Genomic DNA, 144179 nt, shown 5'->3' with positions numbered 1-144179 from the left:
GAACGCAATTTAGATGGAATTAATATTTCCTAAGAGATATGGAAGGATGAACTTAAAGTATTGGAAACTATCCAGGGTGAATTTAAGAAACTTTTTTTTGCTATTTGCTTTACGTCGCACCGACACAGATAGGTCTTATGGCGACGATGGGATAGGAAAGGCCTAGGAATGGGGGGAAGTGGCCGTGGTCTTAATTAAGGTACAGCCCCAGCATTCGCCTGGTGATAAAATGAGAAACCACGGAAAACCATCTTCAGGGCTGCCGACAATGGGATTCGAACCCAGGTACATTTAAAAAACAATCCTAAGAACCAGGTTAATAACCTTCAACAATGCCGAACTTTAAGCTGAGCTGAACTAACTTAAAGGGTGGACAGTACAAGTTAGAGGAGGAGGAGGCGCACGCTCTTGAAGTAAGATTAAAAAGTGAAATGGTAGAGAAACAGTTCAAGGCAATATCTCAGGTTGTAGAGTTCAGTGTTTTGAGGTGACTGAAATGGTCAACAGTTTAGATGAAGTCGGATGTTGGTAGCTTGAGGCAAGAGATGAGCGGGGACGATTGACAGAGGTCTACCAACTGCCACAGCGTCTCGAAATTGAAACCCCCGTGCTTCGACAGGGGTACATCGTGGATGACGCTCCGGACACAGTTCGAGACCGGTCATAAGGCTGCGACACAGCTAGCCGTATGGCAGGACAGAGTAGGACAAACCAGAGTGCGCAATTCCCATGGATCCTTCGCTTCCGCCAGGTGGCCTCAGACTGACTGCTTCATTCGGCATCCATTGCGCGCGCTAATGCATGTACAGAATTCCATGTGACATAAACCGGAGAACTGCTATAGGTTAGAACTCTTAGGAATTGCTATTGGTGGAAACCCCTGCCTGGATTTTCTATTTTGTTTAAATTGATATTATATATCGGTCTTCTTTATAAGTGTCTTAAAGTCTTGGAGAAATCTGGAGACGTGCACTATTAATTGATCGGGAGGAATCCAGCTGTCGAAGAAAATTCTCGTGGTTTTTTTTCCGATCCGGAAAACTTCAGCAATCTTTCATGCTTTTGAGTGTTCAAATGTTACTTGGAAGTGCGTGTGACATAGTCTATCACTTGGCACTTAGCGTTGCTGACATGGAGTTTTGAATTTGCTGTCTTTGAAGAACCAAGTCAAGTTATTTGAGGTAAGAATCCGTATTTGATCTTGTTTTGTGAAGTAATAATTTAAGTTGACGATTGAAAGCTGATCCAAAAAAAGTATACTTTTGGTCTTATTTGGTTCTGTTATCTCATGCATTATTTTCATGTGTATATTGTAATATTGAAAACATCTTAGCAGACAAACTAGGCGTCCCCATACTACGAAAAATGTGTCCCGGAAAGGTATCGAGTTTTGAGTGTTCGATAGTTCTATCAAATAAAAAAAATAATCGAAAATCACTTCCGATCTAAATGCAGTTTTGGAAAAACAGCCTTAAATCACTAGTTTATTTACTCGTTTTCTTTTTTTTTAATCCTAGCCAAATTAACTTATTTACATAATTCTTTCTGCAATGTGTACTATGGTTCAACACCCTCAAGCATTTTTTTTATTTTTGAAGAATGTCCACATCGAATGTAGTTTCAAGGGCTTAAGTGGAACTCTGCATTGACTCACATTAGCGCACGTAGTGGTGCTTAAGTGAAACAATGCATTGACTCACATTAGCGCTCGTAGTGGTGCTTAAGTGAAACAATGCACTGACTCACATTAGCGCTCGTAGTGATGCTTAAGTGAAACAATGCACTGAGTCACATTAGCGCTCGTAGTGGTGCTTAAGTGAAACAATGCACTGACTCACATTAGCGCTCGTAGTGGTGCTTAAGTGAAACAATGCAATGACTCACATTAGCGTTCGTAGTCGTAGAAAAAGGCAAACTGCTAATCTAATCGACCGGATAGCGAAGATTAAGAAAAGGATTATAATATTTAGGAATAAATAAAGAATACTTTCTCATACTTTATTATATTTTATTTAGCTAAAACTCGTAGCTCATATCCCTAGGATATTTTCAACATTGAGTTGCTTGCCTGAAGGATTGGATTTATATTAATAAATCGATATGGCAGTTATGTAGTTTAAATAGAGACCATAAATGGCAGTTGATGTAGGCCTAATGCTATATCATCCTTGACAATTCAGTATCATTTTGAGGGTATAAAATTAGCAGTGAGAATGTAAACATGGCAGTTCTCTGATGATTTCTTTTAATTTCGAAAACCATGCATGGCAGAAGCCAGACCTGTGGAATCGATAGTGACAATGAGGAGGAAGGAATCATACTATCTTCATTGTTTTTCTGCTGCCAGTCCTGATACCTGTCAGCAATGGCTTGATGTTGAGAGGAACCTGCAGCCACATCAACTTCCTCCGAAGAAGTTGAGGAGCCAGGCATTTTCCGCACTCTGGCTATTTTAAGGTTCACTAGTAACGTTATGGTATAAGTTAGGTTATATGACATACGGATGATGAGTACATGTGATAAAAATAGCAAGTCATCAATGGTGGAAATGCTGCAAAATGATGGGATAACAAATTGCAGTAATAAACTAGACAGCAGTTTTGCAGGGGAAGCATATACTACTGGCATTTTTAATACTGTAAGCATTTTGGGCTTTTCTCGTGAGGGATCCGAGGATGGTAGCGGGAATAAAACAAGATAATATTGAACCCGAGTGACATAGGTCCATAGTTAGTCATGATTTGATTGATAAAATAATATATGGTACATTTATAAAATACAGAAAACTTATTCCGTACAAGCTGTGTTGAAATAGTAAGTTGGGTACGCGACGGACTGGAGCCGTGAGGCTTAGCCTGGCACAACAGAATTTAGCTGCTTCACAGCAGGGGAGCCCATAGTTTGGCGACCAGGAAAAATACAAGTCCACAAATAAGTCATGGTCAGAAAGAGAAGGGGTAGTTTGAGACAATGAATGCTTGCAACACATGCAGTGCGCTGGGATATTTTGGGGGAACGGAAACTTCCGCGACGTCATGAATTCCAGGAAAGGTTGAATGGAAAAGTACAGCGGTTTCGACGACATTCGCTAGCCTAGGTTCGTGCAGGTGGAAACTTAAATCACCTGACCACTTGCAGGCCAATCACAAAAAGTTGATGGAAGACTCAGGGATACCATCTTGAGAGAAGGTGGATGAGACACCAATGTAACTTCGAAAGTAATCAGTAATAAATTATTGTGAGTACACGGATCAATGTAATGAACTTATTAGATGTCACGCATGGAAAAATAATCGATAATTATTGGCAAATTAAATAAATTGAAGGCTGGATTTCTTGGGAACCAGACAGCTTGAATGTCATTGGCTGGACGAAAACCACGTTGTAAGGGACGCTTCCAAAGGCGCGAAATGTGAGGAGCTAAATCCACCCGTATCTCCTAAATCTATGATCGTCAGGAGTTCATATTTAATCCAGAAAATATTCTAGCGGAGTGGATTATTTTGATATAAATTATAACGTCCAATTCGGAATGTAAGTGCCGATATTAAAAATCCACCCCCTCCATCGTGGATATGACGTCAGTTAATACGCTAAGGAAAGCTGCGTCAATATATACGAGTGCATAGAACACTCATTACACCAGTCACACCAGTCTTACCAGTCTTAGCAGTCTTAGCAGTTGTGCTAGGCTCGCTTGATTTGAAATTGTACTTCGAAGCTGAACGACCGTCCGCAGCTGAATTCAAACTTGTCGCGCTTACAGTAATTCAACATGTATTGGTGCGAGCGTCCGCCGGTACTTATAAAATGTGACCGCGCTCGAAAACCGTAAACTGAAAGTAATTAACTTAGGACAGTGTGTGCCAGTTACAAATATCGTAGTAAAGTTAATTAAGTGCATTGTAAGGGTGACTAATATAAAATTCATCTGCGCAGCACTAAGTGCAAGAATAGAATACTGTGTGACGAACAGTACCTGGGAAATAATAGCCTGTACTTAGGAGGATCGAACCGCTATCATGAACACTTCAAGAGGGAAACCTGCGTCGGGCGTATCGCGTCGGACAACATAAAACGTGCCGGGCGAATAATTCGACACCTTGTCGTACGTGTCCAGGTCCTTTGTGCGGTAAATGGACGAAGCTTAAAACAGTGTAATATAATAAATCTTGGGTCTAGGGTATTAATTTGTTTTGTAAAAGTCAACTTTTCAGTGATAACATTACCAATGGTTATGGTTATTAAGGTATTAGTGTAAAAATGGTAATGTGCCAGGAAATCATTTGTGGAACTACGCCATCAAGAATGGGCAAGTAGAATGGCCAAAGGGGCCGGGATGGTCCCTTATCTGCCAAGCTGCAATGGATTACCAATAACTAAGATGAGTACCAAAATGTAGATAATATTTGGGAAATGTTAGCGTGATTGGGAAAATGGGAATAATTTGATTAGACTTGGTTACATTCTGTAACAAAATGGGTCGCTTAACGATCCCATCCTAAATTTGTAACACGGACAGGATTTAGTAATAATAACGTAAATAATCGGGTCTTTAGTTTGTTGTAGATGTAAAATTTTGTAGATGTAGGGTAGTACGTTAAGTCATGCATGCATTCATATTTTCTTTGTAGTCAAGAATATTTTTTCATTTGAATTTGTTATCATAGTCTAATAGACCCGATCTGTGCTTTGCTGTTAGTCATTTGACGAGTTATGTAATGACGCTGGAGGAAAGTCCAGCCTTGTCATGCCAGCTGTGTTTTGTTGTTGATCAGTGTGTTCATATTTTCAAAGTGAAGTTGTTAAATTTGTGAGAAGCGATATTAATAATAATAATTCAAGAGATATTGGAATTTTAGTGAGCAGTGCGTGATCATAAAATTTAACTGATAAGGTGTTGAGTTTATCGGGAATCATTTAATGACGGGATGTCGTTTTTAATTCGGAATTAAAGTGTGTGATATTTTAACTTGATCAATTAATAATATTGAAATTTAATATCAGTGCCAATAATCCGTACATGTTAATGAACGCGTGGTGTAAATTACGGTCCAATATTTTTTTACGAATAAATGTCGTGTCTTAAATTTGCAATTCAGTAGCCGGAACACGTAGGACTAATGTTACGAAACCATGATTGTTAAATTTTGGTAAATATAATTTCAAAATGTTACGATTATTTTTGGAAAACGAACTAAGGCGTAGATCAAAATGAGATACAAAATGTTAAAGAATCTGCAGTCAGATAATAAAAGGTCGTACGATGTCAGAAGTGGAATAAATAAGTCAGTTGATAATTCTGTGAGAAATAAATGAATCAAGGAATATTGAGATAGAAAGGGATATAAATTCCGTATGAGAAACACTTAGCATATTGAAATGAGTGTAAAATGTACGGGCAGTGTCACAGAGAAATACTGAGTTACGTAGCGGGTAGAATTCGAACCCGTGACAGCATATACGAAATAAATAGACTGCACCGCTAGTCGTCGAGATACTACGGATCTAAGGATGATGAGAGTTCAGATTCCACATAAATGATCGTATATTGTAATCATTATAAGGACGAGTGATGACAATCATGACGGCGTGATGATAATAATAAATATTGCAGATAAAAGGTTGGACCACCTTAATTAATTGAGCGTTGATAAAGATGTTAAACGGGAATCTAAATGATAATATGCAACCGATAATAATAATAATAATAACAACGTTAGGACGATGATAAATCATCGCGGTCAAATTAATAATAATTGTCATAATAATAATAGTAATGGCGTCTTTTGGTTGATCATTGAATAATTGTAATCGCGACCGATATCCTAATGCATTTTTGGCGGAAGTGACCGGTTCAGTAATAATGATAATATCTTGAGTCACCTATTCATTAATAATAATAATAATCACAAGATGGATATAATAATAATAATAACAGTAATAACCATTTGTGTTGCGTCCCGCATAATAATGACGATATTAATCAAACGTGACAGTGCCAGGAACCGTTGAATAATAATAATAATAATAGTAATAATAATAATAATAATAACAATTTCAAGGATGATAATTTCGGGGATAAATAAATATTCCGACGATAGTGGATTAAATAAGTGGTGACAACATCCCTCTATTCGAGTAGTTGAATAATAAGAATAATAAATATTATAGTCATTTGTTACCTCGTTATCGGACAGTTTCCGCACGGGACAAATTACAGTAATACTTAGTGTGTTTGTTTACTTCGCTTGCGATGCGAAGGGAGGTCTTCGGCATGGTATTTCCCGCCGCTTCTCGTTATCTCATCCGTGGCAGTAGTTTACTGAGGCTACTTTGTAACATTTCAGAACATGTGTAAATAAAATATAAATGTTAATTCGGTGGTATGGCATCAGCTGGACATCGTAAGATAGGAACTGTCCGTGTAAATCCATTTTCGTAATTCACGAGAAACATTACCCAGTCCGAGAACCGGTCTCGGAAAAATGTATATAGCCGGGGTACGTCATCTTGGTTAAATCGAGAAGCCGACCGTAATATGGGTTATGCTCGGGGTCCCGATAGAAGGAAGCTATATCCTTGAACAACGATTCGATTCAAATGTAATCGATCCATAAGTTATACCCCATTTGTAATTTCTTTCAGGAGCAACCCAGCAACATATTGATACCACTTGCGGTATAGCAAGTGATTTGTTCATGTAACGTGTGTGAAAATTTAAATATCATTGCCAAATGTATCAAAGTTTCGTACGTCGGATGGCGTAATAAACCGCTCTTCTAGCCATTATTTCAAAGGAAACCATTCTCAATCTTTTCATTGTAGTTAGATGATACCCCTTTTAAAGCTAACTGTCACTTCCTAGTCCTATCATGGAGACCTTAAATTCAAGTTTACAAGCGAGCTTTCCCCATTTTAATTTTAATTGCTCCGTTCATTCCCGTGTTCTCTTATGCCTCTATATTTATATATTTGTGGACTTAAATAATGAACCGACACCCCTGAGATTAATGCTAGTCTGGGACTCGGGAGGTGGACGGGTGCAATATGAAGTAGCAAATAATCTAACAAGAAATTGTATTTCAAAGTTGCAGTCACTTAAGTGAGGCTAGTATCCAGTGTTCAGGACATAGTGGATTCAAACCCCACTGTCGGAAGCTCTGAATATGGTTTTGCATGGTTTCCAATTTTCACACCAGGCAAATGCTGGGGCTGCACCGTAATTAAGGGTATGGCCTCTTCCTTCGGACTCCTATCCCTTTCTTGTCCTATCGTCGCCATAAGACCTATCTGTATCGGTACAACGTAAAGCAACTTGTAGAAAGAAAGAAAGAAAGAAGAAAAAAATCAAGGTAATATTACCAACAAAATCGAATCTTTGGTATAAAGCTTAGAGAACAATTTTGACTAGAAAATTAGGTCGTTATGTAGACCAGAGAACTCGAAGAGAGCATTATATAAACGGTATAGTTGTACTAAGGTTGTAAAGGAGCAGGTACCGATATTTTTCGGTTGACTATGATATAGGCGTTAGTCTGGTTACCTACCCCCTGCCAGTGTATCACAATAGTGGCGGAAGGTAAGAATAGCATTACACTATCCAGAACCGTTATCAAAAAATGCTGTCTTGGATAGGAGTAATTGTCATTATCCTTAATATTATTATTTCTATCATTTAGCTGTGATTCATTTCAAATTGCTCCTCCAGACGTAACTGTCATTAATTCCTCTGTATCAGACAAAAGGAGTCCTTCGCCTCACCTTTCGTACTGAAAGTTTCTGATAAAGTCCATCATGCCTAACTTTAGTCTTGCTCAAAGCTTTCTAATAAACCCAAAAGGTAAGCAACCGTAAGAGGTTTATAAAGGGTTTAAGAACTCCAAGCTCACTCGTACAGTGAGAGCGAAAGTTCAGGAAGACAATGGTGTCTGTTTTACTGCTAATGATAGTATTCAGTCCACCTCTGTGGTGTAGTGGTTAGTGTAATTATCATTATTATTTTTATCATTATTATTATTATTATTATTATTATTATTATTATTATTATTTTACTTACAATTAACAATATTACGGCTGACTGCCGTAGTGAAAGGACATACGTGCCTCTCGCTGCGCTCTCTCTCTCCTTGCCAGGCGCTCTGTACTTTTCAAGTATCAGCCAGGCACTTGTACTTATTAGTATACTAGCGAATGTACCCGTGCTTCGCTACGGTATTCTACATTGTATTCGGTTATCGAAGTAAATAGTGTACATGCAGTAAATAAGATTGTTTTAAAATTGCATGTCTCTTAGCGTTATCCGAGAAAGAGCATGGGGAGTTCCCCGTACGTTGTTTCCAATGTAAAGTGTTTGTTACGGATTTGTGATATAACGGCAGGCTCACTTGCCTACTGCCATTCACAATCGAGTTGGGATGATTACGTTATAATTGCAGGCCCCATTGCCTACTACGCGGACAGTATCGATTTGGGGAGTTTTCGTTAATATGGCAGCCCGCTTTCCTACTTCCAGACAGATTACAGTTGAGGAGTTTCTATTATAATGGCAGGCAATTACCCTACTATCACTCGAAATTGAGTTGTGCAGTTATCATTATAATGCCAGGCCCATTTTCCTACTGCCAGCCAGCATACTGCCAGTCACACCAAGTTGGTGAGTTTCCATCAAAATAGCAGGCCACTATGCCTAATGCCAGTCACATTTTAGATGAGGACATTTCCTTATAATGATAGGCACCCTTGCCTACTGCCAAACACAATCGGGTAGGGGAGTTTTAAACAAAACTGCATGCTCACTTGCCTTCTGCAAGTCAAATCGAGAAGGGAACTATTCATTACAATTGTAGGCTTTCCTTACTAATGACAGTTACACAGGAGTTGGAGAAGGAACCCTTTCCTACTGCCAGTCAAAGTCAGTGTGGGGAGTACTGATTACAATAGCAGACCCACCCTTTCTCGATCGCTAAAAATCGACATCAGTGAATATATATAGATCGACATACGAAAGTATATGCGTGTTTACAATATTGAAGACCTTCATTTACAGATTAACTGCTACTAAACGTACGTCATATCGACAAAGGATTATACCATAAGACACGCAGGATTTAGTGGCCTAAATGGCTGGTCCTATGATATGTCATCTATTCTTGGGTCAGATAGAGTTAGAAACGTGGAAACGGGGTAAAGGTTTTGTATGATTATCTCATATTACATTACTTTTCGGATACATACATAGCATTTGGCTCACATATGGCTACTGGGTGGGCCAATTTTCGTGAAGAGTTTAATGATTCTGTATTTCATATAAGTAATTGAAAGTATGAATTATGCATGTGAAAATTCCAAATTGACTTAACATCGATTAAAGAAGAAAATCAAACGTAAAAGGGATACAGATACGGCAAATAGTCATAAGACCACGGTTGTAGATCATTCCAAATTGAACGGAGATTGTGCAATCCGTTATGTGATAGGAATTTCCGAAGGTGTGCACCATCATTAAAATTGCCTGCATATTTCGATATTCTTCGGGGATAAAAAGTGAAAAATTTAATGATCTAGGATGTTTTCCGTTCGTTACAGGCTAAAACGTATAATTTTGTCAAATTTCAATTATCTTCTTTTTCTTCTGCCAGATTATGGCGCAATTTGGATTTTGGGCGAGGCGGGTAAAAATTAGTACTTTCAGGAAACTAAACCAAAAATTATGGAGATGGTCATTATTACCCCATAAACGGAAAGCTGTACGAAAATTTCGCCAAAATAGTCAGTGTAGAGGCACACAGTCGTTACGATTTGATTTATATAGGTCAGGAATCTGCTCCATGTAAAACACCTTTTGGGCTATGTCCGCTGAACTTAACCTGCAAAAGTGACCATTCATGATATCTCCCTTAGTAATCCTCCTGACGAAAGAATGCACATGAAAAAAAGGTTAAGAGGTGGAATTCCATCACGTTTGGTCGATTTCCAGTCAGGTTGGTCTTGTTCTGTATATATTGTGGAAGAGTAAAATCACCATTTCGGTTCCCTATAAACCGCCAGTCCATTCCGGAACATGAAATGTTATTTACGTTTAAAACCTACCTTTGGACAGGTGGATGCTAAATATAAATTTTGGTTCGAATGTCTTCAGTAGTTTTCAAATTGTAAGGAGTACGCTTTACACGCACCCGCTCGGGAGTTAAGTCCGATGGGACTTGTACAGAAAAACGGTCCGTTAATGATATCTCCCTTATTAATCCTCGTATCGAAATGATGCATATGAGAAAAAAGGTTTAGAAATTATTATCTACCAAGGTAGGTAGATTTCCATTAAGTTTGGTTGTGTATATTTTGTGAAAGTGCAAAATCACTGTTTCGGTTTCGTATAAACCCCCAGTCAATTCAGGGATTTAGAAACAATATTTGCCCTAAAACCTATCAAGGACAGGTGTATTCTAAATATGAGTCTTGGTGGAAATTCATCCAGTGGTTTGTAGCACTCGCGTACATACGGCGTAATTAAGGAAGAAATAATACAGTTAAGAAAGTTGAAAGTAATAGAAAATGGATTATAACTGAGGACAGCCGGATAACGACAAATATGTAAATGCCAAGTGAATGTATTGGAAAATCAAATGCCCCTCAATAAATTATGCTAGTGTAAGTAATGGATATAATAAAGCGTAACAGAGGAGAAATTTAGGTCAGTGATTCTTAGGTAAACAAATAATAAGAAGATGACTAATGGTGTTATTACTTAATCTATTCGAGGGCGGTTATAATATCCAACGATATTCCGCCAATATCCCGCAGATAGGCCGATTGACGCCTCTCTTGCCTTCTACCCAAGGAACAACCACGAATTTAAAAGCATGATGAGGAAAATGGCAATACGTTACTTCCCTGCTGGCATGCAGTCAGAGACGTTGTCATGGTAACCTGTAGGTTCGTTGTCGGTCTGTCGGTCACTCAATGCAGAGCATGATACCAGCGGAAAATTGTAAATTTCTCCGTCATGTGAAGAGTAAGGTAAATTATGAACATAACAAAAGTTGTTTATAATGAAGAGACGTTTCACGTACGGTAAACGAAGTTTACAGAAAATCAATAGTATAAGAGAAAATGGAGGAAAACCATTCTGGTTTTCCTATAAACCACCCGTCTATTCAAAGATTTTAAAATAAAATGCATATAGAAACCTTCCCCAAGATGAGTATACTCTAAATATGAAGTTTGGTTGAGATCTATCCAGCCGTTTCGAAGTGATGGTGGAAAAACCATTCAGTTTTTTCTATAAACCCCCCGTCTATTCAAAGATTTTAAAATATTATGCATATGGAAGCCTTCCCCGGGATGAGTATACTCTAAGTATGAAGTTTGGTTGAGATCTATCCAGCCGTTTCGAAGTGATGGTGGAAAAACCATTCTGGTTTTCCTATAAACCCCCGGTCTGTTCAAAGATTTTAAAATAATATGCATATCGAAACCTTCCCCGAGATGAGTATACTCTAGATATGAAGTTTAGTTGAGATCTATCCAGTCGTTTCAACGTGATGGTGGAAAAACCATTCTGGTTTTCCTATAAACCCCCCGAGTATTGAAGGATTTTAAAATGATATGCATATCGAAACCATCCCCGGGATGAGTTTACTCTAAATATGAAGTTTGGTTGAGATCTATCCAGCCGTTTCGACGTGATGGTGGAACAGACAAACAAACAGACAGACAAACAGACAAACAGACAAACAGACAAACAGACAAACAGACACGAAACGTAAAAACCACCGTTTCGGTCTTGAGTTGACCTAAAACGGATAAATATCTGAAAAATTGCCAAAACAAACGAAATTACAGACAGCGGACCCCCTACAATTTTATTTATATAGACTAGCGAATGTACCCGTGCTTCGCTACGGTATTCTACATTGTATTCGAATATCGAAGTAAATAGTGTACATGCAGTAAATAAGATTGTTTTAAAATTGCATGTCTCTTAGCGTTGTCCGAGAAAGAGCATGGGAGGTCCCCGTACGTTGTTTCCAATGTAAAGGGTTTGTTACGGATTTGTGATATAACGGCAGGCTCACTTGCCTACTGGCATTCACAATCGAGTTGGGAAGTTTACATTATCATTGCAGGCCCCATTGCCTACTACGCGAACAGAATCGATTTGGGGAGTTTTCGTTAAAATGGCAGCCCCCCTTTCCTACTTCCAGACAGATTACAGTTGAGGAGTTTCTATTATAATGGCAGGCAATTGCCCTACTATCACTCGAAATTGAGTTCTGCAGTTATCATTATAATGCCAGGCCCATTTTCCTACTGCCAGCCAGCTTACTGTCAGTCAAACCAAGTTGGTGAGTTTCCATCAAAATAGCAGGCCACTATGCCTAATGCCAGTCACATTTTAGATGAGGACATTTCTTTATAATGGCGGGCACCCTTGCCTACTGCCAAACACAATCGGGTAGGGGAGTTTTAAACAAAACTGCATGCTCACTTGCCTTCTGCAAGTCAAATCGAGAAGGGAACTATTCATTACAATTGTAGGCCTTCCTTACTAATGACAGTTACACAGGAGTTGGAGAAGGAACCCTTTCCTACTGCCAGTCAAAGTCGGTGTGGGGAGTACTGATTACAATAGCAGACCCACCCTTTCTCGATCGCTACAAATCGACATCAGTGAATATATATAGATCGACATACGTGTGTTTACAATATTGCAGACCTTCATTTACAGATTAACTGCTACTAAACGTACGTCTTATCGACAAAGGATTGTACCATAAGACACGCAGGATTTAGTGGCCTAAATGGCTGGTCCTATGATATGTCATCTATTCTTGGGTCAGATTGAGTTAGAAACGTGGAACAGGGTAAAGGTTTTGTAAGATTATCTCACATTACATTACTTTTCGGATACATACTGCACCCTTTTGTCGGTAGTGCTGCGGTTCCTCTTGATATATGCTGTCTCCGGCTGCTAAAAAAAAATATACTTACCGCATCGTAGAGATTCTTTCTCGGGTGTGCTCAGTTCCTGGTCGCCTGTGGGTTGGTGCATAGGGGTTGCCTAACTAAGGATTACCAGTAAATATTCTAAAATAACCACCATAACACGGACTGATTATGTAATAAATAAACTTTATTGACAAAGCAAGAATTTAGTAAGTATGCACAAGGCTTGAACCAAAGCTCAATCAAGTTTAGTGTCACCGTTGAAGATGCAATATAAGAATACCTGCAATTAATCATGACTAATCTGAATGTGATCAATAAATTAATTGATTAATAGAATAATTAATTAAAAATGATCCAAATAAAATTGTCAACAAATATAAGTGAAGTGAGTCGTTGACCAAAATGCAACCTCAAGTACACCAAAATAGTGCGTTTAACAATAATATCCCAATAAAATGTCATTTACTGATTCAACTAGATCGATATAATATGGTGTGTTAACGATAGATATCATAGTGTCATAAACAAGAACTTTACTAACGTGTAATGCATTATAGTTAAGCTTGCATGTAATCTAGAACATTCCAACATTCCTAGGAGTACAATCTCCAAACTCTATGTCAATTATTTAACATTAAATACACTCATTGAAAACCTGAGGATAGATGTAACACAAATAAACCGCTGTGCAGCGTGACGTAATCATACTTATGAACTCTGCAAATTTAATCTAAACCCTGGATCTTACTGAACTTTAAAAAGATAAAACCTCATCTTTTAACACACTCAAAAATATGCAAATTTATGCATCAAGGCCAGTATTACTGTCAGAACCAATTTATGGCAATTAATCATCAAAATCAATTACATCGCTTCCTAATAAAATACAATTTAATTTACGACAAACATTCGTTCAGTAAGTCCTACAAATCTGTTGTGTCGTGTTCCGTGACGTAATAACACGAACCTAACACATCCTGTACTTACGTTACACGAACTGCCGTACTATTTACAAATGAGTGAACAAATCACCTATCACACTAATGGACTTAAAATTACGGAAACTAATAATATTACCTTGTAGTCACAGAGAATAATCTAACTTACACATCAATAAAATATACTCGTCAGGGTTGAGAGATGATCAACGTACGAGTCCACGTGATATTTACATTTCCTATACCGCTGCTTATTCATGCACGCACTCATAATCGTAAATGAATTTAACATAATATGATGTAGATTGCATCGTCACCGACAAACATGTTATCTTGCCCAGAGTCCTGCCATTTCAACTCTCTGGTTAAGAATATTGATTCACCATGTCCAATTATCAGTTTCATGGCTCCCCTACTCTACTCATTACAAAAAAAACAAGGAGTAATTAAAATTAAATCAACTCAAAATCAACTCACAACAACATTACGAAAAATGAGGTTCACAAACTCCTATTTAAAACCAAAGTTCAAAACACTTATTATAATGCGATGTTGGCATATAAAATGGGATTTAACTATCCTCATGAGTACTATTGCAGACTTAACCTGCTATCTTTACCTATACTTATCTAGTACAATATGCTATGCCATGTCGCCACATTTATTAATTCGTCGTGATAATAGATATTACAAATGCATTTTCACTTCACGGGGCATCTGGTCCTCCCGCTCATTTTTATACCTCGGCTTCACATTGCCGGCACATATATGCACATTGTGATATCAAGCTGACAGAGCTTGCATATCGCTCCGTGTATTAAGCTCAATGGCTTGACTACTAACTCTCAGCTCCTCGGCTGACCATTATATTTATCCGGCTCATCGCCTCATTATCATTCCCTCATTTCTCACATACTGAGATAATTGCCCGTAGTGGCTTATCCATCATCACATAATTATCTTGACACACATATACTGTCGTCTGGGCCTAATGACATAGCATATTTTGACGCGTGGGCCTAGATTCACCACGATTAATCTTCCAATGATCACTTCCCAAATTAATGCCTCTATCAGACTACAATAAAATTGAATTACATTCTCAAAATCAAATCTGAACAGTTAACTAAGCCAATCATATTCCTCCTGTCCATGTAATCAGCATTCAGGAGAAATTTAGAATCAACTAATTAAGATGGTTGCAAAATAACCATAACAAAAAAAAATGAGTCTACTTTAATGTCAAAGAAAACTTCCGTCTGGTGACTAGCGAATCAAATATCATACTCTGCCACTGCCAATAAGCATAATATTGACCTCAAATCTAGTTCAAATGTAGGCCTAAGCATTTAAACTAATTCGGTCCAATCCGACAATAACATCGACAAAAAAATTAATAATGATAATAAGAAAAAGATAATTGAAATTAAACACAAACTACGTGCATAAATCAGCATTTTTACCTCTCCTCTGTGCTACACCAAAAATATGAAATTACAATACCTAAACATCTACTTAGCAGCTCGCGTAACGCCTAAGGAAATAGTACAATCAGTGAAAGATTACATGAGATTTTTGTTACTCACATTCTGCCATTAAGCTTCACCCCACAGGGGCATCCATCTGGTTGAAGTTAGAACATGTTGCAATACATAAGGCACATCTTCACAAAACTGATGTATACCTCCATGGTATCAATTTCCTTGGGCACACGACACTTTTCTTGCAACTTCAGCGGCTTAAATACTAATAATTACATACACTGATTGAAAACACATATAAAAGATTCACTTTTATTTTTCTTTTTAACACCACGCCCGCTTCTCTGGACATTCCTGCGAGACGATTGTGTGAGTGTGGCCCTCGCTCCCTCAGTGAAAGTTATTTACACACTGGACTGCGGCCGGCGATAATCCCTCTGCAGCAAGTTTGTTGTCCTACTAGTTGTCAATGACCTGTGGAATAATCCATCCATTGACTCTACCACTACTGTTATTTCTTAATGGCTCCTGCTAGTAACATTTCCCGTACAGCCTATTCTTGTACGAAAGAAGTTCCTTTGTTTACCCATTACTCTCAAAATGTTACAAAGTAATATATGGCAAATAAAATTAGTGACTAATTGGCTTATCACTCAAATAGAATATCTCTATAACTCTGACCGCAATTACTCGTTCTAATACAAGACGGTGTCTTTGAATGCTCGGCTAAGTTGCCTTAAAGTTTACATTTCACAAATGTCGCCCAATGTTCAAAAGAGAGAAATTCGCTGACACGTCTGGTCTGTACGACCCTTGGTGAACAAGTGTCCCTTCCTCTTGGCGGCAGAGACCTGCTTCGATTTCTGGCGGACTGATATTTTCAGAATTTCAAGAGCGTCCTTTAATACACGCAGCTCGATGCGGACTGTCCTTATCATCTAAATTTATACTTAAACTGCTGGTGGTTCCATCACTACCCTGTGATCACCGAATTAATCATACAATTATGCACAGTATAGGTGGCGTGGGTGGGAATATTTCTTTTGTCGCACCGCCGGCTGTCGTACGGTTCCGGCGCGAACTTCAGGTACTCTCGTTCCCAGACAAAACTTCTGCTAACTTAATATTTACTGCATATTAACAGGATTTAGCATACACACTCACTATGATCCCCAACCTAAAGTGTCACTCTGATAAACAAGTATACAATTACTGTCCGATTCTATGACGAAAATAAATATGAGGAAGCGCTACATTTGAATAATACAAATTCAGCTCCCTGATTGGTTGACCGGTTTCAAGCGGGTAACATTGGACTGTTCCTAGTTCACTTTCGTGGGGGTGGTTGGAAGCTCTTTCTTGTCTTCAGATGGAAAACTACCACTCCTTGACCTCAATTTCAAAGTACCAACGCGTCCTCTCCCTCTTTGTGTGAAGATAATTGCTTTATTGCACCAAAACAAACCGTGCTCCGAAGTGCTCTGGCCGGCTTAAACATCTATTGTGATTATTCTGCTTCCTGCCAGAGTGTGAGAACATATTCTCAACTGTGTGGAAAAATTACATTATCAATATCAGTAGCAATATGTTGATATGATGTAATTAGGCTCAATTAATTGGGTGCAACTCCTCCCTTACTAAAAATAGAAATGTTCCGAAAGAATATGAGGAAGATTTCTAGATCTTATGTCATTCAATCTCAACTTGGTTACAAAACTGCAACCATAATTGAGCCTCTACTCTGTACCTCGCTTAGTTAGTGAATTCTCTTCCTAGTTGCAAATTTTCTTCTTCTAGTTGTCTACGTTCCTCCTGTAACTCGGCGATAATTGTCTCCATGATTTCTCTCAGCTCCGTGGCCTCTTGCAGACATTCTGGGCAATCATCACGTCCATCTTCTTCTCGCTTCTCTACGGATTTCGTGATTGGTAGGTCTCCGTCATTCGGTGATATCTCTTCCTCATCACAGCTCAGGTTGAATTGGTCATCATCTTCATCTTCTTCTTCTTCTTCCTCCACTGCAGAAATTTGGTCATCATCCTCTGCCATGGACCAATCTTCGTCAGCCGTCATCTCCTCTTCCGTAGATGAGTCCTCCTCTTCTTCACTCTGTGAATATTCTACCAGGTTCACTTGTGGAATTCCTCCGGGTGGTGGTCGATACAACTTTAAGCTTCGGGCATTAAAAGTCATCTCCTCTTGACCATCTAGGCTGACTATCCTGTATGCGTTATTGTGAAGTGACTCGGTTATTCTATACGGTCCCACATATAATGGTGCGAATTTAGCATAAAATTTCGCCTCCGGTGCAGATGAGACTGGACGACGTAAAAGAACGTATTCACCTACTCTAAGTGGGCGATGGAATCTCTTCCCTCTTAATCTTCTCTGTCGACGTTGCGCCTGTTGCTGCAAGTGTTCGGCAACCCTCCTTACACATACGTCAGGAGCTGGCCTAGGATCCGCTGGGCAATTAATAATTGCTGTCCACGGTCGAATAGGGTATTCATTTAAATGGGTGACTGAGGGTATAAATCCCGTAGCTTCGTGGATAGTATGGTTTATACAGTCCATGATGACTGGTAGCAATTGAACCCATTTACTGTGTTGACTCGGTATGTAAATTCTACAAAATTTAGAGATGACCTTCATTATTCTTTCCGAAGGATTACTTTGAGGATTACGCACTGAGCTCATGACATGCTTAATTTCGAGCTCCTGTAAAGCATTTCTGAATTGAGCTGATGTGAACTGAGTTCCATGATCAGTTAGCAAACTTTGTGGCTTACCCATGTTCGGTATAATGTTTCTGGTAAGACATCTTAGTACAAGCTTAGTGTTAGCCTTTTGGATCGGATATAGAGTCGTGTATTTCGAAAATACATCCATGGTCACTAAAACAAAACGGTTCCCACGGGTTGACTTCGGAATAGGGCCGAAAATATCCATTGAGAACAGCTTTTTAGGTTCTGTAGGCAATATAGGGATAGGTTCTTGTTTAATGAGATAAGGGTTCGCTTTTACCCGCTGGCATGTGTCACAAGTCACAACAGTGTCCCTCACTGACTCTCTTAAATTTCTCCAAGTAAAACTTTCTTGAATAGTGGCAACTACTTTGTCGATACCGCCATGTCCGGTAATTCGGTGTACATGCCAGATAATTTCGTTTTGAAGTTGAGATGGTATTACCACTCTCAATTTCCTCGTCCATTTCAGCACTGAAAATATTGGCAAATATGCTCTCATTGTCTAAAATTTGCGCAATATCCTCGTTAATGGGTTCTTCCTGGTTATTCACACTCACATCCGTTTTACAATTTATTTCGGGGTCTAGACAAACATGATCATCCCCTTCCGGTTTTCGGAATTTGACTTGGTTGTTGGCCAGGTCAATCACCGCATTAGTGGCCCTCAAAAAGTCAGCTCCTAGAATTAGGTTGTGGTTAACCTTCGACATAATCACAAATGGGTGCGTAAAAATAGAGTTTCCGATTTGCATTTCCAACAATGTTTGGGATTTGCATACTGTCGTTTTATCCGGAATAATCCCTCTTATTTTGACAGAAGATACAGGAATCTCGGGAAGTTTGTGACGTTCTTTTATATCTTCATACAGTGCTCTGGATATAATACTTATCGACGCTCCTGTGTCTGTGAGAGCTCTAATATTTGTGCCATACAACCTAACGTTTATGACCGGCAATTTCGGTATCTGTTTGGCCTCTCTTATTATAGGATCTTCCAAAAGATCTTGTGGCTGCACGACCCAGGAATCCACTTGCGCTACAACCCAATCACTCGAGTTGTCGGCCATTAGCACAAGCTCGTTCCGGTCGGATGGAGACATTGATATTACATTGGCGTTTTTTTTTTTTTGCTGCCCGTGGCCATTCTGTGAGTATGGCTGGGCTTCCGGGTTCAAAGACTGCTGCCGACTCTGCTTAGCAGTAGCAGACCAAACTGCGTGGCCTCGCTGTGTTAGCAAATCAAGTTTGCTAATCTGCTAAAGGAGAAATCATTTCTCCGTTCAAAAAATGCTCCCCCATTGGAGATACAATGTCAAAAAATGCTTTCACAGCCGCAGATCTTAAAATCACAGCAATAGAACCCGCTTCTGGGTGGTTAGGCCGTGTGCATTATGCAGAGTTTCGTCCAGACGTGCCATTTGGACTCATCAGCTGGAATGGCACGCCCCTCCAGTGCGGTCAGCTTGGTTGCGCGTTCTCTGATACTCGATACTTTCTGCGCCTACTATGTCCGGATTGAGGTCCGTTTGATTAATGGCCTCTCTCCAACGTTCCCTTTCTTGACGTTCTGAGTTCAAATCTTGGACATACCGTTTATTCTCCCTGTCACGATGATCCGGTTCTCTGTTACGATATCTGTACGATTGTTGCTGTTGATTTCTACCGTACCACCTTCCGCGTTGATTATACCTTTGGTAAGGACGGTCACGGTTCCGATATTCGTACCTATTCCTGTCACGTCTGAGGTCTTGTCTAGGGTAACTCCTATTATATTCATAATTATTCCGCACTGGCCTCTGGTTACGGAATTCTGCATTGTTAAGCTGTTCCCTCTTATCGGGCTTCCTGCGTGGTATTGCTCCTGTATTCGGGCTAATCCTGTCCTGGTGACTATTGGTTTCCACGTTTTCGACTACAAACACTTTATGCTCGAGGTTCCGTGTTGGCCTAGGTGAATTTACACTGGTTGTGGCGTCTAACTGGCGTAAAATCTCTTCTGCGTCCTCCGGGGTTTGAACTTTCGAGGTAATTAACATCCTCTGAACCTCGACTGGAAGTTGCTTAATGAGCACTTGGACAAGCTCACTCTGAGATGGAGGATTGTCTAGCTCCTGCAATTTAACCAACTGATCTAGGAAGTACCTACTAAATTGCGTAGGCTGAGTGCTCGTATACTTTTTGGAGTAAAGTTCTAACCGTAAACTCTGCTGTGTCCCTAAGTTCCAAAAACGATTGAGAAATGCCCTCTCAAAATCTTCAAATGTACTAAATGAAGTGCGAAAGCCTATGAACCATGTCTTAGGACTTGACTCTAAATATTTCTCAGTTATTCTTAATTTCTTTTCCTCCGGAATCTGCATTTCCTGAAAATAAGCCTTCAGATCTCTAAGGAACATTTTAGGGGTCACGGAATTAGTACCGTTAAACTTCCGTGGTTGCTCGTCGCTCAATTTTAATATATTGACGAGGTTTGAGTGCGCTACTATTGTTTGAACATTCTCTTTACGAACTGGCTGAGTGCTCGGGTCGACACTAATCCTTTCTGTTACCTGAGGTGTTACAACAGGTGCTGGTTGTTGAAATGCTGTCCCGTCCTTCCTCATACCAGCCTTTAGAATAGCCTGCTCTTCTGACATAAACTTAACCAATGTTGCCAGATTTTCCGTCTGAGTTTGCAGGTTATTGATTTCACCATTGACAACCTCTCGTACTTCGTCACGCATTAACTCGTCACTAATTTTAAGCTCCTTATCAATGGTACTGGCCATTTCAGTCTGCCAAGCTGTAATTTCCTCTCTCATTCCTACGAGTTGTTTAGTCACCTCTTCCTTGTTCGCGATCCTAGCCTCCTCCATAACTCTTAATCCTTGGTCGAACTTCTCTAGCCCTTCGTGAACTTCGTTAGCTATTGAGGTCAGACTCTTTTGCGTGTCTGCCTCTAATACATTCATTTGGTCTTGGACCATAAGAATGTGTTCGGCCATTTTTTTACACTGTTCCTCGACCTGTTTCTTAGTGTCATCTATTTTGCTACTTAGTGACAACGTTACATCCCCTAGCTGTTTGATAAGTTGTTTATGTGCATGAGCCAAATTACTAAGCTCCTGCTTGGTTTCTTTCCTATTTTTATCACACTGTTCCAGTAGCTTTTCCTGATTTTCTGACAGTTCCCTACGCAGCTCCTCCTGGTTACGTGAAAACTCTGTTTGAATAACATCTAACTGTTCACTCAAGTTCTGGGTTAAAGTGTTCTGTGTGTCTTCCAATGATTTATTTAAGTTCTCCGTGAGTGTGTTCTGATCCGCCTTCATTTCACTCTGGACCGCGTCCACTTTACCATTTAGCATATTAATGCCCGTGATTAGCTGTTCCCACTGCTCATCAGTTACCACCATCGTAAACAAATATATAAAATACTGGACCCCCCTTTCACTAGGGTGAAACTTAATAGCTATTTACAACACAACACAACATTTCCTTACTTATCCTTACAATGGGATAAACAACGTTACTTTAACACATGACTACCATTATACAGTCACACAACTGCACAGTGTTTATAACTACTTATTTACCCTTGGAATGTTCTAAATTGTCCGTCTGTCACGACCTAACCATTCTTACCATCATAAGGCGATAATCGAGCTCCACTTTGGGACGCCATTTTTGGATATGGACTCATACATCCCCATGCACCCTTTTGTCGGTAGTGCTGCGGTTCCTCTTGATATATGCTGTCTCCGGCTGCTAAAAAAAATATACTTACCGCATCGTAGAGATTCTTTCTCGGGTGTGCTCAGTTCCTGGTCGCCTGTGGGTTGGTGCATAGGGGTTGCCTAACTAAGGATTACCAGTAAATATTCTAAAATAACCACCATAACACGGACTGATTATGTAATAAATAAACTTTATTGACAAAGCAAGAATTTAGTAAGTATGCACAAGGCTTGAACCAAAGCTCAATCAAGTTTAGTGTCACCGTTGAAGATGCAATATAAGAATACCTGCAATTAATCATGACTAATCTGAATGTGATCAATAAATTAATTGATTAATAGAATAATTAATTAAAAATGATCCAAATAAAATTGTCAACAAATATAAGTGAAGTGAGTCGTTGACCAAAATGCAACCTCAAGTACACCAAAATAGTGCGTTTAACAATAATATCCCAATAAAATGTCATTTACTGATTCAACTAGATCGATATAATATGGTGTGTTAACGATAGATATCATAGTGTCATAAACAAGAACTTTACTAACGTGTAATGCATTATAGTTAAGCTTGCATGTAATCTAGAACATTCCAACATTCCTAGGAGTACAATCTCCAAACTCTATGTCAATTATTTAACATTAAATACACTCATTGAAAACCTGAGGATAGATGTAACACAAATAAACCGCTGTGCAGCGTGACGTAATCATACTTATGAACTCTGCAAATTTAATCTAAACCCTGGATCTTACTGAACTTTAAAAAGATAAAACCTCATCTTTTAACACACTCAAAAATATGCAAATTTATGCATCAAGGCCAGTATTACTGTCAGAACCAATTTATGGCAATTAATCATCAAAATCAATTACATCGCTTCCTAATAAAATACAATTTAATTTACGACAAACATTCGTTCAGTAAGTCCTACAAATCTGTTGTGTCGTGTTCCGTGACGTAATAACACGAACCTAACACATCCTGTACTTACGTTACACGAACTGCCGTACTATTTACAAATGAGTGAACAAATCACCTATCACACTAATGGACTTAAAATTACGGAAACTAATAATATTACCTTGTAGTCACAGAGAATAATCTAACTTACACATCAATAAAATATACTCGTCAGGGTTGAGAGATGATCAACGTACGAGTCCACGTGATATTTACATTTCCTATACCGCTGCTTATTCATGCACGCACTCATAATCGTAAATGAATTTAACATAATATGATGTAGATTGCATCGTCACCGACAAACATGTTATCTTGCCCAGAGTCCTGCCATTTCAACTCTCTGGTTAAGAATATTGATTCACCATGTCCAATTATCAGTTTCATGGCTCCCCTACTCTACTCATTACAAAAAAAAACAAGGAGTAATTAAAATTAAATCAACTCAAAATCAACTCACAACAACATTACGAAAAATGAGGTTCACAAACTCCTATTTAAAACCAAAGTTCAAAACACTTATTATAATGCGATGTTGGCATATAAAATGGGATTTAACTATCCTCATGAGTACTATTGCAGACTTAACCTGCTATCTTTACCTATACTTATCTAGTACAATATGCTATGCCATGTCGCCACATTTATTAATTCGTCGTGATAATAGATATTACAAATGCATTTTCACTTCACGGGGCATCTGGTCCTCCCGCTCATTTTTATACCTCGGCTTCACATTGCCGGCACATATATGCACATTGTGATATCAAGCTGACAGAGCTTGCATATCGCTCCGTGTATTAAGCTCAATGGCTTGACTACTAACTCTCAGCTCCTCGGCTGACCATTATATTTATCCGGCTCATCGCCTCATTATCATTCCCTCATTTCTCACATACTGAGATAATTGCCCGTAGTGGCTTATCCATCATCACATAATTATCTTGACACACATATACTGTCGTCTGGGCCTAATGACATAGCATATTTTGACGCGTGGGCCTAGATTCACCACGATTAATCTTCCAATGATCACTTCCCAAATTAATGCCTCTATCAGACTACAATAAAATTGAATTACATTCTCAAAATCAAATCTGAACAGTTAACTAAGCCAATCATATTCCTCCTGTCCATGTAATCAGCATTCAGGAGAAATTTAGAATCAACTAATTAAGATGGTTGCAAAATAACCATAACAAAAAAAAATGAGTCTACTTTAATGTCAAAGAAAACTTCCGTCTGGTGACTAGCGAATCAAATATCATACTCTGCCACTGCCAATAAGCATAATATTGACCTCAAATCTAGTTCAAATGTAGGCCTAAGCATTTAAACTAATTCGGTCCAATCCGACAATAACATCGACAAAAAAATTAATAATGATAATAAGAAAAAGATAATTGAAATTAAACACAAACTACGTGCATAAATCAGCATTTTTACCTCTCCTCTGTGCTACACCAAAAATATGAAATTACAATACCTAAACATCTACTTAGCAGCTCGCGTAACGCCTAAGGAAATAGTACAATCAGTGAAAGATTACATGAGATTTTTGTTACTCACATTCTGCCATTAAGCTTCACCCCACAGGGGCATCCATCTGGTTGAAGTTAGAACATGTTGCAATACATAAGGCACATCTTCACAAAACTGATGTATACCTCCATGGTATCAATTTCCTTGGGCACACGACACTTTTCTTGCAACTTCAGCGGCTTAAATACTAATAATTACATACACTGATTGAAAACACATATAAAAGATTCACTTTTATTTTTCTTTTTAACACCACGCCCGCTTCTCTGGACATTCCTGCGAGACGATTGTGTGAGTGTGGCCCTCGCTCCCTCAGTGAAAGTTATTTACACACTGGACTGCGGCCGGCGATAATCCCTCTGCAGCAAGTTTGTTGTCCTACTAGTTGTCAATGACCTGTGGAATAATCCATCCATTGACTCTACCACTACTGTTATTTCTTAATGGCTCCTGCTAGTAACATTTCCCGTACAGCCTATTCTTGTACGAAAGAAGTTCCTTTGTTTACCCATTACTCTCAAAATGTTACAAAGTAATATATGGCAAATAAAATTAGTGACTAATTGGCTTATCACTCAAATAGAATATCTCTATAACTCTGACCGCAATTACTCGTTCTAATACAAGACGGTGTCTTTGAATGCTCGGCTAAGTTGCCTTAAAGTTTACATTTCACAAATGTCGCCCAATGTTCAAAAGAGAGAAATTCGCTGACACGTCTGGTCTGTACGATCCTTGGTGAACAAGTGTCCCTTCCTCTTGGCGGCAGAGACCTGCTTCGATTTCTGGCGGACTGATATTTTCAGAATTTCAAGAGCGTCCTTTAATACACGCAGCTCGATGCGGACTGTCCTTATCATCTAAATTTATACTTAAACTGCTGGTGGTTCCATCACTACCCTGTGATCACCGAATTAATCATACAATTATGCACAGTATAGGTGGCGTGGGTGGGAATATTTCTTTTGTCGCACCGCCGGCTGTCGTACGGTTCCGGCGCGAACTTCAGGTACTCTCGTTCCCAGACAAAACTTCTGCTAACTTAATATTTACTGCATATTAACAGGATTTAGCATACACACTCACTATGATCCCCAACCTAAAGTGTCACTCTGATAAACAAGTATACAATTACTGTCCGATTCTATGACGAAAATAAATATGAGGAAGCGCTACATTTGAATAATACAAATTCAGCTCCCTGATTGGTTGACCGGTTTCAAGCGGGTAACATTGGACTGTTCCTAGTTCACTTTCGTGGGGGTGGTTGGAAGCTCTTTCTTGTCTTCAGATGGAAAACTACCACTCCTTGACCTCAATTTCAAAGTACCAACGCGTCCTCTCCCTCTTTGTGTGAAGATAATTGCTTTATTGCACCAAAACAAACCGTGCTCCGAAGTGCTCTGGCCGGCTTAAACATCTATTGTGATTATTCTGCTTCCTGCCAGAGTGTGAGAACATATTCTCAACTGTGTGGAAAAATTACATTATCAATATCAGTAGCAATATGTTGATATGATGTAATTAGGCTCAATTAATTGGGTGCAATACATAGCATTTGGCTCACATATGGCTACTGGGTGGGCCAATTTTCGTGAAGAGTTTAATGATTCTGTATTTCATATAAGTAATTGAAAGTATGAATTATGCATGTGAAAATTCCAAATTGACTTAACATCGATTACAGAGAAAAATAAAACGTAAAAGGGATACAGATACGGCAAAAAGTCATAAGACCACGGTTGTAGATCATTCCAAATTGAACGGAGATTGTGCAATCCGTTATGTGATAGGAATTTCCGAAGGTGTGCACCATCATTAAAATTGCCTGCATATTTCGATATTCTTCGGGGATAAAAAGTGAAAAATGTAATGATCTAGGATGTTTTCCGTTCGTTACAGGCTAAAACGTATAATTTTGTCAAATTTCAATTATCTTCTTTTTCTTCTGGCAGATTATGGCGCAATTTGGATTTTGGGTGAGGCGGGTAAAAATTAGTACTTTCAGGAAACTAAACCAAAAATTATGGAGATGGTCATTATTACCCCTTAAACGGAAAGCTGTACGAAAATTTCGCCAAAATAGTCAGTGTAGAGGCACACAGTCGTTACGATTTGATTTATATAGATAAGGAATCTGCTCCATGTAAACACCTTTTGGGCTATGTCCGCTGGACTTAACCTGCAAAACTGACCATTCATGATATCTCCCTTAGTAATCCTCCTGACGAAAGAATGCACATGAAAAAAAGGTTTAGAGGTGGAATTCCATCACGTTTGGTCGATTTCCAGTCAGGTTGGTCTTGTTCTGTATATGTTGTGGAAGAGTAAAATCACCATTTCGGTTCCCTATAAACCGCCAGTCCATTCCGGAACATGAAATGTTATTTACGTTTAAAACCTACCTTTGGACAGGTGGATGCTAAATATAAATTTTGGTTCGAATGTCTTCAGTAGTTTTCAAATTGTAAGGAGTACGCTTTACACGCACCCGCTCGGGAGTTAAGTCCGATGGGACTTGTACAGAAAAACGGTCCGTTAATGATATCTCCCTTATTAATCCTCGTATCGAAATGATGCATATGAGAAAAAAGGTTTAGAAATTATTATCTACCAAGGTAGGTAGATTTCCATTAAGTTTGGTTGTGTATATTTTGTGAAAGTGCAAAATCACTGTTTCGGTTTCGTATAAACCCCCAGTCAATTCAGGGATTTAGAAACAATATTTGCCCTAAAACCTATCAAGGACAGGTGTATTCTAAATATGAGTCTTGGTGGAAATACATCCAGTAGTTTGTAGCACTCGCGTACATACGGCGTAATTAAGGAAGAAATAATACAGTTAAGAAAGTTGAAAGTAATAGAAAATGGATTATAACTGAGGACAGCCGGATAACGAAAAATATGTAAATGCCAAGTGAATGTATTGGAAAATCAAATGCCCCTCAATAAATTATGCCAGTGTGAGTAATGGATATAATAAAGCGGTAACAGAGGAGAAATTTAGGTCAGTGATTCTTAGGTAAACAAATAATAAGAAGATGACTAATGGTGTTATTACTTAATCTATTCGAGGGCGGTTATAATATCCAACGATATTCCGCCAATATCCCGCAGATAGGCCGATTGACGCCTCTCTTGCCTTCTACCCAAGGAACAACCACGAATTTAAAAGCATGATGAGGAAAATGGCAATACGTTACTTCCCTGCTGGCATGCAGTCAGAGACGTTGCCATGGTAACCTGTCGGTTCGTTGTCGGTCTGTCGGTCACTCAATGCAGAGGAAAATTGTAAATTGTAAATTGTAAATTGTAAATTGTAAATTTCTCCGTCATGTGAAGAGTAAGGTAAATTATGAACATAACGAAAGTTGTTTATAATGAAGAGACGTTTCACGTACGGTAAACGAAGTTTACAGAAAATCAATAGTATAAGAGAAAATGGAGGAAAACCATTCTGGTTTTCCTATAAACCACCCGTCTATTCAAAGATTTTAAAATAAAATGCATATAGAAACCTTCCCCGAGATGAGTATGCTCTAAATATGAAGTTTGGTTGAGATCTATCCAGCCGTTTCGAAGTGATGGTGGAAAAACCATTCAGGTTTTCCTATAAACCCCCCGTCTATTCAAATATTTTAAAATGATATGCATATGGAAGCCTTCCCCGGGATGAGTATACCCTAAATATGAAGTTTGGTTGAGATCTATCCAGCCGTTTCGAAGTGATGGTGGAAAAACCATTCTGGTTTTCTTATAAACCCCCGGTCTATTCAAAGGTTTTAAAATAATATGCATATCGAAACCTTCCCCGAGATGAGTATACTCTAGATATGAAGTTTAGTTGAGATCTATCCAGCCGTTTCGACGTGATGGTGGAACAGACAAACAAACAGACAGACAAACAGACAAACAGACAAACAGACAAACAGACAAACAAACAGACACGAAACGTAAAAACCACCGATTCGGTCTTGAGTTGACCTAAAACGGATAAATATCTGAAAAATTGGCAAAACAAAAGAAATTACAGACAGCGGACCCCCTACAATTTTATTTATATAGATTTTCGAAGGAGCATTGTCTGAGCTGTAGCACTTTTCAGTGCTCGCTCTTTCTTCTGTTTCAGGATATCTTACAGGAGGACCAAGATGGAGAAGCCGACCCTACCAGTGCGACTGGTCGACTACGACTACCAGGGAGCCGTCGAGAAGCTGCTGGACGCGCTCGACACGGCGGATGTCCCCAGCTATGAACGCCCGGGACTGGTGGTGTTCAACCGGCCGGGGGAAAGCGACTACCAGGGGACGCTGCGCGTCTTCGACCACCTGAATGCGACTGCGGAGTTCATCGGAGAGCCACTCCTGCCGATCATCGGCATTATGGTTGCTTCCTGGGCGATCATCATCCACCCTAACGACGCAGCCAGCTTCAGGGTCTACGAGGAGCGCGCGTCCCAGCAGTTCCAGGTTGCCCGGCTACCAGGACGCAGGGAGCACCTGGACGTCTCGGGCTATCAGGAGGCAGCCTCGCAGACGGAGCCAACGACCGAGGACGACGGCGGCGCTCCCGAGCGCCGCGACGGCGCGACTCCAGTTGGAAAGCTGTACTTTACGAAGTACACGCAGACCAACAAGGCGACAACCAGGGCGAAGTGGTCGCAGACGCAGGCCTACCAGGAAGGGCCTGTTACCCGGGCGCAAACCAGGAACGCGCCCGTGATGGTGGAAAGCAGCACAGCGGTGGAGAAGGACGCCCCCTGGCGTACTGAGGCTGCTGCCCAGGCCAGCCTGCCTGCACGTCTGTCGAGTTGCAGACCTCGATGTGCGTCCCCCAGGACTGGGAACGCTGTCGAATGTTATCACCGACCGACGCCACCGCCGCCGCCAGCCAGGAGAAAGAAGAAGATGGCGACACAGAGGAGCCGGCAGCTACCCCGGGGTCACCAGGCCGGGAGGAGGGCCACCAGGGCGAGGCCTCTTCCCCAGCCGAGAAGCAACCCTTGGGACCGACCGACGCCACCGCCGCCGCCAGCCAGGGGAAAGAAGATGATGGCGACGCAGCGGAGCCATCAGCCACCCTCGGGTCACCAGGCCGGGAGGAGGGTCACCAGGACGAGGCCTCTTCCCCCGCCGAGAAGCAACCCCCGGGAAGAAGAAGCAGAAGACGACGCCGCACCAGGAAACAGAAGGCGACGCTGGCTCACCAGGAGAGGACCGCCAAGCCGCAACCCAGGACTGCTCTCAGGACAGCAGTCAACCGAGGAGCCAATCAGGAGAAGACCTCAGCGGGTAGCGGCAGTCAGGTGAGAGTGAAACGTCCCCCTCAGCAGCTCTTGCAGTGTTTCCGCTGTCTGAGGTGGGGCCACCGTCAGGTCAGCTGTGGGCTCGAGGTGAGGTGCAACCGCTGTGGTGGTGATCACTACTACACGGCCTGCGCAACACTTAGAGACGCGCCGGTGTGCGCCAACTGCTCGGGGGGCCACCCGGCCTCCCATCGCAGTTGCCCAGTCTACCGGGCCATGGCGCGGGCAGAGAGGAAGGAGGCCCGGCGCCATGACCCACCCCCTTCCAGGAGGCCCCCGCCTCGGCGGGCTTGGCCTCATTCTCCGGGATCGGAGACTGGGTACGAGGTACCCCAAGGAGGTGGAGTCGTGCGACAGGCCCTAGTGGTACTCGACGCATGGCTCCGCAGCCGGCAAGGACCGTGCTAGTCACAGCAGTGCCCAGACGGACTGATCCCCAGGTGATGGAATGGCAAGGAATTGGTTTATGTATTGTGCATGTTACCTGTTCCTAACTAACACAACCTCTGGTCTTTTTCCAGCCCACATCCTTGCATGTGCTATCACAAGATGTCAGGTTTTACATGTAGGCTCTTTCTTTTTTCTGCCTATGTGGTTTTTCCCTGACCCTTCAATACCATACTTCAACACCATATACCTAATACAATCTCGCCTGGTAGCGTGTCTGACATGGAAACAGGCAGATACTCCTTTTATCACTTCCCACTCTTCCCTGCTATCTCTTTCTTCCGGCATTTGCCTGGAGGAGAAGTGGGAAAACCACGGGAAACCACTTCCAGGATGGCTGAGGTGGGAATCGAACCTACCTCTACTCAGTTGACCTCCCGAGGCTGAGTGGACCCTGTTCCAGCCCTCGTACCACTTTTCAAATTTCGTGGCAGAGCCGGGAATCGAACCCGGACCTCCGGGGGTGGCAGCTAATCACACTAACCACTACACCACAGAGGCAGATGCCCCGTAATGGTAAAAAGTGAAATGAACACTATAAAGCATTATTGAAGACTTTGACACGGATATTAACTTTCGATGCCGAACGGCCATACTTAAGTAATAATCCTTTAGCGCGTATCTTGTATGTTGTGTTTGTGGTTGAGTCTGTTGACGGGCTGTGACACAAGGTGTCTGAATACCAGAAACGCAGTGGTTCGACTCCAACCTTCTGCATGTCTTTCTAATTATTGACTGACAGATAGTGCCCCAGTTTAACGGACACACAATGTTTATACACACTTCCCAGGTCACATCACAGCATGTATTCATTCACTCACGATGTATTCCAGTGACGAGTACGTTGATATGTTGCTCATTTATGGAGAAAAAAAGCAGAACGCAGTCCAGTCGCAATGTCTCTATCACGGGCGTTTCTCTGAGAGAAGACTACCGACTACCAATACGTTGCGAAACCTTGAACGAAGATTGCAGTCAACTGGGACGCTTGGAAGCATAACTTCCGTTTGAGATGCTCTTATAACGTCTGGTCCAAATGAAGAGTCTGTTTCGGGCGCTGCCCATAATAACCCTCATATTAGTACTTGGACATTTGCATAACAGACTAACATCAGCCGGTCATCAGTCATGCGTATATTGCATAACAATAAATTTCATCCATACGATCTGCAATTTCACCAGCAGCTCCGCGAACGTGATTTCTGTGCTAGAGTAACATGTTGTCAATAGGCATTACGCAGGGTGACCAATAATGCATCCTTTTTGTCAAGAGACCTGTTTTCAGATGAATCATGATTTAAAAACAATGGCGTCGTAAATCGGCACAATATGCACTATAGTGCGGAGAATCCCCATTAGGTAAGACAGGACCCATTTCAAGTGCAGTGGGGAGTAAATGTCTGGTGTGGGATCTTGATAACTATCTCATCGGACCATATTTATTCGACGGACATCTAACGGGAGCACGCTACCTTCATTTTCTTCAAAAGGAACTCCCACAGTTGTTGGAGAACGTGCCGTTGCGCGAGCGAGTACGAATATGGTTTCAACAGGATGGAGCTCCACCTCACGGATCAGTAGTCGTCCGAAACCATATTTATGCTTCATATCCAGATAAATTAATAGGAAAGGGCGGACCCGTCAATTGGCCCGCAAGATCACTCGATCTAACGCCACTTGACTTCTTCCTATGGGGTCACTTAAATCAGGTAGTGTATGCGCAGGAGCCTGAAGATCCTGGTCACCTTCGGCAACTCATCACCGATGCATGCAAAGCTGTTACAGCTGACATGTTACAACGTGAAATAAATGTCTATAAAACGTCGTGCTGAAATGTTCACAAACCGAAGTGTTCAACGCTTCGAACACTTGTTACACTGAATATGCATGATACCCTACTGCCTACTTACAGACCATCATATCATAGTCCAACCTGGCTACGTAACATCGGATAAAAACTGTCCTTTTCAGGACAAAATAACAATTTACTGTTTGGAACAGAAAGACATATGACCATATTACAGTCATTGTAAACGGCGTTAATCGAAAAATGAAAAAAGTGTAAATGCCTGGGAATCGAACCTACTACCAGACAAGTTCGCTGATACTTATGTAGTGACGCACGATTTAGCCACCTTAGCAACCGCGAACCGTGGTGCGTACCTAGTTTGTTGTAGTCCTTATAGACACTTCCTGTCTAAAAGTAAGATAGTGTTATTCACAGGTAAGGTAAGGTAAGGTAAGGGTGTATTCTGCCCGAAGGCAGGTCCGAACCTCCGCAGAGGTGTGCCTGAGCCGGAGTTTACGTACGGTAGGGTGGCCAATTCCTTTCCGCTCCTCCATTCCCTTACCCCCACCAACAGCGCGTGGCAACCCATCCAAATATTGACCACGCACAATGTTGCTTAACATCGGAGATCTCACGGGATCCGGTGTTTCAACACGGCGGCTGTGGTTGTTTTACTAATGTACTATATTTTAAATAATAGAAATAAAGGCCCTTATTCAGCATAACAGGTGAGGCCGCCTGGGCGAGTTACTGGTCATTCTCCCCAGTTGTATCCCCCGACCCAGAGTCTGAAGCTCCGGGACACTGCCCTTGAGGCGGTAGAGGTGGAATCCCTTGCTGAGTCCGAGGGAAAAACCAACCCTGGAGGGTAAACAGATTAAGAAGAAGAAGAAGAAATAACATTATCCGCCCCTGTGGTGCAGTGGTTAGTGTGATTAGCTGCCACCCCCGAAGGCCCGGGCTCGATTCCCGGCTCTGCCACGAAATTTGAAAAGTGGTACGAGGGCTGAAATGGGGTTCACTCAGCCTCGCTGAGTCCGAGGGAAAACCAACCCTGGAAGGTAAACAGACTAAGAAGAAGAAGAAGAAGACGGAGGAGGAGAAGAAGAAGTTGAAGCTAATGATTTGTACCGTATTCGCGAGCATTATATAAACGGTATAGTTGTACTAAGGTTGTAAAGGAGCAGGTATTGATATTTTTTGGATGACTATGATATAGCCGTTAGTTGGGTTACCTACCCACGAACAAAATAATAGGCTGGTGAACCTGCCGGTGTATCACAATAGTGGCGGAAGTTAAGAATAGCATTACACTATCCAGAACCGTTATCAAAAGTGTTGTTTCAAGATGCTGTCTTGGATAGGAGTAATTGTCATTATCCTTAATATTATTATTTCTATCATTTTTTTATTGCTATTGGCTTAACGTCGCATGGACACAGATAGTTCTTATGGCGACGATGGGACAGGAAAGGGCTAGGACTGGGAAGGAAGCGGTTGTGGCCTTAATTAAGGTACAGCCCAAGCATTTGCCTGGTGTGAAAATGGGAAACCACGGAAAAACATCTTCAGAGCTGCCGACAGTGGGGCTCGAACCCACTATCTCCCGAATACTAGTTTCTAGCATTTAGCTGTGATTCATTTCAATTTGCTCCTCCAGACGTAACTGTCATTAATTCCTCTGTATCAGACAAAAGGAGTCCTTCGCCTCACCTTTCGTACTGAAAGTTACTTATAAAGTCCATCATGCCTAACTTTAGTCTTGCTCAAAGCTTTCTAATAAACCCAAAAGGTAAGCAACCGTAAGAGGTTTATAAAGGGTTTAAGAACTCCAAGCTCACTCGTACAGTGAGAGCGAAAGTTCAGGAAGACAATGGTGTCTGTTTTACTGCTAATGATAGTATTCAGTCCACCTCTGTGGTGTAGTGGTTAGTGTAATTATTATTATTATTATTATTATTATTATTATTATTATTATTTTACTTACAATTAACACTATTACGGCTTTCTGCCATGCTGAATTTCCGGAATTTTGTCTCGCGGGAGTTCCATAACTTACTTATTCGGTCCTCTTCTACTTTGTACTGTGACCGTGAGGCCACCGATGAGTGAACAGGTGTTGGTGCGGCTTGTGTTCGCTTGTCGGCGAGATGGGGTGCGCGCGACCTTGGACAAGGGCGAGAACGAGTTTTTTTGTGCAGAGGGCGGCCGGCTGGCTAACGGAATAAAAATAAAAAAATGAAGGTTGGCGAGTGAAAGGAGGCCAGCGCGTGTCACCTGTAATTGCGAGGAACGATATGAATGAAATATTCGTAATATCTTCGGTGGCGACGTGCATAATTACGGAAGGCTCAAGGATTAAATCAAAATAAACTGGATAAAGAATAGCACATTTGGAGGATATAAATTAAAAACTGAAATTTTGAAATAATTTGCACGACCTCGTGGCTAAAATGGTGATGAAGTGTAGATTCGTACAGTAGAAGAATTTAGTGTCTAAATTGACTTTACTTCCGTGCATGTGCACCAGACATGATATTTAAGTCATGTGATACGAATACTCATTCTCACACACACACTGGCGTGTTCCTGGACTATCACCTTCAGTCGCTCAGCGTGGAACGTCGTGAATACTGGCTTCACTCCTGTGCTCTACACGTCTGAAAATTGGATACAATTTAGAACAGTGCTGTGATCAGACGTCGAATGTGCAGATATTAATCCCTTAAGTACGTGTCATTTCCAAAATATAGTTACGTGTGTGTTTGGAGCCTACTCTAAAGCATTTTGTGTAAGTTTCAGCTTTCTTACGAGTGGACGCGGAAGACGTGGACGTGAATATTTCCAGAAGAGGATGGAACTTCGCATTATGGATTACCAGTGCTTCACCATGAAGTTCTAAACCTGACCATCGTTGGCGGCGTCGGGATGCAGATTCTTTCATCCTGGCATGGCTGATTGAGAACCCAGACTTCCAGACATGAAGATTTCTCTATAAGTTAAGTCGATTACGTCTCATTTATATCTGTTCTATGTAGTTTTGTTCTATTCTTTCTTTCTTCTTAGTAAGCTATTTTGACACATTTTATGGTTGTTTATTTGCTTGAATACGTCGTAAAACTGACACATGTGATTACTTAATGACCATGTGGCCATGGATTTGACAGTGAGGGTTCTGATAGAGTTATCCATGTGTTATCGACACCATCTTTGCTTATTGAGTAAATTTCGTCACGAATATGAATTAATTTATGTCCGATGGATTTAATGGTAGGATATTTCATCCACATTTTCTATATTTTCCTTGTAATGGAACTTCTACTTGTACCTCGTGTCTGAGACAACGTGTCATCGGGATATTGAGTCCGAATTCTATGTACGAATTTAATGTGAACATGTGCATTGGGAGCATGTGATAATTAGTTGGAGTAATTAATCATCGAGACACTTTTAAGTGGATATTATGTATTTGTAGGACGTTGGTAGGTCCTGATATTGCACGGCTACACATATTTGAGATTAGGATGCGACAAGTTAGGGTCGTCATTGTGGTACACTGTACGTGTAGAGTATATGGAATAATTGTGCATGGCACGAATCTTCGCGAAACTGAGCTTTTCACATGTTAATGGATTATTCGCGATAAATGCAGTGTAGTCTAATGTTAGTGTCTTCAGATGAAGAAAATGAAAGTCCATGTTAATCGATGTACTTTTTAATTCGTGGGAATATCCCAAATTTTCTCAAGTAATCCAGTCATTTCAAGCTCAAGGTACAGATGAATGTTCGAGAAGGCCTTAGGTCTAAAGAACAGGTCTTCGACGAAATATCTAAATAATATCTGATTCGTGACTATATCAGCTCATTCGTTGATGCAATTTTTCGCTCTCATGTGATAACTCAATCTTGCTGTAACTCAATAAATTCGTTAACAGGAGAGTAATACGGTTGATCGACACTCGTCGACATGTACATAGTGTAGATATTTTCTTCTTGGTACTTACAGTCTTCTTGACAATTTCTGTAGTTAGCTGTAGAAGTAGTAATTTGTTAGTATTTAGAGGATTATTTTTTTATGTGTTCTGTTCTGAAATATGTGACACTGATATTATCGATTGATAGTGGACAGGATTTCCACATGGATGGTATTCTCCCCATTTACTTACGTTTGCAAGCCCAGGAGGCGTTTTATTTTGTTTAATTATTGGTCAAATACTTAACGTTCAGTATAAATTCTCACGAAAAGAGATGTGAGACGACGTGGACAGGTATATCCGACGTCTCGGATTAACTTAGAGAAAACCAAGGCAAATTCAACTTTTCGTTTTATTGTTAAGACAACGACTGTAAATTTTATTTTTGCTATGAGTGTTAACTTTTGAATCTTGGATATTTCTTTATTATACTCGTTCTTACAATTACTGCATTTTTTCCAGATTGTCGATGAAGGCTTGGCCCAGACCTCATTTTTTCTGAATGAAAATTTTTAATCCAACTTTAAACAAATAACTTAATAACTTTAAAGACGATAAAAACAATTTTTTCACAATGTAAATACTCTGTTAGAATGTTAGGGAAATAACTGTCGTGTACCATCCCATTTGTTTGCACATAGGTTTGTTACATCAAGAGCCATATAAAATTCCATAACGTAACGATCATAATCATAATCACAGATTTCAGGATGGCCAATACTGCATTTAATTAAATAAAAGTGTCACATTTGTTCTATACTTGGAACGTACTTATTTGATGAACCCTATGATAAATCCTGCCACATTCATTTATTTTATAAGTCTACAGCCACCGAACTGAGCACCCCTGGGGTGTCTCGTGTTCGCAGACTGACTATGACGGGCACAGTACTGTGGACGTTTTTCGGAGCGTTCTCCAGCGAGTTCTGTCTCGGGCCGGCTCCTTCACTCTCCACCCGTGCCTTCTACAGCTGTCTTCACATCGTCTTCCCATGTTTTTTCTGGGTTTCCCACGCGGTCTTGCTCCTTACATTCTGGCATCCAAAGCTCGTTTTGCCACTCTGGTGTCATCCATTCTTTGGATATGTCCAAGCCATCGTAACTGGCTCTGTTCAATTTTCTCGAGCACAGGTGGGACGTCAAGACTAGTTGTGATGGTCTGGTTCCTAATTCTATGGGAGTTCTATTACGAGCCGCAAAATCTAGCAACACAAGGCTGACGTATTTTCGTACCTTTATATACCACCAGCCTGAGCCAGGATCGAACCTGCAAGCTTGTGCCCAGAAAAATAGCACACTCGCCGTCTGATCCCCACAGCCCTGCAATCCGAAACAGTGATTTAAAAAATCGAACGGGTCTTTTTTTTTTTGGGGTCACGGCCACACGTTTTGACGTAGAATACGTACCACGTTGTTGGTCTGTGATATTAGTAACATACATGTGGAATGAAATCGACGAAAGTTTAATCTATATTTGTAACACGCAAAGTTGTGGGAGCTTCGATGGGCGCACGAAGCCATTTCATCACCACTAGGGTGATGATCAGTGTTAGGATTTATATGAAATAAAAATGACTAAATATGTAGGTACGTATGGGCTCTGAAAATTCAGAGTATTGTAACTTAAAGACAATACTTGCCTCGGTCTAAATAAAATAATAATAATAATAATAATATGTGAAGTGTCCACAATATGGGCGTCAGAATTCACCGAAATGGATCTCTCAAATTTAGATAGAACATGCTAATTTTCTCTTCTCTGAGGGCGTGTACATGAAGCTGTGATCCGGTATGGGCCTTACATTCCCCTCTAAAAACGCTTAGAATAGTGGTACTGCACCAAGATTATCCACCTCAAATAAAACCTGCACAATGACTTGGAATAAACAGGATATACACTAGCGTGACATATAATTCACGGAAATCCGCTATATCAGACTTATAACAGTCACATATACAAGCCTTAAAAATAAAGGAAAGACAGGAAACTTTTCCCTAACACATTATAACATAATCTAAGACAAATGGGAAATCAGAGACTACGATTTGTAATAATCGTATTAGCAAAGTCAAACAAATATACTGGTAACAAACTTCGATGCTTCGTGCAATATACACAACTTTCAGAGATTATTCCACTGGCCCGTGGAATTCTGATTCAGATTGCCTTCCTTATACTCTTCCTTTTCAAAGACACACGTATCTTTCCCAAAACGCCAGTTCACCGGTCGTATACTGTATCATTTCATAAACACATACCACCTATCAAACCGTGGATAATAGGTACTGGATATCAGACAAACCATGAACGCTGTACAACAGACAAGACGAGCTCTGTATAGACCTCCAGTAAACAGACTCACCTTCCCGCGAACAGATGGCATATCTCAATTCCAAGTGCAATTTTTTTACTCTTTCCAACTGCCATTGCCGTGTTGGAACACCGGATCCCGTGAGATCTCCGAAGTTAAGCAACATTGGGTGTGGTCAGGAGTTGGATGGGTTGCCACGCGCTGATGGTGGGGGGTAAGGGAATGGAGGAGCGGAAAGGAACTGGCCACCCTACCGCACGTAAACTCCGGCTCAGGAACACCTCTGCGGAGGTTCGGACCTACCTTCGGGCAGAATAACCCTTACCTTACCTTTTTTTACTATTGGTTTTACGTCGCACCGACATTCACCGACACATATAGGTCTTATGGCGACGATGGGTTAGGAGGGGCCTAATAGTCGGAAAGGAGCGGCCGTGGCCTTAAATAAGGTGCACCCCCAGCATTCGCCTGCTGTGAAGATGAGAAACCGCGGAAAACCGTCTTCAGAGCTGCCGACAGTGGTGTTCGAACCCACTATCTCCCGGATGCAAGCTCACAGCTGCGCGCCCCTAACCGCATAACCAACTCGCCCAGTAATTTCAGAGTGCTGTCATCGATGATCTATCGAACTTTCCCTGCTATAGTTAGACTTGATTTCCCCATGTACTGTACAAATAGTGTACATAATAACAATATCTACTTTCCAGCTTCTTCATTTAACATATGAGCTGAATAACCGGATGTAAAATAGACATAATAAGAAATATAATGCGGGCGTGTGATATTTTATTATCACAATATGAACTTTTTTGTTTATAAAATGGTCCAAGATAATAAAATGAATATCATTCCGTACTGTAATCATTTCAATATTTATAAAAGGAGTACAGTTAAATATTTATCGCGTAAGTAAGGAAGCCACAGAACAATAGATCTCTTTGATTAATAGAACATTGTTTTACTACTACTAAAAAGCAAAGCAAAGTCATCTCCGTACAGGCCATGAAGGCTCTTGGAGAGGTGGAAGTTAAAGGCTTCCACCATTCGTAACCTCGACACTTGATGGGTTAGAGTGGTTGGCTCACTGATCTCTATACCTGGATGGCTGGTAGCTTGGGTAGCAGCGTCGTAAGATGGCAGCGAGCGCATGGTGCAGTAGACCACGAGGAGCGCGCTTGCTTTGTTTATGCTTAGTTCAGTGACGCCAGGCCTCTTGATTGTAGTTTCACGAGTGTTCTGTGCTTTGTTATTGCAAAGTAAATAGTAGTGTATTTTACGAATTTAGGTTCGTTGCCTTGTAGTATGCTTGTGAATTACAAGATTAAATTTAAATATGTTTGTGTTTATCTGAAATATGAATGAAGAAACATTCTACGGGGTATTAACATACCGCAGTATTCAGCTTATGGATGTACAAACAGAACCGATCAGCAGAAGGAGAAATCATTTCATCGCGGAGTTTTAATAATAATGTTATTTGCTTTACGTCCCACTAACTACTTTTTAAGGTCTTCGGAGACGCCGAGGTGCCGTAATTTAGTCCGCAGGAGTTCTTTTACGTGCCAGTAAATATACCGACACGGGGCTGTCGTATTTGAGCACCTTCAAATACCACCGGACTGAGCCAGGATCGAACCTGCCAAGTTGGGGTTAGAAGGCCAGCGCCTTAACCGTCTGCGCCACTCAGCCCGGCTCGGGGAGTTTCATACTGTACATAAGAATTTTCCTAGGGTAGTGTTTTGAGTTTTAGGTTTATTGTATCTTATTTCGCATATTCCGGGAGCAAAATGGCAATTAATTTTTGTAGGTTTCCTTTCTCGAGACCCGAACATCTAAGATCATCGATTAGGAGTGTCAGGCGGGAGAAATGGGAGCCTTCTAAAACAGCTGTTCTCTGCTCGGATCACTTAGAGGAAGACTGTTTTGATAGAAATGGACAAACTGTACACCTTAGAAGTGATGTACAGCCAATTGTTTTCAATTTTACTGAACATTAACTGCAAGTAAAGATTTGCTTTTTTTTTTTTTTTGTTTTTTTTTTCTCATATATTAAACTGACGGGTTCGATGAAATAATTGATGTGACCTTATAACAATCTTAGAAAATGAAGTCTGGAGGATTTCTAGACCTTATTTACATCAGTAATAATTATGGGTTTCAGACACTGGAGTGGTGGGAGAAGGGAAAGTGTGGTGGGTGTTTGGGGCTATTCCATTATACTATTCGTGGTATTTGGGACTCTTTTAACTGGTGTTACATATTTCTGATGATGACTATCAATATCGCTTTGCTAGCTGAATTTAATTAAAGAGGTCTGTAATAGTACATTAAGCTGCAGGCAATGTGATATATTGACTAGTTTTGAATATTTGCTGGTTTTATAAATGTGTACATTTGCTTCAATGATATTTTAATTTGATAATATGCGCGTTATTTCTTGGAAACAGGAAACAGAAATTCATTATCAAGCACCGATTACGATATGTCGAATCTAGGCCTGTATATTGAGCTACGTTTATAGGTACATCATTTTAAGAATGCATAATTTCGTGGCATACATGTACACAATTTACAGCAATGTTTCCAGAAACTGGTTTTCACTCGTATTGTGTTGCCGATCGCTAATTGCATGTATTCAGCAGCTAAGTTAATATTTGCCAGCCGTTATTATACACTCATGTTTATTGCTATCCCGGAGATTTACTGACCTCGGAATGACGTGTCAGTGATCCCAATGTCCTTATGCTTTGAGTGAACATGTCTCTATACATTTAATTATTCCAATGCGCCATTAATTGCGACTTAAAATTGACTATATTATCATTGCTTCCCCATAAGGAGAGCTCGAGGTTGGGTACGCCAACATGGCGAACCGCGCGTTCAACTTGGCGTACTTTCTCCTGCAGCGGAGACCTGCCATCAGCGATCCATGTATAGAGATCAGTGGGTTGGCTCTACGCCCGGCCGCCTTTGCCCCCAGGAATTAACCTGGTACTCATTTTTGGTGCAGGCTGAGTGAACCTCAGGGCAATAAGCATCTCCGAAAGTGGAAATCTCGTTTCTTAAATTTTACGACTTCCTGAAGGGGATTCGAACCCACGTCCTTCCGGGCGAACCCAGTACGCCTTTACCGCCTCGGCCAGGCAGCCCCTTTCACTATTACTGCTACTACTACAATAAAAGATTCGTCCAGTTGTCACAGTAGGTTGAATGGCAAGGCCAAAGCCAGCGACACAGAAAAGAACGTGCATAGAGCAGGATTTGCTATCCGTATTTCATATAAATATTAGAATCCAGCTTGGTACTTGAAAATGAATTGTTACTGATTTTCTGACAAGAATAATTTTGAAACCGTTAAGTATGAAACATACTAAATTGTTTTATTATGTAAATATAGGTGAGTTTTCCTTAAGTATGTGAAAGTATGTGCAATATCCGAAAATATGTACAAGTGAATAAAGTAAATATGTTTACAATCACTCCAAATATCCCAGTTCGTAAATATGAGACAACATTTTGACTGTAGCTGATGTGAAAACAAATACGTATTTACGCAAAAATGATAAATATACACATCAGTGAGTTTGAAATCCTTTTCTCCCATAGGAGCAGAAGATATGCTCGGCTGAGGCTCCAGTAAGTCAGAACTCGCTTCACGGCGCTCGGCCGCCTTAACTTTGAGACACTACCGATAAGCCTTTCGTTTTTTTTTTAAATTTTCATTTTACAACTTGCTTTACGTAGCACCCACACATATAGGTCTTATGGTGATGATGGGATAGGAAAGGGCTAGGAGTGGGAAGGAATCGGCCGTGGCCTTAATTAAGGTACCTGGTGTGAAAATGGGAAACAACAGAAAACCATCTTCAGGGTTGCCGACAGTGGTGCTCGAACCCACTATCGCCCGGATGCAAGCTCACAGCTGCGCGTCCCTAACCGCACGGCCAACTCGCTCGGTAAGCTTTTTGTTGCACGCCACTGGTCATATTGGACTTTTTTTAATTCTGAAAAGCCGCTCTTTTTCGATAATTTTGAAGCTATTCAACATCCATATATTTCGACATTTCGCAAGTTAAAAGACATTTCTTAAATCAGTTCTTCACACTACAATTTCTCAGATGTTCTCTATTTGATTTTTTCGTCATATACTTGTAGCCTATAAATCACTGAGACAAATCAAACGACATCTCACATGACGTGCCACTACGCTAGAGTTCAGCCGCACAATGATCTATATATATTTTTAAAAAATATGGAAACTAAAGTCAGTCAGTCCGGCCATTCTATCCGGTCGATTTCCTTCATGCTTTTTTAACTGAAAGGTATTCATGCACAGATTTGTCATCAGGTACCATAAATTACTTAACTTCCGCCTTCCTCAAATGATTTGATTTTTTCAATGTTTTGTCTCTTTAAAGCAATCATATCTTTCGTTCTAATTGAGGTACGCAGTTCATTTTGGCCTAAGACCATTCAGTGGATCAAGTTCTTTTATTTCAGATCTTAACTATTCAAATTGGTTTATCCTGAGGAAAGTTATGAGTACAAATTCAATTTGACGTCTCATTTGTTCAACATTTTTTCTCATTGAAGCAATCATATCTTTCGTTCTAATTGAGGTACGCAGTTCGTTTTGGTCTAAAAACACTCCGTGGATAAAGCGCTTTCTTTCGAGGTAATAACTTTCTTAAATTGGTAGATTTTGAGAAACGTTATGAGTACGTTTGTCTCCATGACGAAAATCTTTGAAGGACTTTTTAACAGTTCGGCGCAGTGTTGTTCCAAGGAACGTTTAATTCAATTTCTTTGTGTGTTGTATTTTCCGGTGTTTTGTTGAGTTAATATTACATTATATTACCACACCAGATTATGTGCTTTATTTCATTAACTCGAAACTTTGCAAATACATCGGTGAGGAGAGTAACGAACAACACCATACTTTGTACATTGCGGGCGGAGCCAGCGGGAAACTGCTAGTAACTGTTTTAAAAGAAAGTGTCCTCTACTAACACTAACCAGAAATGAAAGGAAATGGCGTATGGCTTTGAGTGCCGGGAGTGTCCGAAGACATGTTCGGCTCGCCAGGTGCAGGTCTTTTGATTTGACACCCGTAGGTGACCTGCGCGTCATGATGAGGATGAAATGATGATGAAGACGACACACAAACCCAGTCCCCGTGCCAACGGAAGTGGCCAATGATGGTTAAAATTCCCGACCCTGCCGAAAATCGAACCCGGGACCCCTGTGACCACAGGCCAGCACGCTAACATTTAGCCATGGAGCCAGACACACTAACCAGAAGAAAAAAGAAAAGGAAGGGCCGCGAAGTGAGTGAAATTGAGATTACCTAGGCCTCGTAAACCTAATTCTGTCGAGGTCGGAAAAGAACAAGAGTTGACCAAGGGATGTCGGATACGAAAGATGGAGGTGATGAGTCTGGCACAAGTAAACAATGCCAGTCTCAGCTCTTACGATAGGCAAGGGATACCGTGGATGTATTCTACCACCTTCATCCACAGGGGTTGTTAGCCGCGCAGCATGGCTATTTTAGAAGATCAAGATGGCGATGCTGTTACATCATATGATGACGTCATACCGAGGCCAGCCTCTTGTTACTGAGTACATTGGTCTTTACTCTCTAGAAAGAAACCTGTAGTCTATTTTGATTTCGATATTAAAACTTCCATGTTTCTTTAGAGCGCTCACGGACCAAGTACGGTTCCGCAACTACAGTTATAAGATCTGTGTCTTCGCAGTCTTTTGAGCTGGAGAAGGTCTTAATTACAGAAGTAAGCCTTGTGCATTCTTTTAACCAGTGAACAGTCGTATGCCAGTCGTGAATACTGTACTTGCCAGGGCCGGGAATCAAACTCACCTCCCAGGACGGTAGCAAACACTGTAGTGCTAGCCGTACGCTACAACTGAGGACAGAGTGATGACCGATGATCAATCCATTACGATGATAATTGCTTAGATTCGAACGTATAATTCTGATCTTAAGGATAAAGCAGGCTTGCTCATCTTGTCGGAGAACACCTTCCATCAACGTGGGTCAAGTGATATGTTCTCGAAAACAGCCAACACTTTCGTAATTAACCTGCTCTTTCATTTTTTTTAACATAGCACTGTAGTGGCATCAGGTGGGCCAGACACGTAAGCTGAACCTTGGCTGAGAGGAGAAAGTCTCTCTACTTTCACCGGCTGGTGGCTAACAGCTTTTTACTCGCACAAGATCACGTGCCGTGCAGTATCTCTTATTAACCTTAGCAATAGAGTCTCGTGATAAGTACAGTAACACTGAACTTTCCTACTGGTCATTCTTCAGTTTTCTTGGGATCGGCACTTAGTATGGATTTGACCGAGTTTTACGGCCGGATGCCTTCCTGTCGTCAACATTACGGGAAGGAATATATTCACTGTTGTGTGTTTCTGTGTTTGTTGGCAGTGTGGTATGTAGATATAGAGAAGAGTATTAGGATGAAATAAACACCTAGTCCCCTAAACAGGGGGATTAAGCGTGCGTATTAAAAATCCTGGATTACGGAAGGAAGCAGAGGCTGCAGAACTCAATATAAATGTTGTTAAGACCAAGGAAATGAGAGTAAATGCTAAAATTGATGAAATATTGTTTGTGGCAGGAGAAGAGATTGAAGAGGTTAAAACATTTACCTACTTGGGAAGTGTAGTGACAAGAGAAGGAGGGGCGGAAGAGGATGTGAGAGCCAGAATAAAGAAAGCAAATGGAGCCTTCATGCAGCTGTATACAGTATGGAAGAGTAACATTTGAAGGAAAACGAAAATAAAAATGTTCAATACAAATGTTAAATCAGTCCTTCTATATGCTTGTGAAACTTGGAAGGTTACACGAACTATCACTAATCTCTTGCAGACATTTATAAACCGTTGCTTACGGCGCATCACAACAATCAGATGGCCTGAAATTATATCCAATGACGAGCTATGGAGAACAACAAACCAAGTTCCAGTCGCAGTGGAAATCAAGAGGAGGAAATGGAAATGGATAGGTCATACTTTGAGGAAGGCAGCGGGATCTATAGAACGCACAGCAATGGAATGGAATCCGCACGGAGGAGAGGTCGTCCTAGGAAGACCTGGAAGAGGACTGTAGAGGAGGAGGCTCTTGAAGTAGGGAGGACTTGGAAGGAATACAATCAAGTGTGCTTTTTACAACAAATGATATTTTAAGATTTTATAAGCAAAACTGGTATTTTCCAAGAACATCAACAAGAGAAATATGGACAATTTGACTGTTTTACCTGTCTTATGACAATTTTAACAAAATTTGAAGATCTTACTTTAAATTGTCAAACATTTTAATATGTCTTTCCAATTTTAATATTTATTACTGATATATTAATGTTAATTTGTTATTAGCTGATGATGTCCCTTAGGGGACGAAACATGTCCTAGATATTAATAAATTATATATTGTATTGAATAGGCGGACCGCTCAATTATAATATTTATCTTGAATATTCATTGATTGACTTGGAAGGAAGTTAAATCATTGGCAAATCGACGACCACAATGGAGACGTTTCACGGATGCCCTATGTTCCAGTGGGAACGAGAGGAATTAAGTCAAGTAAGTCATTAAAAATCCTCGACGCGGTCGGGAATTGAACCGTGGGCCCTCGGAACCGAAGGCAAGTATGCTGATTATTCAACCCATGTGCCTATAGATCATCTCAATTATTTCTGGGCTAAATGAAGCAATCCTAGCTCAGTTTGGGTTTGGTTCAGATATTTACGGCCGGATTCCCTTCCTGACATCACATGACTTTTCAGGAGAAAATGTCATCGACGTATCCACAAAGATTCGAACCTCGTCTGTCTGGGCTGTATTCTAGTAGTTGAGATAACTGAACTGATTTCGCCTCCAAATAATAGTAATAGTAAGAAGAATACTTGGGCAAATTAGCTGTGCGGTTGGGGTCCGTAGCAGTGAGCTTGCATTCAGGAGATGGTCGGTTACAAATCCCTACGTCGGCAGACCTCGAGATGGTTTTCCGTGGTTTCTCATTTTCACACCATCCAGATGCTGGAACTGCGCGTTAATTAAAGCCACGGCCCCCTCCTTCCATCGCTGACGTTAAACTAATTAGGAACAAGAGAGGCAGAAGAAAGAGAAGCCACTGTAAGCCATACATCCACATATAAAGCTTCAAAAAGTTGCTACATTGTGAAGAAATCCCTCGTTATGAATCCTCCTCTTCATCGTACGTCTTCCCAGTTAGAGAACTCAATGATAGAATAGTCCTAGCCCAAATGTTAATACAGAATATACAGGTGTTGTACCTGTATAAAAAGATAAATAAATAAATAAATAAATAAATGAATAAATAAACGAAAAACTTATTGAACTCAACATTTCACCGATAAGGTTAGGAAGAGGAAACAAAAGGATCGAAATAAATTGTCTTGCATTTGCAGATGATTTTGCAATACTTTCTGAAAATGTGACATCTGCTATAACCCAAGTAAATGTCTTGGAAATAATCGCCAGCAGAACTGGCTTAAGAATTTCTGCAGAAAAAACAAAATTTTTAACAAATATTTGGGATGCACCAAAATTTCTGAAAACAGATATTGGCCAAATAGAGAGGGTAAAAAATTTAAATATCTAGGGGAAATAATCCAAGAAAATGGTTTAGAAAAATCTGCAGTAGAGGAGAGGGTACATAAAATGGAGAGAGCTTATGGTGTCACCAAAGATATCTACAATAAAAGATGCCTATCCAAAAATGCAAAAATAAGGCATTAGAATACAGTAGTGAAGCCGGAAAGCCTATATGCAAGCGAATGTCTGGCATTAAACTATAATTTAGATAAACTAGAAATACTAGAAAGGCGAATCATGAGGAAAATATTAGGCCCACAAAACACAGCAGAAGGTTGGAAATTACGAAGTAATGCTGAAATATATCAAAAAATAGAAAATATATCAGATGTAATGAGGAAAAGGAGACTTATGTTTTTTGGACATTTATATCGAATGCAAGATAGTAGATTAACCAGTAAGATTTTCAGATATTTGTGGGGTAAGAAATCAACGACAAGCTGGGTCAATGAAGTAAGAAAGGATTTAGAAAAAAACAATATAACAACAGAAGAAATAAATAACAGAGAAGGCTTTCGGGAAAAAGTATTGAAAATAGAAGGATTCCAAGGTAGGAAAGTAAAAAAGACTGGTTCAAAGTGGTCTGAAGACAGAAAGGAGAAACATAGTGAACAGATGAGAGCGTACTGGAAGAAAAGGAAAGAACAAAGAAGAAGGAATTGAAATTGGCACGTGGTCCTCTGGTGGCCCATTCGAAAGAATAATAATAACTAACTAACTAACTAACTAACTAACTAACTAAATAAATAAATAAATAAATAAATAAATAAATAAATAAATAAATAAATAAATAAATAAATAAATGTCCACCTCTGTGTTGTAGTGGTTAGTGTGATTAGCTGCCACCCACGGAGGCCTGGGTTTGATTCCCGGCTCTGCCACGAAATTTGAAAAGTGGTACGAGGGCTGGAACGGGGCCCCATTCAGCCTCGGGAAGTCAACTGAGTAGAGGTGGGTTCGATTCCCACCTCAGCCATCCTGGAAGTGGTTTCCCGTGGTTTCCCACTTTTCCTCCAGGAAAATGCCGGGATGGTACCTAACTTAAGGCCACGGCCACTTCCTTCCCTCTTCCATGTCTATCCCTTCCAATCTTCCCATCACCCCGCAACACCCCTGTTCAGCATAGCAGGTGAGGCTGCCTGGGCGAAGTACTGGTCCTCATCCCCAGTTGTATCCCCAGACCCATAGCCTGAAGCTCCAGGACACTGCCCTAGAGGCGGTAGAGGTGTGATACCTTCGGTGAGTTCGAGGGAGGGAAATAAATAAATAAATAAATAAATAAATAAATAAATAAATAAATAAATAAATAAATAAATAAATAACGGCGCTGTATATTTAACGTTCCTTCAACTACCGTCAGACTTTGGTAATCCCGGAGTGGCAGAATTTGGCCCAGATAGGGAGTACGGTATAACCCTAAAGACCGCTGACACCAAGCACTATCGCAGTAAGTCCGACGGCCTCTCTGTGGGTATCCCGCTGATAAATCTCAGCAATTCATTTGATATATACGGGGAGATAGATCTTAAAATAAGGTTTCGTTTTTCAAGAGACTTGTTTCTTGAGACTGACAAAGGGACAGTCCGTTAACTGTCAACTTCAATACAATTCTTGGCAACCGATACATTTTTTATACACATGGGGTAGTTTCCATGGAATTATACGTCACTTCCACTATCAGAATAACTTGTTCCAATCGTCAGAGGGCTGTCACATACATCAACCAGGAGGGATTCACTTATATTTACTGCCAAGTAAACACACATAGTAGTGAAAACTAAAAAGTAGGTTGTATGCGGTTTATATATATATAATCGTATAAGTTTTTGCCAACTATCAGATAGGAAAAGGCAAATGGTGGTGATGGTGGTGTTTATTGTTTAAAGAGGAGGACTGGGAAGAAGAGCCGTAGCCATAACAACAGCCCTAGTATTTGCCTGGTGTAAAAATAGGGAACTACGGAAAAACAATCTTCAGGGCTGCATATGGGAACCTCCCCCTGCTGTTTCTGGTTAACACTAAGAGACATGCAATTTTAAAACAGCTCATTCACTGCATGTACAGCAATTTATTCGATATCCGTATACAATGTACTGTAGAATACCGTAGCGAAGCACGGGTACATTTGCCAGTGATAAATAAAAGAAGAAAGTGTTGAACCACTGTTCGAAAGTCATCTCATACAACCTTGCTGAAAGTCACACTCTCCACTGCGAAATTTCTGAGTGTCAATATCTTTATTTTTAGCAGTTTGAGTGCTGTAGCTCGTTCGCTCAATTACGTTATGTCGTGGGTGGACGTCGTAATCGATGGCTTGATATACTGACACGCTGCCCTAACTGTGCGTCTGGAATCAGGAAGAATAGAGGGAAGGAATGCTGCTGCTGCTGAGGTAACTAATCTCCCGCGGTGAAAGTAACGATGAGGTAACTTTCTTTCTCCGTGATCGATCAGCTGCAGGTCACCAGCATAAATTAGTCATAGCAGCATTTGTGGAGTTCACGCATTACACTACCGTAACCTCACTATTGGGAAGGTGCACTGACTCGGGCTTGAATTGAAAAATACTTGTTTGTTAATCATCTTATTGGTTTTACGTCCCACTAATTGCTACTGGTGTAGGGGTAGCGTGTCTGCCTCTTACCCGGAGGCCCCGGGTTCGATTCCCGGCCAGGTCAGGGATTTTTACTGAAGAGCTATCTGACGGTGAGATAGCGTCCCCGGTCTAGAAAGCCTAGAATAACGACCGAGAGGATTCGTCATGCTGACCACACGACACCTCGTAATATGCAGGCCTTCGGGATGAGCAGCGGTCGCTTGGTAGGCCAAGGCCCTTCAAGGTGTGTAGTGCTACTTTAATAGTTCTTGGAGACGTCAAAATACCGGAATTTTGCCCCGTAGGAGGCCTTTTTAAGTGCCAGTAAATCTGACAACACGAAGCTATCGTATCGGAGCACTTTCAAATACCACCGGACTGAAACGGGATCGAACCCGTCTACTTGAGATTAGAAGACCAGAGCTCTACCGCTCAGGTACGCAGCCGGGCATACTTGTTGGGCTCGAGTTTGACCAAAAAACCGTATTCTTCTTCTTCTTTATCTGTTTACACTCCAGGGTCAGTTTTTCCCTCGGACTCAGTGAGGGATCCCACCTCTACCGCCTGAACGACAGTGTCCTGGAGCTTCAGACTCTGGGTTGGGGAATGCAACTGGGGAGGATGACCAGTACCTCGCCCAGGCGGCCTCACCTACTATGCTGAACATGGGCCTTGCGGGGATGGGAAGATTGGAAGGGATAGACAAGGACAAGGGAGGAAGCGGCCGTGGCCTTACGTTAGGTACCATCCCGGCATTTGTCTGGAGGAGAAGTGGGAAACCACGGAAAACCACTTCCAAGATGGCTGAGGTGGGAATCGAACACACCTCTACTCAGTTGACCTCCCGAGGCTGAGTGGACCCCGTTCCAGCCCTCGCACCACTTTTCAAATTTCGTGGCAGAGCCGGGAATCGAACCCGGGTCTCCGGGGTTGGCAGCTAATCACACTAACCACTACACCACAGGGGCGGACTTGACAAACAACAATCAAGTTAATTTATGCTATTTTTCGACCCATGAATTATAATTAATATTAGAAATACATTAACAAGCAAAACTAACGGCTTAACCATGTTAAATCACCGGATCCCGTGAGATCTCTGAAGGTAAGGAGCATTGGGCGTGGTCACGACGTGCTGTTGTCATGAGGGGGAGCGGAGAGGAACTGGCCATCCTACCGCCAGTAAACTCCGACTCAGTATTCCTGATCGGAGATCCCTGACTTCGCTGAATTCAATGACCAGGTAGTCAATGTCCATGTTTGAGTAAGCTACTTCATTCTATGTCTACCGCTTAGTCTCGCTTCTTTGTACGGGGTCGGGGATGAGGTGAGATGAATTTGTATGGCATGTTTTTACGGACGGATGCCCTTCCTGACGCCAAACTCAATTGAGGAGATAATGAAGATGAAATTAATGATGGTGAATGAAACTTGGTAAGGAAGTGTGGCCTAAGAGCAGGAACTGTTCCGGCATTTATCTAGAATTGAAAATGGGAAACCACAGAAAACCATTCTCAGGACAGCCGATGGTGCAGCTCGAACCCACGCGTCTCCCGAATCCAGAGCTCGGTTCCATAACCGCAGTTCGTTATCACGCGCGACCACTCTGCTCGGTTGGGTAAGCTACTTATTTTTTTTTTCTTTCTACATTACAAGTACATAAATACGCCCGGAATAGCAGAGTTTGCGTTGGAATTATTTACCGTCTTACTGAAACCATTATAAACAGTTCTCTTCAAAGATATTCTACGAGGGTTGGAACTTGAATAGTGGCAACACTGCTGTCGAGACGCTATGCAATGGAATCTAATATTGTCAAATAGTACACGTTGGTTACATACCTACCTTACCTCAGAGCAAATGGACTCGCCCTTCCCACATCACCTGCGTGCGCACAAGCGAGAGAAACACAGTCACTTGTGTGCTAGCGGTCTAATGTAACGTTGTCACTATGTTTTCCAAATAGGAACAACGGAGTTGATCAAGGTTGAATGTGCCAGAGGTCGTACAGCACGACAGTTTCATCAAGGTCTTCAAGAGGCTTGCGGGGAATCTGCATTGCCTGACAGAACAGTGGCACGTTGGGTAAAAGCCTTCAACGATGGTCGGCAAACTATGGCGGACATTCATCGGGCAGGTCGTCCTACGAGTGAAGAAGAAGTGCATACTCTTGCCGCGTTACTGGGCAGTGATCGAAACCAGACGATTCGTGAACATTCGCTTCAGAACTGTTGCAGATTTTCGACGGGCAGTAGACCGCTCCATTCGCACCATCAACAGAACAGACTCTGCTAAAGGTATATTACGACTTCGACATCGCTGGCAACGGGTTATACACTGACTGAGCAAATGTCATGGGATAGCGGAGAACATATGCGCAGGTGTGTTCACTGCGCACCACACGCCCCCTGTGCCAGCGGCAGTTGTATAGGAGACCTTGTGAGCAGTGGCTGTGCATGTGACTGGTGTAACATGGAACGTCGTCTTGAGCTGACACCGTTCGGACGGGGTATGGTGGTCGGTGCCCGACGGATGGGAAGTGCGATTTCGGAAGTGGTGCGGGAATTCGGCTTCACACGATCAACCGTGCCCAGGTTGAATGCGGGTGTCACACCGTTCACAACAGACGAACGACCGGCCGTCCAGCCACCCTCGATGACCGTGACCGGCGACATCTGAGACGGATTGTCAATAGTGACAGACGAGCAACCGTGCAACAAATCACGGTTCAATTCTACACAGGCCGTGCTAGACACGTCTCCCAGTGGACAATACGTAGTAACATGGGTTCTATGGGGTATGGGAGCCGGCGCCGCACGCGGGTGCCACTGTTAACCCAACGTCATCGGGCAGAACGACGCGCATTTGTCGCCAGTCACCAGGGATGGACACTGGAACAATGGCGTAACCTGATATGGTCGGACGAATCACGATTTCAACTGCACCATGCCGATGGGAGGCGCCGTGTATGGCGCAGACCACATGAAGCGATGGACCCCCCTGCCTCGAAGGTGTGGTCCAGGGCGCTGGTGTCTCTATTATGGTCTAGGGTGCATTTTCCTGGTATGGAGTGGGCCCCCTAGTTGTTCTGAAAGAGACTTTGAATGGTACGCGGTATGTTGAGCTTCTCGGACACCATCTCCACCCATTTTTGGCCTTCCAGCGCCCAGACGGTTCTGCGGTGTTTCAAGATGATAACGCGCCCCCACATCGCTCCTAAGTCGCCCGGGAATGGTTCCAGGAACATGCAGCGGAGATCCGACGACTGCCATGGCCACACAGGAGCCCCGATATGAACCCTATCGAGCATATCTGGGATGTCCTGGAAAGCAGGCTCCGTGCCATGGATCCTGCACCCACGAAGAGACCAGCATTGGCGGCCGCTCTGCGAACGATTTGGTGTCAGCTGCGTCCAGAGGACTACCAGAGACTTGTCGACTCACTTCCAGGGCGTCTCACTGCAGTTCGCAGGGCCAGAGGAGGCCCCACACGCTATTAGGTGACTATCCCATGACATTTGCTAAGCCAGTGTAGACAACGCTGGTGACTACATTGAAGGACTGTAAAGATTGCTAACATGTAACTCTTTTGTATATGTTGTAAATAAATAGTTGTCACTATTTAAGTTCCAACCTTCGTATATAAAATTTTGGACAGACGGGCCGGGCCGGCTGGTATACTGCAACCTAGTGTCGGGCTCGGGTTAGACTTCAGTTCGGTTCAGATCGACCCAGACTGGACCTATGAAACTTGGCCCGTGCAAACTTTTACATGATTCTACTGTGCAGCATGTGCAAATTCCAATGTCGAAGGATATGTGCTACCCGTCTTTCTCTTCTACCGCTAGGACGAATGGCTCAGATGATGGCCGATTTTCTGAGCCCAAAGTAACGGGGGTCGGTCGTGGCTCGGCTCGACTCGGCTCGGCTCGACGGTATTAGAAGGTGCTCCCGGCCTCATGTCGGTAGATTTACCGGCACATTAAACAACGCACTATTATTTATTATTATTATTATTGTTATTATTATTGTTGTTGTTATTATGCGTCATTACAGCCAGCTAGGGTCACATGTACACAAGACGCTTGTCCTTCTATCCCTCAAACCTTACGGTTTTTTTTTTCTTTACACTCCCGCTCCGCTGTAAGTCTTTACGTCTTTGACTTCGCTTTTCTCGCTCCTCCGCCGATAAGTTTTGTGGGTTGGTTAAATTGTTTCTCGAGTGCGTTCCTTGTTCCCATAATTTCCTTCCTAAAGAATGATCTTCGCTGTATCTCCCCCTCTTCGGCACCCACTTCTTTTAAGTATCGGTTTTCCTTTTTTCTTACAGGGACAGTATCTTGTGTGCTAGCCTCTCGCGGATCATCCCCGAGTGCCCATAAAGAGCTAGATTTTCTCTTCGTCATAGCAGTTGTTATTTTCTCGACTTTTTCATAAAGCTCCTGATTTGGTCTCGAGCAGAAGGCGAGTAGCTCCTTTAGAGATGTCATGAATATTTTGGTTGACGTTTTCTTTTCTAAGGAGTCTTGTTTCTCTTTTATCAAGGACTGGATCTGTCACCCCTGTCAGTTTCACTCTGTTCTGACTAACTTATAATAATGATTTAATTTGTTTTTAATGAAGATGGACTTGGATTTTTTAGTTCCATGACAGTCTGAAAGCCATATCCATCCTCCTCACGCTTTGTTGTACTGCCTCCCTTTCATTCTCGTTTGGGGTGAGAATTTCTCCTAGGTATTATCATTTTTGAATTTATTATGATGATGATTATAATAATAATTCTTATTATAGCCGTACTGAATGGCTCAGACTGTAGAGGCGCTGGCCTTCTGACCCCAACTTGGCAGGTTCGATCCTACCTCAGTCCGGTGGTATCTGAAGGTGCTCAAATACATCAGCCTCGTGTCGGTAGATCTACTGGCACGTGAAAGTACTCCTGCTGGACTAAATTTCGGAACCTCGGCGTCTTAGAAAACCGTAAAAGTAGTTGGTGGTACATGAAGCCAAAACGTTATTATTATTATTATTATTATTATTATTATTATTATTATTATTATTATTACTATTCTCTCTTCATTTGATTCGTCGCCATAAGACCTATCTGTGTCGGTGCGACGTAAAGCAACTAGCAAAATGAATCTTCCTTTGCTCAAATATCAATTAATTGTTCCTTTTTTTTTTTGCATCCGGGAGATAGTAGGTTCGAATCCCACTATCGGCAGCCCTGAAGATGGTTTTCCGTGGTTTCCCATTTTCACACCACGCAAATGCTGGGGCTGTACCTTAATTAAGGCCACGGCCGCTTCCTTCCAACTCCTAGGCCTTTCCTATCCCATCGTCGCCATAAGACCTATCTGAGTCGGTGCGACGTAAAGCCCCTAGAAAAAAAAATTGTTCCTTTTTATCTCTCTGATTCAGTAGCTATTCATATGCGTGCCAAATCTACGAGTACACTTTCAGTTTATTCATTCTTAAGTGCTAACCACTTTATCTGATTTCCAATCTCCAAAACTGTCGCAGAAAAGGAATGTTTAAACAATCCCTTCACTCTACCGACTATCATCTTTAACATAAGTGAATGTCAAAAATAATGGATTTTTTTGTTCTATTTATATTCTTTATATGTTCTTGTTTCTTTGTGTGCGTGCTAGACGTTGGCTAGTGAAGCTACCTCTGATATACCCGCGACCTGAGAGTGAGCTTTCGGTAACGTGGAGAATACAACTCCCCCTATTAAGACTGAGAATTAGGCTAAAGGCTGCCCCGAAACTTGGTGTAAGAATCCCGAGAGATGGCGCAGCGTGTTGCCTCCGACGAGGCCTGGAGAAAGTCTTCCGAAGTAACGCCTTCTAGGCAACTTGAGCGTCTCTTAAGATGGATGATGAATTTGAATGCTAAAGATGGGAGAAACAACCAGCCCTGGAGCTATCGGAATTAACCAACGAAGGTTAAAATCGCAGATGCGGTCGGAAATCGGGACCTTTGGATCAAAGGCCAGCACGCCAACCATTTGGTTCACAGCGAGTGTTTAAATGAGGGTTGGCGGATGCAGAATAGTCTCGACCCACAAGTAGCTACAGCTGGTCCGTGGTCCGACAGCTCTGCACTCTGACCGGCCAACCGAGCAGAGGAGGCCCCGTGGTTTTCCATTCTCCAGGTGTAAGCCGAAGCAGGAGCCTCCTCCTCAAAATGCTCCATAAAGAAATTAGCCACTACAGGCGAATGTGTACTTTCCATAACCACACCGTCCGTCTGTTCGTAAAATTGCCGATCCCACAAGAAATAGCTGCAAGTCTTGCGGTGGTGAAATAGCTCGGTAATGTCCTCAGGGAACGGATGCTCAATGAGAGACATGACCAAGTCAATCGGCACTTTAGTGAACAAGGACTCCACATCAAAACTTACCAGGAGTGCGGTGAGTTGAAGGTCCGACACCACCCCCCTCCCTACCCGACCTCTCGCCTGGCTTACACTAGTGGTCCTCGATTTTTTACTACACAGTTTTCTTTCAATGTTCAGCTCTATTGTATTCTTCCGTCCCGTCACTCTTTCGTTGCACTTCATTTTACTTTATTTATTACTTCTTGCATCACATTAGTCCCCTATTCGTCAGATGAAGTTGCTGCTTAATTCGCACGCACTGAGAAGTTCCTAACTCTCTGAATATCTCTTGAAACATATCAAACTGCATTTATATTGAAAAATTTGGAAATTCTGCATTTATAATGGAAAATATGAAAATTAATATTCATTAAATAATACACAATCGTCGGACCTTGTACTCACACTTACTTCTTACCTGCTTACTTACATATACGTTATTTGAAGGGCGCCAACTACAACTCAGTGCAGCAATAATAGAATGAGAATCTTGACTATCTCTAGGGTGTGGGGTAGTACGCTTACTTATACCATATAAGTTCTGGGAAGAGGAGATTGGCGTTCGGTTTCCCCATTAAATTTGAGGTTAAGTAATTTTACTGTAGAAATGAAACGCTAAATTAATTTGATAGAACAAAATATATTCTTTAAATTGTACATACAAAATAGTAAGTCTTGCTGCGATAAAACAGATGTGAATATGAAATTATAACATTGCAACTGAAAGAAACTAGACATGAATTTGAATTCTTCTTGACCGGACATTTAACAATTTATACGAAATATATCCCTCACTGTTTCACTTGACTGTACCTTCAACACTTTGAGTGTAATTACAACGTATTCCTTAGATCTGGTGTTTACTGTAGATGTGCCACGCCTAATTTGGTGATGTATCCCTGTGACTGCTTCTTCTCCATATCATATGACTTCTTTGTAAGTCTGGGTGGTATTACTTCATTGCAAGTGGTATCCTTCTATGACTCCATGGTAAGCCTTTGCGTCCGTATCTTCAACTAGGTGACCGACCAACTTTGGCCTCACTCTCTCAATGACCAAAGACTAATGGCTCACTGAGTCTTCTCCATCTCGTTCACACAATGGCCAACTGTGGCCTCTCCTTCCAGTAGAATAATGACTGACGCTACAATATGCACCCACCTTATATAGGCGTTGGTTGACGCACCTACGTAATCTCCAAAAATAACAATAATTTACTCCCACTACGCGACAAGTATTACATACAATGGTGAAATCCCCCGGGGCGGCCTGAGTATCTGAGCTCATCGCTAAATGCTCACGATGACGTAGCCATGACGTAGCAATGACTAGGCAGAATCGCCAGCAGTATTGCACAATGTAGCAATGTCATATCCAACATCTGATATCCAGCAATTCTTACTGTACATGTCTTTAGTGTTATTCTACATACATGTATATATGCATACATTTAACTACAATCATGCAAACCACAAGCATTGCAGAATTGAATAAGAATGATAATACAATAATAGTAATAATATCACAGATAAAATAATAATAATACTAATAATACTGACATAATAATAATAATAATAATAATAATAATAATAATAATAATAATAATATCACAGATGAAATAATAATAAAAATACAAATATCACTTTGTAACGGGATTTGAACCGTTACAGCACGTACGATGGAACTAGAATTGGAGCTCGAAAGGCTAGAGTACGGTGACGGAAAAGAGCAACACTTACTAATAGACCAATGGTAGAGCAACCTCCAATTTAAACCTTCATTATTAGAGAAGTCTTGCTTATCAACAGACGAGATTTTAATCTGAAGATACGGAGCAAATTTCTCTGAGGAACGTAAAGAGTTTCACCTTGTTTTCTGACACGGAAAACGCCCAAAAACTTGTATGTATGTTCAGTCTTCAGCCCTAAGGCTGGTTGGATCCTCAACAGCTCTGCCATCAGCTGTCATAGATGGCCTAGGCATCACTGAAGAGGCGTACTAGGGAACTGAGGAGTGAGGTAGTTTCCCGTTGCTTTCCTCACCGAGCCAGAAGTTGCTATTACATATCAGTCTGTCAAGCCCACTGAAATGAATGCACCAACCGACCCTATGAGCAACATTTTCACACAATTCATAGCAGGGACTGGCTGCACAAGGAATGGCATTACTAGCATCGCTCATACCTCAGTCACTTTCATATTGTCTAAGCCAAGGATAAGACAGAGACAGATCAATGAAAGTAACAGCATTGCACTAGCCCATACCAGAAGACATAGCGCTCTGTAAACACTAGGTCCTGCCAGCAAAGGCATCCGAAAAACTTATTATGTCTATACTGAACATAGTGATGTCTGATTAAGGTCAACAGTCCTATAGCGAATGGTATGTTCAGTTTACAACCTAAAATCCAACTTTCGATGCTTCTTAGAAAATATATTCAACAGATCTGTTGGTTCTACAATTGTGTCTCTAAATGTTTACATAGTTTATTGCCACTTTCTCTTTATTTTACTTTTGTAAAATTTCCATTGGGAGAGAGAACTAACCCCAGCACCCTCATCCCTTTACTACACTCCTGCTTCACTGACCATATAGTGATGTTCAGCTGAGTGGCTCAAACGGTGGAGACATTGGCCTTCTGACCCCAACTTGACAGGTTCGATCCTGGCTCAGTCCGGTGATATTTGAAGGCGCTGAAATACGTCAGTCTCGTGTCGGTAGATTTACTGACACATAAAAGAACTCCTGCGGGACTAAATTCCGGCACTTCATTGTCTCCAAAACCCCTAAAAATAGTTAGTGGAGCGTTAAGCCAATAACATTATTATTATTATTATTATTATTATTATTATTATTATTATTATTATTATTATTATTATTATTATTATTATTGTCCGCCTCTGTGGTGTAGTGGTTAGCGTGATTAGCTGCCACCCCCGGAGGCCCGGGTTCGATTCCCGGCTCTGCCACGAAATTTGAAAAGTGGTACGAGGGCTGGAACGGGGTCCACTCAGCCTCGGGAGGTCAACTGAGTAGAGGTGGGTTCGATTCCCACCTCAGCCAACCTGGAAGTGGTTTTCCGTGGTTTCCCACTTCTCCTCCAGGCGAATGCCGGGATGGTACCTAACTTAAGGCCACGGCCGCTTCCTTCCCTCTTCCTTGCCTATCCCTTCCAATCTTCCCATCCCTCCACAAGGCCCCTGTTCAGCATAGCAGGTGAGGCCGCCTGGGCGAGGTACTGGCCATACTCCCCAGTTGTATCCCCGACCAAGAGTCTGAAGCTCCAGGACACTGCCCTTGAGGCGGTAGAGGTGGGATCCCTCGCTAAGTCCGAGGGAAAAACCGAACCTGGAGGGTAAACAGACGATGATGATGATGATCATCATTATTATTATTATTCAGTGGGTATTACTAACTACCTGAAATGGGGTGAGTCCATTAATTTTGAGGAATGTTGCACACAGGTGAATGTAACGCATCACATATTAAGCATTAAGTGGCCAAGATTAGTCAATTACCATGGAATTATAATGTTTCATAGCAACGCATGACCACAAAATTATGTGAAGAACAATAGTTCATAAACTACGCAACTCTTCCTCATCTATTATACGCACTAGACCTCTCGAAAAGTGAGTACTATTATTTTTCAAAAATTCTCGATGACTAGAAAAACGTCAGCCAGAAAGGCCTGCTTGGAACTTCTTTCATCTGGACAGTCAAACTTCTACATACTGGGCATGATTCCTCTTGTTTTTCATTGAGGGATAAACGTTCATTGTCGCAGAATTCCCGTTGCTTGAAGTTTCGCTACCAAATCCAACATTCGATGTACAACAAACGGATAGTAGTTGTTTTAGAGGCTATGTTCAAATAGAAGTTATTGTTTTTACGTGCAACTAACTACTTTTACGGTTTTCGGAGATGCCGAAGTCCCAGAATGCTGCCCCACAGGTGTTCCTTTACGTACCAGCAAATCTACCTGCAGGAGGCTGACGCATTTGAACATCTGACAGTACTGAACCTGCCAACATTGGCTCAGCGCTTTAACCATCTGAGCTAATCAGCCTCACAGTGCCCTTTCAACTCGTTAAGATTAGGATTTAATTTATCAGTCTGATCTGTACTTGTGACACAGTTGGTGCCGAGGTAGCACAGTCCCTAGGACACTAAAATGTGTATGCTGCTTTCTAGGGACTTTGCGGTCTTGGGAATTCCCCTGCATCGGTATATACTCCAGGGAAATTTGAACAGCGAGCTAGAACGTACCACTCTGTGAATGATAAATGGCTACGTCTTATGTAGGCCTACAGTTCCGTACATAACTTATATCGGGGGACAATCGAAAACTCGATGAACAAACGAAAAAGGAACTGGCCGGGTGGTTCAGATTGTTCTGAGCACAAGTTAGCAGGTGTCATCCCCGTTCAGTCCGGTGTGATTTGAAGGTGCTCAAATTCGCCAACCTCGAGTCTGTAGATATACCAGCACATATAAGAACCTCTACAGGACAAAATTCTAGCACCTCAGAGTCTCTGAAAACTGTGACAGTAGTTATACTCCGCACGGCTCTACTTCTAAATTGACGTTTTGGCAGATTTTGGCTCCGTCTGGTGATTATGCGCTGAAGCATAGGCATCCAACCAATCCCAAGCTGCCATTCATATCGATTTATAACGGCAGAGCACGATCTCGAAACCCAGTTGCCAACTCTAATATTTACATTCGCCACGTGGTTAACCTATCTCGCTCAGCGTGAATGGTATTTGGTACGCTTCGCGATCTTTTGCATTTTCCTTCAGTAATTAGTGTGTTTTTCATATTGTTGGATGGTTCTAGTGACCGAGATCAGTGGAGTGTTCCCTTTGTAGGCCATAACCTCCTTTCTGTGCCAGCCATTAGCGGTGAGTGATGTTTTATTTCCTCATTCTCTTTTATTCTTAATAATATATTCTCTTATTAGCGTCAGATGTTGTTAGTAAGTGTAGTTTTTGTGAATTTGTTTTCAATCCATATTCATTCGTTTTTCTGAGTACGGTATTACATTTTACAAGGGCTGTTTACCGCGGTCTATTACGTCAGCTGTTCTCGCGGGCGTAGCGCGCTGGCAACAGAGGAAAGGCGATGCTCATTTGTTTTGTGAAACTTCAATTTAGAAGTAAGGCCGTGCGGAGTATAGTGGAAAACAAAACTAAAATTAAAACGTTTACTAAAAACAGTTTTGTCCAGGCCATCTGTCGTCTACTCGACCGATTTGCTTCACTTCTGTTTTATCCCCTCCACAATTACCTGCCGGTGAATCATGAGACATTGATAGGTCTCTAAGTGTAGGCAACTTTGAGTAATCATGAAATCAAGTCATTGAGAGATCACTCCAATAATTTCTGTTGAAGGCTTTCCCTAACACACAATACATTCTGTACTTGGCGGGTTGCTAAGCGACTAACACATTTATTAATATTCTGATTTACGTGATTTTCATTCTTAGTGATGTCATTGCATGCAGCCATGTTTGATTAGTACCTGTGAAGCCAGAGAATATACACTTCCTCTGCTAGATACTCTTTGATTCTCTGACCTTCCCCAGCTTCTGAATATACTCAACAGATGGTAGAACGTTCCTAATTCATACACGCAGCTAAAAGAATACAGTCTATGTACGTAGACACGGGAGGGTATCAAGTCGACTAGCCTTTTGTTGGACCAGTAATAAAGCGCAGGTACAAACTCTTGAAAAAGTGGATAGTCTACTTACCAGAACCAGTATTCGGCCACGGCCAACTGTATGATGCACTATCTCGGGCAAGATCGTTTGAAAATGTTAAGATCCAGATACGGCCGAATGGTCGAAGCACAGAGAATATTGTATTGAAAGAAGTGTTATAGTCCGCCTCTGTGGTGTAGTGGTTAGCGTGATCAGCTGCCACCCCCGGAGGTCCGGGTTCGATTCCCGGCTGTGCCACGAAATTTGAAAAGTGGTACGAGGGCTGAAACGGGGTCCACTCAGCCTCGGGAGGTCAACTGAGTAGAGGTGGGTTCGATTCCCACCTCAGCCATCCTGGAAGTGGTTTCTCACTTCTCCTCCAGGCAAATGCCGGGATGGTACCTAACATAAGGCCACGGCCGCTTCCTTCCCCCTTCCTTGCCTGACCCATCCAGTCTTCCCATCCCTTCACAAGGCCCCTGTTCAGCATAGCAGGTGAGGCCGCCTGGGCGAGCTACTGGTCATTCTACCCAGTTGTATCCCCGACCCAAAGTCTGAAGCTCCAGGACACTGCCCTTGAGGCCTCGCTGAGTCCGAGGGAAAAACCGAACCTGGAGGGTAACCAGATTAAGAAGAAGAAGAAGAAGAAGAAGAAGTGTTATAAACTACATTACCGGTATTAATGTTCATAAAACTATTGAAAAGGGCAGGCAAAACAGTATGACTGCTACAGGCTTATCGAGATTTATAAGGAATGCTGCCGAGCAGCGCGGGTCCCCTATTAGAAAATTAAGTGAGCTACTGTTTGTTCTGATTGGCATTTACTAAGATAATTTAAATCGCTGAAAATAACTTCTAAATTTACCATGTCCAATTATAAACTGTACGGGCTGCCTGGCCGAGGCGGTAAAGGCGTGCTCGGTTCGCCCGGACGGACGTGGGTTCGAATCCCCGTCAGGAAGTCGTAAAATTTAAGAAACGAGATTTCCACTTTCGGAGGTTCACACGGCCCTGAGGTGCACTCAGCCTACACCAAAAATAAGTACCAGGTTAATTCCTGGGGGCAAAGGCGGCCGGGCGTAGAGCTTAACCACTCTACCCCATCAAGTGCCGAGGTTACGGATAGTGGAAGCCTTTACGTTCCACCCCTCCAAGGGCCTTCATGGCCTGTACGGAGAAGACTTTGCTTTTCGATAATGTTGATTGGACCAAGCTATTTATGATTCTGAAGATGATGGGGATCAGATACCGAGAACGAAGAATTATCTACAATCTGTATAAAAATCAGTCTGCAGTGATAAGAATCGAGGGCTTTGAAAAAGAAGCAGCAATCCAGAAAGGAGTGAGGCAAGGCTGCAGTTTGTCTCCTCTCCTTTTCAATGTTTACATAGAACAGGCAGTAAGGGAAATCAAAGAGAAATTTGGAAAGGGAATCACAGTCGAAGGAGAAGAAATCAAAACCTTGAGATTTGCCGATGATATTGTTATTTTATCTGAGACTGCAGACGATCTCGAGAAGTTACTGAATGGTATGGATGAAGTCTTGGGTAAGGAGTACAAGATGAAAATAAATAAGTCCAAAACAAAAGTAATGGAGTGCAGTCGAACGAAGGCAGGTGATGCAGGAAATATTAGATTAGGAAATGAAGTCTTAAAGGAAGTAGATGAATATTGTTACTTGGGTAGTAAAATAACTAACGATGGCAGAAGTAAGGAGGACATAAGATGCAGACTAGCACAAGCAAGGAAGAGCTTTCTTAAGAAAAGAAATTTGCTCACTTCAAACATTGATATCGGAATTAGAAAGATGTTTTTGAAGACGTTCGTGTGGAGCGTGGCAGTGTATGGAAGTGAAACATGGACAATAACTGGCTCAGAAAGAAAGAGAATAGAAGCTTTTGAAATGTGGTGTTACAGAAGAATGCTGAAGGTGAGATGGATAGATCGAATCACGAATGAAGAGATACTGAATCGAATTGGTGAGAGGAGATCTATTTGGCTAAATTTGACGAGAAGAAGAGTTAGAATGATAGGACACATCTTAAGACACCCAGGACTTGTTCAGTTGGTTTTTGAAGGAAGTGTAGGGGGTAAGAACGGTAGGGGTAGGCCAAGGTATGAATATGACAAGCAGATTAGAGCAGACGTAGGATGCAATAGTTACGTAGAAATGAAAAGGTTAGCACAGGATAGGGTGGCATGGAGAGCTGCATCAAACCAGTCTATGGACTGATGACTCAAACAACAACAACAACAACAACAACAACAACAACAAATAATAAAATGTCTAAGTATAAAAGTGGGTTAGAATGTTGATGAACGGTTGGAAAGAACAACACCCGAGTGCTATGTAATATAATGATGTTAATGTTATTGGCTTTACGCCCCAATAACTATTTTTACGGTTTTCGGAGACATCGAGGTGCCAAAATTTTGTCCCGCAGGTGGTCTTTAACGTGCCACTAAATCTACCGGCACGAGAGACGTATTTGAGCACCTTCAAATACCACCGGACTGAGCCAGGATCGAACCTGCTAAGTTGGGGCCAGAAGGCCAGCATCTCAACCACTCAGCCCCTCTTGTAAAATATCAATCAGCGTCCAACAATGGCAGCTGATCCAACACATAACATTCCCATGTCATGCCACGAGATATCCCCACCTATCAAGATTTACGTCCAATAAAATGTTCGCTGTTTTAGCACACAATTTTATGGCGACATATATTCGTATTATGAGAAACATTATCTTGCCTTTGGTGACATTACCATGTGTAAGGGGCTTTGCTGTGACCTAGACGAAACACCATTCAAAGACAGTGAAAATTGGTTTAAAATACGGCACCACTTGAACCTACTGTATATACAGGGTGAAGCAAAATTCGCGCACTCGGGCGTCGCAGCGCGACTCCTCACATGCCAGTAATAAAAAAATATCTCTCACAAAAGTTCGTCCTGCGAGTATATCCGGCAGAAAAAGAACGTTGAAGAGTGGCAATGTGGCAACACTGTAACCACATGTAGGGTAACTATCTCTGTCAGCACATACTGGTCGTGATATACAGTTGGTGCAGTGGATAGAGTTTTGGGTTGGCGTGCAGGAGTTCGAGGGTTCGATCCTGGGTTGAGGCGCACTTTTTTATTTGCTAATTTCCATCGGACATTACATACTGTAATACAGTAAGACACCGTTTCTTATTTCACATGTATCCTACATTTACAAGATTTAGTAACGCTTAACACGTTGTAACGCACCTAGTAGATGAAATGGTGGGAATAAATTCACGCCCCGACGTGGAAAGGGCATCTTTCAAAGCTGACCAATGAAGACGAATGTTCGTACCTTTCTAGGATCGTAGTATGTAAATATAAATGGTTTCTAGAGGACCCGCTGCAATCGCTGTTGACGATTAAGATTCCAGATACCATGTCACCCGGACTACATTCACGAAATAAAAAAACATACGCCTCAAAACCACGACCTCCTGCACGGTAACCCAAAACTCTATCCACTGCACCAATTGTACCGCACGACTAATATGTGCTGACAGAGGTAGTTACCCTACATGTGGTTACAGTGTTGCTAGATTGCCACTCTTCAACTTCCTTTTTCTCCCGGATATACTCGCAGGACGAACTTTTGTGAGAGACATTTTTTTAATGCTGGCATGTGAGGAGTCGCGCTGCGACGCCAGAGTGCGCGAATTTCGCTTCACCCTGTAGAAGGCAGAGTTCTGGCACGCGGAAGAAGATTGCGAACACTGGTTGCCTGGTCATCACGGTGTCGGTTTTCTGTCCACGATAATTCCACAATCCACGTTTAAAAGAAAAAAATTACGTGACAAAGTTGTTGCTAGCCGTGAGGTGTAGATATAGCGTGACACTCTCCTACTCGGAGCCCCCCCCCCCCCCCCCCAGCCAGTCCAGGGATTTTAATGCTGGACTGAGGGCTCCAGCGGTATTCGCTTAGCCTCTTGAGAACCACTAGAGAGGCTATAGACATGAAAGGCAGTGAACCCGGTCAAGGAAACTAACGATACGGCTGAAGACGTTGCCATGCTAACCAGGTGGCACTCCAGTATCAGCCGGACGTCTGGTTGATCAGCAATCCCCAAGAACCTAATGCGCTCATGCACCACGACTTTGTTTGTGTTTATGTTTTTCCGTCGGTTTACTGTTTGTTTGTTGGTTAGATGTGTTGTATTTGTTTTTTATTTTTTGCTTGTTTATTTGCTTGTTTGTTTGTTTGCTTGATGATTGTTTGTCTTTCTTTTCCTTGATGGTGTGTGATGTTGGTTTGTCATATGTTCGGTGATTGTATTTGATGTGTGTTTATTTATTTGTTGTAATGTTAGTTTTTTGTTTGTTTTTGTTTCTTTGCTGATTATTTGCTTCATGTTTCTTTGATGTTATTCTCTTCATTTTCTTGATGTTTGTTATATGCTGGTTTTTGTTTGTTTTGCGTTTTTGATTTTCTTTTTCGTTTTTTCACGGCGCTTAACGCCCTTGAAAGGGATTTGGCCTGCCCAGCGACCGATGCTCAGCCTTAAGGCCTGCAGATTACGAGGGGCTGTGTGGTCAGCACGACGCATCCTCTCGGTCGTTATTCTGGTCTTTCGAGACCGGGGACGCTACCTCGCTGCCAGATAGCTCCTCAATTCTAATCACGTAGGCAGAGTGGACCTTGAACCAGCCCTCAGGTCGAGAGAAAAATCCCTGAGCTGGCCGGGAATCGAACCTGGGGCCTCCGCTACTCCTACACCACGGGGCCGGCGCGTTTTTGTTTAATGTTTGTTTATGTTCGTTTTTTTTGCTTTGTAAGCAAAGTTAATATTGCAATCATACTTGTGGTTGGAGAAGATAATAATGTTAGAAATTTTCCAGATTGCCGGAATTAGACCTTAAAAAGGGGCAATGACATGGTCTTTCGTGGTTACGCACACATAAATGCCAATCACCTGCGCCGGGAATCGATCCATTGTTTCTGAGTATAGAGGACGAGTAGGTATACATCAACCAACGACGTGGTCATAATTTTCCTAGAGATGAAGGGTATAAAGCAGTAAATCACAACAAATCAGATGACTAACAGTTGTATTCTATTCTATTCTATTTGTCTTCCGAGTCCATGAATCTTGGCGGCTGTTAACACACTAAGGTGACCAGGGCGGCGGAGAGAAAGTAATCCTACGGTTTCACTAGCTGGACATTTCCAAGTACGATTGCAATATTTCACATCCTTTCCACTTTCGGAAACATGTGTAACAAGTAGAAACAGGATATACTGTTGAACGCTCGTGGTGAAAGCCAGAAAGAGCCCGGATTTGTATGACCTAATGAATGCCGAAAAATGACCTAAAATAAACAAAACAGGTCTGCCTCTGTGGTGTAGTGGTTAGTGTGTTTAGCTGCCATCCTCGGAGGCCCGGGTTCTAATCCCGGCTCTGCCACGAAATTTGAAAAGTGGTACGAGGGCTGGAACGGGGTCCACTCAGCCTCGGTAGGTCTATTGAGTTGAGGGGGGTTCGATTCCCACCTCAGCCATCCTCGAAGTAGTTTTCCGTGGTTTCCTACTTCTCCTCCAGGCAAATGCCGGGATGGTACCTAACTTAAGGCCATCCCTTCCTATGTTCTCATCCCCCACCAAGGTCCCTGTTCAGCATAGCAGGTGAGGCCGCCTGGGCGAGGTACTGGTCATCCTCCCTAGTTGTATCCCCCTACCCAATGTCTCACGCTCCAGGACACTGGGATCCCTCGCTGAGTCCGAGGGTAAGTAGATTAAGGAAGAAAGCATAAACGAAAAATGACTTCAAATAAGCGATAATCACTCTAAAATACAATTTAATTGTGATCAGATAATAATAATAATAATAATAATAATAATAATAATAATAATAATAATAATAATAATAATAATAATAATAAAGCTCTTCACGAAAATCAGATATCTATAATGGCCCTACAAGAAACAAGGTACCCAGATGAAGAGATTTTTGAATCCGAAGGCTACCGATTTTTCAAGAGCAAAGCACAAAGAGGAATCCTCAATGGAGCTGTGATGCTTGGGACTGCGTTTGCTGTTAGAACCAAGATCCTTAAATCGGTTGCAAATTTCGAACCTGTGAATGACAGATTGTGAATGACCAAACAGATCACACGCTTCGACAATGATAAATTTCGGCAAAGGGTCGATGAGTTCCAGGAGAAGGCTAGACAAAATGACTGTGACTTTAACAACGCCAAAATTCTCCTTGTTGAGGCCGCCAAAGACGTTGCAGAAATCAAGAGAAGCAAAATGTATGCCTGGTGGAATGGTACCTGCGAATCAGCCCTCCAAGAAAGACTCAATGCGTGGAAACAGTACTACTCTAAGAAATCAGAAAATGATTGGGAAACCTACAAAACCCAACATGCCCAAGCAGCTAGGGTGTTCAGAACTGAGAAACGTAAATACGAAAAATATCTCATTGAAAAGATAGAACAAAACTTTAGGAAGAATGAAAGCAGAGAGTACTACAGAGCCTTCAAACGCAAACTCACTGGCTCACCATCTCTACGCTTTGAGCGAAAGGACGGCACACTGGCGACGTCAAATGAAGAAAATTGCAGCATTCTGGCAGATTACTTCAAGAATTTACTTAATTGCTCTAAACCGCAAAGCGCCATTGAGACCAAGGAACCCTTACTCAGGTACCCAGATTCCAGACCACCTGACAGAGATGAAATCAAGGGCCACATTGCCCGTCTCAAAAATAACAAAGCGCCGGGGGAAGACTCAGTAGTAGCAAAACTATGGAAATATGCCCCAGAGGAATCACTTGATATCTTGCAAAAACAAATAGAAGAAATTTGGAACAAGGAGACCCTACCCGAAGACTGGAAAATAGCTTTGATCCATCCATTACACAAAAAAGGCAGCATGAAGAACATCAAAAACTACAGAGGAATATCTTTGCTACCCGTGACTTACAAAATTCTATCACTTGCCATCCTGGAGCGTTTGGAAGCACAAGTCGAACATCAAATAGGTGAATACCAAGGAGGGTTCAGAAAAGGTTGCTCAACAGCTGAACAGATCCAAAATCTCAAAGCGATTATCCGATATTATACACTAAGGTCCAAGCAGTATGTGTCTGTCTTTGTGGACTTTAAGAAAGCGCACGACTCCATTGACCGGGAAGTCCTGTTAAACATCTTAAATGAATTTGGATTTGATTTGAAACTGCTGGCATTAATTAGAGCCACCTTGACCGATACAAAATCCAAGGTGAAGTTCCACGGATGTCTCTCGCATTCCTTTGACATCAAAACATGAGTCCGACAAGGTGATGGGCTATCCTCGATACTCGTCAACTGTGTTCTTGAAAATATCATAAAAACCTGGCGGGTGAGATTATAGGAAACCAACTACAGTCCATTGAGAATAGGAACCAAATCCAAGGGGATCGCAACAGACTGCTTAGCATTTGCCGATGATATTGCTGTTCTCTCAAACGACATAGAAACCGCTAGAGCTCAAGTTGAAATTTTAAAGGAAATTGCCGAACAAACTGGTTTGCAGATATCGTTTGAGAAAACAGAAGTAATGACTAACATCAAAGAGGCTCCACCAAAACTCCATACGAAATACGGGGACATCACCCGAGTAGACAAATTCAAATACCTGGGTGAGATCATCATGAAAAATGGACTGGACAAAGAAGCACTTCAGGAGCGTGTACGCAAACTGGAAATAGCCTACCAAACATCCCGCACAATCTACAACAAAAAATGCCTTTCCCAAAACACCAAGATACGTCACTATGAAACAGTTCTGAAACCAGTAGTTCTATATGCAGCCGAAACCCTGACTCTAAATGCCAACAAAGGACTCCTTGAAGAACTGGAGAAAAGAGAACGCAAAATTGTGAGAGGAATCTTGGGATCAAAGTACAGAAATGGAATCCATCAAAAGAGATCCAACAAGGAAGTCTACAGCAAAATAGAGAAAATTACCGACACAATCAGAAAAGGACGGGCACGATTTTACGGTCATCTGAAAAGTATAGACGGAAGAAATTTAATTAAAGAAATCGTTCACTTTTTTTATTCAAACCCCAAAACCACAATTCCCTGGTTTAGAAATACCAAAGAAGACCTGCAAATGCTGCATATCTCAGCTGAAGACGCCCTTAACAGAGATCTCTTCCGCAAGAAAATATTGACGAACGGGCTAAACCGAGACGAGCAACCGAAGAGAAGACACGGTGCCCCTTGGACAGAGGAGCGTAAGCAGGCCCACTCACAAAGAATGAGGGAAATTTGGGCTCTAGAGAAGGCCAAATTCAGTGTCAAATGCAACAAGACTTAACGTGGTCCTTGATGGCCCCAGCGAATTATATATATATAATATTACCGAGCTCGATAGCTGCAGTCGCTTAAGTGCGGCCAGTATCCAGTATTCGGGAGATAGTAGGTTCGAACCCCACTGTCGGCAGCCCTGAAAATGGTTTTCCGTGGTTTCCCATTTTCACACCAGGCAAATGCTGGGGCTGTACCTTAATTAAGGCCACGGCCGCTTCCTTCCCACTCCTGGTCTTTTCTGTCCCATCGTCGCCATAAGACCTATCTGCGTCGGTGCGACGTAAAGCAACTAGCAAAAAATAAAATAATAATAATAATAATAACGTCCTCCTCTGTGGTGTAGTGGTTAGTGTAATTAGCTGCCACACCCGGGGTCCGGGTTCGATTCCCGGCTCTGCCACAAAATTTGAAAAGTGGTACGAGGGCTGAAACGGGGTCCTCTCAGCCTCAGGAGTTCAACTGAGTAGAGGGCTTTCGAAAAAGAAAGCTTTCGAAAAAAAAAGAGCACTGTGGGGTAAGCCTCCCCTGGGGTGGAGATGAGGAATGTTTCGCATATGAAATAATCGAAAATAGTGCCAAAACGATATGTTTTGGGGTCGCTGGGATGAACAGTGACATTCCGCATGCCGTTTAAGTCCAAGTTCAGATCCCATCGGCATGGGGATGATAAGGGGTGAAAAATGTCTAAACTGGCCGAGCTTATATATGTATGTGTGTGTACTCCTCTGGGCGGGGGTGGAAAGTGGGTGAAGTATGATAGTAATAGAAAACGACCAATATCCACTTACAATCCATAGTTTTCGGGGTCGCTCAGATGAATAATTACACTCCAGATGTCGTTTAAGTCCAAGTTCAGCCGCACTGATATGGTGGTGTGAAGGGGTGAAAAAGATAATATCCAAAATAACCGTGATTACGGATGAATGTGTCTATGTTCCAGCATAGCTCTCAACCAAACATACTGTAGTATGCATATGGCTTGCTATCTGAAAAATAATGTGGAGGTAGGACTCTTTTAACACCGTGACACTCTGGAAGCCGTTTAAGTCACAGCTCAGGCCCTGTCGGAATGGAGGTTGAGAAGGTGTGAACAAGAATGTCTAAAATGGCCAAGATTATAGAGGTAGGTGTTGTATCTGGGAAAAAATTATGTGGGGTAAGACACCCGTAGCAGCCGTAGAGGAGCGAATGACATACAAGAATAATCGAAAACAACCAATATTAGTGCCGAATTCATAGTTTCCGCGGTCACTGAGATGTATTGTGACTCGTTTAAGTACCAGTTCAGGTGCGTAGGCATGGTGAGAAGTGGTGATGAAAAAAATGTCCAATCTGACCGAGATTAGTTAAATTAACGAGAAACAAAATAATCTATAACTAAAATTTGAAATTAAACATATAAAAATTACTCTTAAAATAAGAAATAGTTCTTAAAATATCATTCAACATCACAATAAAGAAATCTACAAAAATTCGCTTCACACATAATTAACAGGTAGGCCTATTAAAATACCTAAACATAAATAATCAGTAAAGTGCCTGGGCAGAGCCGGGTAATATAGCTAAGCATTTTATAAGAAGAAAAGGTGCAATAATACTGCCTTGAGAAATTCTCCGCTTAATGATTATAGGATTAGATAAAGCTTCACCTACTCTAATTCTCTTGAGTTCTATTTTCTTGAAATATGGGCACCCCTTCACTCACTCCTTTGTTTAGTCCAATTGCATTTAATTTTGCGGGTAGTCTCCCATGATCTACCGTATCAAATGCCTTAGATAGACAGGCATTATGGTCATTTGACCTCACATTGTATTACAGGTTGTAATCGCTGGCGGTGGATACTGCTTAACGCTTGAGTCGCCGATCGTTAACGAGGAAACTGGGAGAACTATATCAGGATGTTAGTTAACACAAGAATGGTATGTGAATAAAGAAATCATAACCAGAATCGACGTCGTAAGAAGTCTGTTACTCAAATTAAAACCGGTGCTGCTTTAGGGTGTCGAAGGTTGGACACTTACAGGCTTCGTCGATGAAACGATTTCAGGCCTTTGAAATGTGGGTGTATCGTCGAATGTTCAACATTCCAAGGGCAGACCACGTCACTAACGAGGAGCTAATCCGTCGTGCCGGGAAATCATGAGAAGTCTTAACCCTGGCAAAACGGAGGAAAGCATCCAATTCTGGTCACATCTCCCGAAATGACAAGTAAAGCCTAATACAATTGATTAAAGCAGACAACATAGAAGCAAAACCTGCACGTGGGTGGAGAAGTGTATTCTGGGCTCGAAACCTCCGACAGTGGTTCGACGTCCACCAAACGACAACTCTGACAGGGGAAAATTTCTCCATGATAGACGTGAGAAGACGGCACCAAGAAGGAGAAGAGAGACAGGTCAATGAAAATAAACTGCCTAGTGACCTGCCTTGTCCCGTGTCTCTGCGGGGTCGGTTATCACCTAAGATAAATATTTGTACCGAGTTTTACGACCGGATGCCCTTCCTGACGTTATCCTCATCAGAGGAGTTAATGAGATGAACTGAATAGTGGGAAGGGAGAGGGTGATTCCCTGTGCCGACACATAGCCTAGTCCCATTAAATAGTACCAAGGGATCTGTTCAAGGCTTTACGTCTCCATCGGACGGACGAATCACCATCAACAGCGCAATATGCCATCACTCCATATGTGGAGAGTTTTGGAATTCAATCCAGGCTTTTGGCATTCAATCTAGTGATTAGAAATCGTAGATCACCACCTCTCCTAAACTGCCGGCCAACATTCTGATAATGAAATATTTTCGACTAACGGGACACGAACCGGACAACCACAGTGTCAGACAATACAGACTTCACGCCTTAACGATCAGGCCACCAGACGGGCAACAAACTGCTCTAGTCCTTTCCAGGAAACACACTATTCCTCAACAGCCTAGATCTGGGCAGTCTAAGATACGTAAATATACAATAGAATATAACAAAATGTGATTGTATAGGTCTTAACATCGATATCATCGACAAAAGCCGATATTCAAATGTATGTATGCTATTTGCTTTACGTCGCACCGACACAGATAGGTCTTATGGCGACGATGGTATAGGAAAGGCCTAGGAATGGGAAGGAAACGGCCGTGGCCTTAATTAAGGTACAACCCCAGCATTTGTCTGGTGTGAAAATGGGAAACCACGGAAAAACCATCTTCAGGGCTGCCGACAGTGGGGTTCGAACCCACTATCTTCCGATAACTGGATACTGGCCGCACTTAAGCGACTGCAGCTATCGATCTCGGTATATGTATGTATGTATGTATGTATGTATGTATGTATGTATGTATGTATGTATGTATGTATGTATGTATGTATGTATGTATGTATGTATATATGTATGTATGTATGTATTGCAGCCATAAGCGAATTTACGTAATTAATTTATGAATTAAAAGTTGAATAATTCGCATATGGAATACTACAGTAGGCTGTGAAAGCTAGCAGTCACAGAGCAACATTCTAGCGCCAGTCAGTCGGCAAGGAAATCCTCGAAACTTTTCTTAGAGCACGAACAACTTGTAGACCGGCCTGAGTGCTAACATCTAATAAAATTTATGGTACCGACTAGGAGTGACAACTTTCTACTTGGTTCTCACGAGAAAATCACGCGTTGAGGCCTGACCTACTTAGAAGGACAAGAGAGACGACGATAACACCCACCAACCCTTGGGAGAAAATGGAAGCATCCACGCTGCGAAGAGCGCGAAAGTCTCAGCCAATCACAAAATTCCAAATTTGAATGTCCTGTCATAGCGGGAATCTACAGTCAGTATTTCGCTATTTGGAGCCCGGAGGAGTTGTGTAAAACAGTGTCCTGACTTCCTAATAATATTTGAAAATATATCGGTGCGAAGGTGCGATTAATTATTGGCTAATTAATAAAAATTTAACTTCACACGGAAGAGTAGTATCGCCCAGGAACTGAACTGTCATGGCGGGAAGAAACCATTCGTTGGAAGAAAATAACGCCGGTGACGCGCGCCGTCGTGTGGATTACCCTGTGATCGTTTCCCACGGCGCAATATAACAAGTGAGTCAGACCAAAATTAGGAAGATTTTGTACATAATTTTTGAAGCTTTAACCTACGGATGTATGATAAAGCGCTCCCAAGTGCTAGATTACTACGCCACATCCCTTCCACAGAACTATTTTCGAGGTGGAGGGAGAACTGATTACAAAACCAGCGAGCAGAGTGGTGATTCTTCAGTGTGTGTCAGTGTGGGTTAGTTGATTCAGAGTGTGTTTAGAGTGTGTCAGCTAATTCAGTTAGTGTGAGTCAGCTTTCAAATTCAGTCTTGTGTGAACTTTACTTTTATGAATTCTGAGTCTGGTAGGAACGCGATCAGAGACACTTGTTGGCATTCCGAGTGAGCCATGTATTTTACTTGGGAGAGTAATATTTCAGGAGAAATGAACACTTTAACAAACTTTTATCTCATTTGAATTTATGCAGGGAAACAGGCAATAGCTACACTTTTCAACACTTGCCTTAAATGAACTCACATTACCAACCGAGAGCGACAATGGAACATGTTGCGACACGTAACTGCATAAAACTTTTCTAATCCACGTGTAGTTTGACATTTGTTGGAAAGCTATTTTATTCTTTTATTTTTTTGGAGGACGATCAGTATAAATTTCTCCACACATCATTGGAAACTGTACTTTTAGCTTGCTTTTACCACTTACAATGAACTGTCATGGCAAGCGAGATGTTACGGCGAGAAACTAGTTAAAGCAGACAGGGAGGAGAATGTCTTTTCATTAATGGAAGGCCGCGATGTTAAAGACCTTGAGTAAACTGTTATGTTCCGAAGAGGTGAACAACCGGTAAGCTGTAAGTAAACAAACTGAGAGGGGTGTGAGAGACCAGCAGGAGGCGTCAGGCAGGTAGCGGAGAGAAACTTTCGACTTCACGTCAGATGTTATGCAGTGCTGTTGTATAATCTTCACTGAAGTGCTAGAAAATGCGTGTGTTATGTAAATGTGAGCGTGTGTAACGCCATGATAAAAATGTATCAAGTATGCGTGTGTGAAAATTTGGAATACCACATCAGCTTCAAGATGGAATTCTAATTCATCATGACGGAGCCCGGAGGGTGATCCAACCTGCCTCCAGCACCAAGGTATGAGCAACAACAAAGTAATGTGTAAATAGAATATGTAGGACTGTGAACTAATCGATGATCAAATGTAGCTTAGACTGTTAGATAAGATTGTAAATAATTCACATCATAATAATAATAATAATAATAATAATAATAATAATAATAATAATAATAATAATAATAATAATAATAATAATAATAATAATATTAATAATAATTATTTTTGCACTTTGAGCTAGGGTTATTTGCGCACTTCCTTTACGTAGATGTGTTTGCATAATTATTATGGATCATTTGTAGTAAGTCATTTGACAGTTTAGGATGCTATATTATTAGATCGATGAGTGTAATGCCGATTTTTATAATAATAATAATAATAATCATGTTGTCATAACGTTGGTTTTGAGCGATATTTCTGTTGAAGTTGTGATTTTTGTAGATGCCGCCTTGTTGATTTTAATGCTTATTTTGCTACTTGCGCATTCAGCTAGTTTTATGTTGTGGAATCATCATTCAGATGACCGTTTCCGGTAGTTCTTATACCGTGTATTTTGCGACGATTTTGGTGGACACGCGAGTATTTATTTCTGTGTGTAGTTGCGGTTACACATTTTTCAATACCCGTGTTTTTGAGAGGCAATCTCGTCATTTTAGTAAACAGTTAGTGACAGGAAGCCATTTATAAGTCAGCTTTGGTATTTTGTAACAAGTGAAGCAGAGAATGATCTAGAGATCGAGCTAAGTGAATAATATCCCTGATGATCTGCGTTGATAATGGAAATGTGATATTTGGACCATGTCATGAACTGTCGTAAGAAATAGAGATGTGCACGACAGATATTTCGCCCGCCGGATACGAGCGAGGCCGTATTATGAGGTACTACGTCGAGAATAATGATGAGTAAATAGAATTGAGAGATGAATAATTTAACCAAGAGTGTTAAATACGTAACTACATGGGTTATGATTGTAGGCAGAAGCCTGTATTTTTTTCAAATAGTTCCAGGGAAAGTAGATGCTCGGAATATATGCTAATTAAAGTACGAGGTACATGTGAGCAGAGCGACGAATCAATGTGCATTTTGACAGTCATGTAGAGTCATGGATGACATGCAATAGCAGTAATTATTGTCCATAAAGGTTAAATAGTGTCATGGCCAGACATTTGTCGTCTGAGGTTAGAGATTGCCGTCAAATTCACAATATTTTGCTACATGTAGCGGGGTAAATTTTCCTTTAGACTCCGATATTTGCGCATTTATTCTTATTAATTTTCAGCAGGCAGCGATGTTGGGATCTAGATTTGTTTATTTATTATTCTTTCTTCATGTACCTTTTATTACCGTTTATTTGTTGGATGTGATCACACGTGAATTATTTGCATTTGATTTGATGTAAATAGATAGGTGTAGTTAGGCTAGTTTTGATTTCTGTATTTTCTTTGTTGGAGCAGTGTTTCTCCATTAACAGGTCTAATTATGTAAATAAGATTTCATGTGTTAGGATAAGAGATCATCGATTAGGTCATAGTCAAAACCATAGTAGTGGTATGCTCATACAAGACATTCAGTAATTACCAAGCCTTTTAAAACCCACTACATTTAATTAGGAAATGAAGCGATCTTTAATAAACCAGTTGTATAAAAACTGCCGCAATGAATGAGGTAAATAAGATGGGATCTGCCTCCATCTAATGGTGGTACCACAAATAATGAGTTCGTAATGAAATGCAGTCAGCGGCAAATTAAGTCAAATTTTAATGTACAAGGATCGCTTTCATTTGAAATGTAAACATGAGGCACTTGGCCTAATCATTTGGATTTTTTAAGAAGTCCAGGCTATCACAGTAATGCAGGTGAAGTTTAAATAATTAAATGAGTGATTGTAACACTCAGGTTCATGTTTCAATAATTTCTTTTTTGTTTAACCACGAGTAGTTTAATTTGATTGACCTTCAGTCAATTTTATTAGGCAGATAATTGAGTTATTGTAAGGTAGATCTTTAATCTTTCTTTTAAATTACATTTCATTTCACTTTGTTTACATTTTCAACCAGTATATTTTCATAATTTTTTGCACTTTGCTCTTTGTTCAATAAATCAGTTTGTTATTTAAATTTTAATTCAGTCTTTGGGTACCGTCATTTATAGTTAGTTCACCCCATTTTTTCATTTCCTCACTCCCTGATCAACGTGTGGCCTATCACAGGGGATATTATTGGACGCATCGCGACTGAGGAAGAAGAGTCTACATGCAGCGGTGAGTATCATTTAAATGTCATTTATTACAGGAGCAGCCGGCGCACAGAAGAAGGAAGAAGTTCACCGCATTTGTTGCTTTGAGAAGGGCACAGGGGCCGGAGTGAGGAGTGAAAAGCGTGTCGCCCACCTTTGGGGCCAGATTTGCTTATCCCCGGGACTTTGCACTTTATATTTAATTTACTTTTGGTACCCAGACTGACAGCCATGAACATGAACAAAGTCTGGAAATCCTTAAATTCGGCTTCCATGTGAGACCACATGTACCATCATAGTGATTCGTTATGATCCAGTCCTCGTAACACGAACTCTGGACTCTGGGTATAATTAAGGCCGTCCAATCGGTGTGTGCCACACAGTGGTTCTACGGCATGGACCCTTAATTGAATCGATGTGACCTGCGTCTATGTCATAGACCGACATCTAAACTTCTAAGTTACTTTAAAGTCATTGTGGATGATGACCGCAAGGAAAATGATGCTACAGTGGTATATGGCCCTAATCTAAGTCACTGAGGTTGATGACCCCCTGACCATCCAAGTTTCTAGGCTGAAGGCTACACACAATTAAGTTACATCGGTTGATGACCAAAGTTTCCACTTTACTATCCCCAGCACATTCACTGCTCAATCAATCAAACTTCAATAATTACACCAATAGCAATGCTCACAAACTTTGTGGCAGTAAAATCCATTTCCTTCGGATATGTCCCCTTAATCGTTACTTTATTTTTTTAATATTCCCCAGAAAACAAACTAAAATTTCCAGAATGCATCTCCAAGTTATTCGCTTGATTAAAGTTATTTCAAAATGCGGTTTCACTGAATTTAATAATTAAATAAATTTAAATGATTTGACGAAATGTTAACGAACAACAAATTTTATCTCCGCGGACTCTGGTTTCTTCACAAATTCCTACGCAGCTGTGACGTAAATTCAATCTTGTGATGTTTGTCTGGCTGGAAAAGAATTGTTACATAATTCATGTCCAGTTATATATCTTGTCTCATGATTTCACACTTTAAAATCTAATCTAGTTCTAACCGTTATTAACACTTGGATATCCTAATAATCTACGTACAAACCAAACAACTCGCCATATAATTACGATGTCATATCTCGTCATACCATTTATGAATTTTGCACACCCCTCACAGACAAACCAATCATCACAACCATCGCTCTATATTTTGGACAACCCTGAATTTGGTTACTCTGTTCCTTATACTCAAAGTTCGTGATTTCAAATGTTCATTACGTCCCCAATTAAACAAATTTTACAGTATTCCACAATACTCAGATTATTACCGGCTATGAATTTCAACTAAATCCAGCATTTTAACGTTCTCCCCGGCCGAGAATACAATCTCAATTCCACGCCTGTCCCGTTATCATATGGTGTAACCCTCTCAGCTGAGGCCTCTCGTCCCCAAGTTCGCTAGGCAGTAACATGAAACACCTGGTTTGTTCCAGTTGACTGGCTTCTCAAAATGCTCTCTTTTAAACTCTGCCGACATAATTAAACAAATACGAAATTCTAACCAACAAAATGCACAGATTATGCTTCAAGATGCCCACACTAATTATACGCGTCGCCAATTAATACCGCTATGGATTTCTATATATATCTTTCCATTCCCAACATTATAAAATATTCCTCGGGCTATCGTGTCCCGGCTTCAATGACAGGTCCAACCTGATTCACACATCTCATCTCAACAAAACTAACCTCTGTTTCCCAGCTCCACAATTATCATCGACAAAGAACTGGAATAAAATCCTTACTAGAAATCTCGACGTCTAATATCGCGCAATGCATTAATCATGAATAACTTCGCATAAATGGTATCGTATTTAATAACTTGATTTTTAGGAAAAAATGACTGAAACATTCTACTAGATCTTTTTATTGTCAGTCAGACACAGTTTAAAATGGGCCTAGAAAAACGTTTCTCTCCGTGACCAAATTCATCACCCTAGATTCTCACCCGACAGCGCGCTTCCACTCGATTGAAAATGAGTAACCATGGATTCCTACATTATTAACGTCAAATTGCAGACAGGAAAAATTTACGTCGAGTGAACATCTTAATTTGACATCACAAAATATAGACAGTACACTCACACGGATGACGATCTACATTGGACGTGATATCACTTCGAAACCCTATTCAATAACTTTTTACAACATTATACGGCACTCGCAAGACTTCAAAAAATTTATCCAAGTGGAAAATAAAACAAATGACTCTTTTAGTCGTATTCTCACATTTACAAAACTTAGTAGGGGTGACCACTGCGTCGTATATCCCAATTCAAATACACTTTTAGAGATCATGAAACAAGATATAATAGGTAGTAAGATGGAAAGTCACCTACCTCATGTAGTCACACCATTGTTCGTCATAGGGCTCACCTGCGACCCTGGCATTTTATTTAGCCATTTTTACATTCATGGCTTTACACATAATTATTATATTTCTTCAGGTTCCCTGGAATAAAGCATTAAAAAAGAAAATACCCTTCACTTGTTTGCTGAGCGCACACGATGGACTATAATTATTTCCGCACACGAATTACTTAATCACCTTAGAATTTATTCAGTACTTTGACCGTCCTATTTGGTACAATTATTTCACTCAAGAAAACTATCTCCTCATGGAGTCAAGACCCCAGCCGCCATGGCTAAAATCTGCAGTTGAACTCAGTCTACTTTTGTTGTTTGATTTCGCAGAGCAGCTCAACAATTTTTCGTCCGCTTTGTATCACAAATGCCGGAGAAGGAGACTTCGTCATGGCGTCCCTTCATATTTATAGCAGTTACCCCCTCTCTTCGGATATCTCCCTTTGCCGCCAAGAAAATTTCTATAAATTTTCTGACTTAACTAAACTGTAGTTTCAAGAGTTTTGAAAGTGACTACATGCTTGCTACATTTCTGGCGGTAGTGTTCATGGACATTTAAAATGTATACGGGCTCGATTTGTGAGATGATGGACCTCCTTTTATAGGCACTATATTTTTTGACTTGGCTTGGGTCACGCCATGTACACGCGCTTTGAAATAGTTCATAAAAATGACTTGAGATTCTTCCGCCGTCGACACGTGTGGCTGACGTCACGTACCCCAGAGCGTGGGACCGAAGGTAATCACCCCCTCGTCACGTGTCAAATCCATGCTATCAAGAATCCAACTTTTAATTTAATTGTTAATTTATGCATAATGTTCTTAGGGCACAAAGGTCATGGGTTCAGTATGTATGTATGTATGCATATATGTATGTATGTATGTACGTACGTATGTATGTATGTATGTATGTATGTATGTATGTATGTATGTATGTATGTATGTATGTATGTATGTATGTATGTATGTATGTATGTATGTATGTTTGTATGTATGTATGTATGAATGTATACCAGGAAATTATCAGGGATCTGGGCATGAGAATCTTCACTTACGGGTGGTCGGCTCTTATGGAGCAGATACAGAGAGGTTTATGCAGAACAAAATAATAGTTGAGCTTAAAACTCAATTTATTCATCACCATGAATTTATGAGCAATATTTTCATATTATTCCTGCTCCTTTTGACGAAATATTTGTTTCGTTGGCAAACTATTTAAACATTAAAGCAAGTTATTTTACGAAATTTTCGTAATACAAAATAAATAAAGTTAATCTTGATGTTTGCCTGATTTAATAACGTGATATCCGCAAAGGATTGTCTTTATCTTGATGTTTTGAAAATAATTTGTTTTTAAGTCAGCATAAATTAATTGAAATGAGTGTCTTTCGCTTGAAGATCAAACTCAAAATTCAAAATATCAGAATTGTTTTCCCTACAGTCTTCTTAAATAATACATTTTACTTGTTTCCTACATTATTTTTAAATAATAATAAATATTCCTTCAATTTAAAATAATACCCTTTCACTTCCAAAGTTTGTGAAGTTCTTCCTAAAAGTTTTTATAAGTATAGTAATTCGAAAATAACACAAACTACAGTAGAATTTAGTAAAAGTCTAGTTTCCAATGAACGTTGTAATAATTGTTCGTAAAGCTGCTAAACGAAGTGACTGATTTTACTACTCCACTTGGCAAGAAGAAAGTTAGTTTTTGTGGAATTTTATGCACTTATTTTAAAACTGATTTCAAATGCACTTCATATCACCTGTATTTACTGAGGACTGGAATGTAGACAGCTGCTAGTCATCGAAAAGAAAGTTGTTACCATAGGCAGCAGATGTGCAGTCATCACCATAGCACCATGCTCCATATCCCACGTTGATACCACGGTTCCGTTCCCTCGTTGACATGTCCCACGTCGACTCGAGATTCAGCATGTGTAGCGGCATGCCGATATTATAATTACGAGAAATAGGCACTCGTCAGGATTTCACTGTGTAGTGTAGTGAACACGAGAAAGTTCAACTGACTATGATTGCTTAGTAGTGTCCTATTCAAAATAACTCGTATTTGCACTTCATAAAAGAATGCACGGTATTTTATTATGTGCACTTGTTCAATGTTCTTAACACTGGTAGCAAAATTACGAAAGATCATTTATCGGAGTAACTGTTCACATTTCTAATATAATCATTGGTATGACACACGAAGATATCGTCTGTTTACAACAGTAGAAGTGTTCTAAACTCATGAATGTTTGCACGTTCAAATAGTTAGTGTTACGAAGAAAAAAACGTCTAATGCGGCACTGTCTTGTTCACCCGCTGTTTTAATGCTGTTTAGAGTTAATCACACGTTTATTAAATACGAATTTTTAAGCACTTTTATTGCGTTATTTGCTTTAACAGACTACGTATTTATGTATTTCACTGGAAAATTGCGTTAATATGCACACTTTGAATACAAGTCTTTTGACGACAATTACGGCAGAGTTCTTACCGGCGAACCTCACTCGCGGCGGCTATGTTCGAACCTCGTCGTAGTCACCCGCGTACAACATCGTGTTGCTCCTTCCGCTGTGAGTTATGAACTGACTTTTCCTTGGCGAATCGCTGTTCTTTTATACCATTCTGCCGAGTCTGACTTAGTCTCCTCGTGGCAGAATTGATCTCCTTTGAGGTGGGAATACTCGTAAATCCCTGGGCCGATTTACTTGAAATTTCGATGTGTTTGCCTTAAAACGATGGGCCACAAAATGACGTATTCTATTATTTGATAAATTATCCGGATCACAATATCGTAAAAATATGTTCCATTCCTTCCCATGTAATCACGCGCTGTACACATGATCGGCGCGTCAGAGCAAGGTCAGTTCCTTGCGTGGAGCTCGTGATGTAGTTACTCGCTTGTTCAAGACAAGTTCCAGCTGTGACTTTGTTTACGTCGCGGTATCTCGTGCTGAATTAAATTATGTTCCAGACCGCTGGTGGTTTCTGATACAGTATGTATGTATGTATGTATGTATGTATGTATGTATGTATGTATGTATGTATGTATGTATGTATGTATGTATGTATGTATGTATGTATGTATGTATGTATGTATGTATGTATGTATGTATTGTGCCCTACAGCACCCTTCGGTTCCGGCCAGGCGAATGCCGGTCTCGAACCAAGAGCATTGTAGTGATAAACTCCCACAAGCGCGGGCTCATGCACATAGTCTTGCCTGCGTACATATCCTCGCACAGCAACACTCAAATAAAGCATGTCTCAGGGATAAATGGGAAAAAAACATAGGGCAACACACGATAAGACAACAGGATATGTGAACTAGCAGGTAAGAATAATCAACATTAAAATAAAAAGATGGGGAAAACGCTGCATTCACAGTGAATAGGACATAATTTATTACAACAAAAAGACCAAATATCTCACATAAATTACAAGGAATTAACATCTCATTTAATTGTCACGCGATATTCGTAGTTGACTTCCAGGTCACAATTCTTTCGCACAGCCAAGCTGGAACAATCACGGAATCACGGAATAAGTCAAAGTAAAGAGTGAGACAAACAAATTGTGCAAAACATCTCAAAGGAGCCATCTCCTATGCGTGAAAAGGGCTGTGTCACATCACCTCGAACCCACGATCTACTTACAACAAAACTACTCTGTACAAGGCCTGGACTGGATGAAAGCTCACAGTCCAGCATAACTAAGATACATAACTCATAAATAAAACCATCCAAATTACAGTTCCAACATATGGTAGCAGAATGAACAAGTGGCAAATCTAAGAAGAACACGGCCACACAAACAGAATACGGTCTTAGCAGGCAGCCATTCACAAGGCCAAGGACGACTCCCCTTCAGAACACTTAAGGAGAAAAAAACGCAGACAGCGAGATACAAAATCCTTGCTTGTGACGTCAAACTTGACTTCCTTGACTCACATATATCACCTAGGACAGTGTTAGCCATGCCACCCTATCTGATGCACACAGCTGTTCGACTAAAGGGAATTCCTGCCCTGTATATCAAGTTTCTGTCTACTCTTACGTATATCTCACATCCATAGTGCCGAAATTACATAATCATCATCTCATATCTGCCTTCATATGGCTAAGACGTAAGTATCATTCTCTCATATCTGCCTCCACAGGGCTTCTCCATCATTACATAAGGGTACAATCCCCTGGCACTACCATTTCCTGGCTACAATAAGGCGTAATGAACATACCTTAATTATACATCATTCAACAGCGCGAAGTCACATAATGTCAATGCGTGCAATAAGCTATATATTTAGCGCATCTACATCTCCAGCGCGATGGCTCACACACCCAACCACGCTAACCCATGCAAGTCAAGGAGTAAGTCTCCAGTTTGTAAAATTTACGTACGACCACCAATGCAAATATACACTGCTGCCGCAACGGCCGTAACTGACTAAGAGATCTAGCTAGCATGATCAAGACGTAAAAGATGCTACGAAAAAGAAACCAAAATTTATACAAGTGGAAAATATACAATCTACTGTCTATCCTACTGCCCTGAGTTCGAGGTCTGTGCATACTTACATTATACAAATCATTATATACATTGGAGAGCTACTGTCGTGGCTGACGTCCATCTTGAGTTCTAATTTTGATCTATCCCATGCTTAGAGTAAATTGGATCTGTCTGACCTGGAAGTACCGAAGACATTGCGAGGCAGCTCTCTATGGACCCCTGGAGTTTATTTCATGTTGACGGTTGTCACTGCCCGCCGCAAAGATAGATGGATTACTGGATTCATGCTGGCTGGTAAAGGCTTCTCCGGCAGCTTCCGTGAAGGTTGTCAGGTGTCTTCTTCGGTGTCGTGGTGAGCTTGCCCTCCTGGTGTCCCCGCGTCGATACTCGATGTCTTGACAGCTGCTCCGTTACTACAGCTTGCCGTCCTCCTTTCTCGTTCTCTGCGACGTTGCTCTCGCTGGATCGGTGGAGGGGAACTGTAAAGAGACACAAGTTACCGAGAGTTCTGATTCGATGCCTGTCTCCACTAACGTCCCTCTCACACGTTTTAACACCCCGTTCACTACTAGAGTTAAGTCAACTACATCAATAGTTCACAGATTCACATATGGTGACTAGATCCAGTCGTTCTATCACAGAGATGTTTTTCCAGAAATAATCTGAGCTATCATAAGATTACGAACTTCGTTTCTAATACTTGGCCCTCAAAGTGATTTGAAGCTACTAGCGAGGCAGTGGAGTTATAGGCAGTACATGTTCATGACAGGCAGGCAAACACATGTAGTATGAAGGATTCAACTTGATTATGCGGTTATTTACTTACTTCCATTCCCCAATAGATTGTGCTGGATGACAGCTGCTCGTCGCTCAGCTCTTAATCTCGATGTCCGCTTGGAGTTGTATCACGCCGTCGCAACAGCTGGACAGTCAGAGAGTGGATCTCCAGCGCTCTTCAGCCGCCTATTTATAATACGGCTCGCGTACCCAAGCTAATGATTTACCCCCGAGCTCTTCCCGCCCGCGGTTGATATGCATAGCACGCGCCTAGTACTTATCTCCAATATGCACTTGTAACTAGGCTCATGTCGCATATCAAAATTTTGTGCCAATTATGGAGGTTGCTATTTTCTGCTCAGATTAAATGCATCTATACAGTACTCTAAGATATAAATTAATTTCCTTTTCGCTCCAAATCCTTTGTTGGCACGCCACCTTTGTGAAGTGTGTAGCGTCCTGTGTCTAAATTAAAGCGCTTGGCTGGGGTAATAAATTTATCTTATGAGCTTCCAGAAATTTCCTAATTATTCAGCTGCTCCTTTCCTACGAGAACTGCACACACTCAACCTCTCCCAGGCAATAAATTAGTAAACAAGGATCTCCAAGGTGGTCTTGCATGTACTCGATCTCTCCGGCTAAAATCATGACTCTTGGACAATGACCAATATGGTTCATTTGCCCTCCGTGACACCAAAATAAAATTTCGTAAGGAATTTTATTTTCCTTATATGAGAGACCACCTGCTCGCTCCAGTCATCCAGGCGGCAAGTCCTCCATTTTTCCAGGATTAAACTAGACTTTGTCAGCGGTCACTAAGGCATCCCTTTCTTTCCTGACTTGATAGTACGCATCTAGCAAAGCTAAAAATTTCCTCTGGTTGCTGCCACAAAGGCAATCCCTTTCTTCTCGCTGCGCAGATTGTTGTAACTGGCTGTCTTCAGAGATAATCACATTCATTCCTTCTTCTTCTTCTTCTTCTTCTTCAGGAACCTCGGGTTGTATACCGTCGTCATTCTGGCCATCCCCTTCTGCAATGATAACTCCATCTCCAGCCATTTCCTCGTCTTCCGGACCAATCTTCGCTTCTTCCACTTTGCCAGGTAAAAGACCTAAAAAAATTTCTCTCTGTCGTTGCTCTTCCAATTCAGATAACATAATTTCAAACTCAGATATTTTTTCTTCATGACCCACTGTCGAGCTAGTTAAATGTAACTTAAACGCTTTGCATCTATCAAACACAAAAGTTCAAAATCTATATATAAAATAAGAGGTTTTTTCTGTACATCGCTTAAAAGTTAAAAATAATGGTATTTCTGTATCAGTTGTATCCACCGTGACAAGGAAATGCACTTTTTAAATTTACGTAATTTCAGTCCGTCTGTCTGTCTGTCTGTCTGTCTGTCTGTCTGTCTGTCTGTCTGTCTGTCTGTCTGTCTGTCTGTCTGTCTGTCTGTCTGTCTGTCTGTCTGTATGTATGTGTGTGTGTGTGTACGCGCATTACGAGCAAACGCCCCAAGAGAATTTAATTAAAATCGCTTTGTAAAGTAAGGGAATAAACCACTACAATCTAGGATATAAATAATTTTATTCGCACTGAGGGAAATGGTAGTTAAGGGGAAGCCTAAAATTTAATTCTCAAATATTTATGTTATTATTGGTCCTATCGATAAATACTACATAACTAAAGTTATATAGAATTAAATTTCCGATCATTTATGTCATATACATTTTTACCGTACCGGCTACGATAACAGAGTTGCTAAGTCCATATCACCGTCGAGCCACGAGAAATTTGTTAACAGTATTTAATGAAAATCGGTAAGTAAAATCCGGGAATGGGGAACTACACTCTAGTCCATAAATAATTGTATTCACCGTGTACGAAATGGTAGTTTAGGGGAAGGCGCCTAATCTTTTTAAAATAACTATGTTATTTTTCCTACCGAAAAGCACTACATAACAAAAGTTATAGAGAATGCAATTTCCGATCATTTATGTCTAATTCATATTACTGTACTGACTGTGATAAGAGTGGTGGTGATTATTGTTTTAAGAGGAAGTACAGCTATGTAATACTGATCAGAGAGAAAATAAGGAAGTGGTCCGACACTTCGATAAATGAAGGTATCGACCTAAGAAGGACAAGAGCCACGAAGGACGTTAAAATGAAAGACTTCCCAGGCCTCCATACGTAATACTGTCGGGGTCAGAAAAGAACAAGAGTTGACCACGGGAGGTCGGATAGGATAGATAAAAGTGAGGAGGCTGGCACACGTAAATGGAAGCAATGCCAGTTCTCAGCTAAGGGCTCTGTGTTCATCAACCCAGGCTCCTAAGTACGGAGCCCGTGGGGCCTCCTTTAGTCGCCTCTTACGACAGGCAGGGGATACCGTGTGTTTTAGTCTACTGCCCTCACCCACATAGGGACAACTATGATAAGAGTTCGTGAATTTAGACTTTTGTTGCTTAGTCCATATCAACATGGAAACTGGCGATGGTTTTTGTCACGATTGTCTTAACCCTTAAATGCGCAGCATTGCATATGTGCAAAGGAGATTTTGTAAGGTAGCTATGCTTACTGTTTGAAAGTATGGTAATGTTATTTCCCCTTTGTATATTCTTAGAGATGTGCATTTGCATGTGCCATGGATTTAAAGTGGCTATATGGCACTAGTGAAGCAGTAATGCTCTCTCTTTGTTATTCATCTCTGGATTCTGTATCTTCTTTGACAAGGCAATGTTTGTGTTAGTTCTGATGAACTGTAGCATCATCTACTGGAGTGTAAAATTGTGTATTACTAAATGCGTACCTATTATTGACATTGGAAGTGTTTTGACCGTATTTTATACCCGTGGAGTTTGTATAACAACATGATTATATACTTTGCATATGTGCAAAGTTGCACCTATCGTAACCCAAACCATACTGGTGTTTTATAGAGGATGTGCTGAACTAGTATTCAGTCTGTGACTTTTGCAGTTTTAGTGTGTTGTTTATTACTATTAGTAGTAAAAATGAATAGACTGAGTTTCCTTGAAGGTGGTGTGAAGAAATTAGTTACGGATGAGGATATTATGGCATTAGTTTGTCCATCTGAAAGTGAAGGTGGATTGGAAAGTGACGATAGTGATAATGACCCAAGTATTCATGTTGATCAGTTTCTCCCAGATTCTGAAGATTATTCTGAGAAAGGTGACAATAGGAAACAAATGTGTGAAACACACAGGACAGTTGATTTGAATGCAAATGTAATAAATGCTAGTTCAAGTAGCACACAGACAGTTGTATATGAAAACAACCAAGTAATAGCACGGTCTTCAGGAAATATAAATGCAAGTTCTTCAGGATCTGTATCAAGTAAAATACACAAAACTAACACTGTAAATAAAAAGGAACGAAGGTTAGTTCTGTGGAAGAAAGAAAATGTTGATTATTCACAAAGAAACCGGGAGTTCGTTGGAAATCCAGTGTTGCCAGATGATGTAATGGATTTACAGTCACCATATCAGTTCTTCAAATACTTTTTTAGTGACGACATTCGAGATTGCTGACGAGACTAACCTGTACAGTTGCCAAGTTGATCCCAACAAAGCCCTAAATGCAACACATTATGACATTCAGAAGTTTCTGGAAATTTGCATTATCAGTTCAGTGTCTTTACTTACTAATGTGAGGGATTACTGGAATGAAGTAGTAGGTGTAGATATTGTAAAAGAGACAATGTCCCTAAAGTCATTTGAAAAGCTGCACCGCTTTTTACACTTCAATGACAACTCAAAGGAACCCAAATCTAGTGATGATAATCATGACAAGTTATATAAAATTAGGCCTGTACTTGATCATTTGAACAAGAAGTTTTTATCTGTTCCTATGAGTGAAAGGCTTGCAGTTGATGAACAAATGTGTGCAACAAAAGTAAGACATCATATGAAAGTATACATGAAGGACAAACTGCACAAATGGGGATATAAACTCTTTGTGCTGTGTGGAGACATGGGATTTGCTCACAAGATTGAAATATACAGTGGGCAAGAGAATGATGCAAATTTCGACTTGATGGTGAACCTGATTTAGGAGCGAGTGGCAATGTTGTTGTTCGACTTGCTCGTGAAATACCAAGACATGTAGGCTACAAACTGCATTTTGATAGGTACTACACGTCACTACCTCTAGTAGTTCATCTCTTCAAGCAAGGTGTTTTTGCTGTTGGAACTGTGGAAAGAAACGGACTACCCAACTGTAAATTTCCAAGTGATCAAGAAATGAAAAATAAACCTCGCGCGGATTTTTGGAAGAATATTCCACTTGTATTGACTCTGTTGGTGTTTCATGTGTTGCATTCAAGGATAACTGCAATGTGACATTTTTATCAACATTTGTAGGGGAAATTCCAAAGACAAAAGTCATGCGATGTGACAGAAAAAAGAAGGAACACGTTGAAGTTGATTGTGCACCTATTGTTCCAGTGTATAATAAACACATGGGTAACGTGGACTTGCTTGACAGCAACGTGGGAAGACATCACAACAAAACGAAGGCGAGAAAATGGTATTTTCGACTGTTTTTCCACTTGGTTGACATAACTGTTATAAATGCTTGGATTCTGTACAGGAAAGTAAATGAATGTAAGCAAGCAAGTGGTAAGCTTCTCAACCAGAAGCAATTTCGCATTGATCTTACACAAACCCTGTGTAAAATTGGAAAAAAAAAAGAATTCTAGGCGAGGTTGACCAAGTTCAGATTTCGTTGAGGAACAGAGAAAAACGTTTCGAGGATCATCAATTCCATCGATTGACGTAAGGAAAGTTTCTAACGATCATTGGCCCCTGTGGAATAAGAAACGTACAACTTGTAAGATGCCTTTATGCAAGGGTTACACCTTCATCACGTGTGAGAAATGCAACGTGAACCTCTGCTTGAACAGGGAAAAGAATTGTTTCAGGGATTTCCATGCTAACTAGATGGAGTAGAGTGTGAATTGAGACCAACAAATCCAAAATGAATCGCTGAAACTGTTGCTTAACTCAGGACATTCATGAACTTGAACCTGTACGGTTATGTACTTAATTGCACAGCTTTTCATATGTGCAAAACAAAGGAAAACACTTATATGTTGACATTGACTTTGAAAATATAATTTTTGTGTTTTATTTGGTGATTATTTGTCATAATTGTGACTGAAAATAAATACATTTTTGTAATTTAAAAAATTGCGCATTTAAGGGTTAAGGTGCAAAACGTGGCACTGGCGATGGTTTTTGTCACGATTGTCTTAAGGTGCAAAACGCGGCACTGGCGATGGTTTTTGTCACGATTGTCTTAAGGTGCAAAACGCGGCACTGGCGATGGTTTTTGTCACGATTGTCTTAAGGTGCAAACCGCGGCACTGGCGATGGTTTTTGTCACGATTGTCTTAAGGTGCAAAACGCGGCACTGGCGATGGTTTTTGTCACGATTGTCTTAAGGTGCAAACCGCGGCACTGGCGATGGTTTTTGTCACGATTGTCTTAAGGTGCAAACCGCGGAACTGGCGATGGTTTTTGTCACGATTGTCTTAAGGTGCAAACCGCGGAACTGGCGATGGTTTTTGTCACGATTGTCTTCAGATGCAAAACGCGGAACTGGCGATGGTTTTTGTCACGATTGTCTTAAGGTGCAAACCGCGGAACTGGCGATGGTTTTTGTCACGATTGTCTTAACGTGTAAAACGCAGATGTGAGTGGAGCATATCAAATAACAATGGTCAATGTGAGGCTATTGTTGATCAATTTTATGAGCTTCGTTACTGTAGGCTTTCACATTGATGGGATTATTGCTGCGTACCGAGTGTGACATCCTGCCTCAATATTGGCGGCAAATCGCTGGGGAGTTGGATAACTTTCTTCCTTAGCATGCCATTCCTCTGGTTCATAAATGTTCTGATACTACTGGTACGTAACACACTGGTTCATCATGTCTCCAGTCTGGTTATACCAGCTCTGTAACTTTCAACTGTTAGAACGGCAGCGTTGTACTGTTCGTTTAAAGTGAAAAAATGTGCGGCTTTTCATTTGATGGATTATTTCATATGATAGCATTTGTTTTAATCGCGACATTCTTCCTGACTTCACTGTAATGAACTATGTTGATTTCATTTGGAAAAATCACAAACCCAGTCTTTCTGAGGATGTAAAAAGGCAGATGGAGAGTGAGTGTCTGCCATTATAAAGAAAACTGCCCAAATCGATTGTGACTAGCAGTAGGCAAGAGAGATTGCCATTATAATGAAAATTTCCTAACCCAGGCTTCACATGAGAAAAGACGTATGATGACTTCCCCGTCGCGTTTCCGGAGTAACGTTAAGAGCTATACAATTGAATACAATCTTACTAACAACGTGTACACTGCTTAACCTAGAATTCTGTATACAATGTAGAATTCCGTAGCGAAGCACGGGTACATCAGCTAGTATAATATATAACAAAATAACATGCCCGTAAATAATGACGTGTGGCCTACGAAGTGGCCTGGAGCAATTCTTCCGAGATGACGCCGTGTAGGCAAACTGCGTGTCTGTGAGAATGGGGTCCTAACTATGATGAATTCTAATGAAGACGACGCACATACACCCAGCCTCGAGCCACCGGAATTAATCAGTGAACCTGGAATCGAACCCGGGACACCCTGGGCCAAAGGCCAGCATGCTAACCATTTAGCCAAGGAGTCGCATCAAACTCGTGTCCTCGTCCCAAGGGAGGTGAATTGTATGCACCTTTTAAACTACATACCAGCCCTCCTGCCATTCTTAAAATTCTGGCAGTACCGGCAATCGAACTCGAGCCCCTGAGGACAGCAGCTAATAGAGCTAACCGTTACGCTGCGGAGATGAACATATCTGTAAAAATTCACACTAATAGATAAAGAATGACATGTTTCGTTCTACAAGAACATCCTCAGATTCTATCAGACCACTTTAAACCAATGTGCATATACTTACGTTGTGTAAACTAGTCAGTGGTAATGAATTGGTGATGTTACGAAAAAATTGTGCAAATAATGAATGTATTAGTCCTCTACTGTCACTTCAGTAAATTATGGAAATATTCCAGTACTTCTTATCTGCTGTCGTCCGTTACCTAACAGTTTTTTAATTGATTGATTGATTGATTGATTGATTGATTGATTGATTGATTGATTGATTGATTGATTGATTCCGCACCTACACAGAGATCTTATGGTGACGATGGGATGGGAAATGGCTAGGACTGGGAAGGAGCTGACCATGGCCTTAATTAAGGTACAGCCCCAACCATCTTCAGAGCTACCGACAGTGGCGTTTGAACCCACTATCCTCCGATTGCAAGGAAACAGCAACCCGGCCGAAAGTACCACACAGAACAGAAATCAAAATAAGAAATGGACAGATTGCCAATTGAATTAACATATCTGTTTCCTATGGTGTCAATATGAAAAATAATTTAAAAGTAGATCAACCTTTGTTGGTCCATGTCATGCTCACTGCAAATACAAAACATTTCATAGGAAAGTAAATACGGCTAGTACCTTATAGGACCGGGCGAGTTGGCCGTGCGGTTAGGGGCGCGCAGCTGTGAGCTCGCATCCAGGAGGTAGTGGGTTCGAATCCCACTGTCGGCATCCCTGAAGATGGTTTTCCGTGGTTTCCCATTTTCACACCAGGCAAATGCTGGGGCTGCACCTTAATTAAGGCCACGGCCGCTTCCTTCTCATTCCTAGGCCTTTCCTGTCCCATCGTCGCCATAAGACCTATCTGTGTCGGTGTGACGTAAAGCAAATAGCAAAAGAAAAGTACCTTATAGGATGATACGAGCAAAATAGTCAGCCACAAAGAGTTAGTAGTTTTATATATTGTCATTTTAGCGTCACTGGTTATTGTGTCCGACTCATTTGCTGAATGGTCAGCGTTGAGGCCTTTGGTTCAGAGGGTCCCGGGTTCGGTTCCCCGAGTCGGAGATTTTAAAAGCGTCTCATTAATTCTTCAGGCTCGGAGACTGGGTGTTTGTGTTTGCCCAACACTTTCCTCTGCATATTCAGACAACGCACTACACTACCAACCACCACAGAAACACGCTATATCGATTACATCCCTCCATATATGGTTGGTGTCAGAAAGGTCATCCAGTCGTGAAACAGGCCCAAAACCACATGTGCCACACAGTTCTAACCCACGACGCCACACTTTGTGGGATAAGCAGTAGTAGTAATAGTAGAAGAAGAAGAAGAAGCGTCATGATGACCATCACTACTTAATTATCTCAAGTATGACGGCCTAGTGTTCTAAGCTAGTCTAGTAGCTGCGATAAATTCGTTATTGGTGAAGTACTGTAATTGCCAGAGCTCCCCTTTATTGAAAGACATGTTGAATGCACGTTCAAGGATGATGGAAGTTAAATAATAATGAAGCACCTCCCATCGAACGATCGAGCAACATCAATAATAGAATAGTGACCTAGTCTGTCGATAACCTGCATGTCAAACGAGGCTAGGCCACTGCTAGCACATTCGTGTTCTGGAAGCCATTTAAACGGTAATCTAAAGACATCTAAACTTGTGGCTGCACATAGTAACTTGCTTCATCTAGACAACACGAGGTGTCCTATGAAAGATACAACTCATTAATAGCTGTGGCCAGCCCAGTCAACCACTGCCTAGTCTGGGACTATTAGTGTCACGTGGTCAGCGTAACGACATCCTCGGTGATATTGCTTGGCTTTCATGGCCAAGTCTGCTGCCTATAATCAGTAGGGACCGGACTTTTTAAAATGCATATGCGCACATGCAAATGCACATTTTGTGGGTTTATTGCATTTATTTCATGTTCTAAACTTAACAGTATATTTCAGCATATACATTTGAAATTAAGTAAAATTTAAAACATCTCGAACAAAATTGGTTTCGCCTGCGTGTTGGAGGTCCCTTATAAGCAACTTCCACCGGGCGAGTTGTCCGTGCGGTTAGGGACGCGCAGCTGTGAGCTTGCATCCGGGAGATAGTGGGTCGAGCCTCACTGTCGGCAGCCCTGAAATTGGTTTCCCGTGGTTTCCCATTTTCACACCAGGCAAATGCTGGGGTTTACCTTAATTAAGGCCACGGCCGCTCCTTCCCTCTCTTAGACCTTTCCTATCCCATCGATCACCATAAAACCTATCTGTGTCGGTGCGACGTAAAACAAATTGTAAAAAAATATAAGGCGAGATAACAATATTTTACGCAAGTTCGTTGCCTGGCTATTTCAAGAATCGGATGGGATGGGACATTCATTTCACCATCTCGGCAGCCAATATACCGGGGTTATTTTTATGAGGAGCTTCTTCAGTTAATGTGTTACTTTATTCTTAGTCTGCACATAATAGTGATGAATGGAAGGCGTATGGCTTTTAGTGCTGGGTGTGTCCGAGGACAAGTTCGAATCACCAGGTGCAGGTCTTTTGATTTGACATCCGTAGGCGACCTGCGCGCCATGATGAGGATGAAATAATTGATGCAGACGACACATACACCCAGTCCCCGTGCCAGCGCAATTAACTGATTATGGTTAAAAATCCCAACCCTGCCGGGAATCGAACTCGGGACCCCCTGACCAAAGGTAAGAATGCTAACCATTTAGCCATGGAGCCGGACTAGGTAATAGTGATTAATAATCACTTCAACGAATTCCGTTACAGATGAACTTGGAAAGGAAATTAAATGCATGTTGGAGAAGATGATAAACTCGAACCTAGGACTAAACAAGATTCAAACAGTTGAGTGGAATCATGGTGTCTTTGCCAGATTAATGTTCAGAACCTTCGGTGCCAGTGTATAAATTTTGTCCCATCACTTCAGTTGATGTAGAAAAGTCACTCCCGGCCTATAAACTTATTTTGACAGGCAATAGACGTAATCTGTTTCCAGAAAACATTGAAAAACTTGCAGTTATCTATTGTGATGCTTCTTTCTGCAGTGAATGATACATGTATAAAGTGAGTGAATAAAATTGGCTTGTTCTCAAGTGCATATTTTTTCTATGTTTTCTACATTTTAGTGCATAATTGCATGCATATTTTAATCGTTTTTAGTTCGTAAAGATTTGGCCCCTAATAATAACAAACAGGTCCTCAGTTGGTCTCATGAGGCTGAGTGCACCCAGTTCCAGCCGTCAGTCCAAGATTAAAATCGTTGTACGAGGTGGGAATCCAACCTGGGACGTCCAAGTAAGAGGCAGATACGATACCCCTTTTACCAAGACACTGTCTTATTATTCTTCCTGACTATTTTATTAATATACTGGGCTCGACACTTGATGTGGATCTGGTCCAATTCCTTCCTGACGCCAAGCCTATTAAGAGAGATGTGTTACTTGTTTATGTGATAATTGATGGTGTGTGGTGTGTTGTGTGTATGATGAGAAGTGTATGAAGACGAACACTAACACCCAGCCTTCGAACTAGATTAATTACCTATATGTAGTTAAAATCCCCGACTAGGAAGCGAACCCGAGGTCCTCCAAATAGAAGGCCAGTACGCTGACCATTCAGTCGGGGAGCCACTTTAGCACTGCGCTTTTAGACTCCTGGTCAGTATTCATTGCCATGTGTTAGATGTCTGCTTAATTGCTATCGGTCTTATAAGAAGCTCCATGGCTTGAAATTTACCCTGAATGTGGGATTATTTTACGTGCCAGTAAATCTACCGACACAAATTAGGTGCATTTAAATACTCTTGAATGACGAAGGATTGATTGAATTTTTTCTATTCCGCATCCTTGACCTCAGGAGTCAGCGTCTATCCGGCGCTAAACAGACAACCTCCTCAACAAAAGGAGGGTCGAGGGACTTGGCCACGTTGTTAGGAGTGCGCAGCTGTGAGCTTGCATTCAGGAGAAAGTGGATTCGAACCCCACTGTCGACAGCCCTGAAGATGGTTTTTTACACGTTTCCATTCCCCTTCCTGAAGGGGAGGGGCGGGCCACCTAGTAGGTTACGCCTACTCTCTGGCCAAGAGATGCGGCCGGGTTGAAGAGGAAGTGAAGGATTGAGGAGAGGGGTTAAGGATGTGAAGTAAGAAGGAGATGGGCGAGGTGCTTTATTATATCAAGGAGTTTACAATAGGAAGTACAGACAATTTTTTCAACAGTGGTATTACAGATTTACAATTTCGGTTGTGGCATGTTACAAAGGGAAGCATGGTGGGGCAAAGGAATAATGCAGAGACTGTGGGACTAGTGAGGGGTGTGTGAGAAGGGTGAAGGAATGGGCTAGGTTGTGGAACATATAAGAGAAATGATGCAGTGAAGTGAGTAAGACATGGAGGCGGTTTGGTAGGGGTGGTGGTGAGGGAGAGAAATCGAGTGGAGGCGGGGAAAAACGGATGTGTGGACTTAGTGGAAGGAAAGGTGGAGCTGGCCGGGGACGGCGACGAGGTGTGGGAGGTCGGGTGGAAGTTTGGGAAGAAGAACGAGAGGGTTCAATCTGACGAAGGCGGCCGTGGAGGTGAATTCCGTTGTCGATGAGGTGTTGGGCGGTGTCCGGAGTCGGTAGATGAAGTCGAACAAGGTACATAGGTCCTGAGGCATTGAACATCCGGGTTGCTCGGCGCACTGGTGTTCCGGTCTGGCGAAGGGCTTGGACGATGGTATCCGTGGATAAGAGCGGGTCCACTCCTCGGATGACGCAGGTGTAAGCTGGCGATAATGGTGATGTCGTGTCGGTGGTAGTTTCAGATGCTGATTGTTGGCTTGATGGGGTAAGGTTGGGAAGAGAGGGGACAGTAGTTATCATTATAGGGGTGGGATGGGTAGTAACCGAAGTGGTGAGAGAGTTTGTGATGGGGTTGTGAACAGAGGGGATGGTGGTGGTTATAGTGGTGCTGGTGATTGTGGTGGTAGAAGTGATGCAGAGAGAGGACAATGGTTGTGATGGGGAGGGGGGTAGGGAGGTGACGTTGAAGCAGCAGTAGAAACATTAGCTGCAGGAAGATCAGATGAGTAGTCCGGCAATTGTTCAATAACTTGTCTCAAGTGGAGACAAGTCACTGGAGTCCTCTGCGATAAAAACAAGGTCTCGCCATCTAAGGGCAAAAATTTAAAAGACCGTGGTACGCCCAGCAGCTATTTACGGGGCAGAATGTCGTCCAATGACAACAAAGCATGAGTAAACTCTTCATACAATGGAAATGAAGATGCTTCGATGGGCTCTTGGACTGACTCTATGTGACCACATAAGAAATTATGATGTTCAACAAAGACTATGCGTCGCTCCAATTGTGAGGGAAGCGCGTGCCGCTGGTACGGTCACGTTATTAGAAAGCAGGACGGCTCAGTTGCTAAATCAGCTCTCAAAGTTGATACGGGAGGAATACGACCACGTGGAAGGCCTTTAAAGCGGTGGACTGACAATATCAAGGATGACGTGCACGACGTTGGTCTAAAACCAGAAGATGTCACCAAGAAGACGAAATGGAGGAGATGTAGCAAAACAGCGGACCCCATACTTTGGGATAAACGCTAGGGAAAGAGAGAGTGATGTAAATAGTCATGCAGAAAAGAAACTCTGATATATCTAAAATCAGCACACTTACGTAAAAAAATAAAATAAAAGAGGCCCGCATTCTACTTTATTATAAATCTATAAACTTTGTGATAGCTAATAAGATAATGGCACAAAAGGAACTTAGGTCAACTATGAATAGAACCAAAAAAGAGCCATTGTTGAATCAGTTTTCTACGGTCTCTCTTCAAATTCTCTCTCACAGGCAGTGAAGACTTGCGGTTGGATTTACGCAATCTGGTGACCAATTCGTCTGCATGGGTAGATGTTGCCTTGGGCCAACCCTATATAATTTATCATACACTTCACCACCTACTCTAAATTAATTAATTGTGTTCGTCATCAAAAGTTTAACTCACCCTCAACTCCACTACAGTTATTTTGTGAGATATGTTGCACATACTCATGCCTATGATTTGCCATGTCAAAGAAACGGAATGGGTCGTCACGGCTGAATTTTATTTTTGCTACGATGTATCTCGTTGGTCGGCCGCAAATATCACATCTTGTGAGGCTGAGAGGACATTCTGTCAATAAATACTCGGTTATAGGAAGAGGAATTAGGGATAAGAATATTTTACCGACGGAAATGTTCGATAGATTTCTAACTTTTTGGAATAATTTAAGGAAAGACTAGGTAAATAATTATTATTATTATTATTATTATTATTATTATTATTATTATTATTATTACTATTATTATTATTATTATTATTATTATACCGGAGGTACAACTACATCGTACATTTAAAATGAACGCCTTTTAGAAGGCTATCGGTAATAGGAACCTTGAACTGAGTATTGGAAGAAGTTTGAACTTTAATCTTCAGATGTCTCTATTCCCTCTGGTGGAAGGATGGACAATTAATATGTTGTTTTTGTCTTCTAAGGTTACTAGCCCTTCTATTTCTTCCTTCTTCATGAAATTATTAGCCAATAAGAAATGTTGAATATTAATTCAATTAACCAAACAAAATTTAGGGTGTATATAGGCCTTCGGCCTAGAATGTTCTGGAACCTTCCCCTCTGCTATAGAGGCTGGGAGCTTTTGGCCCATATTGTGCTTTCTATCGCTCCAGTCAGGAAGTTTAGAGTGCGTACGTATTGGACGCAGGGAACAAATCTTGTCCCCCGTCGGAAGGCCCACGAGCTCAAGGTAATGGTAGGCGTATTTTAAATATGTAATACTTTCAAAATCTAACTTGAGGGGAATGTTTCAAAATTCGTTCTAAATGCAAAAATTCTAAAAAAAAATTTTGCTAGGGGCTTTACGTCGCACCGACACATTATCTTCTAAATGTAAAGTTTTAAGCAAGTCTTAGGACTTTATTCTAATTTATGGAATAAAGAGTGTTCACCCTCTTTTAATTCCCATTCAACTTGGTATTGCGGTGGCTATGACTTGGTAAAAAATTCAAAATTTACCACTTTTTGGATCTTAATAGCCGGCCCCATGGTGTAGGGGTAGCGTGCTTGCCTCTTATCTGGAGGCCCCAGGTTCGATTCCCGGCCAGGTCATGGATTTTTACCTGGACCTGAGGACTGGTTCGAGGTCCACTCAGCCTACGTGATTAGAATTGAGGAGCTATCTGACGGTGAGATGGCGGCCCCGGTCTAGAAAGCCAAGAATAACGGCGGAGAGGATTCGTCGTGCTGACCACACGACACCTCGTAATCTGCAGGCCTTCGGGCTGAGCAGCGGTCGCTTGGTAGGCCAAGGCTCTTCAAGGGCTTTAGTGCTATGGGGTTTGGTTTTAGGTTTGGATCTCAATATTTTCTCCGTCTAGTCACCCTCTGTAGTATAGACTTAGCTTCTGTAACTTAGGACCATAAGCCCAGATAGGATTTTAAGTGTTTCAAAGTGTATTTCCAAAGGAGTGCAAGTGTTTACGGCCGTTTACTTTAACCTTTTCTTTTGAACACTGAGGCCATTTAAAATACCCCTGTTAAATGTGAACTATTCCTAGTCAAGTGTAAATCAGACTGTCGAGTGGGTAAGATAGTAAAACTCTTTTGGAATGATCTAATTCAAATTGTACCTGGGAGAGGTTAGATTGTCGCCCTAGCTCTAGGTATTTTGCAATCATAAATTTTGAGTGTAATTTCCAGAGAAAGCCTGCATGCTGGTTTGTGAAAGATGATATAATTTTTTTAGTCAGATTAATAGTTTGACGATTTGCAAGAAGCCAATTCTGAACTAAAATAATATTGGACTGCATCATGATTTCAAGATTATCCGAAGAAGTGTCCGTATAAAACACGCTTATATCGTCAGTAAATAGAGACGACAATCGTCCGTACAATTTTAGTGATCCTATGTCATTCATAAATATGAGGAAAAGAATGCGACCTAGTACTGAACCTTGAGAAACACCTATATTTATAGGCAATGGGATACTGTTCACATTATTCTAGGACAAAACTTGTTCTCTGTCTGTAAGGTAACTGATAAATCAGTTTAATGCTATTCCTCTAACTCCAGCAGCTTCCAACTTCCTGATTAAAATAGCATGATCCACTGTGTCGAAGATTTCTTCAAGTGAATGAATAATCCCGCAGCTATTGTCCCCTTTTCCGGGGTCGCTCAGTCAGCGGAGCGATAGTCCCAACGGGTAGAACGTTCGCAGGGCCGTCTTTACTATTTAGGGGCAGACCTTATGGAATTTATATTTTCATGGCTATAGGTGACTGGATAGGTGACACAGCATAATAAAAATCAGGGCAAAATAACAATAACATTTATTAAATAAACAACAGTCTGGACATCCAAATATAAAAAACGATTCACTTATATACAACTTCAACATAATAAGACTGTTTTTGATCTGTTAATGAGAACGTATATACACATGCTGCTTATGGGTTCCATTCATTATAATCCATCATCACATAAACTTCTTGTCTGAAACCATGCTTCTGGTCTGAACCGTTGATTTATGAACTGTAACATTGAACAGACCATAATGTTAGCGAAAACGTCGTTAGAACAATATTGCTCCATTTGATCGTTTAATTACAATATATTTTCCTAAAGAATAAATATTTTTACCAATACTTTGAACTTCCTTTTCAAACTCATGGCTAATTCCAGGAAATTAATTCCCAAATTCTTTACGCACTCTTTAGAAAATTCTTCAATTAAAACTCTGTAAATTCATTTCAGAAACACTATGAAAATTCTTGGAAAAATCCATTTACAAATTCTCAACAATTACTTTAGAAAATTCTTTACAAGTTCCTGACTAATTTCTTTGGAAAATTCTTTACAAATTCCTGATAAATTTCTTTGGAAAATTCTTTACAAATTCCTGACAAATTCCTTTGGAAAAATCTTTACAAATTCCTAACAAATTCCTTTGGAAAATTCTTTACAAATTCCTGACAAATTCCTTTGGAAAATTCTTTGGCAAGTTTCCCCTCCTTCTCAGATTACATCCGACTGTATTCCTATATTTAAAAATTTTAAACAATCATCCACTCTCTAAGTGACTTAGCTGGATTGTAAAGTACCACATAAATCAATGCGCGTCAAACAGAATCAAAAATCCACATGACAAGAATCCATGGAAAGTCACAAATACACTGATAGGTCGTCGCACAATTTCACAATCTACCCCAATTATTTATCAGCATCACAGCATCAAGATCATTATTATTATTATTATATTATTATTATATCTCCCTTTTGGATTAAGTTGAAGACCCTTGCAGCATATGCACAGATCATAGCAACGCATAACACAGTCACATGCCATAAATGACCAAAAATTGGATGAATAAGATAATCACTACCATCAGTTACGGACACTTCGAAGAATGCACTCATCTAGCTTCTTGGAAAAATTACTAAGTCTCCTTTACATAATACAAGTTGTTGAGCCACATTTTATTATTACTCCCAGAATGAATAATCATATCACTATAATCACAAATACCTTACCGACTAACATGTACTCTAGCAGTCATCATGTTGTCAAATATTCATAAAAAGAATCATCACACAATTGACCCCCACATTTATCTCTCAACAACAACTTTAATTTATTCTGAATCATTATTATTATTTCCATGATAACTATTCCTAAGTGCATCATCTCGATGAACTGCCTACTTACCACAACTATCACCTTCCCTTCTAAGGTCAGAATTATTTCACAAGTCATTCTCTACCAATGCTTTAGTTAAATCATTGCTTTAATACTGACTGATAAATTATTGTTATTATCATCACGATTTTTAATGAAATCTTTCATCATCTTTATTATTATTATTATTATTATTATTATTATTATTATTATTATTATTATTATTATTATTATTATTATTATTATTATTATTATAGCCTTAATTTCCTCGTTATCCATTTTGAAGATCTTAATTACTCTCATACCCTCATGAAATTCACCAACAAATGGGGATTAATCAATGAATCAACACAGCAACAATTCAATAAATCAATAAAATGAGATCAATGAATCAATAAATCAATGTCTACTCTACCATTACCATTATCGAAATTCTACTACTCTAACTAAATTCAAGATTTCATTATATAAGAATACAATCCAATTAGCAATCGACAGAAAGAAAGGAAAATGTAAAACAAAGGTACTTACATTTCCGATGTATATCTCCGGCGTCTTGAATAAAGGTGTAGATGTAGGTTCTTCCTCCAGATTATGGCGGATTATAGATGAACAAGTTCATCGTGCTGGCTCACACGCGTCGGTTTAACACTGTGCAGCCAGATAGTACACTCATGCTCATAAATTAAGGATAATTGCATATTGTGGTGCCACACAACGTGGTAATACACAAAACTGGCGCTAATAACATAGGCACATAGTGAACACAAACGAAACATATCTATAAGTCCACGGTATTGGTGATAATTTGAGAAAACTGTCCCAAAACACATGTGCTACAAAACGCCACTGTTTCCTGCGCAATTACCCCGACATCAATATGGGATATGATCACCATGCACACGTACACAGGCCGCACAACGGGTTGGCATATTCTGGATAAGGTGGTCGAGCAGCTGCTGGGGTATAGCCTCCCATTCTTGCACCAGTGCGTGTCGGAGCTTCTGAAGTGTCCTAGGGGTTTGAAGACGTGCAGCGATACGTCGACCGAGAGCATCCCAGGCGTGCTCGATGGGGTTTAGGTCTGGAAAACAGGGAGGCCACCCCATTCGCCGGATATCTTCTCTTTCACGGTACTCCTCCATGATGGCAGCTTGGTTGGGCCGTGCGTTATCATCCATCAGGAGGAAGGTGGGACCCACTGCATTCCTGAAAAGGCGGACATACTGGTGCAAAATGACGTCCCGATACACCTGACCTGTCACAGTTCCTCTGTCAAAGAAATGCAGGGGCGTACGTGCACCAATCATAATCCCACCCCACACCATCAAACCACTACCTCCATACAGGTCCCTTTCAAGGACATTACAGGGTTGGTATCTGGTTCCTGGTTCACGCCAGATGAGAACCCGGCGAGAATCACTGTTCAGACTATACCTGAACTCGTCCGTGAACATAACCTGGGACCACGGTTCCAATGACCATGTACTGTGTTCTTGACACCAGGCTTTACGGGCTTTCCTGTGAACAGGGGTCAGTGGAATGCACCTTGCAGGGCCAATAAACCATGTCTGTTCAGTCGTCTGTAGACTGTGTGTCTGGAAACAAGTGTTTCAGTGGCTGTGGCAAGGTCCCGAGCAAGGCTACCTGCAGTACTCCGTGGCCGTCTGCGGGCACTGATGGTGAGATATCGGTCTTCTTGTGGTGTTGTACACTGCGGACGTCCCGTACTGTAGCGTCTGGACACGTTTCCTGTCTGCTGGAATCGTTGCCATAATCTTGAGATCACACTTTGTGGAACACGGAGGGCCCGTGCTACGACTTGCAGTGTTTGACCAGCCTCCAGTCGCCCTATTATTCTACCCCTCATAACGTCATCAATATGTGTTCGTTGAGCCATTTTCACCACACAGTCACCATTAGCACATCTGAAAACATCTGCACACTTACTGGCTGCACCGTACTCTGACATGCACCAACACCCTTCTGCGTATTTGGACTGCTGCCAGCGCCACCGTGCGATGACCGCAGGTCAAATGCACCACATGGTCATACCCCGAGGTGATTGAAAACCGCAAACCGCCCACCATAGCGTTGTTTCACCATGAATCAGCATTATCCTTAATTTCTGAGCATGAGTGTATATAATCACTCCAGCGATGTCTTAGAAGCCCCCCCCCCCCAGGATTTCCTTCTTGGTCGGTCCATGATGACGACTGGCTCTCGTAGATTTTGCTGAAACTAAAATTTGATTTTAGAATTGGATCCTCACTCGTTGTATTCTAATAATTTGCCTTAAAATACTTAACTTCAAATCTCGACCCTATTATGAGTTTAAAGCACTTCATTGAATCGTCATAATTTCGAATATAATACTTTTGAAACAATATTATTCGGCCAGGTTCACTCTCGAAGCTTCCAGTTCGATGATTAATTTGCCTCGTGGTGCCTTCCAGAACATTCCATAAGTCACTGCAATAAAAATCCGGCGTAACATCTTGCTGTGACTGTCCGTGGTTTGTAATGTTTCTCCCAGTCGAATGTACTGCAATGAGATCTATACTTGGCTGACCCGTCTATGCGAACACTCGAACACTATAATGCTGCGCAGTACCATCACATAGTCAACTAAATTCTCCAATACCATTAGCAATGACTCGTATTCCGTTGCTCAGTCTCACGCTAAAGACATTCTGTTACTCTTCCTTCCAGAAGATTTCCGTCTGTAGAACGGCTCCATTCGTTGACAGCTATTCTGCGACGTGATTCGCTGTTCCATATTTGGTGTAGATATTTCTGGAATCCTTCTCCCCTTTCGTCATCTGGCGCTCTCCGAATGACGTGAGCCGCGTGACGTTTTGATGTCCTTGACCACCTGACACAGTTTTATCTTGCCCGCAACAGAACGGCCTGACGACCAGCTGATGCTTGTTCGTGCGTATACCCGTGTTACATTACAAGAATTGAACTAACCTCTCTAAATCTAATAAAATACTATTTGGACGGGTACACTATATTTTCTCAGTCTAAATTTTCCTGAAGTATAATTATTATGCTTTCTATTGCATTGTATGTAGTAGAATATGGTAAAAATCCATACTGATATCTGTAAAAATATCTTTTTAAGTAAAAAGCTCAGCAATCTTTCTTTAACTATGTTTTCTAAAATTTTAGATAAGATACGTAGTATAGAAATTGGACGGTAGTTATTTACGTCAAATTTATCTAAACCTTTGTATATTGGTACAGTTTTTGAGACCTTCTTCGTTTTGGGGACAGTAGCCTAATTAAACGATGTATTTATAAGTTGTGTAAACAGGGGACTAATTTTCCGTCACGCCATATCAGGCCTTGAATCAAGATCAGGTGTAGATGTGCTGATAAAAATATAAATTTATTAAGATCTACTGCCTCAGTTGTGGTTCTAGGAGCTATATGTGATATATCCATATGTGCTGTCCATGAGTTCGTGTTTTCTTGTGGCTACGATCTGTTACAAGAGTTATTAAGGTCATATTTTTTCTATATTTGTGTGCCCTAAGTGTCCGAGATATTGAATTTCTACAATCAATCCACAATAAACATCAGTTAGATGGGCAATTTGTTACTTTCTCTCGTAAATCTTTCGGCCCTAATTGTCGGCCATTTTACATAACCATGGAAACAACGAAACAGATGGTGACTCTACTCTCCATTTATGCGTCGCCTAGGCCACACAGTTTTAAATTATTCATCTACACCTTCTGCCCTAACTTAGTCAGCCATCTTTAGGGCGGGTAAACTGGCCAGAGTCTTGCTCTGCTACGGTATGCAGTAGACCGTACAGCCAGCGACTTCACGTTGAGTGTTAAGCAGCGAGAAATAACCTGACACTCTCAGGGAGCCAACGGCTTCGGGCGGATGAGCTCATTGAGGAAGGGCGGTGGTCCCTTAGTGGAGTAAATGCCAATGAAATCCACTGATGACCTGATGTCGGGCAGCAGCGCCATCAGTATCGACTTGATACACAGAGCAATTCATGCTCGAGATGGGTCAAGAGCGGGGAGCCTCAAGCGTCACCAGAATGACTGGTTTTTCGGTTGTGGTACTGCGGTGTGGAAGAGAGAGGGATCTCATTACACTATTATTGCCATGAACACTATCATGATACCTGCCTTACATGGATCTAATTCGTCATGCGACCCGGCTGACAACCGGCGCTTTTGCGGTTCCAAGCTGCAAAGTGGGCATGTGCATGTAGGCAACCAGGCTGCATATGCGAAATTTGCGACTGGAAGAACAAAGCAAAGTGTGGCTACTCGGAATGAGAGAGGATTTTTAGCTTCAGGAAAACTTTTCCTGATAATACAAGAGTGGTTGTGTTAAGTGAAACTCACTGGAAAAACAATGGCCATTTTAGAAGTGGTAATCATTGGGTCTACTTTTCTGGAAATGGTGAAAAAAGCAGTAACGTGGTAGCAATTGTGATATAAATCTGTTCATGATCGCATTATAACACTAAGCCTCAAATGCAAGCCACTTTCAATCAACATCATTCAGGTTTATGCCCCAACAGTGGATGCGTCTGATGAAATAATCGACCGCTTCTATCAAAATCTTGATGCTACTGTTTCAGTTTTTCCAAGCAGAGAACTAACTATTGTTATGGGAGACTTCAGTGCCAAAATTGGTTCAACGCAACATGATGAGCATGTCAGAACATCAGTAGGAATATATGGAATTGGGAAATAAATAAATGGGGAAACAGGCTTCTTGAGTTTCCAATTCAAAGCAGGTTCACTATAACTAACACAGTCTTCAAGCATCACATCCGGCACATGTACACATGGACTTCACCTGATGGTCAATATAAAAATCAGATTGACTACATCCTGATCAGTTCAAGATGGAGGTCTTCTGTAATGGACACCAAAACCTGTCCTGGCGCAGTATGTGGCAGTGATCATCAGCTCCTTAGAACATAAATAAGAATAAAACTTCAAACACCATTTAAAAGATCACACACGTTACCACACGTAGTTAATATGTCGTCATTCAAGGAATCATTGGCGCGAAGTGCCTTCATATTACAGCATCCAGTAACAACTGCAGAAGGGCTGTGGAATGCGACTAAAACTGGATAGAATCCTCTTTGAATGAATCTAGAGTACCAAATACTGGAAGGCAACAGTGGATCTCTGACTTGACCCTCCAGCTTGTAGAAGAAAAAAGGTGCCTTAAAAATCTGGCATTAAAACTAAAGAAAAAAGAGAGCAAATGCTTGATCTTGATCGAAGGATTCAGTCTTCTTGTAGAAGAGATAAGAATAATTTCCTTAGTAACATTCGTTCCGAGATTGAAGATCATGCAAATCAAAACCACAGTAAGGATCTCCTTGACAAAATTAGAATAATCACTGAAGATTTCAAGCCATATTCCTGGATTGTACAGAACCCACAGGGTGATGATGTTGTGGATATAGAGAATGTTCTAGAAACATGGAGATTGTACTACCAAGATCTGTACAGTGAACAATGCAATGCACAAGATGATAGTCAGATCCTGAACCTAACATCCTCCGAGATGAAGTAGAAATGACTTTGAAAATGCTGAAAACTGTAAAAGCGTGTGGATCTGATGGAATAAGTGCAGAAATCTTGAAAGCTACAGGCGATGCCGGAATTGAAATGCTGTTGAAAATCTGCCAAACAGTATGGAATTCCAGGAGCTGGCTCGAGGAATGGGTACAGTCAATCTTTGTCCCAATCCACAAGAAAGGATCGAGGAAAATGTGGAAATTAACGCTTAATTGCTTTGATTTCACATGCCTGTAAATTATGCTTCATATCCTGCATAACAGACTGCGGGCATTCCTAGAGTATCAGATTCCTGAAGTCCAGACTGGATTCATGAAAGGAAAAGGTACTCGCGAACAGATCTTAAGCCTAAGACAAATCATAGAAAAGGCTAGAGAATTCAATGTTCCGGTATACCTGTGCTTTACTGACTATCGAAAGGCCTTCGATACCGTCAAATGCAACCATCTTTGGAAAATCTTGGATGACGTGGGTTTGCCACTCCATTTGATTGATCTCCTCAAGTCTTTCTATAAGGAAAATACAGCCACTGTGAAGATTCAAAACAAACAGTCACAGCAGTTTTGTACGAGGGCTAGAGTCCGTCAGGGATGTATCCTGTCACCGTTACTTTTCAATCTCTATGGTGAATATTCAATGAGAACTGCATTAGATGGCTGGGACAAAGGATTTCCCATTGGGGGATGCAAGATCAACAACTTGAGATTTGCTGATGACACCACCTTGATAGCATCAACTGAAGAGGAGTTGACAGGGCTGGTCAAAAGTGTTCAGGAAGCAAGCCTAGAAATTGGATTATGGCTAAATCGACAGAAAACCAAAGTCATTATTGTTGATCGTAAGAACAACAACAGTCCAAATATCAAACAGATTGGAGGGTGAGAAGTTGTACATCAGTATGTATATCTGGGCTCCTTACTATCCAATTCTGGTGGTTCCAAGATGAAATAAAGCGAAGAATTGAAATAGCAAAGGTAGCAATGATCCGTCTGCGGAAGATACAGTATGTAAAGATAATAACATCACCATAAATTCAAAAAAGAAGCTCGTTGAATCTCTAGTCTTCTCAGTCTTCTTGTATGGCACAGAGACGTGGACCATCCTCAAACGTGATCGTGAACGGATAGAAAGCCTTTAAATGTGGTGCTGGAGGAGAATGTTGAGGATTCCTTGGACAACTCTTCGCTCTAACACATCAATCCTGAACCAACTTCAGATAAAAGTTCGTCTATCGTGTAAGGTCTCCCAGCGGATCGTACGCTACTTTGGACATAGGATACATAATGCGCCGAGATAGTAGTCTTCAAAAGTTGATTGTTGACGGCAAAGTCCAGGGAACCAGACAACGAAGACGAGTACCGACCCGATGGATTGACATGGTGAACGGCCCTCTACAGAGTTCTCTCGGAGTAACCGCATTGAAAGCTTTAGATAAGGAAGAATGGCGGAGTATGTTTCATCGTCTAGATGGCTGAATATTATGATAGTCACGACGCCTCAGTCATGAGGCAAAACGAAGAAGAATATAGGGGACTAGTTACGGAGCCAATTTATTCATAAGGTTGTTACTTACACCATAATAGTCACGGCTTCTGGTATTTTCAGTTTTATGATTGTATGTAATACTTCATTATCGTTGGCAGGGTGTAAAAATAGAGAACTATATGGACCTGTATCTGAATTGGGAGTGGTTTTACTTGGAATATTAGCAGCTAGAGTTTGACCAATATTAGTGAAATATTCATTAAATGTTGTTGTTATCTCGAGTGGATTTGTGATAACCGTATCCTGTACTCTCAAGTCTATTTCCTTATTATCATTATCGCTGTCGGTGGTTAGGATTTCAGGTACCACTTTCCAATAGTTTTTGTAATATTTAATCTGTCTATAAAATATGAATTCTCTAGTTCCCTTTTCATTTTAGTTACTTTTCTACATAGTGATTTGTAGTCCACTACTAGTTCTTCTGAATAATATTCATACCCCATTCTGTTTCTAAGTTGTTGCCTTTTAATTTTGGCATAAAGCTTGTTCTTCTGTTCAACAAGTTTCAAGAGGTCAGGTGTCATCCATGGGCATGTTGGTCTCTTACTGTTTAAGTTACTTCGGTTATTGACGAACAGCGTACACTTTCCGTCTATATAGCTAATTATTTTATTTACTACTATGTTACACTTGTCATTCTTATTAATTATTAAGGGATTATTAAACATGTGTTCAGTAAACGTTTAACATCTATTCTTTTGTTTTCAAGACGTTTCTTGTTTGTTTGGACGGCGATCTGATTTGTTAAGTCAAATGCTAATATATTTTGGTCACTAAAATCATTAAAAATGTTGTTCAACTGAAAAGAGCGGTGTTCGCTTATACATATATGATCTATCAATGTTGCACTATTGTTAGTAACTCTAGTGGGATATACATGATTACAAGATATTTGATTATAACATACACTTAACCTGTACAATTCATCTTCCAGTTTATCTATATTAACGTCTCCAACAGTAACACACAACTTTCTGTTATATTTACTCCACATCTCTTCAAGACATGTGATCAATGGATCAGCATATTTAATATTTGGATTATAGTAAGCTAGAACAAGAATCTCTCCATCAGAACCAGACATTTCAACTAATAACACATTAAACGGCACATATGTAGATTTTACAGTTGTTAGGACCTTAGCTTTATAGCACTCCTTGACATAAATGACAATCCCACCACCTTTTTAATGACCTTGAACAAAAATAGTCATCATAATTTGAGAAGTTATAATATATTTCTTCTTTTGGATTCAGCCAAGTTTCTGTATTAACTATAACATCAGGCATGTATGCTTGCACAATAAGACTTGATAACATTATCCATTTGTTACGTATACTCTGAGCATTAATATGTAACATCCTAATTTTGTTCTCTTTATCTTTAGCTTCTCCTAAGCTATTTAATTGATTTTCTGACCTATCCATTAATTATGATGGTATTTTTTGTTTAAGTGGTTGAACTGTACAATTCATTATTCTAATCTGACAATATCATCAATTGTTTTGGCATTAATTACTCGGGAGGTATTGTACCAGTAAAATATAGCCCGACTCTACTGTTGATTTTAAAAGAGCACAAGACATTTCTCAGGGCAATCCTAGGTGAAAGTTAGCTAAGGCTTGGTACAGGAGGATAGGTCCTATTTACAAGAAAATTGAGATTTCTTTAAAGAAATTAGTTTATTCAAATTAAATGCAGGTTGAATTGCATATCACCTTGGTGCAGATATTCGATGTCTTCAGAATCGCCCACAGGTAACCTCGTACTCTCAGGTCTCCTTGTCACCATGGAATCGAATACATTCTGCAGGGCCCTTTCGTCACCATGGAATGGAGCTGGAACACCCAGGATCGTCCAACATGGGGGTTGAACTCGTATCTCGTACCTGAAGCCTTAGACGATCTTAAAGCTTCTCCGACGATCTTGCCGCGGGGTAATCACTCGTGATTTACTCATACGAGCGTCCACATTTACACAGTCCCCCGACACATTTATTTGGCACCAACGATTGACTTTATTATTGACGTAACATGGAGTTTGAAGTAGTCAGAACTTTACTTGTCACTTGTAGATAGTAGAATTTAAATGTCATTTAAGAAGTTGAAGATCCGGGTTGCATCGAATTAAGAAAGAAAAAATAATTCACATTTCATGGGTATTGGCTTCATGAAATAATGAAACTAAAGCTTGTTGACGTATTATGAACTGTTCGTGGTTATTTGCCACAGTAAATAATGTTGCACTTGACACAAAAACATATAGTTGCTCAAGAGTTTATCCATTGGACACCGTTATTAGCGACGAACTGATAAAATGTTAATCACTCTTATGAAATAATAAAGTTTAGAAAATATTATGTACAGTTACAAATTCAATCCAGTTTGAATTGATCACCGTTCACTTCAACACAAAATCAATCACTTGTATTGAAGCACTCGAGTATTGAATTGCGCAATAGGGAAACACTCGTATGGCGAAGTAGTTTAAGCACTTTCAAGATCACCTTTGCGTAACAAATGAAATAAATTGAACTGAGTTTAGAACTAGAGACATCTAAGGAAAATCCACAGTTATTTACACAAGGTTACAGTGTGTCACTTTGAAATAATTACCACATTCACAACACTTGATAGTGAGGAATACAGTGTGTCACTTTGAAATAATTACCACATTCACAACACTTGATAGTGAGGAATCTAAGTTCCACAATTCGTTGAATAATGTTAAAGACTTGACAAATATCAAAGTTCATTAGCACATTTATAACACTCGATGGTGAGAAATCTAAGTTCCACAATCCGTTGAAAATTTTTTAAACAAGTGACAAATATCAAAGTCCCTACTTGCACACAAATTCTAAGTCTGATTTACTTACAGAACCTAAGTTCACTTCACTCGCAGACTTTGAACAGTAGTATGTTCTGACCAACAGAATTATGACGTAGCATCGTGAGTCTGACACATCAGAACTCCCAGTTGGGACTGGACTGGAACTGGTATCTACTGCTTAGCTCGCTCGTCTTATATACGATTTGGAGCTCATACGTCATCAGATGTCGAGATTCTTAAGAAATGGAATTATGCGACAATCCCTCAGTGGTTTTGCTTGAAACTTGCTATGGTAGACGTTCACGTAATTCCCTACAAAATGACATATCTCTCGAGTTGATACGACCCTTATCACGGAAGGTTTTGAAAATTTCAGAGTCTAAGTTTCTGGAACCCTAGTCCATGTCGTGTGGCAAGTATCTGAACGGCCGGGTAGCCTATCTCGCTCCTGCATCTACGTCACTCGCAGCTGTCTACGCTTCATGCTGGCTCCCTCTGCTAAACGTACACACATCAAGCTTGCAGTAAAGGGCGCGCGTTATAATTAAATAAGATACATCTTTAAAAATACGGCGTGTACCGCTCGTTCCTGGTACAGTATCTATCATCTTTTCGTACATATATTTTCCCATCCCAGGTCCACACATATTTATACATATCTACACCCCTTTATCCTCAGGTCTTTTGATTTCGCCAATCGATTTCACTGTGTCTGCTTTGACTTTACTCCTGTTTTCATAAAACTCGACTATTTGTTTTGTAAGTCTGGGTATATTATTATATCTATATACTGTATATATATAATAAGAGTTTAGTCTGTACATTGCTCAGATTTTAAAGAGAACTGTATTTCTGTATCCATTGTGTCCACAGTAACAACTTAATTTTCCGTAATGTCTGTCTGTCTGTCTGTCTGTCTGTCTGTCTGTCTGTCTGTCTGTCTGTCTGTCTGTCTGTCTGTCTGTCTGTCTGTCTGTCTGTCTGTCTGTCTGTCTGTCTGTCTGTCTGTCTGTACATTGCGAGAAAACGGTTGAAGAGAATTTAATGAAAATCGGTATGTAAAGTCAGAGAATAAGTCGCTATAATCTAAGCCATAAATAATTTTATTCACGCTGAGTGAAATGGTAGTTTAGGGGAAGGCCTAAAATTTAATTCTCAAATATTTATGTTATTAGTAGTCCTATCCATAAATATAACTGGCCTACAACTACTATAACTACTACATAACTAAAGCTATATAGTATTAAATTTACGATCATTTATATCTTATACGTTTTTAACGTAACGGCTATGATAACATAGATATTAATGAATTTGGATTTCTGTTGCTAAGTTCACATCAGCGCAGAGTCACGAGAAAATGGGTAAACAGATTTTAATGAAAATCGGTATGTAAAGTTGGGGGAATAAGAAACTGCAATCTAAGCTATACGTAAATAATTTTATAAGATGCCCTGATATTAGAGAGTCGGAAGAAAACTAAATGTGAAGGCCTACACTATAGATAGCTCCTAAAATTGACAACAATAACATTACATTGACCATTGTTTGTTGTGATTTGCGTTGTGTCTTTTGCCGCCACTCATCTCAGTTAGATGGGATTACTGCTGCTTACCGAGGATAACAGCCTGCCTGAATGTTGGCGGGAAGTACCTGGGGAGTTAGATCTCTCTCTCTTTTAGCACGCCATTCCTTTCCTCTGGTTCATAAATTTTCTGATACTACTGGTACGTAACACAGTGGTTCATCATAGCAATCCAGCTATTTAATCCCTACTCTGAGGCACTGATTAGAATGAGCAGTGTGCACATTTAATGGGATAATGGTAGAGGAGTGTTCGCGTCTGTCTGCAACCTGATCATTCCAGCCCTGGACCTTTGGACTGTTCGTTAAAAGTGAAAAAATATGCGGTTTTACATTTGATCGAGTAGTTTGTATAGTAACATTGCTTTAAATCGCCACTTTCCTAGCGACGTCATTGCAATGACCTATGTGGACTTGAATGGGGAAAAACACAAAGACAGTGTTCCTAAAAATTCCGTAGCGAAGCACGGGTACATTAGCTAGTTCCCATATAATCTTAACCTGCTCTTTCTAATGTCACTGTGAATATCTGTATATTGTTTGATTACCTGTTTGCCTCTGATTCGGTGTTATCCACTTGCGAGTTTCGGGCCTAGAATTTTTCTTGTAATTTTGCGTTGCCTTTACAAAGTCTGCTTATTATTAACTATATAACTATATAATTAATAATTAATTAATATTAACAATTAATTTTAATATTATTAATATAATAACAATAACACCGCCTACATTAGAATATACGTTGTCCTTCTGAGAACGAAGAGCTTCCTAAAGGCTTAAAACGGGAAAAACGTTAAGCGAGCACGAAGAAGGAGCTGGGTCTGGCGTTACTTGTCTCTCTTCTGACAGAAATCCCTTGTTTATATTGTGTGTTTTATTCCATTATTAGCTACACAACGCGTCACTGATATGCTCCTGATACTCCCATGCCTGTTGCTGAACTGTACAGTAAATATCTAAATTCATCAATACAGTAACTCCGCTATCATAGCTCGCGGTAACATTACATGTGTCATAAAATATTTTAAATTGTATTTTCTATAATTTTTGTTATGTGTAGGTAACTTGATATTTGCGAAGGTTTACCTTTGTGAAAAGTGGAAAAATCGCGATTACCTCCGTTATTATGTATTACTCGTAGGGTAAAAATATATCGAAGTTAAATGATCGGAAGACATACTTTGCACAACTTTTTATACAAAATTTATCGAATGTTACAGCTAATATTTATGCAGAAATTTACTACTTCCAGTTTTGGTTTTAATATTGCTATGCCATTGGGTACTAATCAAAGAACACGCATCCGAAAACCGTCAAGTGGTTAGTGAGGAGTAAAACCAATAACATAAATAACATACAGCCTAGCGCACAATCTGACTATCCGTAAACATAACTTCGAAGTTTCGAAATATTCTGCTCAGCCGTTTTCACATGATGTCGTAACAAACAAACAGACAGGCAAAAATTCAACTAAACTTTCTTTAGACTTTTGTGTACTTAATCCGTGATAAGAATGAAATGTGATACGAACTTTTGAAGTGTACAGAAAGGAAGTTTTACATACATATCCTTCAATGACCCTACTGATGATGATGTTTGTTGTTGTTGCTTTAACGGAACAAACAATGAGTCATTGTTAATGCGATTTGATTATACTGCACAACTATTCTTCATTAGGTTGACAAATTGAAGCGGAACATTTTGCATTCGAATTTGACTGGTTTTGTACACGTAAGTATTTGGAACGGATATCCGAGAACTCCCTAACTCTCAGAATGAATCAACAAACCAGATAAATTCTGTTAAGTCTTATAAGGAGGAGGTTATTTATTTATTTATTTATTTATTTATTTATTTATTTATTTATTTATTTATTTATTTATTTATTTATTTATTTATTTATTTATTTATTTATTTATTTATTTATTTAGCGTATTGCTTTTAGTGATTTTTGCAGTTTTCTAACACTTTGATTTACTTCGCACCGACACAGATAGGTCTTATGGCGACGATGGGATGTTGTTTATTTATTTTGTATGGCATATAGAGGGTAAAGAGAAACTATAGATATACCGGTATATATATATATATATATATATACTACAAACACTTAAAGATATATAAGCTTAAAGCATATAGAACAACAATCGGACGAAAGATCGATGGATGGAATTTTTTTTTTCTAGTTGTTTTACGTCGCACCGACATAGATAGGTCTTACGGCGACGATGGGACAGGAAAGGGCTAGGAGTGGGAAGGAAGCGGCCGCGGCCTTAATTAAGGTACAGCCCCAGCATTTGCCTGGTGTGAAAATGGGAAACCACGGAAAGCCATTTTCAGGGCTGCCGACAGTGGGGTTCGAACCTAATATCTCCCGAATACTGGATACTGGCCGCACTTCAGCGACTGCAGCTATCGAGAACGGTGGATGGAAATATAACATAGAGTTTAATGTACAGAGAATTTAGCCAGTTCACTGCCTCCTCACTTGCACCGAAATTCGTAGTATCCTCCCTGGAAGCTCCGAAGTGGGTACATCATCATAACATGGTCGCAGTCGCAATTAGGGTTGGAAATTTTTCCCCACTTGTGGAGCCAGAAGTTGCATCTTCCAAGACCGGTGCGCACTCTGTTCAACGAAGACCGGATTCTTCTTGGAAAGTTGAACCCAGCAAGTTTCCCACAGGGGTCGGATATTAACCCTAGCTAGTCAGGACTTGAAGCAGCCCACTCTTCCCTCCAGGCATTATTCATGTTGTACTGTGATTCAAACCAGCCTCTTTCCTAGTTGCCATGATGGATGTCGAGATTTTAATAATCCATGCTTCTAAGGGTTGCAGTCCTGATGAATCGACAAGAGTGTATTTACAGTACATTTTGACCATTCCTTCTTCAGAGCAGTTAGCCTTCGAAGGTGAGGAGGATTTAAGTGGTGTGGATTTGAGTGTGCCAAACACTGCCCTCATGGTATCATTCAGCTTGACTTCAACTTTTCCTGTGTGTGCGCTGTTGACCCATGCAGGACTGCAATATCTGCAACTGGGTATACTAGGGCAAGAACTGTTGTTCGGAGGTCATTAGCATTTTCTTCCCAACTAGTGCCACTGAGTTTGTGAAGGATGTTGTTACGTGTTTTAACCTTTGCTGCTGTTCTGCATAGGTGTTCTTTATATATCAAAAAGTGATCCAGTACAACATCCAAGTATTTTGGATGAGCACAGTATTTTATCTGTTGGCCTCTGAATTGAACTTGTGGAATGTAATGGGCTCTCATGTTGTCTAGATGAAATGTAAAATCTCTGTTTTGTTTACATTGGGTTTCAATAGCCAGTTGTTGAGGTATCTATCCACTTTTAGGAGATCTTCTGTGAGAATGGCTTCAGCGGTCTCAAAGTCTGCGGACTGTACTGTTAGGGCTATGTTGTCAGCATAATATATTAACTTTCGGCACGAAGTATTATCCGCACACTTTATCTTGGTGCATTTGTGTAGGGGGGTGAGGAGTAAGGAGGGAGCTGTCCCGGTATCAATAGTGCTGCCTGGTGCTGCCAACTCAATGAAAATGAAATCTGAATTGAATCCAGAATATGATCGATCGATATGAAATTTCTAAACCGTTATCATCTTAAGCCAACAACTATGTCACATACACATTATATAACATTATAAAACATTTCTTGATACGAATCTTGTTCCTAGCACGAATTATATACGTTGGCTTTGCTGTGTAAACAACAACAGTACTAGTACGTAAAGTGTACGCCAGATGTCGCACAACGATGCTTAAGCGATTCATAGTTTGTGTTTCAAAGGTTGCCTGTACGAATCTCGAAGATCGCCGAGGTCGACCGATTCAGCACTAGGGTGTAAATGCACCAAGATAAAGTGTGCGGATGATACATTGAAGATCTTCCGTGTAGAGGTTCAGGAGAAGTGGAGCAAGAACAGAACCCTGCGGCAAAGTATAATTTCATCTGTAGGATCTGCTTATGTTTCCATTGAGATGTACTTAAATTAGGCTATTGCATAGCATATTTTGACCAGGGAAGCTATGGTCTTGCAAGAGATAATTTTTAGGATAATCCCTTTCCACCAGACTGTATCGCAGTTTGATGATAAGTCCACACACACAGCAACCGTTTTCATTTTTTCTTGAAAGCCCTGCTCAATATAGCTGGTTAGTGCCAAAACCTGATTGCAACAGCTCCTGTTAGGTCTGAATCCAGCCTGTTCAACTGGAATGTGCTGAAGTACTGTAGCTGAGATTCTGTTATAGATCAGTCTTTCTAGTCGTTTTTAGCAGATACTCGGTAGAGCTTTATGTAGATAATCTTCCGCATTACAGCCACTTTTCCCAGGCTTCACAACAGCAACTACTTTAGTTCTTTTAAGAAGAGGTGGGAGCCTTCTTTTCTTTAGGATGCCACTAAAGAATTTAGCAAGCTATTCCATAGTTCTAGGACCACTGTGCGATAGAAATTCGGGATGAATACCATCCAAGCGTGCTGCATTCCCCAATATTGTTTCCTTCAAATCAGCTGAGATCTCTACAACTGAAAAATTCTCGGAGAACTGAGAGTTCATTTCAGCTCTGGATAGTTCTATCTTTAGCTCGTTTAGGATTTGCCTTGTTTCATCCCTTTCAGTGTCTGCTGATGCTCTAGTTAAGCCTACAATCCTGCTTTCTATATGTTCTGGCTTTATTTTAGAGTTCTTGCTGTGGTAATTAGGGGTACTACCGCCCAGCTTCTTAAGAAGGCAGGGACCATGCTTTTCTGATGAACGGGCGAGTTGGCCGTGCGGTTAGGAGCGCGCAGCTGTGAGCTCGCATCCGGGAGATAGTGGGTTCGAACCCCACTGTCGGCAGCCCTGAAGATGGTTTTCCATGGTTTCCCATTTTCACACCAGGCAAATGCTGGGACTGTACCTTAATTAAGGCCACGGCCGCTTCTTTCCCATTCCTAGGCCTTTCCTGTCCCATCGTGGGTGCGACGTAAAGAACTAGCTTTTCTGATGGAGGGTTGGTCCTTCCTGGCAGAGTCTAAGTAATACAGTAAATCATGAGCGGCTTCCATTTGATTGCTGGGTTGGTATTCTTCATATTGCACCTCTCGCTCCACCCTGGGATGTATTCCTTTCTAAATCCTCGGGGAATGTGCTTCTTTGCTATAGAACATACAGTAAAACGGTTATAGTTTTCAAGAGCTCGTGGAATCCATTGGATGTTGTGTTCCATCTCACGGGTGAAGAAATCTCATTTAGCCTTTATAAAATTCCATCTCCGCACTGGATTTGATCTTATAATTGGAACTTCCGTACCAATTTTCAAAAGAACTGGCCTGTACCGACTTCGGGGGAAATTTTCTAACACTTTTCTTCTGCAAGGGAGCGGCCTGCCCTGTTGGTCTTTGGAATCAAAACAGAGGTCTTGGTTATAGTCATGTTTCCATCTAGTAGAGTGAAAGGTACCTCTCTCTTTGGCATCATACATCAAGAAAATATCTTCAGCCTCTGCCCATTCTAGTATACTATTACCATCTGAATTGGTATCTTTATATCTCCAGATGGTGTGGCGACTGTTAAAATCTCCTAGGATGGCAGTAGGATGTTCCATATTCTGAATGGCTTCATTAACCCAGGGCTGGGAAGGAGGTTTATAGATGGTGATATCTTCTATGCCAGAAATTCTAATTTTGATGGTGAATATATTATTGTCAGCGCTTGTACTTAAAGCTTCCACCTGCTCGATGTTGATCTTAGCGTAAGTTGCTGTTCCGTAGTTCTCATGGAAAGTTGCTGCGACAAGACTGTATCCTGAGAACTTACATCTGGACAGGAGTTGGTTTTGGTCTTCACAGTGAGTTTTTTGTAAGAGTACTACATCCACTTGGTTGTTATTAAGCACTCTTTTAAGTATGTCGATCACTGCCTTGCTTATGCCTTCAACATTTACTTGTAGTATTGTCAGTGAATGTCCTAGGTTCTTTGTTGTTGTTTGGCTCTGAGAAGAACCGTTCATACTCATGATTGCGGTTGTGAAGTATCCTCTACTTGCTGGGATATCCGTAATAAAAGTTATATTATTCCAGCAGCCGATTTTGTTGCTTAATTAGTGGGACACGTGTAGGGCACTTTAAGGACGTAAAACAACTATAGGACAGGGCTAGGAGTGGAAAGGAAGCTTTCGTAGCCTTAATTAAGTTGAAATTTGGTGTCGGCATATAACCTACTCCTGTCGAATAAAACAAGGGTTTTACTCAAGGCTCAACGTCTGCTTCCGAGTACGAACCACCATGCTTCCACTCCAAATGAAGACTGCAGAGAGCTATGGAATTTAATCCAGGCTTTTGGCACGTAATCTAGTAATTAGAAAGTGTATACCCCGACCTCTCCCACCCTGCCGGCCAACATTCTAACGGTGAAAATTTTCATTAACGGGACTCGAACCGGCTAACCTCGTTGTCAGACTATATAGACTAGGCGATTTAGCGATCATGATCATCAGGCAGATACAAGGAGTAATTGAAAATGTAGAAGTTTTCCTTCCCCTCTTCGAGAAAGGAACATGAGAAGTGAAATTGAAAGGCAGCACTTGCTCGAGAGCAGATTATTACAGTCCAGAACTTCTTCTGACTGTCATCTGAGATTGTGCCTCAATCAAAGAGAAGACGACTTCTGCCCACGGTAAGAGGAAAATACTAAAGGTCATAGGTCGGAGTGTGTTCTCATTTGACCTCTTGATTTATATAGCTCGAGCCCTCTCAACGTGGGAATAGCGACCTTTTCTTGGTCACTGTGCAAGCCTAACCAATCGCGAAGCTCTTCACAGCTTAATCGAGCTGTCTGTAGGGTCATTCGCTTAAATATAAGATTAAATTACAATCACTAGGGTAGTCTCTTAGAGGGAAGCTGTACATGTTGATGTTCCGATAGTCGAATCTCATCTGGAAAAGGTCACTTCGGGTTTCCTCATTCTCTCTCTCACTTAGACTTGAGTTTTTCCATATCTAGTACGCAAACACGTATTCTAAAGTTTTACTTATTTGTTGAGCTGAAAGACCTTGTAATAACTTAATTATTACAGTTACACACGAACATACATATTGTTGTTTCTTGATGAATCCTGTAGTTTTGCATCTTTTTTCGGCACAGGCTAGAGTAAAATGCAGCTTTCACACAAGTCTCAATCTTATTTGTTGACGTGACAGTATCGAATCTGGTGAGGTATGGATAGTGCTGAGGGATCAGTAAAAACACTCCCCTCACAGCGAACGTAAATATCAATCCATAGAGCATTACAATAGGTGCCTGCTGTATCATACCTGGGATGCACACTTAATTAAAAGTGGGATCTTGTCGAAGAAATTAACTGCTGCATTCAGAAAGTTAGGCATGCATTTATTATTTCGCTCGTGGGCTTCCATAGTGGCACAATTCAAATACGAAATTGAAGTCATTGTAGACTCTAGCATTGTCCGCAAATTTTCCTTAATTATTATAAGCCGCAAACTCCCAAGATAGTCCATTATTATCAATAAAAATATGCAGCGATAGCGACACATCACAAAAAGTCCAGGTCATGGCTTACAAGGAGAAATGTTTAAGTAACACGTTTATTAACTGAACTTTCTTTTCGATTTGCTTTACGTCGCACCGACACAGATAGGTCTTATGGCGACAATGGGATAGGAAAGGCCTAGGAGCTGGAAGGAAGCGGCCGTGGCCTTAATTAAAGTATTGCCCCATCATTTGCCTGGTGCGGAAACCACGGAAAACCATCCTCAGGGCTGTCGAAAGTGGGATTCGAACCTACTATCTCCCGAATGCAAGCTCACAGCAGCGCGCCCCTAAGCGCACGGCCTACTCACCCGGTACAGATAGGTCTTACGGCGACGATGTGATATGAAAGGTCTAGGAGTGCGAAGGAAGCGGCTGTCTCCTTAATTAAGGTACAGTCCCAGCATTTGCATTGTGTGAAAATAGGGAACTGCTGAAAACCATCTTCAGGGCTACCAACAGTCTGGTTCGAACCCACTATCTCCCGGATGCAACCTCACAGCTGCGCGCCCCTAACCGCACGGCCAACTCGCCCGGTATTAAATGAACTCCTATCGAGCATTCAGCATCGCGTGCTCATTATTCCGTAGATTAATCGTATGATTTCTGGAATTCACTACTAAGGGAAACTTTGTACTCATTTATCAAAGAACTTGAATGTTAGAGTTGTGCCACTATTGCAGCTCAGGAGCGTTATGAAGAAAGTTCCGTTAAACTTAGCTTTAATCTTCACATCGGAACAAGGCTATTGAGATGTTATGCCATGATGATGATTATTATTATTATGCCAATGAAGATCATGGTAATTAATGTAGTTTTAATGGGCTAGACATTGAGGTCATGTTACCGTATGTGTTCTCATTTATGATGGATGGATGCTGACGGAAGGGACAATGCGGTAAACAAAACCACTTAGGCTTTGATGTTATCGCCATGTAGTCTGATTGGGTAGGCCTTGTCTCCAATGGAATCGTCAAACAAAGAATTAATAAGAAAGGAAAACAACTATAAAATATTAAAAAAAGCTAGAAACGAGTTACTTCAGTCATACCTTGCAGACTGAGGGGGAAAAAAATACCCACCTTCTCAGACTCATTCTGGAAGGGAAAATAGAAGGCGGAAGAGGACCTCGAAGGGAGGACTTCGGGGCTGAAAAACATACGACAGTGGACTGAGATAACAAATACTGAGTTGTGTAGAACAAGTTCAGATGAGTGCAGTGGGGAAAGATATAACAGCTAACAGTTCCACATCTCGCCAACTATGTGCTTTTACGGTCGAGCTGCCGCAATATTTCCCGCAGAAGTTCCTTTCCGCGCTTGTAATTCTACCGACACGAGATAGATATGATCTGAGCATCATAAAAAAAAACCTATTAGACTGAGCTGGAATTGAACCCACCAATTTGAGTTCTGAAGGCCAATGCTCTACCATCTGGCCACTCAACCCAGTTGATATTATTATTATTATTATTATTATTATTATTATTATTATTATTATTATTATTATTATTATTATTATTATTATTACACCAGGTCCATGCTCATTTTTGTATATTCATGAAAAATATATCTTACAACAAGGTTATTAATTTCGCGAACTGAATATCTGCATCTAACGAAGTCTCACAAGGATCTCAACAAAAACTGTTCTTGTCTTCTATCATTTCACCCTACTTCACAACTCATATACATACTGGATCATTTTTATCGTGTTTCCTCAGGTTTAAATATGTTTACATGGTAGAATTCTTTCTTCACCGTCTACTATCATTCCCACGTACCGTACCTCATATTCTATTTTACATTTTGTGGAATTGTTTGAAAAGCTAAAGACCTCCTATAGTACTTAATCTAAATGGCATCATAATTAAATAGCAGCATGAACATCTACAACAATAATGTAGCAATGGAGATTCAAAGATCCTTGTTTGATGGCTCAAAATATTTACCTGAAAATTGGGAATATTCAGTTTGCATAACACATTTATACGAACGGCCAAAAAATGCGTTTTCTTTCTTTCTTTCTTTCTTTCTTTCTTTCTTTCTTTCTTTCTTTCTTTCTTTCTCTCTCTTTCTTTCTTTCTTTTCCTTTTTCATGATTTATTTTCTTATTTTCTTTATTCGTCTTCTCTGTCATTACTCCACCTTAGGATGCGGGTTCGCTAGTATCTATTCATCATTCATTTCTATCGAATATGACACCTTCCACCAATTTTCTAGAATCTGAGGTGATAGTGTCGTTCCATCTCGTCAGAAGCCTACTTATCCTTCCCTTTCCAGGAAGAGTCATTTCTACGAGATTTTTCAGTCATCCTTCCTCATGGCTTGGTCAAACCACTGAAGTCGTGATTCCTAGATTCTTAACTGTTTACAGCTCATTACCTTCCCTGTTCCTTTCGGTTTATTCTTACAACTGTCGTTTCTCATCTCTCAGCATGTTCATCGACGTAACTTATTTTAATTTCTGTGACTACAAGCGTTTTTTAAAGGCTTTTATCATTGGCACTGTCTCTAACCCATTTATTAACACGGTTCGTACATCTCTTTTTGAATTTTGAGATTTCATAGTTACCTTGCGTCTCATTCATTAACGATTCTCATCGCAGTAATGTTTATCTGCGATCTCCAGCCTTCTTCAAGAGAATTGGATCGTAGGAACTATCTCCAATCCAGCATTTAAGTGGCACGCACTATTGTCTTACAAACAAATATTTGAGAGTGGAACATTCTCTTTTGCCAATTATATATACTGTATAATGAAAGTTAAGGTGTTAAGGAAATGGCAAAATGTGCAGATATTTCTTGGAAAATACACAGAATAAAGAAAAACATGAAAATGTACGAACTTTGGAACCATCATAGGCCTTCTAACCATTCTAAGAATATATTGCATATATTATTATTTTATATACAGGATGAACTGTAGTTGTAACATTAACACATAATACTTTCTCATTATGCCATCACTGGCGAGACCTAGTGTTTGCAGTTCGCTATATATTCTTATGGGCTAGAGAAATTTTGTTACTTTTATTGATCTGTCTCAGTCTTACCCTAGGCTTTGACTAGGCCTATATGAAAGTGACTGAGGTATGAGAAATGCTAGTAATGCCAAGCAGCCAGTCCCTGCTGTGAATGGTGAGAAAATGCTGCTCATAGGGTCGGTTGGTGCATGCATTTCAGTGGGCTTGGCAGACCTATATGTAATAGCAACTTCTGCCTCAGTGAGGAAAGCAACGGGAAACTACCTCGCTCCTCATTTCCCTAGTACGCCTCTTCAGTGATGCCTAGGGCATTTATAACAGAGCTGTTGAGTATCTAATCAGTCTTCTAGCTGAGGAGTGAACATGCATACACTTTCTCACTAATTATTAAGCAAATCTATGTGTATGTAGGTAGACGCTGCCTAGTCTAGGCGGCAAAAGTCGTTCTCGGTTAAAGCTGAAGGATATGGATTCGATACCCCGTCCAGAAATCAAAAATTTAGAAACTAGATTTACAAACGAGATTTCTACACAAAAAATTAGTACCTGTTAAATACTGTAGGCAAAGACGTCCGGGCGAATGCCCAAGTACTCTAACCACTTTGTGCCGAGGTTACATACACTGGAGTGTTGGAGCCTATACCTTCAACTTACCTACGGTTTTCATGGCTTTTAAAGAGAGGGATATGCTTTGGGTTTAATTCATGTCTCACAGAGAAGTTCTTGAAAGAACTGACATTGACTTTCAGAAATAAGCTGCTCTGTAATGCTACTAAATCAAGTCTACAGGATGTAGATTACGACTGATGTTATATATATGTGCTGTGACCTGGAAAATAGAAATATCTTCGTAACATATAATGCATTTTAAGCACATTCCCCTTGATGGGACTCCCCGTGCTCATCCAGGTCGTTGCTTAGTAACCAGAGTCCCTAGCAGCTAAGTTCAATCGGGGCCTGCAGTGAATAAGTTCATAGCCTGAATCAGGAAACGTTGAACCATGTCACCAAATCTGTCATTTGATATTTTAAAATATGGAGAAGTCCGCCCCTGTGGTGTAGTGGTTCGTGTGATTAGTCGCCACCCCTGGAGGCGCGGGTTCGATTCCCGGCTCTGCCACGAAAAGTAAAATGTGGTACGAGGACTGGAACGGAATCCACTCAGACTCTGGAGGTCAGCTGAGTAGGGGGGGTTCAATTCTCACTTCAGCCATCCTCGAAGTGATTTTCCGTGATTTCCCACTTCTCCTCCAGGCAAATTCCGGGATGGTAGCTAACTTAAGGCCACGGCCGCTTCCTCCCCTTTTCCGTGCCTATCCCTTCCAAATTTCTCATCCCCAAAAAGGCCCCCATTCAGCATAGCAGGTAAGGTTGCCTGGGCTAGGTACTGGTCCTACTCCCCAGTTGTATCCCTGACCCAAAATTTCACGCTCCAGGACACTGGCCTTGAGACGGTAGAGGTGGGATCCTTCGCTGAGTCCGAGGAAAAATACAGCCCTGGAGAGTAAACGGATGAAGAAAGAAAAATATGGAAAAGTTCTTTGAATAATAATAATAATAATAATAATAATAATAATAATAATAATAATAATAATAATAATAATAATAATAATACTGTGTTGGAAGAACTTTGTACAGGTAAAATGAACTTAGCAGTTATTAGGCAGATATTAACAAACACAAAATCTGAAATAACGTTTCTCGAGGAAATTTCAAAACCTTTTGAAATCAATACTTGGGTTACACAAGCTGATGGTCTTTCTCAATACGGCACCGGAAGTTATAACTTTACAGTAGTTTAGAGAAATTGATCAGAGAACGGTTAATCAGGAAATCAGAATTGGATACAAAAACTCTGACATTAAACTGAAGATGATTTTGCTATTCTATCTTTATTTGAAAGCAAAAATATTTCAGACACTAACAGAAAATGGAGGATTGCATTGTATGGCTCTTTAGTCCATATGAATCCAGAGAATCCGACGGTTTATCAAAGTTAAACGGGATATAACTGAGCTGGGTAACACAAGAAACGAGATATTAAATAAAACCATTGCAACGGAACAAGTCATTCTTTGAAAGAGACAGCAGAAAAAGCATGGCTACAAATTTCATTTAACAGACGAAATTTATGACAATCCTTAAAGGTGCTCTAAAATACACTGACTGACAGAGCAAATGCAACACCAAGAAGGAGTGGTTCGAAAGGGATGAAAGTTGGGGAAAAAACAGAGACGGCACGGACGAATAATTGATGTTTATTTCAAACCGATATGCAGGTTACACAATGCGCACGGCATCGACTCAGTAGGATGTAGGACCACCGCGAGCGGCGATGCACGCAGAAACACGTCGAGGTACAGAGTCAATAAGAGTGCGGATGGTGTCCTGAGGGATGTTTCTCCATTCTCTGTCAACCATTTGCCACAGTTGGTCGTCCGTACGAGGCTGGGGCAGAGTTTGCAAACGGCGTCCATTGAGATCCAACACGTGTTCGATTGGTGAGAGATCCGGAGAGTACGCTGGCCACGGAAGTATCTGTACACCTCGTAGAGCCTGTTGGGAGATGCGAGCAGTGTGTGGGCTGGCGTTATCCTGCTGAGTAGTATAATGGGAGAGTTCGGCCGCCACCTCCACCTCAGGCTCCCAGTGGCCACCTCCACCTCCACCTCAGCCAGAGGCCTCCCAGTGGCCACCTCCACCTCCACCTCAGCCAGAGGCCTCCCAGTGGCCACCTCCACCTCCACCTCAGCCAGAGGCCTCCCAGATGCCTCCTCCACCTCCCGCGGGAAATTTGAATTTGTAAACAAAGCCACGTGCTTTTTGACAGCTGTCATCGACAACAACGCATCGCAAACCTCAGTACTACCATCTTGACGGGCCTAAACCCCAGTAGTGCCAACTTAACCTAACTAGCATGAGGTAAACAAAGCCACGTGTTTTTGACAGCCACGTGCTTTTTGACAGATTTGTAAACAAAGCCACGTGCTTTTTGACAGACAACAACGCATCGCTAACCTCAGTACTGCCATCTTGACGGGAATAAACCTCGGTGGTACCAACTTAACCTAACTAGCTCGAGATAAACAAAGCCACGTGCTTTTTGACAGCCACGTGCTTTTTGACAGCTGTCATCCGCCATCTTTAAACTACAGAGCACCGTGCTGCCCTCTTTCGTCACCTGTCATCGGCAGTGCTGCCATCTTGACGGGCCTAAACCTTAGTGCTACCAACTTAACCTCACTAGCTCGAGATAAACAAATCCACGTGCTTTTTGACAGCTACGTGCTTCTTTTGATAGCTGTCATCCGCCATCTTTGAGCACAGTGCTGCCCTCTTTAGCTACTTACCTTTGAAATGTGGTGGCGGATAATTTGAAAAATGCTTTTCGACAAGCAGCCATCTTTAATCCAGAGAGAACAGTGCTGCCCTCTATGTGGTGGCGGCAAATTGAAAAATTACACGTGCTCTTGTTTGAAAACAAACTCACGTGCTTTTTTGACAGCTGTCATCTGCCATCTTTAATCTATAGAGCACAGTGCTGCCCTCTTTAGTTTGAAATGTGGTGGCGGTAAATTCCACGTGCTCTTGTTTGGAAACAAAGCCATGTGCTTTTTGACAGTTGTCATCCGCCATCTTTAATCAACAGAGCACCGTGCTGCCATCATGCGGGCAATTTCATCACCTATCACCCGCCATCTTTAATCTACAGAACACCGTGCTGCCCTCTTTATGGCTACTACCTTAAGCATGTAGTAGCGGGCAATTTGAAAAGTTCTGTTAGCTATCATCCACCATCTTTAATCAAGAGAGCACCGTGCTGCCATCTTTAGTTGAAATGTGGTGGCGGCAAATTCCACGTGCTCTTGTTTGGAAACAAAGCCATGTGCTTTTTTGACAGCTGTCATCCGCCATCTTTAATCAACAGAGCACCGTGCTGCTATCATGCGGGCAATTTCATCACCTATCACCCGCCATCTTTAATCTACAGAACACCGTGCTGCCCTCTTTATGGCTACTACCTTAAGCATGTAGTAGCGGGCAATTTGAAAAGTTCTGTTAGCTATCATCTACCATCTTTAATCAAGAGAGCACCGTGCTGCCATCTTTAGCTAGATACCTTTGAAATATGGTGGCGGCAAATTGAAAAATTCCACGTGCTCTTGTTTGGAAACAAACTCACGTGCTTTTTTGACAGCTACCATCCGCCATCTTTAATCAACAGAGCATAGTGCTGCCCTCTTTAGTTTGAAATGTGGTGGCGGCAAATTCCACATGCTCTTGTTTGGTAAACATAGCTACGTGCTTTTTTGACAGCTATCATCCGCCATCTTTGAGCACCGTGCTGCCCTCTTTATCGCAGTAGATGTAAATTCGTCACCTGTCATACGCAGTGCTGCTATCTTTAGCTAGATACCTTTGAAATGTGGTGGTGGATAATTTAAAAAGAAAAATTCTACAGCAGTCCTCTCTCAACGCTAATTGCATAAGATGGCGGCTATACATGACTCCTTAAGGGTGCTTACGCAAGATGGCTGCTATACACAGGTTCTTATGAGACGCCCTTGGGATGCTTGCGCAAGATGGTGGTTATACAAGGCTCCTTATGAGATACCCTAGTGATGCTTGCGCAAGATAGCGGCTGATCTTATGAGGCGGCTTAAGGGTCCTTGCACAAGATGGCTACAGACGCCCTAAGGATACTTGCGCAAGATGGCGGACACAAGATGGCGGCTATACACGTCTCCTTATGAGACACCTTAAGGGTGCTTGCGCAAGATGGCTGCTGCTCTTAGCTTAGAGACTAACGTGTCGTGCTAGTTCGATTCATTAAAATTAGGGCTTAAATGCAAAATGTTAAATATCTCGAAAGCAGTGCATCGTAGAGCAAAACGGACAAAAAATTTTCTGCCCAATACCTCGGTTCGCAGTACGAGGATCAAGTAAAACATAGTCTAATGATGAGATCAACGGTTCGGTTCCTACTTAGGCCCTTTGGCATTCACTCTGTTTTAGCTTGTATTGAAGTAAGTCTTCGTAACATGATCAGGTCTAGCTATGGTAGAGAGTATAACGTGCCGTGCAGGTTCGATTCATTAAATTTGGGGCTTAAATGCAAAATGTTAAATATCTCGAAAACGGATAAAAATTTTCTACCTGATACCTAGGTTTGCAGTATCAGGAACATGAAACAAACATAGTCTAATGATGAGATCGACGGTTCGATCCTTACTTAGGCCCTTTGGCATTGGCAGCTATCTATTTCTACAAGATGGTGACTATACATAGCTTCTTATGAGACAGCTTAAGAGCGCTTGCACAAGATGGCTGCTGCTCTTATGAGACGCCCTAGGGGTGCTTGCGGGAGGTAGCAGCGACAAGACGGTGACTATACACAGCTGCTTATGATACGGCCTAGAGGTGCTCACACAAGATGGTGGCTGCTCTGATGAAGAAAGTTAGCTTTGCATCGTGCAGGTATCTTTACAGCACTAAACCTCATACCTTTGAAATGTGGTGGCAGGTAATTTGAAAAATTCGACGTGCTTTTTCTTCACAGCAGCTATCTTTAAACAATAGCGGCTATACATAAGCTGTTAAGGCCTCCTCTTATGTCAAGGTATAGCTCTATCGAACAAGTTTAAACCTGCATCGGGATAGCTAGAGTAAGCATGTGCTGCAGTGATGACGTCATTATGCATGTTTAGACTTGCAAATCACTAAAGAAACATAACAAGACTAGAATCGAACACCGCACTCTATGCCGTTAACTTTATCATGTGATCGGAACATTGATTGAAGTGTTTAGAACACTAAATAAGTGATCAAGACTATAATAGAACACTGTACTCGATACAACATGTGTTTAGAACATGTCAGGGGATACCTTTGTTCTAAGAAGATTAGATTACCGCACATTCCTTGGCTAAAGGGCTAATGGGCTAAAGGGCTAATGGGCTAAAGGGCTAAAGGGCTAAAGGGCTAAAGGGCTAAAGGGCTAAAGGGCTAATGGGCTAATGGGCTAAAGGGCTAGGGCGCCTCTCCTCTCTTTATCCGGGCTTGAGACCGGCTCTACAACTAGAGGCGGAGTTAACACCCTAAGGAAGGGAGAATGTTGGGAAATAATCTATACGAATATAGCTACTCGATCGACTATATACTACAGATGGATGACTTAGGTGAGGGTAAGCGCTTACTTAATAATACCAACACGACGTAATTCATGCTCTATTTCAAAAATATCTTCTTTGTACTGTGTGTAACCAGCATCATGATAGGCTCTTAGCAGTTGTAAACGTTTTACCAGTACGTTGGGGTCTTTACAGTAGCTTATATCTACATAGGGTAACAGAGGCTTGTTGTGAACTTTGAGTCTATATGCAGACAGTTGATGTGCAGGGACTTGTTTTGATATAATACGTGCTTCAGCAGTAGCGTTTCTAGGTACAAACATAACTTGTTTCGATAGCGATGAAGCGTTGAAATTTCCTTCTTCTTTACCTTGCATCTCTTCTTGAGATGTTTTCACTTCGACAGAACGTGTAGTAGGCTTAGGAAATGAAGTAAAATCATCAAGCTGTAATGGCAATGAATTTTCTTCTTCTTCTACTTTCCCTTTACTACTGTTTTGATCAACATCATTATCCTTATTATCATAATCATGATCTTGCCTCTCTTTATCTTGAAGTTTGTGCTCAGTAACAGAACTTGCAGCAGGCCTAGACAGCAAGGGAGAATTAAAAATCTCTCGCAGAGGTGTACTTTTTAAACATAAATCAGTGTTCGCTGGAATATGGTTGAGCTCTTTGTATTTTGTTCCCGATGAAGCTACATTACACGCGGCTTCATGACGTTGAGCGTTGTATGCGTTCTTGAACTCTCTTCTACAATGTTTGCATTGAAAAATCATCCTACATGATATCTCATGACGTCTCCTGTGATAGCTTCGGGAAAATGCTTTTCCACACTCTTCGCAAATATACCTAGAAATAGGTTTTTCCATGACGGACTTTTATCTTCTGCTAACAGATTCTTCTTTAAATCTACTCGACATTTGTTACTCTCTACTTCGATGATGCGAACAGCTTAGCGATTAATAGTAAACTAACACAAACGCGTATAACCAAGGTAGCAACAGTAAGGTTTAAGCCCATCAAGATGGCAAGAGTGAGGTTAGCGACGTTCTGCTGTTGAATTTTAAATTCCGCGCTGTAACATGCATAAGGTGGCAGCCTTGAGGTTTACTGCCGTAAAGATGGCAGCAGTGAGGTTAGCGACGCTCTATTGTCCTTCAAAGTGAGGTTAGGGTTCGTCAAGAAGACAGCTGTCAAAAAAGCACGTGGCTATGTTTACCAAACAAGAGCACGTGGTCGTAACGTCACGGTCACGTAGTATGCTGCTTCAGCATGCAATGTTCAATGTCTACACCTACGTAGTAAACACTCTGCTGTGTTCACAAAATTTTTACTCACAACTACTTTTTATGCTTTAAGTTCGTGCACATAGGTTATGTTAAGATAGCAGCACACGTACAAGCGATGGTCACGTGCTCTAGTAGAAGATGCATGCATTATCAAAAGGTGATACGTACACGCTTTTAAACCTTGCTATTCTTACTGCTACTATGTTCGCAAGATTTTCAAAGATCGCTATTCTTTGTGCTTTAAGTTCGTTCGCATAGGTCATGCTAAAGTAGCAGAGCAAACACATGCGAACGTTGTACATTCTAGCGGAATGTGTTTAGTACGATAGTTGATGCATGCAAAATCGATAGGTGTTGTGTACACGCTTTGAAACTTAACTATTCTTCGTGCTTTAAATCCGTGCACATAGGTTATGCTAAGATAGCAGCACACTCTAGCGGGAGAAGTTTAGTACTCTAGTTGATGCATGTATAATCGATAGGCAATGCGTACACGCTTTTAAAACATTGCTATTCTTACTGCTGCTGCTATGTTCACAAGATTTTTATACATCGCTATTCTTTATGCTTTAAGTTCATGCGTATAAGTTATACTAAGTTAGCAGCATACTTATAAGGTTGTTGCACGCTCTAGTGGAAAAGTTTAGTAAGAAAGACGATGCATGCAAAATCGATAGGTGATGTGTACACGCTTTGAACTTGGGTATTTTTTGTGCTTTAACTTCGTGCACATAGGTTATGTTAAGATTGCAGCACACACAAGCGATGATCGCACGCTGTTGTGACAGAAGTTTAGTACAAGAGTTAATGCGTGCAAAATTGACTCGTGTTGTGTACACGCTATTCTTTGTGCTTTAAGTTCACGCACATAGGTAGCAGCACACAATTGCGAACGTTGTACACTCTAGCGGTAGAAGTTTAGTACGATAGTCGATGCATGCAAAATTGATAGGTGATGTGTACACGCTTTGGAGCATAGCTATTCTTTGTGCTTTAACTTTATACACATACGTTAGCAATACACATATGCGATCGTTGTACACTCTGGCGGTAAAAAATAGTCGATGCATGCAAAATCAATAGGTGATGTGTACACGCTGTTAAACATCGTTATTTTTGTGCTTTAAGTTCGTGCGTATAGGCTATGCTAAGATAGGAGTACAATCTAGCGGGAGAAGTTCAGGGTGATCTGTACACGCTTTGAAACATGATTATTCTTTGTACTTTAAGTTCATGCACATAGGTTATGCTAAGATAGCAGCACAATCTAGAGGAAGAAGTTTAGTACGAGAGTCGATGCTTGCAAAATTGATAAGTAATATGTACACGCTTTGAAACATGGCTATTCTTTGTACTTTAAGTTCATGGGTATAGGTTATGCTAAGATAGCAGCGCAATCTAGCGCAAGAAGTTTAGTACGAGACTCGATGAATGCGAAATCGATAGGTGTTGTGTACACGCTTTGAAACATGGCTATTCTTTGTACTTTAAGTTCATGCTAAGATACCTGCACAATCTACCCGAAGAAGTTCAGTACGAGATTCGATACATGCAAAATCGATAGTTGATGCGTACACGCTTTGAAACATGACTATTCATTGTACTTTAAGGTCATGCGTATAGGTTATGCTAAGATAGCAGCACGATCTAGCGGAAGAAGTTTAGTACGAGAGTCGATGCATGTAAAATCGATAGGTGATGTCTACACGCTTTAAAACATGGCTATTCATACTGCTGCTCTGTTCCTAAGATTTTTAAACATAGCTAATCCTAATGCTGCTCTTAACGACGTAGAGCTAAGGACTGATGAAGTGACCGTGACGTCACGACCACGTGCTCTTGTTTGGTAAACATAGCCACGTGCTTTTTTGACAGCTGTCTTCTTGACGAACCCTAACCTCACTTTGAAGGACAATAGAGCGTCGCTAACCTCACTGCTGCCATCTTTACGGCAGTAAACCTCAAGGCTGCCACCTTATGCATGTTACAGCGCGGAATTTAAAATCCAACAGCAGAACGTCGCTAACCTCACTCTTGCCATCTTGATGGGCTTAAACCTTACTGTTGCTACCTTGGTTATACGCGTTTCTGTTAGTTTACTATTAATCGCTAAGCTGTTCGCATCATCGAAGTAGAGAGTAACAAATGTCGAGTAGATTTAAAGAAGAATCTGTTAGCAGAAGATAAAAGTCCGTCATGGAAAAACCTATTTCTAGGTATATTTGCGAAGAGTGTGGAAAAGCATTTTCCCGAAGCTATCACAGGAGACGTCATGAGATATCATGTAGGACGATTTTTCAATGCAAACATTGTAGAAGAGAGTTCAAGAACGCATACAACGCTCAACGTCATGAAGCCGCGTGTAATGTAGCTTCATCGGGAACAAAATACAAAGAGCTCAACCATATTCCAGCGAACACTGATTTATGTTTAAAAAGTACACCTCTGCGAGAGATTTTTAATTCTCCCTTGCTGTCTAGGCCTGCTGCAAGTTCTGTTACTGAGCACAAACTTCAAGATAAAGAGAGGCAAGATCATGATTATGATAATAAGGATAATGATGTTGATCAAAACAGTAGTAAAGGGAAAGTAGAAGAAGAAGAAAATTCATTGCCATTACAGCTTGATGATTTTACTTCATTTCCTAAGCCTACTACACGTTCTGTCGAAGTGCAAACATCTCAAGAAGAGATGCAAGGTAAAGAAGAAGGAAATTTCAACGCTTCATCGCTATCGAAACAAGTTATGTTTGTACCTAGAAACGCTACTGCTGAAGCACGTATTATATCAAAACAAGTCCCTGCACATCAACTGTCTGCATATAGACTCAAAGTTCACAACAAGCCTCTGTTACCCTATGTAGATATAAGCTACTGTAAAGACCCCAACGTACTGGTAAAACGTTTACAACTGCTAAGAGCCTATCATGATGCTGGTTACACACAGTAAAAAGAAGATATTTTTGAAATAGAGCATGAATTACGTCGTGTTGGTATTATTAAGTAAGCGCTTACCCTCACCTAAGTCATCCATCTGTAGTATATAGTCGATCGAGTAGCTATATTCGTATAGATTATTTCCCAACATTCTCCCTTCCTTAGGGTGTTAACTCCGCCTCTAGTTGTAGAGCCGGTCTCAAGCCCGGATAAAGAGAGGAGAGGCGCCCTAGCCCTTTAGCCCATTAGCCCATTAGCCCTTTAGCCCTTTAGCCCTTTAGCCCTTTAGCCCTTTAGCCCATTAGCCCTTTAGCCCATTAGCCCTTTAGCCAAGGAATGTGCGGTAATCTAATCTTCTTAGAACAAAGGTATCCCCTGACATGTTCTAAACACATGTTGTATCGAGTACAGTGTTCTATTATAGTCTTGATCACTTATTTAGTGTTCTAAACACTTCAATCAATGTTCCGATCACATGATAAAGTTAACGGCATAGAGTGCGGTGTTCGATTCTAGTCTTGTTATGTTTCTTTAGTGATTTGCAAGTCTAAACATGCATAATGACGTCATCACTGCAGCACATGCTTACTCTAGCTATCCCGATGCAGGTTTAAACTTGTTCGATAGAGCTATACCTTGACATAAGAGGAGGCCTTAACAGCTTATGTATAGCCGCTATTGTTTAAAGATAGCTGCTGTGAAGAAAAAGCACGTCGAATTTTTCAAATTACCTGCCACCACATTTCAAAGGTATGAGGTTTAGTGCTGTAAAGATACCTGCACGATGCAAAGCTAACTTTCTTCATCAGAGCAGCCACCATCTTGTGTGAGCACCTCTAGGCCGTATCATAAGCAGCTGTGTATAGTCACCGTCTTGTCGCTGCTACCTCCCGCAAGCACCCCTAGGGCGTCTCATAAGAGCACAGCCATCTTGTGCAAGCGCTCTTAAGCTGTCTCATAAGAAGCTATGTATAGTCACCATCTTGTAGAAATAGATAGCTGCCAATGCCAAAGGGCCTAAGTAAGGATCGAACCGTCGATCTCATCATTAGACTATGTTTTTTTCATGTTCCTGATACTGCAAACCTAGGTATCAGGTAGAAAATTTTTATCCGTTTTCGAGATATTTAACATTTTGCATTTAAGCCCCAAATTTAATGAATCGAACCTGCACGGCACGTTATACTCTCTACCATAGCTAGACCTGATCATGTTACGAAGACTTACTTCAATACAAGCTAAAACAGAGTGAATGCCAAAGGGCCTAAGTAGGAACCGAACCGTTGATCTCATCATTAGACTATGTTTTACTTGATCCTCGTACTGCGAACCGAGGTATTGGGCAGAAAATTTTTTGTCCGTTTTGCTCTACGATGCACTGCTTTCGAGATATTTAACATTTTGCATTTAAGCCCTAAATTTAATGAATCGAACTAGCACGACACGTTAGTCTCTAAGCTAAGAGCAGCAGCCATCTTGCGCAAGCACCCTTAAGGCGTCTCATAAGGAGACGTGTATAGCCGCCATCTTGTGTCCGCCATCTTGCGCAAGTATCCTTAGGGCGTCTGTAGCCATCTTGTGCAAGGACCCTTAAGCCGCCTCATAAGATCAGCCGCTATCTTGCGCAAGCATCACTAGGGTATCTCATAAGGAGCCTTGTATAACCACCATCTTGCGCAAGCATCCCAAGGGCGTCTCATAAGAACCTGTGTATAGCAGCCATCTTGCGTAAGCACCCTTAAGGAGTCATGTATAGCCGCCATCTTATGCAATTAGCGTTGAGAGAGGACTGCTGTAGAATTTTTCTTTTTAAATTATCCACCACCACATTTCAAAGGTATCTAGCTAAAGATAGCAGCACTGCGTATGACAGGTGACGAATTTACATCTACTGCGATAAAGAGGGCAGCACGGTGCTCAAAAATGGCGGATGATAGCTGTCAAGAAAGCACGTAGCTATGTTTACCAAACAAGAGCATGTGGAATTTGCCGCCACCACATTTCAAACTAAAGAGGGCAGCACTATGCTCTGTTGATTAAAGATGGCGGATGGTAGCTGTCAAAAAAGCACGTGAGTTTGTTTCCAAACAAGAGCACGTGGAATTTTTCAATTTGCCGCCACCACATTTCAAAGGTATCTAGCTAAAGATGGCAGCACGGTGCTCTCTTGATTAAAGATGGTAGATGATAGCTAACAGAACTTTTCAAATTGCACGCTACTACATGCTTAAGGTAGTAGCCATAAAGAGGGCAGCACGGTGTTCTGTAGATTAAAGATGGCGGGTGATAGGTGATGAAATTGCCCGCATGATAGCAGCACGGTGCTCTGTTGATTAAAGATGGCGGATGACAGCTGTCAAAAAAGCACATGGCTTTGTTTCCAAACAAGAGCACGTGGAATTTGCCGCCACCACATTTCAACTAAAGATGGCAGCACGGTGCTCTCTTGATTAAAGATGGTGGATGATAGCTAACAGAACTTTTCAAATTGCCCGCTACTACATGCTTAAGGTAGTAGCCATAAAGAGGGCAGCACGGTGTTCTGTAGATTAAAGATGGCGGGTGATAGGTGATGAAATTGCCCGCATGATAGCAGCACGGTGCTCTGTTGATTAAAGATGGCGGATGACAACTGTCAAAAAGCACATGGCTTTGTTTCCAAACAAGAGCACGTGGAATTTACCGCCACCACATTTCAAACTAAAGAGGGCAGCACTGTGCTCTATAGATTAAAGATGGCAGATGACAGCTGTCAAAAAAGCACGTGAGTTTGTTTTCAAACAAGAGCACGTGTAATTTTTCAATTTGCCGCCACCACATAGAGGGCAGCACTGTTCTCTCTGGATTAAAGATGGCTGCTTGTCGAAAAGCATTTTTCAAATTATCCGCCACCACATTTCAAAGGTAAGTAGCTAAAGAGGGCAGCACTGTGCTCAAAGATGGCGGATGACAGCTATCAAAAAAAGCACGTAGCTGTCAAAAAGCACGTGGATATGTTTATCTCGAGCTAGTGAGGTTAAGTTGGTAGCACTAAGGTTTAGGCCCGTCAAGATGGCAGCACTGCCGATGACAGGTGACGAAAGAGGGCAGCACGGTGCTCTGTAGTTTAAAGATGGCGGATGACAGCTGTCAAAAAGCACGTGGCTTTGTTTATCTCGAGCTAGTTAGGTTAAGTTGGTACCACCAAGGTTTATTCCCGTCAAGATGGCAGTACTGAGGTTAGCGATGCGTTGTTGTCTGTCAAAAAGCACGTGGCTTTGTTTACAAATCTGTCAAAAAGCACGTGGCTGTCAAAAAACACGTGGCTTTGTTTACCTCATGCTAGTTAGGTTAAGTTGGCACTACTGGGGTTTAGGCCCGTCAAGATGGTAGTACTGAGGTTTGCGATGCGTTGTGGTCGATGACAGCTGTCAAAAAGCACGTGGCTTTGTTTACAAATTCAAATTTCCCGCGGGAGGTGGAGGAGGCATCTGGGAGGCCTCTGGCTGAGGTGGAGGTGGAGGTGGCCACTGGGAGGCCTCTGGCTGAGGTGGAGGTGGAGGTGGCCACTGGGAGGCCTCTGGCTGAGGTGGAGGTGGAGGTGGCCACTGGGAGCCTGAGGTGGAGGTGGCGGCCGAACTCTCCCATTATACTACTCTGCTGAAACAGAGCATTGGGCAGCCCCTGAAGGTACGGGAGTGCCACCGGCCGCAGCACATGCTGCACGTAGCGGTGGGCATTTAACGTGCCTTGAATACGCACTAGAGGTGACGTGGAATCATACGCAATAGCGCCCCAAACCATGATGCCGCGTTGTGTAGCGGTAGGGCGCTCCACAGTTACTGCCGGATTTGACCTTTCTCCACGCCGACGCCACACTCGTCTGCGGTGACTATCACTGACAGAACAGAAGCGTGACTCATCGGAGAACACGACGTTCCGCCATTCCCTCATCCAAGTCGCTCTAGCCCGGCACCATGCCAGGCGTGCACGTCTATGCTGTGGAGTCAATGGTAGTCTTCTGAGCAGACGCCGGGAGTGCAGGCCTCCTTCAACCAATCGACGGGAAATTGTTCTGGTCGATATTGGAACAGCCAGGGTGTCTTGCACATGCTGAAGAATGGCGGTTGACGTGGCGTGCGGGGCTGCCACCGCTTGGCGGCGGATGCGCCGATCCTCGCGTGCTGACGTCACTCGAGCTGCGCCTGGACCCCTCGCACGTGCCACATGTCCCTGCGCCAACCATCTTCGCCACAGGCGCTGCACCGTGGACACATCCCTATGGTATCGGCTGCGATTTGACGAAGCGACCAACCCGGCCTTCTCAGCCCGATCACCATACCCCTCGTAAAGTCGTCTGTCTGCTGGAAATGCCTCCGTTGACGGCGGCCTGGCATTCTTAGCTATACACGTGTCCTGTGGCACACGACAACACGTTCTACAATGACTGTCGGCTGAGAAATCACGGTACGAAGTGGGCCATTCGCCAACGCCGTGTCCCATTTATCGTTCGCTACGTGCGCAGCACAGCGGCGCATTTCACATCATGAGCATACCTCAGTGACGTCAGTCTACCCTGCAATTGGCATAAAGTTCTGACCACTCCTTCTTTTTGTTGCATTTGCTCTGTCAGTCAGTGTATCTTAACACGAAATATGGAAAAAATAAGAAAGTAAACAAATGTAAGCGCCTCAGAGAAATATTTCAGCAGAAGCAAAAAGAACAAGATCACATAAACAGAACTAGCTTATCAAAACAACACAAAAACAATACCAATAAAAACTAAATTCCATCATTAGATCACCGTCATGAAACCGGAGTGCCTATATGCAGCTGAATATGTGGTACGGTACTGAAGAAAAGAGATGTTGATGATTCAGAAAAGAAGGAAAGCAAAGAGAAATGAAAATGAGTGTAGGAAAAAAGGGAACTTTATTTGAAAGCAAAAATATTTCAGATACTATCAGAAAATGGAGGATTGCATTATATGGCTCTTTAGTCCATATGAATCCAGAAAATCCGACGGTTTTTCAAAGTTAAACAGGATATAACTGAGCTGGGTATCACAAGAAGCGATATATTAAGTAAAACCATTTTCATAAAAAGGATTAAATAGTTTTGGGGGGGGGGCTCCAGGAAAACGAGAAGAAGCAAAAGGATGGAGAAAAGATGGGAACGTAGTGAAAGAATGGAGAATAGAGAAAGGCAGGAAGGCAAGGAGAGGAAGAAAAATCATAAAGATATTTCACGTGGTTCACACCTCACCAAGATTAAAGTAATAATAATAATAATAATAATAATAATAATAATAATAATAATAATAATAATAATAATAATAATAATAATAATAATAATAAGTGCCAAGACCATTCTCCCAGACTTGGCAGTCACCACAGTTCATGCTTCTCGGTTCTCCGCAACACCCTACAGTTTTCAATAGTCTGCATATCATTCCAGTCTTTGTTATCGCTAAGGCAAGATATGTGTCTTCTTGTTCTCTTATTCTTCTTTTTCTTTGTCTTTCGATTTTGCCTTTCAATGCAAGCTGAAGAACCTTGTATTTTTAGCCATGCAGTCGCTTCCTCCCCAGTCCTAGCCCTTTCCTATCCCATCGTTACCATAAGACCTTTCTGTATCATTGAAACGTGAAGCAAGTCCCAAAAAGAAATGGGCATTTTAGATTAGATTTACTTTTCTAATTGTTTTATTCACCCACGTCTCACTTACATGCATTAAAGTTGGCACAGTCATAGTTGTATTAACTTGTAAATTGAATTTCTTTTCGCACCCTACCTTTTAGTGTTCGTCTAGTTGTTCCACACACACATTCTGATGACGATGGAGTTTCTTCTTCACCTCGTCGAATTCATTAACAGATAACTTACAAACGAGGCATGTAGAGACTTCGTCTGCTATATCTGCCATTTACCATCTTTGTACTGAGAAGGTACTTCTCCTAAGTTCTCTCTCTTTTTTCTTTTTTGGAGAGCTTCAGATTGTAGTTTTTGCAGGTAGTGTATAAAATATATAAAAATAACATCTTATTTTATATTAAAGTCATTTGCTTTACGTCCCACTAACTAATTTTACGGATTTCGGAGACACCAAGGTGTCGGAATTTAGTCCCGCAGGTGCCAGTAAACCTACAGACGTATTTGAGCACCTTCGAATACCACCGGACTGAGTGAGGATCGAGCCTGCCAAGGTAGGGACAGAAGGTCAGCGCCTCAACCGCCTGAGCCACTCATACCGGCATAGATCATATAAACAGTAATATTGATAGCCAAGCGAGTTGGCTGAGCGATACGTATCGTTTAGCCGTTACTTTATTTTCAACATCCTAGTAGGGTTTCTGTCCTAACTCCTAATTACATATGGACCTCTCTGCATGGAAGGATTTATTCCCTATCGCGTGTTTCTGTGGCAGTAGGTAGTTTGATGCGTTGTGGTAGATGAACAAGTATATACTGAGAAAACCACAAAAACCCCAGTCACCGACATAGAATAATTGAGAAACTTACATGCGACTAAAATCCTCGATTCAGCTTGCAATAGAAACTAGGACACTCAGAACTGAAGAATCCGGATATATATGAGGAGGAGAAGAAGAATAAGAAGAGAATCAGTTTTCCAATGCATAGCGTTCCTTCTACGGGAATCAAACTGATCGACCTCCTTAACAATTCACACACTACAATAACTACGGTATGGGAATGAACTTTGTAGTTTTCTATGCTTTATTGCTCTTTTTCTAGCAAGCAGGTTCAAAATATCTTGTATCGAGGATGTTGCTCACTGATTGTGTTTTCCTAGTCTCGGGAGTAGTGTAGTTCTGGTAGATCTGTAATCTGAAAGATGTCTCCACCAAGAACATGAGGTAAGAGCTGCCTGAAATTCACCTTTTTATCATCATTTCACAACTTAAATACACGTTCCAGATCCACTCTTTCTATTCCAGTGCACCGCACATATAAAATTATTAGATCGTTTGTAGTGACTGGCGCCAGATTATGGAATTCCCTGCCAGCTCAGGTCAGAGAAACTAGCTCTTTACAAAGGTTTAAGGTCACCTGCCGAGACTACCTGCTGAGGACAGCTAACTGAATGGCTGAAGTATGAATGTGTGCGCGCCTGAGGATTAGTAATTATTAAGAGTTCTTACTATTAATTAGTTTTATTATTAACTTAGTATTGTATTTAAATTTGTTCTCAATTCTATTAATTTTTGTTTGGTTTTAACTATTTTAAATATCTCATAATTGTATTTATGATTTTGTTTAGTATGTGGTTAAGTGGAAGAAAGGGTCTCGAGCCCTAACTTCGCCACTGAAATAAAGGCATTAATAAAATAAATAAATAAATAAATAAATAAATAAATAAATAAATAAATAAATAAATATAGGACAACCAGGCAGTATCCGCCTTGGGGATGAAGTATACAGTGACCAAATCACTGCTAAATGGTGACAAGTTTCCATATCGACATGAAGTCGTACAGATTGTGTCCTCGATATGACGCTATCTACTCCGTTAGTCTCATGGTCATACGCCTGTGGCCATAGTACAGTACTGTACATCCTTATGAAAGGATATGCTCATAATGTAAACATCAATCGTACTTTTACCAAGCGAGTTAGCTAAGTGGTTCAGGTTGCGTAGTTTGAGCTTGTATTATGAAGACAGCGGGTTCGAATTCCACCGTCGGAAGCCCTGCGGATGATTGTATTGAGAATAGAAGTTAAGTGCAGTAACAGCGTACGTGATTAAATAAAAATAACCAACAGATTTTAGCGTTTAGATTACATTGTGAGAGCCTTTTAATTTACCTTGCCATTGACTCCCAGGCTGCCAGACGCCCGACCTGGAGAGGTCTGTATTCCAGCAGACGAGAACCAATAATATCTTGGAAGGCAACTGTAAAATGCTTTTATTTGCGGCGATCTGGCTGCTCATTGAACGGAGATAGTGACAACTTATGAGAAGGAGAAGGTGTACCAACTCCTAAACACACAATACTCTCGTAAAAGTTCGGACTCTAGCTCGTAAGTGGCTGTAAGTTTGTTGTACAAATGTGTAGCCTATTAGCAGGGTGGATAACAGAATAAAGTATACTGCTAGTAGGAAGGAATTCAACGTTTTGCCACTAAATGTCACTGGAGAGAAATGTTCAAAGTGTTGTCTAACTCTAGAGGAGGCCTCTTCTACATGTCACAATTATTATTATTATTATTATTATTATTATTATTATTATTATTATTATTATTATTATTATTATTATTATTATTATTATTATTATTATTATTATTATTATTATTATTATTATTATTATTATTATTATTATTATTGTACTAGGAGTACACCTTCCCCGGCTATTTAAACTGCGCACCTCCTCTATGGCCGGCCCCGTGGTGTAGGGGTCCTGCCTCTTACCCGGAGGCCCCGGGTTCGATTCCCGGCCAGGTCAGGGATTTTTACCTGGACTTGAGGGCTGGTTCGAGGTCCATTCAGCCTACGTGATTAGAATTGAGGAGCTATCTGACGGTGAGATAGCGGCCCCGGTCTTGAAAGCCAAGAATAACGGCCGAGAGGATTCGTCGTGCTGACCACACGATACCTCGTAATCTGCAGTCATTCGGGCTGAGCAGCGGTCGCTTGGTAGGCCAAGGCTCTTCAAGGGCTGTAGTGAGTAGCACAAACCTCCTCTATGGCCATCTACTGTATCTCAGTGAGCATGAACTTTTAAAACGTTCTAAAACTTTCTTCTCCGTTGGTTAGGTGGCTCTAGCATCTATTTGCTAGCGATCTCTGGTGGGCTAAGTCCAAGTTAATCTCCAGAGAAAGTTATAGTTGGTAAACCTTTTTTCTGATGATTGTTTTTGTTATGTACCGAAGATGTCAATACTTCACCTGGTTCTTCCTCTAAGGTAATCTGCCTATCACATGCATGTAAATAAGTTTTCTAGCCAATAAAACCCGGGGGATGTGTGAAAATTTAGCCTATCAGCGCTCTGGAGTTTAATTTAATCTGGAATTTTCCCATACGGAGCAATTTAAGGAGAGCACTTTAGGGCCGTCTTATCTGATTTGCTCCGGTTATTGAAAGTGCGACTTGACGGAGGTTAGAGAGGGCCAGGAGGAAGGGCGTAGCAGGCATGAATAAGATCCAGCGCTAAAGGGTAATGGCAGAATTTACTTAAACATGTGATTATGCCGCTATGTATTTCGAGGGAAAGATTTCAGCAGTTTTGTTAATATATAATATGTAATATTTTCTTTGGCTGAAATGTAGAACCTTCTGCGCAGTCTTCGAACTGTACTTATATTCCCCACTTGGAAAATATTTAATGAAGGGACCACGAGTGTTGACCCTCGGAACTCTCCCCTTCTACTTTTGAGCTGGGTGACTAAAGTTTACAACCTTTAAATTTTGGATATCTTGCCTCGGCCTTTAAATGTTCCCCCTTTAGTCACCCTCTCTAGTATGTGATTAGCCTCTGTGTCATTGGGCCTTAAGCTCACTTAAGTTCATGTCTCTTCACGAATGTTCTTTAAGGAGTGCTGGTGTTTCGCCTCTTTTGTGTAACTTTTTCTTTTTATCCTTAAGGCATTGTGGATAGGTAATTATATATATGTATATTCTTTATGGTTCTTCGTGTAACCGTGTCTACGTTTAGATTCCCTTGAGGAACAGTACTTAACCTGATTTTGAAATCTTGTAATGGATAAGCCACCATGGGGCAACTTCATATTAACAAAACGAAGTTGGGGGCAACTAACTAGTTACTAGTGTAATTGAAAATATAAATAGCAACTGATTGTTTGATTGAGGCTAGCCTCTATGTATTTTGGAGCTCAGACTCTATAATATTGTACCTGTCAGGATCAACTATGCTCTTTCATATGCAGGTTAATGACTGGGAGTTTCTCCCAATTAATGTTGTACCTGATTAAGGACTTGTTTCTTGTTAGGTCATTAAATTACACTCTCTGAATTTTTAGAAAGGAAAGAAATAAAATTTCCAATTTTTGTAAAGTAAATGTTTGCTCTACGTGATAGGCCTACCCTGTCTTGCCATTCAACCAAAGCGCTTCCTATTCTTCTGTGAGTCACTGAATCACGGTAACTATTATTATTATTATTATTATTATTATTATTATTATTATTATTATTATTATTCCGGATATTCCGT

This window comes from Anabrus simplex, chromosome 1, assembly GCF_040414725.1.
Source record: "Anabrus simplex isolate iqAnaSimp1 chromosome 1, ASM4041472v1, whole genome shotgun sequence".
NCBI classification, from domain to species: domain Eukaryota; kingdom Metazoa; phylum Arthropoda; class Insecta; order Orthoptera; family Tettigoniidae; genus Anabrus; species Anabrus simplex.
The sequence above is the reverse complement of the archived record's forward strand: the minus strand, read 5'-3'. Positions refer to the sequence as shown.